Source organism: Protopterus annectens, chromosome 10.part0 (assembly GCF_019279795.1).
Source record: "Protopterus annectens isolate FY-2018-M chromosome 10.part0, PAN1.0, whole genome shotgun sequence".
NCBI classification, from domain to species: Eukaryota; Metazoa; Chordata; order Ceratodontiformes; family Protopteridae; genus Protopterus; species Protopterus annectens.
Window position 1 is genome coordinate 1192252851 of NC_056744.1, and position 144179 is coordinate 1192397029.

Consider the following 144179-nt stretch of genomic DNA (forward strand, 5'->3'; position numbering starts at 1 on the left):
GTGTGTGTGTGTGCGTGTGTGTGTATGTGTGTTTGTGCCTGTAAAGCAGGGGTGGGCAAACTTTTTGATTCGTGGGCCACATTGAGTTCTAACATTTGACAAAGGGGCCGGAACAGGAGCAGATAGATGGCATGCTTTGAAAACATCACCTCATTGGGGGAAAAATACACATCTTGGGATATGGAGAAAACATGTGCTTTAATTTCCAATGAAAATGAAGAAAAGCATTACAATAAAATCTCTGACTTCGAAATGAGTCTTTAAACACTGAAAATCAAATAAATGACCATTTTATTTTAAAGCACTGAAATGAAAGCATAAAACTGGCCTTGGTACTTGACTCTTGAATGGCAGTTTGACGGTGAAAAAAACTTTGCTGAGCCTTCAAATTAGCTGCCAACTTCTCAGCAGCAGCTTCCCGTTCTTTTGCTGAGAGCTTGCTAGCATAATTAGCGTGCTTTGTGGCAAAGTGACGGCTAATATTATACTCTTTAAAAACCGCCACAGTTTCTTGGCATATCAGGCAAACAGCAGATGATCGGTGTTCAGTGAAAAAATATTTAGTTGTCCACTCCTTATTGAACACTCGACATTCTCTGTCCACTTTCCTTTTCTTGGGTCCGCTCATCTTCATAGAGGGGTGGTGGGTCAAAGGGTAAAGTGCAAACGTGGAGTAATAGGCCTACGCTTCACCTCAACAAAGCCAATATATCTAGAGTGCGCCATCTAGTGAGGAAACATCAGAATTGCAGGGGAAATAAAACATTAACAAGGTTAATTTATTACATTTTTTCAAGTTTGGCGGGCCGAATCAAAACGTTTAACGGGCCGCATGTGGCCCCCGGGCCATAGTTTGCCCATGCCTGCTGTAAAGCATCAACAGAAAATGCTGCCTTTGAATTTGACCGCTTGTTAGCTATGTCTGTGAAACTGCTGTTGTCCGCCATGTGAGCTTCAGTTATCATAAACCTTTCTGTGTGTGTAAACCATATGTCTAGGGTTATTTGTTTGGATAAAGGGAAATCCTGCCTGCATTGATGAAAGTAATTCTTTTACACTTTGCTGTATTATCACAGCCGGATTTTCTAAGCAGCCCTAATTCGCAATGTTATAGCAAAACTAATTTAACTTGTACTGAAAAGGGGTGTGCAAAATCCCATGAACTGTTTCTGAAACTGGTGCTGATGATGACGACATTGCGATTTATGCCTGCTTACAAATCTGGTTGCGATATATGTGTGTGTGCGTGCGTGTGTGTATGTGTGCGCGTGTGCACGTGTGTGTGTGTGCGTGAGTGTGCGTGCGTGTGTGTGTGTGTGTGTGTGTGTGTGTGTGTGTGTGTGTGTGTGTGTGTGTGTGTGTGTGTATGTGTACTTATGTGTATATACTAACTGCAGCTGAAGAGAGTAGAGTTAGATGTAATGAGAAGTGAGTGTTTTATAGAATTAGTAAAGAGCAGAGCATAAAATCTGGAATAGAAAATGTTACCACAATCAGGAAGCCCTAACACAGCTGTTTTTCTGCTGGCAGTAACCTTTTCTAATTCATAGACAGCCATATTGCAGTCATTCTACGTGGTCATATGATGAGTCATATGATCTCCATTAGAAATGCCTGCAGTAAGATTTATGCAATCCAGCAATTTATAGAACTGCTTGGCTGTATAAATTAACATGGCCAGCTGCATTAATTAACATGGCCAAAATGCCATGCTCACCCATTACTTTAAATTAGGGAGACCATGCCGGAGGTAAGTGTAGGGTGTTTAGTGGAGAGGTGGTGTTTTGTGTGTGTGTGAATGTGAATATGTGTCACAGTTTGTATAGCCTTAGGTGTGTGTGCATGTGTGTGTGTGTGTGTGTGTGTGTGTGTGTGTGTGTGTGTGTGTGTGTGTGTGTGTGTGTGTGTGTGTGTGAATGTGTGTCACAGTTTGTATAGCCTTAGGTGTGTGTGTGTGTGTGTGTGTGTGTGTGTTTGTGTGTGTGTGGGGTAGATGTCTTTATCTTTAAATTCCTGTAGAGTAATCATCAAAGCCTGTTATAGTCGGGGGAGGAACACTAGACTCTGGGGCTTTTTACATATTACTCAAAGTCTTGTAAAAAAATAACAAAACAACAAGCTCTTCAGCATGAAGCAGTATTTGATCAAAAAGAAATACAGAGGAGAAATAGTAGACACTAGGGATGCTCTCTGAGTATTACTTTACGTCAGACACACGGGTAATAATACAAAAGGTTTTTCATCTGCTAGTATATTCTGAACAGTAAGAAGTATGAAAACTTTAATTCTGTCATTATTGACTAATAGAAAAGGTCTATTAGTTATGAGAGACAGTGCAGTTATAAGAGGCAAAATCATGGCTGTTTTGCAACATCAGGGAGAGCTATGGAAATGTATGCTTGTGTCTGTGTGCATGTATGCATGTGTGTGTGTGTTTGAATGGGGACTTGTTTGTGGGGGAGTGAATCCATGGTGTTTGTGTGAATACAATTAATGGACTGCCAGCAGCGATTACTGCAGCAAAGTGCTTGCTAGTATTTGTGGTCATCAGCAAGTGATTCAGACACATGACAATTAGTGAATAATGAGGACTTTTCTGATTGTGGCTGAACTGCTGTTTTTCATGATCTTTGTGTGATATGTATACATTGTGTTATATGAATATATAGGGGTCTACTTCAAATAAACTAAAACCCACATACCTGAAGATGAAAAGAGTAAGACGACAACACTGAATCTTCATTTAAACAACTCCTCACATAACCAACAATTTCTCCAGGAAAGGAGGCAGTCGGCCGGCACATACAAAAAAAGACACATAAGCATTCCAAACCCACACAAGCCCAATGTGGGGGCCTGTGCCCCCCACACCCCCTCTAATTATAGCAACTCCGATATGCACTAGAGAGGGGAAAAGGGCAAACTTCCAAATATTGGCAAACTGACTCCTTTCCCCGGGTAAATTTGATTATGTTAGGAGTCATTTAAATAAAGAATCAGTGTTGTCATCTTGGTCTTTTCATCTTCGGGTATGTGGGCTTTTGTTTATTTGAAGTAGAGCCATGTGTGTGCTCATTTGATATTGTCTACAACACATTCTTTTTAATATGAAATCAAGATCTCAATCAATATTAACCTGAAAATTCCATATCTAACCTTTATTACCAGATGTGACAAATATTTCATCAATGTAATAGACAATAAGTGTTTAATAAAACCAGTTGTTTTGCCCATTTTATTTCTCACATATTTGAAAGAGTCATGTTTTAGTTCTGCCTGCAGTGCTCCTTATAACTGTTAAGTTCCTATGACATGATTTGACCTCCAACCTGTTAAGATTGAGATTTATTTTTCAAGTTTCTTAACTATCTCTGTGTCCTTTTTCTTGAATCTTTTTGTTTTGGTTTGTGATGGGCTCTCTCACCTCCTGCTGACATTGCTGGCATTCTGCATCATCAGCAGTGGCAACTTCAAGCCTTTTCATGTAAAGAAGTATTTCTGTCAATTTACAACATTTAGTTTCAATTTCCTTCTTTTTTGCCAGATTACTCCTGTTCAGCCATAATACATAGTAAGGTCTCTCAATGGCAAATGCTGAACATTATGGCAACTCATCCTCTTCTATGATGCAATCCATGTTTTCACTTTCTTCTTCTCTACCAGCAGTCTCATCCAATTATTGCTTATAGTACCTTTGCTAATCTATTTACACTTGTATCGGATGCAACATGTCAACTGTTCTCCTTAATCTCACATTTTAACCCTAAAATAACTATAGCTTTGATGAGTTTAGTCACAAATCTTGGTTTTGTGCATATTAGATTTTATTTCTCTTTACAGTGATCCACTAATCCATCACAAACATTTTTCATTTTTTGGTGCAAAATATCTAGACCACAACCGTGAACATCTTTGAAGTTTCATAGAAAGTGGTTATAAAACTGGAAATTCTTGATTCAAAGATTTCAGGTCTGTGTGCCACTGCAAACAGACTTCCAGAAAACAAGAAAAGCATTCTGTATTTACTGTTTCTCCATGCCACAGGTAAAGAAGCAATATCCATCACTTCTAATGATAAAAGGAACAAATCGACAATATATTTCTCTGAAAGCACACAATTCAGGTTTATTGTAAACTTCTCCTGTAAGTAAGCTGTATAATTATCTAATTATGTATTAAAATGTGCATACATGGCATGTTCCAGACTTTTAACCTGTTCTCTTCTTCTTTGCTTGATCTGACAAGCCCTGTATTTTATTTTGAGTATTTGAAAACATTTAATAACAATATAGTGTCAAAAATATCATTGTGGACATTTGCATTGATACTTTTTGCTGAGTCATTTTTAATAAAAATTATTGTAAAGAAAATGCTATATGAAGACAATTTGGGTATGCACTATAACTTCAGTGCCTTGAATTGTCTAGCTGAGGCCAAATTTGGTTCACTAGAACTTTCCTGCAGAACTGCTGCCAGCATGGCCACCATTGTATTTACTTTTGCCAGAGAATGAAGAAATTGCTTGCCATTCCTCCTTTCTAACAGCTCTAATAAGTCTCAGGTGCAATGAGACTCTCATATGCACACATATTATAACTCCATTTGCCTGGAGATCATACCATGATTTCACTTGCCGAGAGACCATCAGAATGCATCCTTTATTCCTAGCATATACTGAGACCAAGTAATCGCGTCCTAGATTGAGACCAGCACTGTTGATCTGATTGTCTGCATATCTTTTCTTGCAGTCATTAAAATAAGTTCTCATTCAGCAAAGTTCAAGTATTTCCAGATAAGGTGGCATAAGCTTGGAAAAAGTGTGCCAACATGCCTCCTTTTAACAACTAATTTACTAAATCAGAGATCAACTGCTTTGTGTCTTTAATTAATGGAGTCCTGAACAGCAAGTCACTAATTAATCTTTTAATTTCCAGAAAGTTTGCAAGCCTGGAAAATATTCGCTTTCTGAGAGCTTTTCCTAAAAAGACTCCAAACATCTCATATAATTTAAAATATCTTATAAATGATGTGAGGTACTAAACATTTAAAAAATTGAAAGTTGCTTGTTAGACAATGGCTACACACTGGCATTTTAATCAAATGTCTGATTGGTAATGCTGATTTATTGCAGATGTGTGAAAAAAATGGTACTTTGACAAAAAATATTAGTTTTATGGTCAAACAAAAAATTATATCTGTAAGTGTGTAAGATGAGGTATCTACAGAAAACTGTCCATCTGTGTAAGAACTTTCTAATATTGTATGACAACAGTGGGTTGCTCACTGTTGTTTTTTGATATTGAAAATTATATGTACATTGTTCATATAATATTTTCACAATATTTCAAAAGAACAATATTAATCTACAAAATTTGCATGTAGATGGCAAGTAATATTTGCAAAACCACATACCTTACCTTTATCGATATTACTGTAAATTAAAAATACTGCTAATGTTCATAAATGCTATGCCAAAAAATCATTTATACAGTAGTTCTCAGATCCTCAGATTATCCACCATGTATGACAGTCATTTTTGTTAAACCCCACTGCTTGGATATGCTTTCTCCAACATGACCGAATCTTGTTCTTTTTTTGCATTATAAGGCCAAATTTGGAAATATGGAGTACTTTATGACGATTTCAAGCACTCCCTAAAAATTCCATCCTTGTACGTTCCCACGTGCATGCCTAACAAGCCATGTCAACGTGTATATGCCACCTTGCTCCTGAATACATAGACTACCACCCATGAAACAGAGCACTATGTTGCAGCTGCATTTCTGTAACACAAGTGTGTGTAGCATCATTTTTCTTCTGACACCCACCGGTTGCAAATGCCAGCTAACTTGACAGCATCATACTACCTTTTGTTTTATTTATGTAAAGATGTAAAATCATATATCTTTTAGTAACTGCATGTTCCTCAGTAAAGATTTTAATGTAGATGCCTACCATATCCTGTTAGATTGCAGATTCCACCTTGCCTTCGCCCAGATTCTGAAAGAGTTGCTCTCAGTGTAAGTCTGCCCTGATTATGAAAGGCTTGTTCTCAATTTAAGTGACGTACTTTGGTGCAAGGCCTATGCATAAACATGCTTACTAAGGGGACCAGATTTCAAAACATCTTCTCTCAGCCTGCTCTCAGAGTAAGTGTCCAAGTCTTTTGCAATCAGGGCCTTTGCAATGTTCAATTTAATGTTAATGAGATACTAGTCACAGTATTAGTATGATGTTGAAATTAAAGTAACATACCTCAAATAAATAATTATATTTATTGCTATGTTTCTTTTATACAAGTGATACTATAATTTTTCTACCACACACAGCACATTTTTGATTCATTGCAAATATGTAATTTTTTTCATAAACATTTTGCAAATATTTATTAATAATTCGACAAACAAAGAAAGCGGAGAACACTGTAGGCTAAACCACCTCCAAAATTTATTGCTGTTTAAAACACAAGACATGTAGCACGTAAACAAAAAATACTGTTAGCACCAAATCATGGAATGAACGCCTTCCCAATCCAGGACGAAAACGCTTGTATTGGGAAGGCGTTCATTCCATGATTTGGTGCTAACAGTATTTTTTGTTTACGTGCTACGTGTCTTGTGTTTTAAACAGCAATAAATTTTGGAGGTGGTTTAGCCTACAGTGTTCTCTGCTTTCTTTGTTTGTGGAGTTCAGTCAGTTGGATATCGCTTTTTCTTGGTATTAATAATTCGACATACACCTCATACAGTGATGGTTTTTCTGTGATTGCCTACTATGTTATGTCAGCTTGCACAATAATGCATGACCTACCTTTCCTGCAATATTAATATTGATATTACAACACTATTATTATACAATGACCCCCCATTATTATTGGAGAATGTGCATGCTGATTGGCCCAGAACAACCAGCATGCCCATTGTAAATCCCACAAATTACCAACAGAAAAAGGTCCGGTCGCCCGGACTTTTTTCCGTTCTTATAAAGTGCCCCAAAACTTTTTTTTTTTTTTACAATTAAAAAAAAAAAAAGAGAAAACAGAGCAACAGAGACTTTCTTTTCTCCATTGCTTCTGTTTCAAAGCAATGATGTACTGGGTATGCATGGGAACGCAAGTCCCATATGCATGCACAGTACATCAAAACGAACAAGCAGTATACCACAACGGGCGGGAGAACAGTAATCCACCGTTATACAAAGACATTATTTAAGAAAAGTATTTTTTTCTTAAATAATGTCATTGTACAACAGCAATAACCAACTCTGTGGTTGTGGTGCTCATGATTAAACCACACCAGCCATGGGTAAATCTTCAATTTACCACACCACGTTGTAAGTTATTGCTTTAATAGCAATACATCATACCTAAAACAGTTATACCTCTAGATGTGTTTAACTTACACATTTTTTAGTGCTTTTTTATTTATAACAACTAATTGCACAGGCATCCCTAATACAATACTGTCACACTCCTTGCTTTATTAATAAAAAAAAAAATTCAGAATTTTGTTAACTCTCTACAAGTACATTTTATTTGCTCAAGCCTTGTGCATTCCACAGTGGCACATTTCATTGTGGATACATTTCTTATCATATCATCTTCCACATTGCTCCTAATGTTGGGCATACCATTCCTGACAAAGCTCTTGTAATATGAAAATATTTTTAATATGCTTATTGGAGCTTAGGGGAGAATAGTGCATTTCCTTTTAGTGCAGTTTTATGCATACATGTATACTGTTGCTGCCAAGTTCATAAATCAAATATGACAAAATATGGCATTTTCAAAACTTTTAGCCTCCAATAATGGAAAGATTTACAGTTAACAGACTTTTGCATCTCCTTACTTTGCAGTTTCAGCAAGGATGCTTTTGCAAAAAACTGTAATATACAGCAAAATACAGAAAAATAACACCCATTGAGTGACAGTTAAATCTGCATTATCAAATTAAAAATAATAACAAACATTGTTAGGACCATAGTAATATCTGAGTGGGACTGTGGCAGAAGGCAAGATACAACAATGAAATGTCCACAGACACCAACAGTTTTTAAAAGAGTACAATAGAAAAAAAACTGCATGACACATTATAAACAACATACTGACACTGGAATGCAGCTGTGACATAATACAAGATAAATCAGTGAAATATTTAGAGACCAGCATTTACAGCTCTGTTGTTGATTATTTTCTCTAGATACCAACATTTTAAAGTGTATCACTTAATAATGTGGTGTGGAGAATCTATAACATGAAAAAGGGCCACAACAAAATAATTAGAGACCCCTATTCAAACTGTACTACCGATTTTGACTAACGAGCATCTAACAGACCCCCGCCCACACACACACACACACACACACACACACACACACACACACACACACACACACACACACACACAGACACACATAGCATCTGATCTAAAATAGGTAGGAACAGGTAGGGTTGATCTGATGGATCAAAAGTAATCCCTTGGAAAGGAGAAAAGGAGTTCTACAGTTCTAGCCTTTTTGATTTATTCTCAGAACTCAAGTGTCTCAAGTTATCTGTGACCTCAGAGAAAAGTGAAGACCTAGAATTTGGGAAAGGTTTATAGAACTGTGAAGGAGTGGAGGGAGAACATATGAAAGGATACATAGTCAGTCTGTTTCATTGTCCTTGGTTTTAGAAGGACCTTTATAAATGAGGGGAAGACGCAATGTGTAATAACTGAAAGGCTTTACAAGCCAAGTCAATGCTCCTTATTTGCTTTTGGTGATTATAAATGTGTAACTTTATAATTCCTTTTTCCTTGGAGAACCTCCCACATAAAGGAAAAGGGTGGCTTGAAGGATGTCCTTTTCCCCAGGAATGAAACTTCTCAGAGTGACTTAGTGAAGGAGCATCTTCCGGTCCCTTTCTCAATGCCTGCAACTGCACCTGCCTCCTGGTCCTAAGTGGCTTCCTGCTTCAGCACCAGAGGGTCTAAGAGAAAGTGATAAGTGGTCTGAGGAACGTGAGATGGCTGAAGAGGAGTCACCAATCAGCAGCTGAGGCAAAGGGAAAGCTGTTGTAAAGACCAAAGCATCCTGGATGACTTTTCTCTTTTTATGGCTTCTAGAGAGAATGAACTAATTGACCCAGGTCTGTATCTTTACCACAAAAGGTGTCCGACATGTGGCTAGCAGAGCCTTGAAGAATATGTTTTATTTCCTGACAAAAAAGGTAAGTTTTTAAGTAAAATATTTTAGGGACAGTGACAGAACATGATAGTCCTAGCCCATAATAACATTTTTTCCAGAAAGATTACCTTGTTTTCTCACAAAAAATAAAAATTAGAAGGGAATTCCCAAAGGTATCTAGGACTGTCAATCAACTAAAAATATGCCAAGAAGTGCCTATTGGAGCTTAAGAGTTGGTGAAATAACCTGGCAGGAAATAAAAAGTTTTGAGTTAAACAATTCTAATGCAATAGAGTATATCACCCCTCCCCCCCCGCACAAATACAGACACACACCAATCCTGTGTACTATGTCATCATTCAATAGTATTCCCCCAAACCTTTTGCAAACGTATCTCACCTTGCCTCTGTACTTATTATTCTCTACAGCTCTTCATTTAATTTACTCTTCTCTATTGTTTTAACATTACAATTTAAATACTTTTATTCTCCTTTTTCCTCTTGTAAAATATTCACTTCTTCCTCTTTAGCAAGTCCTTTTTCAGTATTACCCTTCCTTTCACAATATTGACCTAAAACATAATGCTCACAAACCATTTAGCATACACATCACCCACTTAATTATTTTTTCCTAATACTTTCTCTAATTCACAATTTCACCCTACCACACCATGGTATATGCTACATTCCTACAACTTATGATTCTCTATTGAAATCTTACCTTTCTCCAGCCACTTAATAATGGATCACCTTGTTTGGATGCTCCAGCAAACTAAATCCACTCTCATCTTTTTTCCACTTACCTTCCTCCCTTCTCCTTTAACATATTTTCCTTTTCATTAAACTCCAACTACAGTCTCCCTTAACGACTCCATGGTCCTCTGAATCTACCATGTTATGCTTGTGCATCTTCACATCTCTACTATTCATTTCCAGTCACCTTACTACCTACAATGGTAGTCTGTCATTTAATTCACATTCACACACTACTGACCTCCCTACCCATACTCAAGTTAAAGCCTCCTTCTTATCTATTTCCTTAAATTTATTTAATGTCCAACATATTAACCTTTTCAAATACAAAAATTCTAGATATTCAGTTCACTTTAGCATGACCTGGAATACATTTGTATACTTTGTAAAAATAACTCTATTGATATTTGTAGTGTTCTAAACAAAGTTGCAGGTCTTCAAGCATGGTTTCTTCAATACACAGTATTACTGTAATTATAGAAATATGGCTAAAACCCCCATATAAAATTCTGAAATTCTATCTCCTAGCTACAATATAATTCAATGGGACAGACTACACAAAAAGAGGAGGAATTGCACTTGTATTTAATAACTACATAACTTTCTCACCCTTCAAAACTAACATACCACCCTTCCAAAATTCAGAATTTCTTCTCTCTTTTCAATAATATTAATAAACATAAGAAGCTATGTATAGCTACCCTATACATACCACCAGGTAATAATGTTACCATATTATAAGAAATTCTCTGCTGGATAACTACAAATATTACTACTGAAACCACTATCTAAGGAGACGTTAGCAGGGAATGGTTATCTGCAGCATCTCCCCAACTGCTGGCTTAAGTTGAATGGGTTCTAACAGGTAAGTTTTCTTCCGACTCAACTCAACAAATCAAATCATAAAAATTCTGTCCTTGACTGGATTTTTGTTCCTGACTCCAGCAAGTATGCTAACGCTGGGATACTACCTGATTTTATTAGTGACCATTACACTACTATCACCAACAGAGAAATCACCCACAAGCAAAAGAAAACATCAATATAGTAATACGCAAAATCTTCCTAACTTTTATCCTAATGTACTCATTTGTCATCATATTCTTTCTGCTGTTCCCGTTAGGGGTCGCCACAGCAGATCACCTGTTTCCATTTCTTCCTGTCCTCTGCATCTTGCTCTGTCACACCAACCACCTGCATGTCCTCTCTTACCACATCCATAAACCTTATCTTAGGCCTTCCTCTTTTCCTGTTACCTGGTAGCTTCATCCTTAGCATCTTTTTCCCAATATACTCAGCATCCCTCCTCAGCACATGTCCAAACCAACATAATCTTGCCTCTCTGGCTTTGTCTCCAAACCTTCCAACCTGGGCTGACCCTCTAATATACTTATTCCTAATCCTGTCCAACCTCGTCACACCCAGTGCAAATCTTAACATCTTTAACTCTGCCATATCCAGCTCAAACTCCTGCCTTTCTGTTAATGCCACTGTCTCCAACCTATATAACATAGCTGGTCTCACTACCCTCTTGTAGACCTTCCCTTTCACTCTTACAGATACTCGTCTGTCACAAATCACTCCTGACACTCTTCTCCACCCACTCCATCTTGCCTGTACTCTCTTCTTCACCTCTCTTCCACACTCACCATTACTCTGAACTATTGACCCCAAGTATTTAAACTCACCCACCTTTGCCACCTCTACTCCTTGCATCCTCACCATTCCTCTATCCTCCCTCTCATTCACACACATATATTCTGTCTTAGTCCTGCTGACCTTTAGTACCCTTCTCTCTAGAGCATATCTCCATCTCTCCAGGGTCTCCTCCACCTGTTCCCTACTCTCACTACAGATCACAATGTCATCTGCAAACATCATAGTCCACGGGGACTCCTGTCTGATCTCATCTGTCAACCTGTCCATCACCATTGCAAATAAGAAAGAGCTCAGAGCTGATCCTTGATGTAAACCCACCTCCACCTTAAATGCATCTGTCACTCCCACCGCAGACCTCACTGCTGTCACACCACCCTCGTACATATCCTGTACCACTCTTACATACTTTTCTGACACTCCTGACTTCCTCATACAATACCACAACTCCTCTCTAGGCACCCTGTCATATGCTTTCTCTAAGTCTATAAAGACACAATGCAACTTATTCTGACATTCTCTGTACTTCTCCATCAACATTCTCAGAGCAAACATCACATCTGTAGTGCTCTTTCTCGGCATGAAACCATACTGCTGATCACTAATCATCACGTCCCTTCTTAACCTAGCTTCCACTACTCTTTCCCATAACTTCATGCTGTGACTGATCAATTTAATCCCTCTGTAGTTAGTACTGCTCTGCACATCACCCTTATTCTTAAAAATCGGTACCAAAACACTTTTTCTCCATTCCTCAGGCATCCTCTCACTTTCTAAGATTTCATTAAACAATCTGGTTAAAAACTCCACTGCCGTTTCACCTAAACAACTCCATGCTTCCACAGGTATGTCATCTTGGCCAACAGCCTTTCCATTCTTCATTCTCTTCACAGCTGTCCTTACTTCCTCCTTGCTAATCCATTGTACTTCATGATTCACTATCCCTACATCATTCAACCTTCTCTCCCTCTCATTCTCTTCATTCATCAACCCCTCAAAGTACTCTTTCTATCTCCTCAACACACTCTCCTCGCTTGTGAGTATGTACTCAATAATTTTCTTAAATTCTTTAAACTTTCTCTACTCAAAACCTTACCCCTAGATGAAGCAGTCAACAAGTTCAATGATATATTCATGAATACTTTAAATACCCATGCCCCTACTAGAAATAAAAGAGTAAAAAATACTCAACCCATCTGGCTGACTCATTGAACTAGACTTCTCATGGAAAATCATGATAAAGCATGGGCACAATGGTACAAAGATAAATCGCTCACATCTTACATCTATACAAAGAGTTGCATAACCTCACCAAGAACAAATTAAAAAGTATATGTATATCGGGAACTCAGTTCAGAAAATTCTTCAACCTGGCACTCTTTCCTCACTAACCCCTATCCAGACTTAGCTTCTTCAAAAACATCTACCAAATGAAACATTTTCATCATTCACATCATAGCCTCTCTTAATCCTAGCTCTCCCCAACCATTTAATGTACCTCAACATTCTACTAACCCTAACATCCCTGAATTTAATCTCCAACCTCTTTCCACAGCAAATGTTTGACAGCTATTAAAGAAACTGAAACCTTGCTATCGTTCTGCTGATTATCTCACTGCTGAGTGCATTAAGACGCGCATGTCCTTTCCCTTTGGAAAAACAATCTTTATTATTCCTCTCCATAAAGGAGGTTTCTTTAATGAAATCTCTAAGTTTAGGCCAATTGTCATCTTTTTTAAATATTTTTTTTATTAATTTAACATATTTACAACATATACATGGAAAGGAAGGAAATCAGTATCACATATTGTTATTAGGAATACATTGAATCATCAAAGTAATCTTATAAAATTAACACATTAAGATCCTTGGCATTACAATAGCAAAAACTACTACAAGTCTTAGTATGATTTATTGATCTTATTCTCATCCCTTCCTTTTCAGTTTTACATAGTATTGTTATTACATTTAAAAATTATTTCAATGCGGGAATTTAATTTGATTTCCAATGTTTTGTAAAATCTTTTCAAGCTACAGCAAGAAGACTCCAGAACAATTTTTGTTGTTTGGCTTTTACAGATAAAGGAGGTAGAACAATCTTTCGTATTATTGATTTAGCCAAACAAGAATTATCAGACCATAACCTTATAAAAACATGCTTAACTTTTCCCAATACACATTTAATTTTTACAGTCAATAAATGTGTATCCAATCAGCTTTTACATCTTTACTATATCTTCAACAGCCTAAAGAATTCATTTTGCCTAAATTAGAGATTTTATAGGGAGTAAAAAACATTCTATGTATATTTTCCAGATAAAAACTTTCTAGTATAAACTTGAAAAAGTTTGACTGGTTTAAGTAAAAAAGTGTTATTCTTACCATCTACTGGGTGACTGAATCCACCACTGTCTAAAGAGTCTACAGTAGTTTGCACCAAAATTATTATCATTATTATTTATAATTAACTTATATAACTTGGACAAGGTACTTTTACAGGTCAATTTACCTTCAATGATAGCATTCATATATTCATATAATGGGGGAACAGTGTTGTTACTTTCAATCATATTATCAACAAATTCATTGAATTTCTTCCTTATAGATAATATTAACTGGTTAACATATTCATCCAACTTATAATCTTTCATTAAGTATTCTGATGACTTAGCTTTTCATTTTTATAGCAATCAGTCCCTAATACTTATCCATTCCTTTTTAGTAAATTTATCTTAACATTGTTCTGAGTTTTCCTTAAATCTATGGGGTGTGTACAATGGGAAAGCACAGCAATTTGCATTTTGATATTAATGGAGTTGTAAAAACATATTCTTGGCTATACTAAGAATTTATTTCATATATGCAGAGTCTAAAGAATGAAATAAATTTCCATCTAAGGAAAATTTTATTAAACGGATGAAAGGATTATTACATATTTTTAATTTATCATATTTGATAAACTTTTAAGAATTTAGCAACATCTGCTCCTAAATGGTTTTCCATTGACTAGTATAAGGTGAATCTTTTCAGAGTATAAAGGACTTATAATCCAGAAGGAAAAGACAGCTCAGATCCACACCAAAAATAGATTTAGAGCTTTCGTTTTTAATAAAAAACTTCACCAGAATCACAATAATACAAACACTGACCCAATGTTTGTATTATTGTGATTCTGATGAAGTTTTTTATTAAAAAATGAAAGCGCTAAATCTATTTTTGGTGTGGATCTGAGCTGTCTTTTCTTTGTGGATTATCAGTTTTGTATTATTGTGATTCTGATGAAGTTTCTTATTAAAAAACGAAAGCGCTAAATATATTTTTGGTGTGGATCTGAGCCGTCTTTTCCTTGTGGATTATCAGTTTTGTGTGTTTTGGTGTTGTTTAAAGTATAAAGGACTTAAAATTTGCAGCAATAGAATAAGTTTCTACATCTGGGTGGCTAATTCCCATAATCTTATATGAATTCTATAAGCAATATTTGGCTTTTCAGGATAGCAAAAGAATGAAGATAACATTTTTTTCATTCTCTGTAAAAGTTTTTGGGCAGGTAATAAAGCTACTGAATGCAAAATGTATAATATTGGGTAATGCAATAATTTTAATAACTACTAACCTACCCTTGAAAGAAAAAAATAATTTCCAAATTTTTTTCAAAATTATTAATAATCTTACTCATATCTTGATAGATAATTATTCCTAAATATTTTAGTTCTTTTCCTTCCCAATTATGTGTATATTTACCTTTAAACATACTATCTAGTAATTGATTTAACATTAAAGTTTCAGTTTTATTATTAAATTTCAACTGTGATATTTCTTGAAACTTTTCAATTTCCTCACCTATTTCTACTCCTGGATAATTTAAATCACCTATATCATCTGTAAAAAACTGCATTTTGCATTATCAAACATTAATCTATTGACTATAAATCCTGTTTTAGCTTTGTTAATTAATTTATTTACTGTCTCTCTTAATTTTGCAGTGAAGATGGAAGCAAATATTTTATAATTTATATTCAATAAAAAATATGCCTATATGAGGAAGACAACTCATTATCCTTTCCTTGATTAAGTATAGGTGAGATTGCAGACAATTTCCATGTGGAAGGAATTATGTTGTCACTCTGAATTATCCAGATAATGTCACTCAGTAATTCTAAAATATTTAAGGGAAGCAGACTAATTCCATGCGTAATCCATCTAACCCTGGAACTTTACCATGTTTCCTTATTTTAAAACATTCTTTAACTCCTATTGTGGTAATAGGCTTATTCAACAAATATATTTGTTGTTCATTAAATTTATTAGTAACATATTCCTTTACTTGTCAATTTTGTAGTCATCAGGATTATTATTTTTACCTTTATTAAGATCTTCATGGACTTTTTAAAATATAACAAGCACTTCCTCTGTGCCTGAATTAAGCTTATTAGTGTGAGGATTTCAAATATTATTGATTTGCGACTTTTTGCTTAACATCTTACTTCTATTAGCTAATATATGTAGATTTTTTTGAAGTCATAGTATAACTGTGCAATTTTATTTTTTATAAAGCTGTCTCCACTTAATGCATTAAACTGTTTGATATTTTGTCATTAATTTTTAATGACTTCAGTATTACCTAATTTCTTTGTTGCTCAAACCTTACTTTTATCCTACTCTTTCATTTTATTATTAGACCATCTTTCCATTCTGTCTTTAATATGCATTTTAATAAGTCCCATAGTATGACTTTACTAACCTGACCATTTTCATTCAAAGATAAAAAAAAATTCATTTATTTCTTAAGATAACTCTTAAATTCTTTTAATTTCATTGTTTATGCTGGGATTCTATAAATAATCAAAAATGTCCTTATATCCACTGATATATTAACACTCGGTGCATTATGATTATATAAAGGACAAGGAGCAAATCTGTAGAGGCATGTTGCATCCCATTCACATAAGACTAATGAATGAAGAACAATGACTTATCTTCTGGTTTTACTGTTAAATCAGCTAAACTATTATTACTAATCCATATGTTTAGTGCTTTAGCTGATGCCAGAATTTTATCTTTCTTCTGTTCACTTGTATCTTCTATACTAGATATAGAGTTTAAATCCCTTGCTAAAATTAAACTACCCTTCCAATTACTTTGTAGTAAGTTTAAGTGTTTTTTATCACTCTTTTAGCTATTCCAAGTGCCCAGGGGAAAAATAGCTAGTGTATAGAGTTTATGATTGTATTTAATTATTACAAATGTATACATTTCTTTAGGATCATTAATGAATTCCATGACCTTAGGCATTGCAGTAGATTTTCCACAGAGTATAGCAGTTCATCTCCCCTTTTTGTTAAAAGAAACAGATGATTTTGGGGATTCATGAAGCTTGCGCCAGGCGCAGGCGTAGCATAGGCGGAATAATGCCAAATATGGCCATCGAGCGATTCAGGTACGATCCCATTCCACGTGCACTACCGGCATACGCCAGAACTGTGCAGCCCAGGGCATAGGTATGCTAACTACCCCATGTGCAGTGTTGCACCATGCAAATGAAGGCAGATAGTGATTCATGAAGTGGTGCAGGCATAGCGTAAGCCCACGGAAATGTAAACCAAAAAACACGGTTTACATTTTCCCAAACAGAACATCGGAGCTATGGAAGCGGACCAGACTCATGTATTACAAAGTTAACATATGCCAATGGCTAAATACACAGCCAATTGAATAAGAAAAGATGCACAACACCTAAAAAACATTTAATGTCATGTCCACAGTAACGCACAGTACAACGGCAGGGCATGTGTATGCAAACAGGAACATAAAGAAATTATATAAAAATGTCATAAAATCGCAATGTAATACAAATCGGGTTTACACCATAATACACAATGGTAGGCATGGAACACCACAACCAAGGTGCAAGGGTTGCTAAGGGCCTGCGACAGTGTTCGGCATGGTAACTATGAATTAGTAGTCAATGCCATGCAAATGAGGCAGGTAATACTGAATCTCAAACGTCCCGCCGGATGAAGATTATACCATACGGTGCAGCGCTATGACACTGAGGAGTGGCTCAGAGGAGATACATGACATCAGCAGAGGGGTGTGGCACCATAGCAGTAAGCACATTGGAGCAATGCAAATCTGGCCTGGCCGTTGCTAAGCAAAGCTGCAGGACAGGGGTGGGGAGGAAGGTATAGAATCATTTAGCTGAGAGCACACATGGTGCCCGAAAGCGCATGTGTATGGGGATGAAAACATGCCCGAAACACGGTAAGCAGATGCATGTGCTGTGAACAATAGCACAAACAGGAAGGTCAGGGGAAGAAAAGAAGGAAATGCTGAAGTAGGGTAAATGCAGTACTAATGAGCAATTAACACCAATCACCTCACGGCGGCCAATCGACGGCAGCTGACAAGTCTGCTCGCAGAAACCTGCAAAACAGGATAGGGGAGGCATTGGAATGCAAAGAAAGGAGGGGAGGCATTGGATTGCAAAGATAGGAGATCTGTCATAGCAGAGCAAAGCAAACCAACAGTAGACCGGCAATAGCACACATTACGCAAGATAAGCCTGGTCTAGGAAAGTACAAATGAAAGCAGGCTGCTGGATGCATGCCAGAAAATGGTAGGTGGAATGTGCAGAAATGTAAAGGGAAGGTCAAGAGGTAATCCACGGCAGCCAAATGTAATTCAACACCAAAGGCACCACAATAGTAGTTCCGGTAGTAAAACACATAAGATACCCTGTAGCTACGATTGTACATACACACCCTATGACATCATCGGTGTTCACAGCACAATAGTATAAAGTGTAAAAGCACCCTACACACACCTGTGTATTCCCAAACACTGCACCATAGGTGTAAACATGCAGGGAACTTTTAAAATGTACATGTTGGGAGCTGCCATAGCTGTGGTTCATCAGCATGTGTTAGAGACTGATGGTGTTGTGGAGGAGGATGCTGACAACCGCCGCAGGCCCCAGAGGAGGAGAAGAATGTTCAGACCAAGGGTAACCTACCAAGGGCTATATGATCTGGAGATAGTAGAGCATTACAGGGTGGACAGGGACATCTTGCAGAAAATAGTGGAGCTGTGCCGGCCATGCCTGAGAACCAGAAACAACAGATGGGAACCCATCCCAGTGGACACGAAGGTATGTGCAAGCTTGTGAATACTAGCCACAGGTACCCTTCAAAGGCCAACTGGAGATATAATGGGGATCTCACAGGCATCGGCATCCAGGGTACTACACCAGTTCCTGGATGCAATGTTACCACATGCAAATGAGCATATATACTTCCCCTGAACTCAGGAGGAGTTGGCCAGCAATATGCGTCACTTCCACCGTGTGGCACACTACGTGGAGGTACTGGGTGCGATAGACTGCACGCACATACAAATCAAGTCACCACCCGGTGAGCATAGTAGGCGCTACATAAACCGCAAAGGATTCCACTCCAACTGCCAGGTTGTGTGCAATGCCCAGGGCATTATCATGGATGCGTGTGCTTGCAGCCCTGGAAGCTACCAGGACTCCCATATCTGGCATGCCTCACAGCTGTATCAGGTATTTGTCAGGGGGGACACCCCACATTGCCACCTTGTGGGGGATGCTGGCTATGCACTGGAGCCGTGGATGATGACTCCCATCAGAAATGCACACACACCCATGCAAGAATGCCATAATGAGGTGCACGCACAAACCAGAATCATCATAGAGTGTGTGTTCGGGATGCTGAAATCACGGTTCTGGTGCTTGGACACATCTGGTGGAGCCTTGCAGTACTCTCCAGGCATGTGTGCCCACATCGTCATAGTATGTGCCATGCTACATAATATGATCCTGCAGAAACAGCTGCAGCAGGGACAAAATGGTGAAGGCCCTCATAGCCCACCGCAATTGCCAAGGCCATCACAGGCACAGAGGGATTCAGACCACGAACACACTGTGCCAGTCCCAGTAGGCAGATGGAGGCATGCCCAATATGCCTACGCCTTGGCAAAGAGGGAACGTATAGCACATGCTCTGACAGTGTAGGCCCCTATGGACTGACACACCTCTCCACCTGCACACACAGTAAAATGGATGGCACACAAACACGACCACCTGTAAATTGTAATGTATAGGTGGCCCACTGTGTGAATCCTACATAAGCAGCCCTCAAACATTGTACACACAACAGCTATTGGAACACGGAATGTCAACACCTGAACAGTACATGCGCCTATCAGCATATGGTGGTGCTGTGTGTATAGGTTCCCAGGTACATTGGTAGGTACATGGCTGATTGTCAGAGGCCATACACCAAATGGGGCAAACAGAGCCTGCTGTCGCCACAACATCAAGTAACCAACTGTCGCTTAGTGGAGCAGAGGCAATCGCGGGAGCACATGTGTCTTAGCACTGTTCTGCACACACTCATCACGAAGTCCCTGCTGCATTAATGAGGGGCTCCACATTATAAAATCATGCATGTTGTGTCAAGGCATGGGTTGTACCCATGACAGGTGTTCATCACCCCAGCATGCCCCACCTATGGTCATTTGAAGGTGTAGCACAGTATCGTGTGTGGCTCACTGTGATATACATTCCCAATGCCGGAGCACATCTAGTAAACATCACATGGAAACACCATTAACTGGACTCATCAATATGTAAACTAACTGAATTACACATGTGAGTGCAGTATAGAGTAACAGCCGTAGTATACTCCACATACAAAATGACATAACACGTATACATATCCCAGATATCCATGTGTTAAATGCAGTGACCATTGTGCATGTTCCCAGTCTCACGTCCTGTAAGGGATGTAACGTAATCCCGAAGGCACGAATAATGCATGTCGGTTGCAGGTCATCAGATCATGTTTAGCACACGTTAGCGGGAATATGCATTGCCCACTGCTGGTAAGCGATGTTTAAATATGACTATACGGATATACGTGAAACAGGGATAAGCTTCTCCGAATATCGCGCAGATCACGGTCGATGATGTCCAGAACAGGTGAAACCAGCATTATTCACCCCTGTACTAATAGCGCCTGCTCTGAAGGGTAAAACGACCACTGCCAGGAGTAGAACACGCAATCATGTATAGAATCACCTAACACTATTGCTAGCCAAGATGTACCTATGGTAGGGTTGCCACCTCTGCAAATGACCAATGTGGGACATATGTCAGATGTCTGCAGGCCGACACATACACCCGGCCAGTATGAAAATCAGAACTTCAGTGTTTTGCCTAGATAAATGCTTATTCTTGTAATGTTTACTTACTTATTCTGTTTCAATAACATATAGGTGGTTCAGATACAGAATAATTGTTTTATGCAACTATTACATAAACTATAGGAAATAAGTATGTCCTACAATCTCTGCACATTTGCCATGTTTACAAATATTTTGCAGGGCACAACTGCCCAAAGAGGGACTGTCACTCGCAAAGTGGGACAGCTGGTAACCCTAACCTATGGCAGGTGTGTAATGTGACAGGTACAGACACAAACGTGTGGAGTCCAGGAAACAGTATACACCGACAAGTACACAATGAAAGGTGTAGCTTGCCTGTCACTTTCCCTGTCAGATATATATATATATATATATAGATAGAAAGGGCGATAGAGTGATATATGTTGATATATACGGATTCAACGATATCTGCAAATACATATAGATAGGTCAACGACATTCATAACACCTTGGAGATACAAATAAATAGGTTACTTCCAACTATGGAATGTGTAACATACCGACACGCATAACCACAAGGCTGAAAGACTGAAAGAACACAGTATCGGAACAGTACAACCGCGAGTAATAGTATGACGATATGAAGGGACATGTAGTTACCGCTGCTGGTGTTGCGGTCCACATAGGTACTGTGTTCAACTGTGTTTGTGAGTGCCGTAGTCTGTGTATGTGTGTGTTGAGGGTGCCGTGTGCGTCTCTGTGTGACTGTAATGTGTGTGTATGTGTCCGCATCATGTGTCTGTTAGTGCTAACTCGGAGGTAGATCATTATGGTAGGTGTGGGTATAGCTAGCCGTAGGCATACGGTTACCACCTATCCCACATTAGGAGGGACAGCCCCTCCCTGGGCAGGTGTGTCCTGACATAAAACATAACAAAGGGCAAATGTCCGAGATTGTAGGACATTAATATGTCCCATATATTATGTAATAGTTGCATTGAATAGTTATGCCTGTATGTAAGAAACGTAAATGTTACATGCAATACGATAAGTAGCCAAAGTCCCACAACAATAGGTATGTATTCCGGATAAAAGTATGTGCTATCCTGTGTACTGACCGTGGCTATGTGTCGGCCTGTAAACACCACTGTGTGTCCCGCAAGTGTCCAACAATGACCATATGAAAAGGTGGCAACCCATGGCAAAGGGGTTCTGTTACCAACACAACCGCAATGACAGCAAATATCTGGGACAGGAATACACGGGATAGCTGTCATTTAGACATATCCCTTTACATATCGCTGCAATTCTGGAGGTATGGAAGTATCAACCTCACCTGCAGACTATATAGAAACCCATTAACAACGGCCCAATGTAAAATCCCATAACATAAGTCTACTAACTGATAGCTCTTTAATTAGGGACGGAGTCCACACACACATATATATGGAATATGTAGAAATGCAAGCCCCACACACCTGTATATGCTACGTACACCCACCGACATCCCCCACACTAGAAACTATAGTAATACAGACTGTAATAACAGCACAAACATCCAGTCAGTCAATTACATCTGCAGAACCGTCAACATACCTTGTGAGAGACACAATTAAAGGCACCATGCATAATTGTAGCCATTGTATAATGGAACAAACGGCGATGTTACAGGTTTTGTTTGCAATAGTCCGTTATCAGACGGTTGGGATGACATGTACACCCACATGTTGAACCACATACTCTAGCTGTCACACACAATCCACGGGGGACATGAATCCAAAGTATACTTGTCTCTACACATAACAGTTGCAATTACACACAACAAAACACAATACAGGCCGTCTCCCCGAAGGTAGGGCAAATGGGCAACACCCAAGTGGAGAATTCAATTATACCCCACTGTTGCTGCATAATTGGCGAATGGAGTAGCTGCACAGCTGATGTGCAAGTAATTAGTTACTCAGGAACACCAATTGGCGACAGGAAACCACATGTTACAGGTATCAAAGTATATAAGGATGACTTGCCAGACATTCAAACCGTATGCTCATACCATATACCTGTTTAAGCAGTGTGAGAGAGATAAGCAGTTTGAGAGAGATAGAGACGAAAGTCCGGAATGATAACAAGGTATGTAGAACACTCGGTTTGTAAGTTTATGTATAGCATGTTTTGTATTAATTATTTACTGTATGTATAGCCTGGTTTGCATTAATTACAAGTGTCTGCAATGCATAAAGTGGGAAAAGGTATTTATGTAGTGATGTCTTGCTGAGCATACTAATGCTTGTAGAAACTGTGCGTCCAGCACTGGGCCACAAGGTACACATCACAGACACCACAAGGGATGCTACATGAGTGCTTTAAACAGAACAATTCCATACAACCCGCCGTCAGTGGTAGGGTATGTCCAACAAGTACGTGCCATAGCAGGGGATAGTATATGTTGATATAATGTCACAGTAGGCATGTGTATGGGCATATAATGACAATGACATGTGTAAGGTGGTCCCACTGTGCAAGTATGCTTTGCATTATGGGATACTATGTAAAATATGTGTAATGTATAGTATTGTAGGTAGATATGTCAGATATTCTACACAGCTTAACAGGCATATCATGCATACCAAAGGTATTGTCTATTGGCATGTACAATAACAGGATACATATGGCTTGTAGGCATGGGACATTGTAATAGCATGATAGCTAATCTAAATGGAAGGGCTACCAAGTAACCATGTGCAAAGGACATGTAATAGCTTCACAGGTTCATAGTGGGGTACTATGCAGTCTGGCAAGTGTATGTGTAAGCACAACTACAGTGTTCACACCAGTGGCACCTCTCTAGGGTAGTGTCCTGTGAAAGCAGAGCAATGTGTTACCTGCACCTCTGCACAGTACAGCCACTGCAGTGATACCTGGCGCACATGTGTCTCCCAACCACTAAGGGAGGTATCACATGAACAGTGCTACTGAGTGTCCCTGTGTGATGTACATAGGACTCATGTTCCAAAGCATTGTGAGTGTCCGGTTTGGGAATGTAACCCTGAAGCACATCCCACTCATCGTTGCATGTGTGCACATATCCATGGGCATGTTGCTCACAGTGGCTTTTGCTTATGTCACGTATGTGGAGTATATCCATTAATATTGTTGTGGACATGGGCCCTGTCTGTTCAGCAGAGGTCACCCCTGAGTATGTAGTATGCAAATGTGTACAGACGTGGTGTCCGTAGTTCAGCTGCATACTTCAACTGTCGGAGCTCAATAAACGTTAAGGCGTGTTAATGTTGTGGTATGTAAAGCTGTAGCTGTTGTGTAAGGTACACCCTAAATGGGGTGGTGTATCCTTGAATGTGTGTAGAAGTCTTGGGTTCAGAGGAACAATGGGTGCCTATGTACCAGCTACACACCCAGTACAGATAAGTGTGGCCACGTAGAAGGATATCCATGCCACAGTGGCAATATGGTAACCACAGGAGTGGGTGCAACATACGTGTGTACTATGAACATGTACAATTTGTCATGTATGTAGGGGACTACCACCTATGTGATAGTCAGTGGGTGAATGGTGTAATGCAAAGGTGATGTTCATGCAGCTTGAAACCATGATATTCATACCAGGTATCTGTCACAGTGACACCCATATGGATAGAGTCAGTATCAGCTGGTGGATCAGTCATGGCACTTTGTATGCAGGGGTTTGTAAATCTAGGCAGGGAAAGTCTCTCTGTGCTAGCCTGTACCTCAGGGAAGCATATACTGAACATGAGGGGCCCGATGACTGAGGACTGTGGTATGCCAAGTGTAACTGAATGCAGTAGGTACTATGGTATGCTACCCTCATTGTGTGTATCCTGTCCATGAGCCATGTTGCATAACATCCTGAGACATAGGGTACGATGTGCAGGTGGATGTGTATGTTGTCAATACCAGAATGGAGAACGGTGCTGTAAGGCAATGAGAGGACAATGTAGGATGTGTGGACCCCTGTACCGTCATCAACTACCCTGGTAACTGTATGAAAGGAGTCCACCAGGTGTAGGGGCCATGCTCTGGCCCTAACAAGTCCAACCCGGGTGGCATCACAGAACCGAAGCCCAACAATGTCTCTGTGAATGACGTCAATGATGATGTGCCCCATAGCCATGCAGAACAGTCCAGTCAGGTGTGTAGGACTATAGTCCCACACGTGCATTGTGGCACCACCTGTGTGGAGTGTGATAACTGTTGCTGTGTGCCATTCAGGGGCCACAATTTCTGATACAAGGCTATTACTGAATATGGTGGCCTAGTGGGGAGACATGTCATTCAGAGGTTTGTGGACATCACAGCCTGGGACTTTGGAAGGTGACATGGGGCCAGTATCCCAGGACATATAGAGTGAAGGTTAGTACTGTGTTGGTGTGACCGCAGGGACACCGCAATGTTCCTGCATGGATTGTGGCCATGAGGGTGTAATGTTAGCATTGAATCCATCCGCCAGCATGTTGCCTACATCACCTGGGTCTGTAATGTTTATGAGTGACTGTTGTATGTGAGAGCAGATGTGGGTATTGCCATTGACTACTGACATACCACCATAATGCCTTGTGGTACACCCTGGAATGTGTCGCAATAAAGTTTACGTAGCTAGTCTTGGAGTATGTGATGAGGGATCCTGTGGCCCTACCGAGGCTGACCTGTGAGCTACTCCACCCATGGGATTGTACACCACTGTGCAACAGCCTCCACCTTTTGTTGTACATTATGTCCATGGAACTTGACCACCAGAGTGGTGTCTGTTATCTGGTGTGTACCATCATGGCTCTGTGTGGAATAGCATGATCCATGCAGTCGTGTACGTGCTAATGCAGTGCACTAGGGTATGTTTCAGTGTTTGTATGTGCATTGTCCATCTGCACGGGTGTCATGACATCAACAACCACTGTCATAAGACGTCTGTAGTAGATGTTGTAGTAATCATGTACTGTGTATGCCGTGAAGGGTGTGGTGCCGGGATGTGGCTAACAAGGGTGATTAGCATATGTTCAGAATCCACCAATGAGGGGATAACCCCAGGTGTGGAACACCAGTCACATGTTGGTAGTGTTCATGTCAAGGATAATGTTGGTCTTGGAGGTGGTGTGTATGGGTTGATCCAGCCGAGTGGAGGTTATGACTCACGGATGTGTCGGTACATGAGTGGTTATCCCAGTTAAGTGTGGAGTAGTGTCAGTCACATATCAGTAGTAGCTCTCTGAGCCCTACTGTCCAGTACACCAACAAATGAGGTCTGATAACCGTGGGGTGTGTTGTTGATTCTGTAGCTGGTTACAATGTGTATAGCGGTTCCGGACACAGTTAGTTGCACGTGGAGCACCTCTGATGCATTGTGCTAAGTAACTAGCCAGGATGTGTGTACAACATAGTGGGATATGGGAACACCTCAGCTGTGGGTGTGCCGGTCCAGGTATGTGCCTGAAAGGTATGGTATGTCTATAACCTGTCATTGCAGGTGTGCTCTGCAGAGCCTAGAGGCAGGTCCCAGTCACTGCAGAGATATTGGAGTGGTGCATTATAAGGTGTGCCTTGCCTGCGTGCATCACAGAGGAAGATGCAAGCATTGTGTCACATGACCCCATGTCTTGCTTGCCAGTTCCCGTTCTACCTGTGACTGTTATTGGAAACTGTGCAAGACAGGCAATATAGAAGCAGCAAGAGCCTCACATGTGATCTGTACTCCCAGGGCTGACAGGTGCAGGTCATCTGTGCCAAAGCATTGTGTTTGACCAGGTCAGTCAAAGCGGACAGATGCCAGATGCCTGTGGAATGACAGCAGAAGCATACGCAACTGTTGAAGTAACACAGTCAGTCGTTGTACAGTGGTATTGGGTCCGGATGAATGCATAATGCTCCCCAGGGCTTGGCCCACACCTTCAGGGCTACAAGACTGGTGAGCTATTGCATGTCCCTGCACACGTAGTCTGTGAAGTGGCATCTCAGGGCAGTCACACTAACATGGAGAATGACAGTCACATCGTACCTGGTGAGGTGTGGCATGGGTGCATAAGTTATGTTGCAGAGCCAGTTACCCGATGTAAGCGACTATCACCTTGTGTAGCCTGCTGTGTGGAACTGCAGTGTGACCGCCTATAGAGTCACCTATGACTGGTGTGTTGTGTATGTTATAACACCCTATTGGCTGTATGTGATGGGCACACATGAGTCTGTGGGCTATAAGTTGGTGATGTTGTGTTCCGTGATGGGGGCTGCCTCTGGTGCCTACACAGAGTATGGAGAGGTACTGCACGAGTTGTCCTCGTATGTGTGGCCTGTGGTGGAGATCATGTGAGACTATGTGATGTGTGGGGTGTGTTGCGAATGTTACACATCCCAACATGACTTTCAGGTGCAGTCAGAGTTGGTGACAGCATTACCCCCAGCAGGGCTGCATAAGTGCATCCCCCACAGGCTGTAGTGTCGTATGTTGGGAGGCGAGCATTTAATGTGTACATGAGACAATTGCTATATTGCCACATGTACAACATATCCATCATATAGACAGGCAATAGCACTGGTATGTGACAGCTGGACATGCCTGTATATACGAAAATGTCTCACAGGATATGTGAGTTACTTGTGTACAACAGCTGTTGTACCGTAAGCAAGCTGGAAATTTTAGGACAGCCAGTGTACCTGTGGGAAATGGTGTGGAATGGGTGCTATAGAAATCAGTAGCTCATGACATGCTCACAAGTTCTGAACAAGTGCCTAGCATGAACATACAATACAGATAGGGTGTTGGATAATATCAACCCACAAGTGGTGACGACAGTCATAATGGGTGGCACCGCACTATAACCCTGCTGAGTATGGTGTGCATGTCCATGAACCATTATCACTGTAGATGTTAGCAGTACAGATGTACAAGACAGTACGGATGTTTGATTACAAATACCTTTGTATGTCACAGGAGTGTTCCACCAGTGGCGTGTTGACAGACTCAAAACTACAAAAGGTGCCAGAGTGACATGTGCATATCACACCAGTGCCAGCTACAGTAGAACAGGGTTAATGTGTTGTACTCCACCCTCATTGTAGCCCATACCACACAGACAAATGTTAGGCATCTGTGTATGTAAGGATGTGAATGGCCATGACCTATGAGCAATAGCTGTGTCAGTGTTGTGAACAACATACAGAATGGGCTGTGTGGGTGAGGTGTGTGACATATGTGCACAGTCTGATGGATGATATCAGCATTGTCACTGCTAGGTGAACATCCCTGTACCCATTAACTACCACCTAGGCTGTGGTCAACATTATGGACACTGTGTAAGGGATGGTGCTGTGCAGTACACCTCCCTGACTTGGTGACGTCTCCAGACCCCATAAGTAGTCATATGAGGTACCCATGTCATGACAGGGTGCCATCCATGAGCACAGAGATCATTGGACAGGCATATACAGCACTGGGGTGACCAATATTGGATCACATATCACCTTTAAGGGGTAATGGCCATGCGTGGATGGGCGATACCAGCCTTCACAATCCTTACCTCCACTATGCAGCATGCTGTCTACCTTGCATAAAGACATTTGCTGCACCATGATGATGGACATGCTACATGTCCATATCCTGATCTGAAAGACATATGACGTGGACAGCCACCGTACTAATACTAGGATCGCCACATGCTGGACAGATCCCTGTGCCATACATGTGACATACTCCCGCTATACCATGCAACCCTGTCCATCAAAGCTGCACATGTCATCCCAGTCATACATGGTGTGATGGCCGCATGGTAGATGTAGTATGAACTGTCTGGATCAGTAATGTGGCACTGATGCACCTTGCAGTGGCATAATGGCTGTTGGTTACAGCTAGAAAACCTTGCCCATACATGCTATGGTTGATAACCATCCCTGCGAATGACGTCCGACTAGCCATTGTCCCATGTCTATCACATGTGCAACACTGGCGATCCGTGGCAGAATGTTGAACAGCTGTACAGTGCTGTGTAGATGTATATGGCAAAACACATGCATGTACAGGTTTCCATGTGTATGTGTGCATTGTCACTGCTCAAGTACATTAAGGCTGTGTCTGTGTTGATATGTGACATATACACAGCATCAAGGTCAACAGCAGTACTGTGGACACATCCAGGCATGTGCAGATAGGTAAGAACACCCGTGCAGGCAAACAGACATGCCCACATCAAGACAGCATTCACATGGAGTATGAACACTGTAATGAGGTGACACACATATATGGTGATGATATCCAATGCATAACTGATGTTACATGTGTGTGACACAAACACGTCAGTCATGTGAGTGTCATGGTGATTTGCAAAGATAACTGTGCAGATGTACTAGATGTCATAGAAATGTATGTGCAGCTGTATCTCTGTACATCTCTGAAACTGTGACCTGTCACCATCATTATGTCTTACAGATAATGCCTCGTACACGCCTTCCAGCCTACAGCTGCCAGGAGGATGATGACCTCATCCCGTACCTCCATGAGAACTACGAGGTGTTGTTCAGCCATGTGTCACAGCATGCCCAGCAGCGGGACGACCTGTGGCAGGATCTGCGCAGGAGGGTGAACAATGTGGGTGGCTATAACCGCACCTACCAGCAGGTGCGCAGACACTGCATGGACCTGATATGGCATGCAAAACAGCGTGCTACTGCAATCGCCAAGGAACAAGGTGGAACAGGCAGTGGGCCACCAACCCAGCCCCCACTCACACACACTGAGGAGTTACTGGCCAGTCTGGGGACACCCTCAGAACAACATCCACAAACACTATCTGCCATCGTGGAGGTGGGTGTCTCACAACCAATGAGCCTGGAGTTTCCTGGTAAGTCAGTACTGCACATATGGCTACTATATCCCATTTACGTACATGTGTCACTGTACATTATGTAATGTAACAACATATGCATGGTATGTGGACACACATGCTGCATACTACAGTATGCTACCCTGTGTACGCACACATGTGCATACTATATGCTATTGTACAGGCGAATGTGTTAACATGCACAGTGCACCCTGTGGCTGTCATACAGTCATGGATAATGTTCATACTACTGTGTCACCCCTATACAGGTACCTCTGGCGTGCCGCACAGGCATAGGTCTGTTGCAGGTGAGACTTTCATCAGTATCAGGCATGTAAAAGCATAGATCTATTCACCATGTGGCCAGTTAACACTTGTACACTTGATGTTCTTTCCATTCACAATATACAGGTCGCGTCACCCATCATTCACACAGGCCACCCATGTGCATTATATACAAACGAAATGATACACCGACATGAAACCAGAGTATTTGTCATTGCTACATGTTTGGTCAGCTGTGCATACAACAGTGGAGGTGTTCTGCAATGGAGGCATATGTACTATACATTGGAACAACACGTGTCTTACGCAAACAGTACCACACAGTGAGCTGTGATATGGGCAGCCCACAGGAGTCACCATTGTGTCATATGCCCCTGCAATGGGTGCACACATTGTGATGTGCCATCTGACATGTCCCAGACACGTAGTATATTGGCTGCAATAATGTCACACTATCCCATAACCCATACTCCACATACAACCTGTTGTCTGCATAGTCCTGTGGATGGTGACATATCTGACATCTATGGGTGTATGGCATATGGGACAACACAGACATGTGTGATAGACGGCCATCACACACATTTGTCCAACACGTGCTCACATGGCCATGGGGGATGGCAAGAGATACTTAGCCACACAGTAAATGTGATGTGTATACACCCTGTTTCACATTGTCCACACATGGTCCAATTATAGCCTTAGTTGACTGATTATACAGTTGATGTGGTACACTGGACATCCTAACAGCCTGTGCACAGCCAGTGTAGGTGTCATTGACGTCTGCCATATAAGATGTGTTGAACATCACGCCTGTGTCATAGCATGACAATAGTCACCTCTACAGCTTCCACAGACATTGACACCACATCAGGCCACAGATACTGTACATTTCCCTTGCTGCTATAGGACATCACCGTTAGCTTTGCACCTTGTGTGTGTGGTACAGCAATGTCATGTTGGACATGGTGAATTGACAAGTCCGCTATGTGTGGACATGGTTGCCAGGCAGCTAAGACTCTGTAGTTGTTGTGCAGAGGTGTCATCTGTAGGTCCTCCAGTGACCTGTCACATGACACAGCATGGTTTGTTGTGTACACACCTCAGCATCGTGGGTCACAATTCACAGTTATGTCATGGGTATGCATGCAGTTATGGCAATGCAATGTGTATATATTATGCACTGTATAGCAATATAGATGCCTCATGATGTCATGCAATGGCACAGTGTCTGTACCTCACACTGTAGAGCAATGTAGACGGCTCACACTACCCTTCCATGCACATGCACATTTGCTAAACATGCATTCTATCTGTAAGGCATACAGACAACACCACAATGTGATCGCCATTATGATGCTGTACATGTCAGGACACCACTGTGTCTGACATGTATGCATGTTAATGCACACGTCAACAGATTACATGTCAAGGTCATGTCAGCCATGTGTACTGTTATCCTGTTCTGGTCCACATAGTGTATCACGGGGATGCATGCATACTACCATGATTGTGTGAACTGCATAGCTACTGATATGACACCTGCTTGCTGTATTGTGCACCCCAGGGGGTATGCTTACTAACACTATTAATGTCTGAGCTGCATGCCGTCAGCTGTATCACAGGCATGCTGCATGCCGTCTGTCAAATCACATGCATGGTGTGTGTGTGTGTGTGTCTGTGTGTGTGTGTGTGTGTGTGTGTGTGTGTGTGTGTGTGTCTGTGTCTGTGTGTGTGTCTGTGTGTGTGTGTCTGTGTGTGTGTGTGTGTGTGTGTGTGTGTGTGTGTGTGTGTGTGTGTGTGTGTGTGTGTGTGTGTGTGTCTGTGTCTATTGTAATTTAGAGTCTTTCTTTGCATTCACAGGTGATGTAGGTGCGTTACCCTCCTGCGGTCCATCTGATGTTAGTGTCCCCACAGATACTAGCAGTGATGAACATATGCATGAGGTACAGGCAGGATTGTCAGGGGCTGAATCTGTGCCAATGGTTGCCATCCCAGCTATGCCCCCCTCTTCCCCGCACACAGTTCTGCTGCCAACACATACTGCATCACCAGTGGCCATAGAGGAAGGACAGTCAGTGTCTGTTAGCGTGGAACAGGAACGTGTGGTGGCTACAGATGGTGTGTCTCCACACCATGGTGTCAGTGTAATGTCTGCAGATGTGCCACACAGGCATTTGGCCGGTGCTGCTCGTAGGAGGACCTCTGGCAGACATGCACCTGCAGGACAGAGCGCAGCAGCTGGTATCACCAGACGCATGTTCCAGGCTGTAATGGCGGCACAGGCACGTGCTGAATGGCAGAACGGAGAAGGGCAGAGGCTGCAGAGGGCTGCTATCCATACCCTAAATGACAACATCCAGGCATTGGCAAATGCTCAACAGCAGATCACTGATGTTCTGGACAGGCGATTGGGTGACATGGTCGGAATCCTTGACATTGGCATGGCAATCCACGAGCGTGAGCTGTCTGTGCTGGAACATCTGGTAGGAGTGAGGCATAGGCCATGTGGATGTAGGCCAGCTACACCACCTAGTGCAGTTGACGTGAGCGTGCCACCTCACATGCCTGCTCCCATAGTGCCGGTAGCAGTAGCAGTGCAGCTGGTGCTGCGTTGTCCACACCAGGACACAGCAGGCCATGTGGACGTGGCCCTGGACGTTCCCAGCGGGGACACGGTTCCAGTGGAAATGTGTTTTTGGACAGTAGCCAATCTGTACCTCCGCCTGGTATTGCCCGTGCAACCGCTGGCAGGCACAGGTCACATTGCCATGCTTGGACACAGTGAGCTGTACAACCTGGTCTGTACAATCTGGAGCTGTCAATAATACCCCTTTGTAGGCCTCACAAAAGGCAGAACTGTGTGCACACATACACGCACACAGCAAACGCATCTGTAGGGCACCACAACACCCACATGCATACTGAACAGACATGTCCAATCATATCACCGGCCCTTACCCACACACATGATGTCACCCATTGGTGCAGCCTATGCCCCTGGCACACATTATCACCCTGTGCATATGATGAAGCCTGTGCTGCATCCCTGTCATCCACACCATCTGTGCAGGGACATGCTCAAATGGTCAGATGCACAGGGTGAACAGAATAGTGAGATGTGTATATTACATTATTTGTGTACGACTAGTGAGGGAAGTGTATATTACGTTAGTTGTGTAAGAATGGTGAGAGACATGTATATTACATTGGTTGTGTACTGTTGACATGCACCAGACATACCATGTAATACAGGTGTAGCATACATTGTTATATGTTCACAGTATGTGTGTCGGTAACAACAGTAACGGCATGTTGGTAATGATGCCCAGGTTCCCTCCTTATTGTCTACTTGCATGTGTCTACAGGTAGCAGTGTTTGCAGTCTCCCATGTGTAACTGTGGAGTACTCACAGGCATGTATGGCAATCTCAGCATGCTATACGTAGCCTCAACTGGACAGCTGGAAAGTCTAACATACCACAGATGTCCACACATATACTGATCCAGCAGCCTGTGTGCAGTTTAATAGGCTAAAGTGGCTAGAGACGTGACATCCATACCAGGTCACATCACAGGTATGTTGACATGGTGCAGGGGTTGTACACAGTGGTCTGGACAATGATAACGTTAGAGGCCACTTGATAGCATGAGGCCTCACTGTGTAGCAGTAATACCCTGTCACAGTACAGGAACATGCCCACACTCACAGGGTCGACAACACTATAATGCACACCCCATAGTGTTGAGGTGAGGACACTTGCCTATGTGGTCATCACCCTCACAGTACTGTGCACCCACATGACACGACACAGAGAAGGGACATGTACAGGTACCCAGTACGGCTGAGACCGATGGCATCAAAAAACAACTGGAAATGCATCTTAATAAACACTGGCTTTGTTCTTGTACCAACCCTGATTGACCTTTCCTTCTTCCTTTCCACTACCATAATTTCCTCCTTCCCTTTTTCCTATATCCTGACTGTTTCCCTCTTTAATCTCATATACACTGAAAAAAAAAAAAAAAAAAATTTTTCTTTCACATTACTTTGTCAATTTGTTACTCACGCTATGTATTATCATGTGTGTATTGCAAGTAATTACTTATTTGATTATTTATCTTATCTTGTACTTGCTTTTTCATTTTACATGTACTTTACATGTACGAATTCATTTTTGTATCTACTAACTCAATTTTTGTATATAATCTTTTCATCTTTGTTTTCATCCTTTAATCCTTCTATCCTTTTATGTTTTTTGTTTAAACTTGTAATAACCATTTGAGCTTTTCTCCCCGGGCCTCCACTGAAAATGGACATACATCCAGCTGGACTAGCCCGGTCAACAAATGTAAAATAAAATAAAAATAAATAAATAAAATAAATCAACAGGGTAGTTGACTGCATCACCATGAGGGGTTGAGATCCTGTGTGTTCCATATGGTAGCATACATCCACACTCCATGCACCAGACAGCCATACACACACACACACACACACACACACACACACACACACACACACACACACACACACACACACACTCACACACGCACACACACACACACACACACACACACACACACACACACACACACACTGTGGAGACCAACTGTTATACACATACGGATAGCTGATGTGTGTGATACACACACCACACCTGCCTACGTCATGCTTTCCACACTGCAGTATGTACAGATGTCTACAACAGTGTACAGGGGTGTGTCACAATTGGGATGTATTCTCCAGCATATGTGGCATATATGGTCACACATGCAAGCACACATGGCAGTACTGTGAATGATACACCTGCTATATGATGATACGTCTGACAGACATGCAGCAGTATTGGCCACATTATGTGTACCAACGCTATGTCCGGCAATTGTGCTGCTATATGCACATGGGAGGATGTAAGTGTTACAGGTGTTGAGTGACGTACAGTCTGTAACACCTGACCGCTGTGTAGGTGTTATGTCTTCACCGTCAGGTAACAGTAACATAGCGTACTGTTTGCACATGTAATGGTATGATGGCGTGTGACACACCTGTGAGCCGTACCCGGCGAACATCCATCTATACAGGTGGATCACCACTTTACGTACACACATCCATCCATACCTGATGTACATCCTACCATATTGTCAGTATGTCACCATATACCATTGTCAATGATGGGGCTGCATTGCAACTGCATGTTGTAGTTCAGCACAGATGAGTTACTTACATCAGCTACTGCACATGCATGGCAGCTGCATGCAAACTACAGTTTGTACATCTGTGTTGGTCCTACATGCCTGTCATGTAGCCATGTGTGTATGCATTGCAATCGGTGGACATGTGTGTTGACATACATAACACATGGACTGTTGTATGATATGATGGGTGTCATGGGTAACTAGTACAGAGGGAATGTGTCCTTGGTCAACATTGCTACTTCATGTACTGTTGGCATTCAACAGCCATGGACCCACCTCCTATTTGCGTGCGTATGATTGCTGTAGCCACTTGTCTGCACGGAGGACAGCAAAAGCTATGCTATGTACATATGTGTTGTGTGTGTGGTCCATGCACATATCCACTGCAATTACATGTATGACATATCCAAACATGTGTGTTCATTGGTGTACAGTGACAGTCATCTGTCACAGCTGTGTAAGACCCAGGGCCCCTGTTATGTGTAGAGCTGACCTGGTTATGTACAGTGGTATCATTGCAATGCATAACACATGATGGAACCCTGTCAGTACATGTGTAGTCTGCACAGTTGCTGTACACCTATGTACAGTCCACTGGTCATGCGTCACATGGTGTGTTGATGTATTGCTGGTCCAACGACATGGTGGTGTCTGAGGGCTACATTGTAGACTGCGGTGTGTACCTCTGTGATCTGCACCTGAGACATCTGTGATGGCTCCTGAGTGTGTACTGGTCAATACAAGTGAGTGGCCGTCATGTACGTGGGGACAGTAATACCATACTGTGACTTTCCATGTTTAGTATCCGTGTGCATGCAAGACGGCCCTTTGCAACTGCTAAGTGTGTGAGCATGCCCAGTACGCCGTTGTGTAGTTGGACACACAGTACATTCCAAACTGCGCCCTTACGTGTTTAGAATCTGTGTGCATGCAAGATGGCCTTTTGCAACTGCTGTGTGAGCATGCCCAGTATGCTGTTGTGTAGTTGGACACACAATACATTCCAAACTGTGCCCTTAAGTGTTTAGAATCCGTGTGCATGCAAGACGGCCCTTTGCAACTACTGTGTGTGAGCATGCCCAGTATGCCATTGTGTAGATGGACACGCAGTACATTCCAAACGGACATGTGATACTAAGTGTGTGGGCATGGCCAGTGACACCTTGTGCCTCTGTGTATGGGCATGGCCATTGACATCCTGTATAGCGATGGTGGACATCCAGGCAACAGATGTCCATTTTCAACGTCACGATGGATGCCTACATTGAACACACTGGCTGACTGTCTTGCCGGGTGTACTGTCTGTGGCGCGTCCCGTATCTATGTAGTGTTGTTGTGGTGCTTCGTAGATATTTAGTTGCCCCGATCACACCACTGCCGTGTATTTGTCTACATCTACCTTGGGACAGTAATATGCTTTCAGACTGCTCACTCTCTATACATTCCCTATCGGCGTCCTTGCCTTTGCGGAAGATGTCACCCACCTAGAAGTATGCCTCTGGGAGTGCTGTGCTCAGTAATCATGGTAGCGCGTTCTGTAAATGCATAATGCTGTAGTGTGATAAGGTAGTTATGTGTATGTTCGACTCCCAGCCCTGCCAAGTGTGTGTGCTTGTGTGTGTGTTACCAGCTGCCTGGGGACACGGTAATGTTTTTAGATGATTCACACCACATAAATTCCCTATTGGCATCATTGCCTTTAAGGATGATGTCACCCACCTAGAAGTATGCCTCTGGGAGTGCTGTGTTCAGTAATCTTGGTAGCGCATTCTGTAAATGCGTATTGCTGTAGTGTGATAAGGTAGTTAGGTGTATGTTCAACTCCCAGCCCTGCCAAGTGTGTGTGTGTTTCCTGCAGCCTGGGGACACGGTAATGCTTTTAGATGCCTCACACCACATACAATCCCTATCGGTGTCTTTGCCTTTATGGATGATGTCACCCACCTAGAAGTATGCCTCTGGGAGTGCTGTGTTCAGTAATCTCAGTAGCGCGTTCTGTAAATGCATATTGCTGTAGTGTGATAAGGTAGTTAGGTGTATGTTCGACTCCCAGCCCTGCCAAGTGTGTGCCTGTGTGTGTGTGTGTGTTTCCTGCACCCTGGGGACATGGTAATGCTTTTAGACACCTCACACCACATACATTCCCTATCAGCATCTTTGCCTTTATGGATGATGTCACCGACCTAGAAGTATGCCTCTGGGAGTGCTGTGTTTAGTGATCTCGGTAGCACATTCTGTAAATGCGTATTGCAGTAGTGTGATAAGGTAGTTAGGTGTATGTTCAACTTCCAGCCCTGCCAAGTGTGTGCCTGTGTGTGTGTGTGTGTGTGTGTGTGTGTGTGTTTCCTGCACCCTGGGGACACGGTAATGCTTTTAGATGCCTCACACCACATACAATCCCTATCGGTGTCTTTGCCTTTACGGATGATGTCACCCACCTAGAAGTATGCCTCTGAGAGTGCTGTGTTCAGTAATCTCAGTAGCGCATTCTGTAAATGCATATTGCTGTAGTGTGATAAGGTAGTTAGGTGTATGTTTGATGCCCTGCCATGTGTGTGTGTGTGTGTGTGTGTGTGTGTGTGTGTGTGTGTGTGTGTGTGTGTGTTTCCTGCAGCCTGGGGACACAGTAATGTTTTTAGATGCCTCACACCACATACATTCCGTATCAGCTTGTTTGCCTTTAAGGATGATGTCACCCACCTAGAAGCATGCCTCTGGTAGTGCTGTGTTCAGTAATCTCGGTAGCACATTCTGTAAATGCGTATTGCTGTAGTGTGATAAGGTAGTTAGGTCTGTGTTCTAATCCCAATCCTGCCACATGTATGTGTGTGTGAGAGTTTCCCACTGTATGACAACAGTACATTGCTTTTACACTATTCACTCTCCGTAGAATCCGTACGGCGTCTTTGCCTTTGATGCTGATGCCTGTGTGAATGCTGTGATCTAGTAATCACGGTAGCGCATTCTGTACATGCGTAATGCTGTAGTGTGAGAAGGTAGTTAGGTCTGTGTTCTGATCACAACCCTGCCAAGTGTGTGTGTGTGTGTGTGTGTGTGTGTGTGTGTGTGTGTGTGTGTGTGTGTGTATTTCTATTTCTATATATGTAATGTAGATAGATATTGATATGTATGTGGATATTAGCACTATTGAATGTGCTGCATTATCTGTACATGAACACCTTTGATGTATGTAAATCTGCTATGGCTCTGTGATAATGCACATACTGTGTGCTGTAGTGATCCTGGGTTATAGTTGTGTAGTGACCAGTTATTCTGTTGCTGGGTATTACAAGGGACATTGACAACAATGATAGTACAGCACCTTTAAACGGTCGTGTGCACATCTCAGCAACAGTCAGCAGTGGTTGTTACTTTGGAGGATGAGTATGGCTCATATGACTATGTATTACCTGACACTACTATACAAATCAGGTTAACATTACTGACTCCCATTTATACACAGGTTGTGATAAAGATCCCAAGAATGTATGTGTATACATTGACAGGTGCAGGACTGGAATATTGTTGAATGCATGCAGGGGTGTCCATGGCCAGTAATGGCGATCTGTACAGCCTGGCAGGTACAGTCTGTGACTGTCCCACAACCTCCTGTATATGCATGACACATGCTGAAACTGTGTACATGCAGACACACACATGAAACAAACAGCTAGGGCTAACACATACACACACACATTGCATCAACATTGGGCCATGCAAACACTGTTGTCTCTCACACACACACATACTTACATGTTGCTTGTATGGCTCAATGACAGGCTCTGGAAAAGAAACACCATATCCTGTGCATATGATGACACCTGTGCCACCACCTGTAATGTGTAACATAGATGCAGGAACAGGCTAACATGGTGCTGATGCTCAGGGTGGCTTTATAGCACTGTATTAATGTTAAAATGTTGTTAACACAAAGTCTGATATCCTTCTAGGTCTAGATGTATGTAAGCAGGCATGATGCATTGCAGCTATGACCATCAATGTAGTATAATTTACAGCACTGTTGATTCTGATGATTTATTATCCATCCATGTGCCATTTGACTGACGTGTGTAGTATTGGCAGCATGTGTTTCAGAGTGTGCAGTATGTGTGTGATGTGTGTAGTACAGATTTATAGATGCTTACAAATGCATACACTGGCTTACACGACATTACACGGGCTTCAACATGCTTACCCTAGCTTACTCTTTCTTCAACGCGTGCACATGGGCTGACACACGCGCACACATGCTTACTCGGGCTTACAGGAGCGCACAGGCATGAACACACTGTCAGCAGGTTTGCATGAAACTTCAGTGATATTCATGGCGTACACCCTCAGTTTCCTGACTGTACCTAGGATAAATCATAACACGCCTCTTCCACTGATGAGTAACTGACAGCAAACATGTGACACATTGCTCCGATAGGATTACAGTGTTTTATACATACACACTCATGATGTCACCTATCTTCTACTCTGTCCCCTTAACCTACTCTTCCACTGTAGTGGCTTGGCCCATATGGCATGACAAATTGTGATTCACTATCCTCAGCCTCAATTGCATCGGATTGCCTACTAATGCTTGGTTACATCTCTGACAGAGCGCTTCCACACATAGCAACCAGTACTCAGTAGCCATCTTGTCTTCAGCTTGCCATTCACCTGCATGGTGAACTAACTGTTAACGATAATTACAATGTCTATGTGTATTTTAAATATTTCTCTTGTTTTAAAAGCGCGTTTTCGCGCCACTGCGCTACGCTTACAAACCGGAGATTGGGGGAAGACAAATAGAGTTTTATTAATTTACAATGGAAAAATATGCCACTGGCCTTATATTTGGCCATTGGCATGCTTCTTCAACTGAATTCATCCTTTATTTGCAGCTGACATTGCTCCATTTAGTTACTTGCAGAACGTAACTCGGTTAACATCCGAGTACATTTCTGCACATAACTGTACTCTTGCACAGACAGCTTACTGTTACATGTATCTCAGATTTACATCATTTGCATAGCTTTCACCTACAAACGGGGTAATTTGCATATCCTAACATTGTCCGTGCAACGTTCGGTTTAGGGGCTGTCTTACATGCCCCTACAGGATATTGCTGAATAGCTCGGCAGACATCTTGCCTTGTTCTACACTTCCTCTACTCGTACACCACGGCCAAGGCTCCATGACCCCTGGCCTAAGCTTTGCTGTGTGCTAATATGTCTATTTGTGGAGTATGCATGGTTGTAGGTATGGTTTGACCTGCTACGTCTGACATTTCTACAAAGCAGCTCCCACCTTCATCATTTGTAATGGTGACAGCCCTATAGATATTATATATACAGCTGTGACATTTGACATGTCAACACATACCTGCGGTCAATACTGAACTGACTACTTCAGCGCTTTTCATGCTTCCAGAGTTTTCTTGTAGTAGTATAGTCGATAATACTGTTTCCTATCACATGTATCTGTTTCTTATACAAGATATATCATTGTATTACACCATTACACACAAGAAGAAATCAGAGGCCAGATGCCATTACATTCCTTTTGCAGGACACACCCACCAAGAGTGTTGTGTTCCTCGCAAAAGCCAACAGGTGCTAATCAAAACATATTATGCTATCATCTACCTTATGTGTTCGCCGGTATTTGCGATGTCCGTCAGTGGCAGAACTCACATGCGAGTGTGGGAGACTGGACACTGTATCGGGGACACTGCATAACACCCTGAGGGACACTATTAACCTTCCACATTGACTATCACAGGACATAAGTATTCATTCACATTCATCGAGGTACATGCTTTTGACTTATACATGTTTTGTCATTTGTCATCCCATCTTTCTTCACACCTGTCCACCTGATATCACTAGTTCTGTACATTTATTTAGGACAGGGTTACCTTCATACCTCTCAACTGTACACATGTTGGGTAAATGTCCCGAACTTAGACTTATAATGTTGTTCCTTCTTTGTTATTATTGTGCCTTTCTGGTAGATTAGTGGCAGGTCATTAAGGACTGTGAGGTTAGATAATAATGACAGACATTAGTAGTTTATAACTAATAACCCTCAAAACATTCATACTAATGAATTATCCATTATTCTATCAACGTTCTAACTTTGTCAGAGGAATATTTAACATAGTCCCTATTTGTACTTATTTAAATATGCCTTTGTCCAGATGTCTGATTCTGAAAGGTTGAGAGGTATGGTTACCATCTTATTCGTATGCATGTACGTCCATGATAATCGCTTACATGACACTGATATTAGTCCCTATGTCTTCCCCTAATGGTTTACACAATATCCAGTAGATGGGTTCTTCATTTTTGGAAGGTATAAGCATGTGCTATATCCACATAGGAATATTAATCACTCCCATGGGGCGGACCTAATAAATCTGTGCCAACCAACACTTGTAAACCTAGGCCCATTCTTGCATATCCATGATTCCCATATCTGACACCCCTCCACAGTAGTCATAAGACATATTTAATGTGAGCGAAAATAAAGTATGAAGATACTTCTAAGCACTATCCACTCTCTGCGTATCGGGACATATGTCATACATTCTGTCAACCCATGTGTTATTACCCATGCACAAGCTACTGTTGCATGTACAGCTATATTGTAGCTGCAGATGTGACTTCCTTTGCATCGATTATTACTGGCCATTGCTTGTAGACAACACTTTTTGGAGTCCTGCAAAGGACACCTATATCCATGTTTAAATAGTAGAACTTGCAGATTTGGCACACTGGTACTTTCTGGGCAATGGTTTGGAAAGCAGCAGTGTATTTACCTTTCTTGCATGTCTGTATGTCTATCCATAATAGCTATGATGTAGCCTATTTATGTACATGTGTTATATCTACAAGGACAAATGTTTCTGTGTTTGTTTTGTATATATCGATTAATGTAACTGTGTGTGTGTGTGTGTGTGTGTGTGTGTGTGTGTGTGTGTGTGTGTGTGTGTGTGTGTGTATATATATATATATATATATATATATATATATATATATATATGTCTGTACATTCTTTCTTTCATATATTTATTTAGTTTAAGTCTGTGGATATATATCTATACACAAATATATATATCCATATATAGATATATAAATAAACGTGTAGAAAACAGCATTCATTTGCTATGTTGTGAGCAGATTATACATGCGCAGGCGCACTTGCATATGTTTACTAAGTCTTTGTGCTTATGTGGGCTTTCTTAATTGTGACGGTACCAGTACAATATCTGTAATCCGGTTAACGGACATATGCGAAACACACGTTCACCTTTACATATTTAAATGTCTTTACAGCACACACGCATTCATTAACTCATATGTGCTGAAGTCGTAGTTGACCCAGGACTGCAGTCACGTTGGCCGGATGCTGTAACCACTATACTATTGGTGTTCTGACTCATTTATATGCATACCCATAGTACATAGCTACATTAACATACGCCTCACCGCTTCACTTACAACACAGGCATCCATTCTCCTGCTGGGAAAAATGTGGTACTACATATTACACATTCCCTATTCCCTAATGCTCTGGACCCAAGCTGCATATTTAATCACTCCAAGGATATGCAGAACTCCAAGGTTTATAGTCCTGGCACATACAAGTCTTTGATTATCAGGGTGTTCCTGTGGTGATCTGGGTTTAGGCTTGTCCGCCTGGTGAACAGAACTGCCCTGACCAAGTTCAAATGTCAGACAAAGCACATGGACAGCATTTGTCCATTTTATAGAGGTTTACCTTTGTTTACAGACACAGGTCTTTTGTTACCTGTCAGCAGCTTTTTATGTTGGCAATACATAATATGGGTGGGGGGTGGTTACAATACATAATCCACGGTGAGGGGTGTTCCCATTCACATTTGACTATTTCCTGTATGCATTCATACGAGGATTATTATTTTGGACATGAATTAACTACAGGTATGCAGTGGTACAGTAAACAAATGTGAAGGTTTGTTACTGTAAATATGTACGGACCTCTGTAATACACTGTTGTTTTCTGGCAAATCAGTAGCTAGTCATTAAAGACTGAAGTCAGAACATAATGACAGACACTTGTGTTTCAGACTTCATACTCTTCAGGAAATTAATGCCAATGTACAAACTGTTATTCTATCAACTTTCTCAGTTTCTTTACAAATTGTCCATACTTTTGGGCCTTTGTCCCACTTTTATTCATGGCTTTGTCCAGACATCTTGCTCTCAGAGGTTGACAGGTATACGTTTATTCACGGCTTTGTCCAGATATCTTGCTCTCAGAGGCTGACAGGTATACTTTTATTCGCGGCTTTGTCCAGATATCTTGCTCTCAGAGGCTGACAGGTATGGTCGGTCACACCTACACACACATTAAGTGTCCCTCACACAGTAGATCAGGGTTATCCTGTTTACGTCAGTGCCTTCATCACCCTTATACCATTTGCCTCTATGCGAATGTGTGCAATATATTTCTGCTTATTCGTGTCGGGACACGTGCGTCACGGGCAAGTGTTTGATCCTGGGTAGTAGGTTATGCATGACCACTTAGGGCTGGACAGTGTCATACACCTCTAATGCACATTCCAACTTCTATCCAGATATCTACAGGACTGGACTTCGTGTCATCCATTCTAATGTTTACACAGGTTACGTATCCCATGAGGGATATCCAAAAATTGTACCGATCCACAACAAGAGGTATACCGAACATCGTTTTGGAGTTACGAAAATGTGCTGAGGTCTTGTGCAATCCTGCAACCATCTAGGGTGACACTACCTACTACATATGCGTAGTGGTCACTATGTGTAGCTGTGGCTGCACCACACCAGTAGGCCAAGTACGGCTGGATTTGGTGGACTTTCAGGTACGGGAGCGGGTTGTGCGATGTGGAGGGGATGCTGGGTAGTCCATTATGCATCCAGGTGTGTTGCATTTGTTATGGCCAGTTCCATCCAGGTGTATTGCATTTGTTATGGCCAGTTCCATCAGGACCAATCTGTAGGTATGTGCCGGTGACATATCTATACATTTGTATCGCACATTTCAATATTCATCTGTTTGTGGGATTGTGTTCTACAGTATGGCCTGTCTGGTTGTATTGCAGCTGTTTATACATGTGTTTGTGTTTCTTTCAGCTTCACCCGCTGCTCCCTCATACACCTCCGGTTCACCTATTCTGCATACGACACAGTATTACCTTGGAGGATTGTACCATTAACCATCCACCCCACACACACAGATTCCTCACACCCCATACATCTGTGCTTTGGTTGTTGGCCCATGACACGGCCAGAGTAACTCATTGAATACCCTACATGTGTCTGGTACCTGTATGGTTGTGTGGACTACCCTGCCATGTTTGCTTTCCACATGTTATACCTCACGCACATAGGTACACGCCCATACTTCTCTTTCATTACATGTTTGGTATACCCGGGTACTACCCATTCGACTGTGACACATCCTGACAAGTTTGGCTTGTACAGCTGACTTCCGGATTTTGGCAGCCTGTTGTACTCATTGGTAGGATGCCACCTTTTCCTATGTCCAGGATGGGATATATTCTGTACACATATCCGACTGTAGTGGACAACACCTCCCCACAGTTGACGGTAGGGTTGCCACCTTTTCAACTGGCCAAAGTGGGACATTTTTGGTACACACATCACATTTTACAGGCTGACACATACCCACGGTCAGTACACAGGATAGAACTTAGACTTCTTGCCTATATCAAAGCTTATTCTTGTAGCATTTCCAACTCATTCTGTTTCTTATAACATTTATGCAATTTAGATACAGAAAACCTGTGTAATGCAACTATTACATAATGTATAGGGAATAATTTTGTCCTATAATCTCAGGACATTTGCCATTGTTACAGGTTTTTGTCGGGACACAACTGCCCAAGGAGGGACTGTCACTCGCAAAGTGGGACAGGTGGTAATCCAAGTCGACGGTACGGATAATACTGTTCCTTTCAGCCTACATGTGTCCTTATTGTTGTGGCTGTTTGCATGCTCCTTCTGTTTCGTTTGCATGCTTATTCTATTTCCTATCACATTTGGTATGTGAAATATGGACATACCTTTTGTATGTGACTGTTACATGCCTTGTGGGATATAATTCGGACATACGGTCGCTAGATATCTACATTTCTCGTGTATTTTGTTTTGGACACATCTGCCCAGCTGTGTACCCTCCCTCACATTATGGGTCAGCTGGTGACCCTCACCATTGGGCTGGACGTACCTACTGGTGCTTCGCTAACATATGATGCATTTCACTTCCACTTGGTATGGCTATCTACACTGCATTGGACTACGGCCACATGGTCTTCCATGTCATTTGTTTGTGGGATAGGGACCGTTATTCCCTACCGTGCATTTCTGTTTGCTTCATCACTTTGTGTTCACAGGTACTTTCTTGCATGTTTTGCATACGTTTCAGTATCCAGGGACACTGACATGGTTACTATCATGCAACCTATTATATGCAAGCATTTTAGGTTGCACATCCACAGCTGCCGTTTCCACGCCTCCGTACGGCACTTCGACACCCCCTATGCACTCGCACTCCTTTCCTGTGCATGTGGCTGTGTCAGCAGCGCACCTTCATTACTATGCATTTGGCGCTACTGCGCCATCCTCACACCGTACAGTCAGCGCAAGCCTAACGCCAGCCTTGCTAGCTTCATGAATCCCGGGGGATAACTTTTTGTAACCCAAGTTATTTAAATATTGTATATATTTGTCTACCAAGTGAGTGTCTTGCAACTATATAGTATCTCCTCTATTTAATTTTAGGTATCACATTAATGATGTTCTTTGATTGCCATTATTTAGTCCATTTACATTAATGGTATAATAGATTCAAACTATCCATACTGCATATTTAAAATGATTTATTTTAAAAGATAATAGACACATTTATCCACCATATTAATTTAATTGTAAGTCTGTAATGCAGTCTTCCAACATTATCTTACCATTCACCATTTTTTTGAATTCTTCCTTATTACTAATTAAATTACTAAAACTCATAAAAACAAAAACAAAAATACATCTACAACTGTAATTATATATATTACTAATAAAAAACAACCCACCATGGATATCAAAGTTCCTAGTTTGTCTATCAAAAGACAAGCTATAATACTATCTCGCTACTTACAAGACCTAAAAAAATCTTAAAAAACTTGAAAAAAGCTATTGTGACTTAGCAGTAATTAATATATTATATATGAGTTAAAAATAATAAGAGACTATAAATTTATATATATTTGTGATTTAAAATTATCCCCCCATTACTACATAAGTTTTAATAATCGTCTTCTATTAATAACAAGTATTAAATATTCCAACAAATAGTGTACTATATACATTTATTTATGTAACAGTAGTATAAATTATCCATTAAATTATTCACTCATTCAACATTATTATAACTGAATCTCTAAATAAATAAGTCGAACAGAGTAGGACCCAAAGAGATAAAGCTATTTGTAACCTTGAACTGAGTTATTTCACATAATGTTACTGAATCTAATAACATACAATATGCAAAAAGCTTCAAAGTTCACATGACCAAGTTTCAAATTTCAGCTTTCAGGATACTTTCAAATATTTTATATGATGTTCTATGTAAATTATATGAGATATTTTACATTCACATTTCTACTATATGCAAATATATGTCATATATATATTTCTTGTAAGCAGTTTGTATTTTAAATCTATTTTCTGTCTTATTTGCCCACTAATATTCTACCTTATTCTATAGGACTTGTGTTTCTAAAATCTACCATCAAAGAGCTATTCAATTATCAGCTCTATTAGATTTTACAATATGAATATGTATTTCTTAACTTACGGATACTGCTTTTTTATTAATCTTACATTGCAGATATTTCATTCCTTGTGCATATGCATATTATTCATCATATGTTTATTCTTATTAATTCTACTATCACAAGCAATCTTGACTATATATATAAAAGCATTTCTGCTTATTTAATTTGAATGTGTATTTAATTTAATTGTGTGTTTTAGCTATTATGATCTGCTCTTCTGATCTAAGTTTCACATCCTGACATTAGAATTTGATTACAGCATATGAAAATGACAACTCATAACACACTGTAGCTACTAAGTTCCTCTGTATGTTTTTCATTTGTCTTGATTTTCTTAAACCATTCTTATCAGTAACAAACACTAGCCTTACTTCTTTCCATTAATATGTATAATTAGAGCCAACAACACTACAGAATAAGCTATTAACTTTCAGCAAAATGTAAGTAACTTATATTTCAGCAATGGCTCAGTATAAAACATTACTATAGCATTTGTCTTACGAATTATTCACTTCTAAGAAAATAAAAAAATGCTATTTTGTGTACATTGCTCACATATATACTTGAAAAAAAGAAGAAAGAAAAAGAAAGTTCCTTTTTGTTTTCAGAGACATCAGTGATGAACTTTGACCTTGATGTTCTTCAGAGTAGCTCAAGGCAAAAAGAAAGTCAAACAAGAATCCAGCATTCTGACACAACTCAAACTTTTTTTGTTTTCTAACTTTTTTTAAGGGCTACTTGCTTCATAAATGACATATGTATTGAAGCTTAAAGTATAATATGATTTTTTTACTTAAAGGGTAAATCCATTGTTTCAGAAAAATAAAACTCCTGCAATCAGACAATAAACTTTACTTGTTTTCAAGCTTTTTAATTTTGGAAGCCATTTTCCAGGATTCAGCTCATTCTATCGCTTGAGGGATTTACTGTTCCCATCAATTTCTTCATTAGTATTAAAGATTTTAAGTTTATTGATAAAAGTAGATGCCTCCTCCAGTGTATCAGATATTTTAGTTCCTTTTCTTTTACTCATTACTTTAGTGGAATAATCATTGTCAAATCTATCTGTTCACCTATTTTAATAGGTGGGCTGGACCATGCTGTTTTTAATATTTGATCTTTTTCTAAGCTAGATGTAATATTAACTATAATTATACATGGTGGTGAGCTTTCATCTTTGGAGATGCTCTCATGGACCTATGTGCCCTTTCAATTCTGTTTTATGCAACCAGGTTGTTAAGACATTTATTATATTGTTTCCTTCATACCTTTCAGGTATACCATACATTCTAATGTTATTTCATTTCAGTATATTTTCTAAATAATCAACTTTATATTTGAGCCAGTTATTTTGTTTTAAAAGAAATTCAGTTTGAGACTCACTTTCAGTCATTCTCCCTTCATGATCATTTAAAGCATCTTCCATACTGCTGATGTGTGTACTTTGTTGTTTTATAAGAATTTCTAAATGGTCCATCTTGTTCGTGGTTTCTTCTTTGAAACTTTCTATTTCGGTATCCAGTTTGTCCATTTTAAGTAATACATCCTGCGCACTAGACATTAATGACTGGATGAGGTTTTCTAACAGAAAAATCCTATGTACCATATCTTGACTGGCTAATGTTGAAGTTTCTTCTGTCTTAACCAAGCAGTTGAAATTTTGACAGGAAAATTATAGCTTTTGAAGAACTTGAAGCTATAAATCTTTTCTCTGACTATTACTGAATAAAATGAGATAACAAGTATCTCCAAATGTTAATTCTTTGAGTATATTTTCTGTCAGAGAAATGTTTTCAGTCACAGAGCTTTCACCAGTTGCTGTCTCAGTTAGCCATGACCCCAACAATTGCTATATTGTCCCTCCTTTCTGAGGTCCTAGAACAGTGTATTCATAAGCAACTCCTTCAGTACCTCTTTCAAAATGATCTGCTAACCCCAGCACAATATGTTTCTGACCAGATCATAGCACTACAGATTTCCTCAACTCTTCTGACATGATTAATAAGGCTAGAGACCAAAGAAAGTTAATCTCTTCTTTTTTCTAAATCTCTCAATAGACTTTGACACCATGTTATATGAAAAATGTTTAACTCAAATGTCGTCTATAGGCCTTTCCAAAACAACTCGGTTCTCTTACTACCTGTCTGAAAGATATCAGTGTGTCAAATGACTCTCCTATTTAAAATGGGTATTCCTCAAAGCTCTATTCTCAGTTCACTGCTCTTTAACATTTTCATCAATAACATACATACCTCCTCTCAAAAAGCTCACCTTATTCAGTATGCAGATGACTCAATTCTCACCTGCAATCTGAAAGCCCCCAAGATGCCTTCAACTTTAAATTTTACTTAACCCCAAAAGATTGAACTACTACTATTTTTCCAAATTCCCATTCCAGTGCTAAAAGTAACTTCCACATTACCTCTCCAAACAATATAAATATTGAAATAGTTTCCAATACCAAATTGCTTGGAGTCACCATAGATGTCAACTTAAGGTTTGATTTTCACATACAAAGCTGTATCTCATCAAAAGCTAGTTCTTCTACATACAGCAAAATGTTCCTTACTCCTTTTACTAGAATCACCCTAGCTAACTCAAATCTTTTACCTGCTGTTCTCTATGGCTCACCTATTTTGACTAAAATCCAGATCTCTCTTAAATCACAACTGGAACAATGCTGTTATAGGGTGGTGCTGTGGTGCAACAGTTAACATTGCTGCTTCACAGAAAGAGGTTCTCCAGTTCAATCCTCAGCTGGGGTGTCTTCTGTGTGCAGTCTGCATGTTCTCCCTGGATTGCCATGGGTTTCCTCTGGGTACTTTCCCACTTTCAAAGACATGCATCTGGAGTATTTCTCTCCAGCCCTCTGCTAAAATTAGGCTCTGTCCTTGTCGGACTTTCCTAGTAAACAAATGTTAAATAAATAAATAATAAGATGGCTAGATTTGCAGGTAACCTGCCACATAGAGCTCATCATTGCTCTGCATTGCGTACTCTGAACTGGTTATTACTCCTACATCCACTAGCCCATACACAACTTTGTCTAACCCATAAAATATTATAGAACCTCTCTACATACCCTTCTATCTCCTCAGTACTTCATCACTATCTCCCAAATTGCTATCTGTGCTCTTAAGCCAAAAACCTGCTTGAAATCTATAAACCCAAAAATAATATGGAACAAAGTCCACATTCACACTCCATAGCTAAACTATTGAACTCTATCCTAAATTCAGACAGAACTATATCAAGCCTCCATGCTTTAAGTCATCTCCCAAAGAATTTCTCATTATCTCATAGCTATATCCATGCACCCCTGCTGTATGATCTACATGAATAGATATTTTGCATTCTTACTAATCGTTCATCATACTATTTATCTATACGCTCTCAACACTTGCCCTTTCCTCATTTTTTTTTTTGGGGGGGGGCTTGTATCAATTTTTTAAAATTTTTTCCTAGTATAGTAGACGATGCGTCTAGTAATTCTGTATATACTGACTGTCATATTTAATTGTATTTTTTCTTTTATTACATCAGTGTTGTCTAATCATGCTTTATTGTACCCTATGTATTCCTCTTTAAAGCTGTATGTATGTATATGTGCTTTTTAATTACATCTGTACCATTTTTTTATTTGATGTTATTTAACACTTTGGAGCTTTTCTCCATGGGCTTCTGCTGAAAATGAGTATTTATCACTTAGTCGTACTTCCCCGGTAAACAAACGCTAATAAATAAACCATAATTAATTAATGACAGTCCCTCCCCAAAACCACAAGTCCTAGCCCCTAACCACAAGATTTGACAGAAATGTTGAATTGTTTTCCACAAAAAGTAACCATTTATAAGGAATTCCCCTTCTAGAAATGTTTTAGTGACAGCCACTTAAAAGAAGAGTTTTGGCCTCTAGCATAATTGTTTGACAAAAAAAAAAAAACAACATTTCTCCACAAGTGATGAAGTAGCAGCTATTTTCCAACTCTATCTGCCCAGCTTTGAAGATGTACAGTGCTAACCAACTGTCAATCATCCAAAGTCGCAGGTAAGAACATACTTTGACAGTAAGAAAATTATAAGGCTTTGTTGCATTTATCACTGACTTTATATTGTTATTGTTCTGCTGTAGATAGGCAATGGTGTGTGGAAAGTGCTCTAATGCTTCAGAAGCTGGCCTGCTGGTGCAGTTTTTTGCAGGATGTCCATATAACTTAGGCTACTGCAACAGTTATGTAATGATGAACTCCTTCAGGTTCAAACAATTAGATCTCTGCAGTTAGAATCTTACTGGAAAAAAATGAAATCAATCAAATTCGGGTCTCTGCCATTTTAAGGCTTATTAACCAGCATAATTTATCTTACAGTTGCAATGGCTATAACACCCATTTGTGAATAAGTTATTCTGGAGCATGACTGAATATTTAAGTGATGCAGAACACATTAAAATCAAAAGTTTTCACTTTTAGAAAAAATGGTAACCTAGGCTTACTTTGAAATAATAATGACCAGATTTCATTTTGAAATCACAGATGTTTAAATGATCACAGTTGCAGATGGTGTCTGCTTCAGTTCAGCATTCTGAAGAGAGCAAAAGCATGCAAAATAGCTCTTTAAAGCCAACAATATTCACTGTCTAATATTTATCAGAAGGCAAAAATGTCATCATTATCAGAAGCTCATTAGAAGTTGTAAACTGAAACATGAATGGTTCCCAATTAAAAACAGAGTTGTCATTGAGTCTATATTTTAGGCCATTTAATTGAAATATAATGCTACTCAAAGAATAGCATTCTGAAAGTGTGTGTGTGTTTGTGTGTGTGTGTGTGTGTGTGTGTGTGTGTGTGTGTGTGTGTGTGTGTGTGTGTGTGTGTGTGTGTGTGTGCACATGCACTTACGTTTTTATATATAGAGAAAAATAGTGGAGACAGCCAGACTGGCAAAAAAGCTTTTCCATTAAAATATATTAAATTGATGGAACAACGTACGCATCTTGGGAATAAAGCAGCTGTTATGAAATAATAATAACAATAATACAGAACAGGGATACTGGAAGGCTAGACTGTTTTCAGTATATGCACTGAATGCCAAAATAGTTTTCCCCTCAGAATCTCAATTTAATTTTTTTTTTTCAAAAAGTAAAGGAGTAGATTTAATCAGTTTATAGTTTCCTTTGCACAACCTTAATTTTGAGGATATTGTTTGGTAACTTTGGCAAACAACATGATGACCTGAGATGACATAGGCACAAAGGTATGTATCTTTTAAACATTCGCATAATGATGACATTGTATATATTTTATATATTCTTTATATCTTCCCTTGAAATCACAGGCATAGTATTAAAGTATATATATATATATATATATATATATATATATATATATATATATAGTAACAGAAATGTGAAATATATAATGCAATCAACACAGGTCAGAAGGTACAGTGAATCTTAAGACAACAACTGGAGTGATACTCAAAAATGTCTGCTAAGCAATAATTCATGCCTTTGCATTGGCACAATGAGGCAACTGCACACTGTGGGTGTGGTTAGTCACAAGGCTACAGGACAAGTTTATAGTCCACCTGCATGGTACAATAACTTGAATATTCATTACTTAAAACACTCTTACTGTGTCCAGAGTGGCTAGCACCAAGAAACATGTTATCACAACAAAATAAGTTGTACTGCAGTTCATCCTCAGCATCTACTATTTTACGTCAAAAATGGCATAAGTGTAGTCTCTCAAAAAGATAAGATAATGGGGCGTGGCCAAGATGCCAAGGTGATAGCAACACTTTTCTGATGCTCTGCCTATAAAGATTGTTTCTGGCAGGATTTTTTTGTTTTAATTTAAACAAATTCGAAGATTTTTTCTCACAAGTTATATCTCTTGATATTGTGGATTATCTACTAAGAAGAAACTTAATTTTTCAGAGACTTTTATCAAGAAATTTCCTGTCAGAAGTCCTACAGCTTATTACAATTGGATATAGCCATGTGTCACACAAGAGCCTCTCCTCAGGAGAGTTCCATGAAAAAAGAACTTCACACAATAATTTCCAGTATTCAGGACCTCTCTGTGAAAATGGATAACCTAGAAAAAATAATGGAGAACATGAAAAAGGAAAATAAGAAACAAATAGAAGACCGTAAAGAAATAATTGCTAAACATTCTGATCAACTAGCAGCCATAGAAGAATCTGTAAATTAAATTGATGGGAGACAGATGGAAAATGCACTCAGATAGAATTCCTTCTAAAACAAAACAACCAACTATTAGAAAAAGTAGAAGACCTGAAGTCCAGATCAAGAAGGAACAATATCAGAATATACGGAGTTCCAGAAAAGATGGAAGGAAGTAAAATGATCCTGCTCTTAAATGAATGGCTAACTACAATACTGAATCTTCCTGAGTCGTTCTCATTTGGGATTGAGAGGGCTCATAGGTCTCTTTCTAATTCATCTCTCTCCAAGAATCCAGCTACAGTGAGATCTATTATAGTATAGTTTTTATCAACACAGGACAAAGACTTAGTACTGAGAACAGCTTTGTCGGGAAATCCAATACAAGTCAATGGAAAAAATATAAGATTTGATAATGACTGCACTTCCACTACAATAACAAAAAGAAAATAATGTGTTCCTCTTATCAAAAGCTTGAAAAAGGTTGATATAAAAGCTTAGATCTTATTCCTGGCATGAATCAAGATTACCCTCTCGGGTGGTCAAAAAATATTTAACAACCTTGAAGAAGCAACATTCTTTGTGAAGAAAAGCAAACTGTTGGATAAAATAGAAGATATGGACATCTCATTACCAGGTTTGAAAAGACAAGCTATTAATGGCAAATTATCCACAAATGACAAAACTAATAAAAAACTAAAAGGGAAATCAATCTAATAATTTTCATCTGTAATATTATCCAGCAGACAGAATACACATAAGTGTTAAAAAACAAACAAATTTTAAGGTAAATGTAAAAGGCTTGTTATTTTATATATATATATATATATATATATATATATATATATATATATATATATATATTTATTTTTCTCTGTCTCTCTCTCTCACTGGTAATTATAAATTAGAACTCTCTTAAACTGCATCTAGTTCCTCATCACTTGGTTAGCATCATATATACTCACACATAAAGCTTATGAAGAAATAAGGTATATAATATTCTGGAGGCATAATCCCCTCATAATAGCATTACTATTGAGAGGTTAAAGCAATAATTTATATTACCTAATCAATAGCTCTGCGCACCTTGGATTAAAAAAAGGGGTGGGACAGTAAAAATGCATTTGTCAACAAGTAGACAGACCTGTTTTTATTATATTGTACTGAAATTGAGAGTAGAAATGTAGAGGAATTGATGTTTTATGTTTATAACTGATGTGACATGTTTAAAGAGTATAGTGTCTTCATAGTGTCTTTATGAATGCATTTGGTGCTGTTGGCATGGCTATGGCTGGTGTCACTAACATAACGGTTTCCTTTTTGCCATCAGCTCAAAAATATGTTTATGTTCAGTCCCTTTTTTTTATCTAGATGCAAGAATTTTGCTAACACTGCCCTTGAGACACTTCTTACTGCCAGAATGTTCAAAAGCTTCACTTTCTTAGAGTCTTCAGCGGAGTACAGCCATTTTTCTTGTACACAGCAGCTTTCCTTTTAATTTATAAAGTGAAGGAACGGTCAGTGTGACCTTTGAACTTTCATCACTCAGTGACACTATGCAATGGAAAAGATGCCGGAATCCTGTAGCAGCACTTCATAATAGACTTCAGGAATGCAAACCCCTACGGAAATGAATAGGAAAAAGGTGCCAAAAATGATTCTTACTACAAGTTTAACTAGTAATGTTTTAAAGATCATCCTGAATACAAAAATTATATGATCGGATAAGCAGACAGATGTATATAGCTGCATATGAGTCTATAATGATTAAACTGCCATGGCAAACTGAAATTAAACAGCAGCAAAAGAAATATTGCTGTACACATGGTTTACAAGCTTATGCTATGATTTGTAAAAGACATAAAAGGCACTTATATGTTTAGAAATGTATGTATGTGATGTTTTATTCAACTATTTGCTAACTCAATGGATATGTGATCATTTGCAAATTCAGATCATAGAAGTTACACATATACAAGCTCTCAAAGGCATATGCACTAATATAGACAGACTAAAGTGTATATATGTTTTTTTTCTTGAAGGAGGGGGAGAATGGAAAGGAGCAGGAGTCATTCAATGGCTTAACTTATATAAAAAATATGTAAAGCTAACTAAGCAAACTTTTTGATCTATACGTGGTATACATTAAGTAATGAGATATGATGGGGGAAATTTAGAACAAGCCTTATACAAATGAATGGTATGATATGAAAAGATTCAGAGTTATTAGAGGTGTTTTTTTAACCTCATAATTACTGTCCTCTGTTATAATATGCTTAACAAAAGTTGGAATGAAAAGTTTTGGCAAACATATAAATCTCACTGTACTCACTTGGAATGTGTGTTAAAGGTTAATTTAGTTAAAACAAAACAAAAAACCCATTATGTTTACTACACTCTATTGTAAGAACATGTTATCAGTTGCAATAACAAATATAGATGGTCTGTTATAAATGTACTATTTGGTCGGCTAGAATATCTAATATAATATAAGTACAAGGTTTTGTTTATTCCATTAGCAAAAATAAGTAACAAATTTTCTACTAGCCAAACACCTAAAGCCTTTACTATTTGAAATAGAGTGGTTTGTGATATTGTTATTAACTACAGCATTTTCTATTTATACTTGTCTATCTGAGATAGTCAACATTTAATTTAATGATATTATTAAAGATACACTAGTTGTTCTATACATCTTAGGAGAGATATCATCTTTTGGTGTATATTGTACTATTGGTTAAACCAAGCCAGAAGCATTAGACTGATAAAGACTAACGATTGTAAGATTTAAGAACATGGTTTTAATGACTTGTTCATTAAACCAGGAATATTATATTCCATGTTTGGAGTTGTATATAGTTTCGAATATATATTAGTTATGTTTAAAGTTAAATTTTTGTCCATGATAGAATTCATAACACAAAATTATGTCTTTAAATATGTCTTCATATAAATGTGTTTCACTTAATGTCAATGTCCTTAATAATAATAATACAAAGAGAGGAAGTTTAAGTAAGTATTTAAAAGCAAACAAAGTGGACATTGCCTTTATACAAGAAACTCATATAACAGAAAAATATTTGAATAGAATATCTTTTAATGGATACTCAATACTTGTTGAATCTCATTACCAGACCAAGAGAAGGGGCACTATGATCTTGTGGAAAAAATCTTTGCCTGTACAAAAAATTATTGGTTCATATTCAGACAAAAATATTATGCTGAGTATGGTAACATTAGAGATAAATAAAAAGTATAACACTTTAACTAACATATATTGGATACCTGGTATCAGAGCAGAAACAGCAAATAAATACTTAGAGTTAATCTCAATTAAAGCTAAAGGAGATATCATATGCGCAGGAGATTTTAATTGCATCCTTTCTAAGAATGACACTACTAAAAATAGTAATTTTAGAATGTCTGCTCCAGCCAAAAACCCAAACAATTTTATTAGCATTTCAAATATGAGAGATATTTATGATATAAGAGAGCCAGGATCCCTCAAGTACACACACACTATTCTTACAGGTTTGGTACACAAATAACTATTGATAAGATATTTGTTACCAATAATTTAATATCCAAAATACGAGAAGTTATAATTAGTTCATGTCCACTATCCGACCACAATGCTATTTTAAGTGCACATAACACCAAGAGACCTGATTTTTTGGCAGAGACTACCCGCATATATTACTAAACTAAAGGATTTTAGAGAATGGCTGTTAAAAGAAATAAAATCATGTATTGATGTTAATGATAATAATCAGACTTCTAGAATTATACTTTGAGATACATTAAAATCATATTTATATGGTAAAACTAAAAGTTGGTATTTAAATAAAAGGAAGGAATGGGACAAGGAGTTAACAAAAATACAATCAAAGATTGATATATTAAAAAAAAAAACGTAGACACTAAAGCCATAATTAGAATTTCAGAACTAAAACAACTAAATTTAACATACACAGAATATTTGAATCACAAAGTAGCAATAAATCTAGAGATAATAAAGTTACAAACTTATTCAACTAACCCTAAAAACATGCACAGATTAGCAGGTAAATCTAAAAGCTTAACAGATGCCAATCATATTAAAGAAATTATAGATAATTCCAAGAATAAACCTAAACATATAACTGATTTAAAATAAATATTAGAGGCTTTTAGAACTCACCATGACACAGTGAATAGCACCAATCTAAATAATATTGATAATACCCTGAAGGACAAATTCTTGAAAGACAACATAAATACAAAATTAACAAATGAACAAAATACTAGATTACTTAAACCAATATCATTAAAGGAACTTAAGGAAATAATACAAAACATTAAAAACGATAAGGCTCCAGGTCTTGATTGATTAATAGGAGATATATACAAGATACTTCCAGATAAAACTCTAATGATTTTAATTGAAGCACTCAAAGAATTCAGAAAGAATGACAGATTTTTTCCTTCATGGAAATATACCATGATATCTCCAGTCCTAAAGCATGACAAAGACCCTAAACTAGTGACTTCTTATCACCTTATCTCTCTTTTGAATGTGGACTATAAGATTTTCACATCGATTTTAGCAAACAGATTAAACCACTTCATGCTAAAAATAATAGCAGATGATCAAACAGGGTTTATTCCACAAAGATAAGTCCAAGATAATGTCATTAGACTTCTAACCTTAACAGACTATGCAAATAAGAAAAAAAAGGAATTATCAATTATCAGCTTAGATCTAGACAAAGCTTTTGATTCTATAAATCGGTTGTATTTATTTAAAGTATTAGAAATGTATAATTTTCCCCCTGACTTTATAAAGCTGTTAACTTATATACCACTTCTGTATCATATATCAAAAATTGGAGTGTTTTAATCAGGACCACTTAAAATATTGAAAGGCACCAAGCAAGGATGTCCTTTGTCACCTTTATTATTTGCCCTATCATTGGAACCATTAGCTAATTATATAAGAACTAATGACAATATAAGTAGTTTTTCCATTAGCCTAAACTATGGTTCCAAAATGCAGCTTTTTGATGATGATATCTTACTAAAAATTGGAAATATAGATTCTTCAATAGAACACATTATAAAATCATTGCATAATTTTGAAAATATTTCAGGCTTAAATTTTAATCATAACAAAACTTTTGCTGAACAAAAACATATCTCCATCCTGGAAAAATATGAAAACTTTAATTGAATGAATACTATGTTTAAGTATTTAGGGGTATATATAAAATGAAATTGGAAGGATACTATAAAAATAAATTACATGGTTCTAATAAACAGTGTCAACGAACATCTGAACAAATGGAATAAATGCTCTTTACCATGGAAGAAAGGTTAGCCTTAGCTAAAATTAGTATATTACCTAACACTCTGTATATTTTTAAAACTATAATAGCATCTCCTTCCAAAAAAATTAATGAAGCAACTCAAATCCCTATTAGTTAAATTTCTATGATTATCACAAAAGCCTAGAATTAGTCACATATGGCATTACAGAAATTGGGAAGAGGGCAGAATAGCTTTACCACACTTAGAACTATATGCAGAATCAACCATCCTCAATATCATAAGTCAATGGCTAAATCATAACTATACATCTAATTGGAAAAACTTACATAAAACAATTTTAGTATCTAATAATGGGGAAACAATAAACAATGACATATTTACAGAAGCAAAAAAATGTATCTAGTCATAAAAAACTTTTGCTATAATACAAATTAAAAAAATGTATCTCCCTTTGTTAATTACCATAGCAAAGAATTTTAAACAAATAATGAACAAAGATTATAAGATGAGAAAGCTTTTATTTTTAATATTTCCTATAGCATTTGCAAACAAATGCTTGGACTCTTTTAACATGAAAAAAATAGAATAAATGAAAGGAAATGGGTTAGTATTTTGGCATCAATTCCTTGATTCCAATTATATATATGAGGCCACTTCCCTTATAGCAAGATATAACATAAACCAAAACAATTGGCTAAACATACAAACTTTCAGAGAGTATATAGTAAGTGAATTCAAAGTATGTCAAATAGTGAAATCCACATCTAGACCCAAAATTTTATCTCTTTTCTGCAAAATTAATACATTATGTAATAACGATGGGTTTTCATTGTCAAAAGTATACAGGACACTACAAGCTGACTTACAAATCCCAGATGAATCCCTATAGAATTACACAGAAAAGGTTAATAAATTCAGATTTTCAGAAAAGAAGAAAATAATAATACTTAAGTCAGTTAGTAACACTACATCATCTCCCTTTTGGAAAATCTACACATGGAAGTTCATTCACAGAAGCTTCTTTACTCCTCATAAAATGGCACTGATATCGGGAAATGAAATATCTGAATGTTGGAAATGTGAAGAAACAGTATGTGCAGATTGGGCACATATGTTTGTAGGGTGTAAAACTAATTCCATTCTGGTTGGAATTTAAATCTTTTATAAAAGCATTGGGGTCAGATAAATGTGAAGTGTCTGACTCACTGTTATTATTTAATGTACCAATACCAGCATATATTCCAGGAACACAAGTGCACTTTCTCTGGTCCCTCCTTGCAATAGCAAGAAGAATCATTTCCTCAAATTGGAAAAGTAAAAAAAATTCTATTATTTGTGGAATTTATCTCATTGGCCAAAATTGTATGTAACAGAGAATTGTTGAGTATAACCTCAAGAACCTCAAGAGTGACACAAACAACTGGCCTGGTTAAAACTTAAAAAGCTGTTAGATAAAATGTGAATATATTAACAAAAACATACCTGTTATGGACACTGTATATAGTTATGTTTATTTTACATTGTTTAATAGTTTCTTGTTATACTTGTATTTATAAAAATCAGTAACAAATATGTGAAAAAAAGGTAACAGTACTATGTAGTTAGATAAAAAGTTAAGAACTATAATTTATTTTTAGGATGACACCTTTCTGAAATGAATGTGGTAGTTTAAGGGCCATTATACACCCCTTAGCACATACACTTACTCTATATTTTATTATAAACAAGTCTAAAATTGCTGCTGGATGAAAAAGTGTAGAAACTTGAATTTTGCATATAAATGTTTGCACTTAGCTTTTCCTTTGTTTGACAAGATTACAGAAAAGTACCATTTTTTAAACATTGTGCTCAGTCCTATTTAGTATGGGCTGCAGTGCTTTGTTAAGGTAGTGAGTCCTGACTAAAATGACAGCATATCAACTTAAAGCAAAAAATAGACCCAGATGCTAAATCCTTTTTAGCATATTATTGACCAGTAGATTAATATTTTCAAATGACATGTTGTCAATGATTGCCATTTCCAGAATGTAATACAAATACATACTGTTCAGGTTCAGGTAAGAACTTCATCTCTCATCTTCTCACTCACATATACATTTTCTGCTTAGCTAATAAGATTATGCCTCAGATATGGAAAGCAGCAGTAGTCACTCTTATTCCAAAACTACTCAAGCCTACTATTGCTTTGCTATACCACCTTGTCTCAATGCTTTCCACTTTAGGTAAAATAATAGAAAAAAATTATCTACAGACAAATTACTGCTTATTTATATCAATATCATCTTATACCCAGGAAACATCATAGATTCTGATCTGGATGCAGCATCATAATAGCTCTCTACTCCAGGTCTATATTAGAACACCGAACATTCAAAATGTTGAGTGTTCTAATATCGAACCCTAGCAATCGAAAAAAAAAACATCGCACATTCAGAACAGCAAATTTTTTCCTAGGGAAAAAATTTTCTGTTCCAAAACACATACACACAAGCACACCAAACAAACAGCAATCCACACACATACACCTAAGCTCTTACACGTAACCCTACACTAAACTATACATACACCACTAACTATCCACTTACCTTAACCCAAACTCTAACCCTAAGGTCCGTCACTATTGCACAGTCAACTCACCTGCCCCCTAACCCTAACTCACCTAAGCCACCCTAACCCACACATCCACACAATCACACACTTACTTGACCCGTGCCCTAACCCTAACTCACCTAACCCACCCTAACCCACACGTCCACACAATCACACTTACCTGAACCCGACTGTAACTTTCCACCACGGCGCTGAAAATACCGAAGCAACAGAAACGGACAACCAAATTATTTCCTAGGAAATAATTTGGTTTCCTGTAACTTTGATATTTTCAGCATTTGCTGAAAATGGGTCGATATTAGAACACTCGACATTTCAAATGTTCAGTGTTCTAATACAGACCCTCTACTCCATCACAGATGATATTCTATCCAATATGGACAAAGGCAACCTGTCAGGAGCTGTCTTTATTACCATTGCAAAATGTTTTGAGCTAATTGATCATAACTTACTAACTGACAAATTAACTAATATAGGCATCAGTGACAATACAAAACCTTAGTTTGTAGATTTCCTGTTCAATAGATGCTTTGAGGTGAAAGTAGGCACCACAACCTTGGAAACAGCTCCTCTCAGGACAGAAGTCCTCCAGGGTTCCACTTTAACCCCTCTGCTATTTTCCATATTTATCAACAAACTCCCATTTGATTACCCTCAGATATAGTTCTATATGCAGATGACATGATCATCTATGGGTCAAACAAATCTCACTCTATTATGCAAACTAATCCCCAAGATTACCTCCAAAACCACAACCAATGGCTAATAAGCCAGAAACCTATCCCTCAAAAACAAAAGCAATGCTATTTGGAACCAACCAAAAAATAGCCAAAGCACCCAGTTTCCTGAAAATTAAAGATGTTAAAAATACCACCAAAAAAACTACTGCACCTTTCAAATAGCTTGGCATTTGGCTATACTAATCAACTGCATATTCCAAACACATGAAAAACGATCAATACATTACTGTTCTTGGCAAACAAGCTGTCCTCTCTTCTGTCCAAGCCAACCAAAGCTGCCATAGCAAAACTCTGATATGGACTATCCATAATAGCTGCAGCCTCACAGGAAAATAATACCACCTTGCAAACTATCTCTAATTAAATCTACCAGTTCATTATTCACTCATTCATTAATGAATACCTCTGCCTAACTCTTGACAAAGCTAAATGGTTTCCAGTACATTTGAGAGTCAACCTCCTACTGGGATCACTAATTCACAAAGCCCTTTTTCCTGAGATATCTTCCCCTCTGACTCATATGGTTTTCAGTCAACCATCCACATATATTCTCAGAGGTATCTCTTGATCTCAGCCCACCCTACTAACTCCAAAAATTAGACTTCATTGCACTGACCATGCATGCATTCTTCATCCAAACACCTAACCTATGGGACTCCATTCCACTTTCAATCAGAGATGTCCAAACATACTTGGACTTTAGACAATAGTAAAAGGAACACGTCTTCACCCAAAGTGCAGTTGCACTCATAAGGGTCATGTTATATAAATGCTACAGCTGTCTCACATCCTTTTATCCACATTTCATCCTTCCTTATCTCATCTTGTCATCCCCTGACTTAGTGCCTCTCATTCATTCTACATATCTCATCTCTTTCCATCTCTCACACTTCTCTCCTTTCTACTCCTCTTAACCCTGTATGCCTCACTCTCCATTTCTCTGTCTTCTCCCATAGCATTCTTTCCTACAAATGTTCTTACTTGCCTCTTTTAATGTCATCATACCTCTCTATATAATGATATGCTGTTATCACCGTAGCATAAGCCATCACGATAATTATGACTACATCTTTTCCAAAAAGCTCTACTAAGCATAATTCCATTTTTTATCCATATTTTAACTTTGTAAACTGCTTCTTGAACTAAATGTTCTACCATATTTTTGCATTTGTAAAATTGTCTATATTTTAAAGCATATCCATATATCTGAAAATATATTTTGTCCATTTTTTTTGTGATCCTATTCATCCAGGCTGTGCCTGCAAATGGTCTACTGAGATCAGTGCACTACCCCAGTAAACAAATATAAATAATAAATATATTTTAAAACTTCTAAGTATCATGTTTTACTACATCAGGAGTTTTGGGCTTTCAAATTGGTTAAGGGTTTGCCTCATAGACACAAAATATGGGGTTTGATTCTCACCTTTGAGGTAAATTGGCTAGGCTTAAAATGACTCACAATGATGTCTTACATATGAAGAAATACATAGTTTCAACTTTTGTAAAGTAGTCAGCATATTCATCTTTTGCTAAATTTGTACTGTCTCAAGCTTGCTTCTTATTTCTTGTGGGAGGATATAAACTGATTGATTGCAGCTCTGTAATATACTAGGTTTGGTCCACATGGTAGTTTTTGATTCTGTATTCATATCTTTTTTTTGTGTGTGGAAGCCAGTTACAATTAAATAATGAAATAAAAAAGTTTCAGCTATGTTTGATCTTTTTATTTGAGAGAATAGTACAATAAATAATCGTTAATATGTTTAATGCAAAGTTATTTTCAATGTTTAAATTATGTACCTTTAACATACCACTGGGAAGTTATACAGTCTTGAAACTACCATATGGCTATGCCTCAGCTCCAGTAGTTCCTCAAAGAACTGCAGCTAATATAAATGAAGGCATAGAAAGACTCAAACATAAATGATGACATTTTGATAGGGGTTAATACCAAATACCGTCATGTTGCATGACTGATTAAGTTACAAGATAGCCTGAGGTCACAGAGACTGAAATTGATCAAACCAAAATGCCAGTTTGGAGTGTTATCCCTGAAGTACATTGTCAGTATTCATTTAGTGAATGAGTTACAACCAAAGTACATGTCATTGTAAATATGAAAACTCCAAGGGTAAATCTTTGTTAATGCATTTTGTAGGGATGATCTAATACCTATCCAAGTTCATTCCACACCTGTCAGATATAACTGTGCCTCTAAGGCTCTAGAGCCATTAGTCTAGTAACCTCTTATGAACCTATGAACCTATAAAAAGCTACTCCAGCAGGAAGGGATTTGGTGCAGGAATAAGAGCAAACAGGTGTTGGAGCGAATAGTAATTACCACACCTACACATAAGCATGTTGGTACAACAATGCCTAGATGGCAAGGAGCAGTACTATTGGAAGAAGGCAGAACACTTGCATTTGCACTTAGATTACTGACTGATGCATAAAAGTGACTTACACATTCTGAAAGTAAGTCTAGCCATACTGTTGAAAGTCAAAGTTCTATGCTAATATGTAAAGAAGGCATGTTAGTGAAGGCAGAACATAAACCATTGCAAAGTATTTTTCTAAAAAGTAATTGCACAGAGCATCTGCAAGACTACAAAGCTTATTGTTGAAACTTCAGAAATATGAGCAAAAGTGTAGGGTAAGGCAGGTAAAATGAAACATAATGCTAACATGTTGAGTAAAAACATATCTGGATTAATGTAAAGACCATATGATTAAAGAATATTTGGATATTTTGTTGATTATGACCCACCTTGCAGTGACTCCAGAAACTAATGACAGCTAACACAGAAGATGCAGAAATACAGACATTAAGAAATGCCATACAGATAAGTTGGTCAGGCAATCTGAAACATCTTCATTTATTGATTCTGCCATATTATGCTTACAGACAAAAGCTAAAGTCCATATTTCAAAGATGAGAAATTCACAATTCTACTGACTGGGGAAATTAAATGAAGAATACTTCTCAAAATCCATGAGTCACATTTGTGAATATCTAAATGCAAAAACAAGCAAAAGGCATCATGGATAGGCCTAGTATGATAACACACATGTAGCAGATTGCACACAGTTATTGACAGTGTAACTGGGATAGAAGTGAGAACGAGAAAGTGAAAATAATGGCTCAGTACTGAAATGTTGGCATTCCAAATGTCATGTCTGGTACGCCAAAAAAATCCCCAAAACTGCAGGAGAAGAGCAAACCTTGAGCAATGCTCTTCTCAGTTAAGCTTCATTTTTGCAGGAGGGTAAGCCCCTCCCCACACCACTTAACGTGAGATCACCACACCTTACTCTTGGAGTAAAAGGGAATATTGCAAGAAGTGGCCATCTCAGACTTAGTTTAGTCAACTTCTTAGCCATTTAGTCTCCATCCTAACATTAAAAATGGTTACCAGAAAGGTTTGCCTTAGCTAGAAATAGGTATTGACTTGTTTCAGCACAATAACCACTGATTTCTGCTTAGTGTTCAGTCTTGCTCAAAACATCCAGAAGCTGACCATTTGAAAGATAACAAAGCACCTACAGTAATAAATATACTTAAATTGGTCTCTGCTAGACAAGACATACTGAGCATATAATGTAAGACATGTCTATAGTTTATTAGACAAGAATTCATGTATTTTTTCTACAGCTTATGAGATTCAGCATACTATTCTCAATCTAAGATATCAGCAGTCTAGTGGATATTTAGAACTCATGGTCCAAACAGAGAACAATGAAACTAACAGATCTGATGTTGGAACAAACAGATGCTCATCTGTAGAGTACAGTAATATAGTTTTGCAGACTGTAGGTCTATCAGCTTAACAGTTATAGATGGTAGACAGACTGATGTACATGTTACCGGATTTTGTCAGTTTACTATTACGAGAAGAATGGAGTAAAAGCTTCAGAATTATGAAAAAACAGAGGAAACATAAGTAATATTATGATAAGACAGCTAGATTTATCAAGCAGGAAAAAAAGATAATAATTTCAGGCATAAATCTCAAATAAAAGGTACTGTATTATGATATCACCAGAGTCTGACAGCCTACATTGTTCAAGGAAAAGACCTACAGTAAAACAGAAGAAATTAGAAATTAAAAGAAATTTCCAAATCAGATATTTTATGCTACAGAGTATAAGACCAGAGATGTTCAAGAAGTCAAAGATTCTTTAGTAGACGACTAGGCTAAAACTGTAGAATCCAATTCAGGAACTGCCAAGAATTCTGCAGGTAAAACAATTGAAGAACTGGTACTTTCCAAATCATCAGCTATGAGTATTGACTTTTTTATCACTGACCACACAGACTTTCTCGATGATGTCATTTTGTTTTCTTGTTTGTTTGTGATATCACATAATGTAATAATACGAATCGATATGAAAAAACAATACTGAACTGAATAAGCATGCTCCCTGACCAAGCTACTGGAGAAAAAGGACTTCAGTAGTCAAGGCTCAATCAGTATTTATTTAATGAGAGCGAATTTTGTCATAGTTGGTTAAACTGCATACATTTTTTTATTTGTTTTAATTTTCTGTAAGGTACAATGGTGACTGTGTGTGTGTGTGTGTGTGTGTGTGTGTGTGTGTGTGTGTGTGTGTGTGTGTGTGTGTGTGTGTGTGTGTGCGTGTGTGTGTGTGTGTGTCTATGCATGCTCAGCTATTTGAAATTTAGAAATACGCTAATGGTTCTGGAGGTATAGGGCAATATTATTTTTTTCACCTAATACTTCTTGTATAACAGCTCACTATGTTTCACATGCCATCTGTTTTGGTGGTTAATGAAAAACAGGTAATTGTTTCAAGTAGATGCTGTTAGTCAAAACCTACAGTCAGAGAAGTGCACTCTTCAATGTGATTAAATGCAAAAGGAGTTTGTTTAGCGTTCGTTATAACCTGCACTTTACTCTTACTGAGGACATATGGGGATGTGTTTAAGGTAGTGTTTTTTTTTTTCATATTTACAATTATGGGGCATGCAATGATGTTGCAGCACCTGCAGTTCAGTCATTAAGACTTTAAAAACAGTTCAGGTGCAAGAAGGTCAACTTGGAAGAGTTAATGGCTGGGATTCAGAAAAGCTTATCATGGGAGAGGAGTCTGAATGTAAGCCTTCCTGATTTTTTACTTGGAAATAAAAATATATATATTTCCTCATAATAAGTACTTTTGTCAAGTAGAGATTTCTTCATATTGTGAGAAAACATATAATTAATCAAACTTAAACAGGACTTTAAAAAAAAAAAAATCACGTGACTATCAACCATCACATAAACAACTTATCTTAAATTACGTTTGCTTAAAATAACCAACAACATTAAATCATTTTCAAAGCTATAATTTGTATTTCATAGCAGTGCATCATATATTTCAAAGTGTAGGCATCTATTTGTTGTTTAATTTATTTTCATTTCTCAAATCATCACTTCTCATCTCCAATATCACTTTGTCAATCACTGTAAAGATGAATTCCTTAAAACTTATACAAAACAAAGAATGTCTGCTTAAAGCATTATTTTTGTCACGTCTGTATAGCTCTAATATGCTCATAACATCTTTCTTTCAGCTTTCTTGTGGTTCTACCTATAGAAAATATAAATATGTGAGACATGATTTACACTAAAATCTACCCTCATGGCAAACTTAATTTGGTAGTACAATAAATATTTCACCATTTATTTGGTTCTGCTAAAGTGCTGTCATATATAATAGAAATAATACATACATTATTTCAATGCCCAAAAGGCTAATCACCAAGACTGATTTGTGTTACATGTCTTTGTTCAATTAATGAAGAGCAGTTTGCCAAATATATTACATTTTTGAACAAGCAATTAAAAAAATCTAGGAATCCCAACTACCTTGCTCTTTACTGGCACAAAATCTTTCCCTCCATTAAAAAGCTAACACTACCAGTATCATTACAGCTACAGCTAAATGTTCCCCCTTTTCTCTTGGAAGTAACAATCTTTGACTTTTGATATTCAGAGACATGGACTTTGTTCAAAAATCATTTCCATCCCATCTTAAAAATAAAAAGATTTTAGTTTTTCCTTATTATGTTTCTTATGCCTGCTACATTGTGGCTGTAACTTTATTACCATAGCCTTTCCTCTTCATTAAATATATGTGCCATTCTCTTTCTGTCTTTTCCATCAACAACATCTGTGATGACTTTTTTGTAAGCAGACATATATTTTTCTCCCTTATTTTGCCAAACTGGATTAATATTACCCTTAGTTATAGGTTCTGGATACCCCCTGGCTAAAAACTTCTCATATAATAAATCATTTTCCAACATGTATTTATCTTGACAGTTGATCTACTAATTCTGACAGCTTCTCCTTTTACTATGTTCCCTTTAGCAAACAAGTGTGCATAGTCATATGCTAAATAGTTATAACTTACTACATCCTTCTGATGAATTATTGAGGTAAGATTGACATATTGATTGATGTATTTCATAATTTTGAAAAATTTACCAGTGTTATGATTAAGCTTAAGAGATCTTAAATGAGATAATGCCTTTTATGAAGTCAGCATGAAGGTGGATCACATTGCCAGGGGGTCATCATGTATTACAAAGCTTCCTATCAGTAATTCTTATCCAAAAAGTAATTTGTAAATAATGTTATGTGTTCTTTGTTAAGACTTGAAACATTTCACTTGTGTGTCATCATCATCATCATCATAATCTTTCAGCTTTTCCTGTTAGGGGTCGCCACAGCGGATCATCTCTTTCCATTTCTTCCTGTCCTCTGCATCTTGTTCTGTCACACCAACTGCCTGCATGTCCTCTCTCACCACGTCCATAAACCTTATCTTAGGCCTTCCTCTTTTCCTCTTACCTGGCAGCTCCATCCTTAGCATCTTTTTCCCAATACACCCATCATCCCTCCTCAGCACATGTCCAAACCAACGCAATCTTGTCTCTCTTGCTTTGTCTCCAAACTGTCCAACATGAGCTGACCCTCTAATATACTGATTCCTAATCCTATCCATCCTAGTCACACCGAGTGCAAATCTTAACATCTTTAACTCTGCCACATCCAGCTCTGACTCCTGCCTCTTTGTAAATGCCACTGTCTCCAACCCATATAACATAGCTGGTCTCACTACCCTCTTGTAGACCTTCCCTTTCACTCTTACTGGTACCCGTCTGTCACAAATCACTCCTGACACTCTTCTCCACCCATTCCACCCTGCCTGTACTCTCTTCTTCACCTCTCTTCCACATTCACCATTACTCTGAACTGTTGATCCCAAGTACTTAAACTCATCCACCTTTACCAACTCTACTCCCTGCATCCTCACCATTCCTCTACCCTCCCTCTCATTTACACACATATATTCTGTCTTAGCCCTGCTGACCATCATTCCTCTGCTCTCTAGAGCATATCTCCACCTCTCCAGAGTCTCCTCAACCTGATTCCTACTCTCACTACAGATCACAATGTCATCTACAAACATCATAGTCCACGGGGCCTCCTGTCTGATCTCATCTGTCAACCTGTCCATCACCACTGCAAATAAGAACGGACTCAGTGCTGATCCTTGATGTAATCCCACCTCCACCTTAAAAGGATCTGTCACTCCCACTGCAGTCCTCACCACAGTCACACTACCCTCGTACATATCCTGTACCACTCTTACATACTTCTCTGCCACTCCCGACTTCCTCATACAATACCACAACTCTTCTCTAGGCACCCTATCATATGTTTTCTCCAAGTCTACAAAGACACAATGCAACTCCTTCTGACCTTCTCTGTATTTCTCCAATAACACTCTCAGAGCAAACATTGCATCTGTAGTGCTCTTTCCTGGCATGAAACCATACTGCTGATCACTAATCATCACCTCCCTTCTTAACCTAGCTTCCACTACTCTTTCCCATAACTTCAAGCTGTAACTGATCAATTTTATCCCTCTGTAGTTACTGCAGCTCTGCACATCACCCTTATTCTTAAAGATAGGTACCACAACACTTTTTCTCCACTCCTCAGGCATCCTCTGACTTTCCAAAATTTCATTAAACAATCTAGTTAAAAATTCCACTGCCATTTCTCCTAAGCACCTCCATGCTTCCATTGGTATGTCATCTGGGCCAACAGCCTTTCCATTCTTCATCCTCTTCATAGCTGACCTTACTTCCTCCTTGCTAATCTGTTTCACTTCCTGATTCACTATCCCTACATCATCCAGCCTTCTCTCTCTCATTCTCTTCATTCATCAGCCTCTCAAAATACTCGTTCCATCTACTCAACACACTCTCCTCTCTTGTGAGTACCTTTCCCTCACTATCCTTTATCACCCTTACTTGCTGCACATCTTTCCCAGCTCTGTCCCTCTGTCTAGCCAATCGGTACAGGTCCTTTTCTCCCTCTTTAGTGTCCAATCCCTCATACAATATTACTAATTCATTGCCATAAAATGAAAATGGGACTTGTATGCATTTTATTTTTGCTATGAAATTAACAATGTGACTTTATTGTAGTTTCATGCCAATGGCAAATGAGTTGTGGCTGAAAAGAGTCAGTGAACAGTCCAACAACCTAATTAGCAAACACAAAAAAAAAAAATAATAAAATCAGTAAATGAAATTCAAAGCTACCTGCGTGCTTGGAACTGTAAGCTAAGCTGAATGCATGACCAGGTACATTCTTATATTAAAATGAACTGTTTTTGTAAATCATGCCCTCACCTGGAGGCAGTACAAAACAAAGGTAATCCAAAAATTCAAGTCAGGTCTGGTATCCTACCTGTGGCTCAAAGGGTAACAGGACTATTGAAAAACAGACTATGAAGGATAAGCCCAGATAAAATCACATTAGCTAGCAGATCTAGGAGACTCCCTCTTATGCTGTCTCTGTGGGAGGAGTAAATATGCCTTGCTGAAGTTTCAAAAAGTTTATTCTGTTGATTAGGTACAGTCCATGTACCTACTTTAATGAATATTCTTTTTGAAACTTCAACAATACATCTTTACTCCTCCAGCAGAGAGGGTATCGGGGGGGGGGGGGTCTCCAAGATCTGCTAGCTAAAGTGATTTTATCTGAACTAATTCTTTATACTTTGTTACATCTGGAGGAGGTGGGATAACATTTCAAGGCTGATGATAGACCAGACCTTTGACAAGCTAGGTGTGGCTCATCAAACTTGCTTCCTACTATGAAGACACCAGGATGTTGATGCTGTGAGATCTCACTTGAATAAACCTATGAAATGTTTGTCAACATCGCTGATTAAAATCAGGGGGACTGCAGAGCTGCTGTCCTGAGCACATGACATGGCTTATTGTAGAAGCTACATATAATATACATATACTACACATACATATGGACTATACAGGTTAAGAGGTTCATAGGTAAGTAGTGGACTAGCTCCCCTTGTGGCCATTTTAAGCCTAGCTTATTTGCTTTTTTGTGCATAAAATAACCTAACCCATTTGGTATAAATTGGCCTTACCCATGCCATGGTCGATAATTATATATATATTACCCCTAATGAGAATAACTGGGATCATGCTAGAGATAATTGGAGAGGAACAATGCATGTGATAAAGCATTTAAAAGATGTATCTGTCTTTTAGTGGAACAGAGGGCATTCCTGAGGAATGTTTTCTGTTTCTCATCCATAGATGCAAGTAGGCCTTGAATATGGACATGGATGAACTTTGTTTTATGTGGCTGGGGAGTTTCATAGCAGCAGTAACCTCTGAGATAGACCTTTTCCTCCAAATTGTTATGTTGATGTTACAGAAGAGGTTACATCCAGAAACTGAGTATTTCTGATGCCATTTGAAGTGCTAATATGTAGTAAATCCATCAGTAATGAGTTGGAGGATGCTTTGCATGCTAGACACTGGTCATCTCTCAGCAGTCTGTAGGATACTGAGTATAGTGACAGAGCTTTGAGTCTTTCCATGGAGGACATGTTGTTTAGGACTTGTATCCTTTTAGCAAATGTATCTCTGTGACACTTCTATTTGTTGCACATGCCTGGGGAGATACACTACAAAGGGGGCATTATATTCAATGACTGGCCTAATTAGGGTTGAGGAAAGAGGGGCTTCAGTATTGGAAAGTTTGATTTGATTAGTTTGATACTTTCTGTTTCCAAGCTAACTACCAGAGGAGTTGTTAGGCCAAGATTCGGGTGAAATGGGTAGGGGATAAGTATTATTGGTTTACTGCTCACATTGTCAGTATGAGTTCTACCAGAGGAGTTATAAGGCTCAGGTTCTGGAGAAATGGGCAGGAGGTAAGTATTATTGGTAAATGCACACATTGCCAGTATGGGTTCAACTAGAGGAGTTATTAGGCTCACGTTCTGGTGAAATGGGGTGGGGTTAAGTATTATTGGTAAATGCACACATTGCCATTATGGATTCTACCAAAGGAGGTATGAGGCTCAGGCTCTGGTGAAATGGGCAGGGGATTAGTATTATTGGTTTACTGCTCACCTTGACAGTATGGTTTCTACCAGAAAAGTTATTAGGCTCAGGTTCTGGTGAGATGGGCAGGGGATAAGTATTATTGGTAAATGCACATATTACCAGTATGAGTTCTACTAGAGGAGTTATTAGGCTCACGTTCTGGTGAAATGGGGAGGGCTTAAGTATTATTGGTAAATGCACACATTGCCAGTATGGGTTCTAACCAAAGGAGGTATGAGGCTCAGGCTCTGGTGAAATGGGCAGGGGATAAGTATTACTGGTTTACTGCTCACATTGTCAGCATGGGTTCTACTAGAGGAATTATTAGGATCAGGTTCTTGTGAAATGGGCAGGGGATAAGTATTATTGCTTTACTGCTCAAATTCTCAGTATGGGTTCTACCTCATGTGCAAGTCGGGGCTCCATGATGTCACATTTAATACAATACAGGCATCCATTGTCTAACGTTCAACATCAAGTTAGGATTTTCCAAGTAGTAAAGAAAACAAGTAAGCTTTTCTCAAAAAATAGTATTCCTATAAATTCATAACACTTCATAACAACCATTTAAGATGACTGAATTAATTATAACAGCTTACTAACCACATTTATTTTACATTTATTTGGAGCTCCTTTATTATAAAAACTCTTTCTTCACACAGATCTTTATACAGATTTCTACAAACTGCAGCCGTATTTTCTGACACATGCAGTTTTATGTAAACTCTGTTATGTGACTGGCTGATCTTAAATCTACTACAAGTGCCTGAATATTCATAGGTTCATAGGTTCATACTAGGCTATCTGCCCTGGGGCAATTATAAGCATAGCCCGATTCTGTATGGCTTACGCCACCCCTTGAGTTGAGTATAATGTGCCCTTTTTAAGGTTTAGTTTACTGTGCCTCTGTCTAATAGTGACACGGGAGTAATCCCTGGGACAAACCTACGATCTCCCATCCACTTATCGAGATTCTTCTTGAAGAGATTCAGTGAGGTGCTCTGCCTCACATGAACTGGAATTCTATTCCAGAGCGAAGGGAGCCTCTGGGTTATGAACCTGTCCCTCCAGCAAGTTCTATTTATTTCTGTGCTGAGGTTCAAGTCCCTCGTGTGGCTCTAAGGGATTTAGATTTATTGAGGTGGAGCATGTCCATTAATTCTGGATTTGACATAGCTTTGTATGTCAGGCATAGATCGCCTCAAAGTAGGCAGTATGCAACTGAGTAGAGCTGGAGTTTTTTTAACTGAGCAGCATATGGCATCCGTTTGAGACCCTTGATCCTCTTGGTGAGATACTTTTGGGGTCTTTCTAATTGCTGCAGGTGTCGGGTGAGGTACATCCCAAAAGGGGCATTGTATTCTATGATGGGCCTGATGAGGGATGAATAAAGGGGCACGATTACCTCTCTTGATCTAGATGTGAAACCCTTCATGATGAGGTGGGCTATGTAAAAGGTCTTTCTAACCACTTTGGCAATGTGGTTTTCAAAGGAGAGATTGCTATCAACTTGGGTCCCCAGGTCCCTAATAACTTTCTCTGTACTTAATGGGTTTCCACCTATGTGGTAATTTGTGGGCACATTGTTTTTGCCAAAGGGTATGACTATACATTTTTTGGCATTTAGCTTTAAACCATGGCACTGGCACCAGTTATCGGGATGCTTGTGTCAGCTGGAGAGTTGATTATGGCGCCCAGTTTGCAGTCGTCTGCGAACTTGGTGAGCCATAGTCCTCCCACGTTTGCTTGTACCTCGGAAAAGTATATACTGAACAAGAGTGGTCCCAGGACAGAACCCTGTGGGACGCCACTTGTGACCGGTTTCGAGTCTGACATAGCTCCAGCAACTCTCACTCTGTGGGTTCTGACTTTGAGCCAGTTTGTGACCCATCTTGTGACATAGGGGTTTATATTTAAGCTGGATAGCTTATCTATGATGCCCGAGTGGGGTATTGTGTCAAATGCCTTTGCAAGGTCCAGATAGGCTGTGTGGACTACCTTCCCTTCATCTATGGCTTTGGTGACTGTTTCAAAGAAGTCAACCAGGTTCAAAAGGCAGAATCTGCCCTTGACAAAGCCAAACTGGGTAGGATCTAGTGTCTGTAGGTCCCCAATGTCTTTGTTTATGAGATCCATGATGATCCTTTCCATAGCCTTGCAGACTAAGCTAGTCAGGCTTATGGGGCGATAGTTTCCAGGGTCTGTAAAGGCTCCACCTTTGTGGAGTGGGACCACTGTTGCTGTACGCCATTCTGTGGGCACATATCCTGTAGTGAGGCTGAGATTGTATAGCTGTTTTATTTGAGGGATTAGTTCCTCTTGTTGTTCATGTAGGACACAACCTGGGATGCCATCTGGTCCCATGGAATCAGTGTTTTTTGCTTTGGAGAGGGCAGCCTTCACCTGAGCATCTGAGATGTTTGGGAGGCAGCCCTCTGCCGGGATAGATACTTGCTCTTTGGGGGAGGGGGTGGAGAAGTTTGCACTGAACCTGTCTGCCAGGATATTGGCGATGTCTTTGGGTTCAGTGTATTTTTTGTTGTTTAGAATCAACTCAGAACAAGTCTGGGAGTTGCATCCCAGGTTTCTAACATAACTGAAAAAGCCTTATGATTGTCTTTGGTGTCCTGTGCAATTTTTCTCTCGAAACTGGCCTTGGAGGATTTTATGAGGATCGTAATTTTTGCTAGTACTGATCAGAGATGCCTTCCCTATTAGGGATTTTGCTCTATCATGTAGTAGCTTCCTCCTTCTGTTGTACAGTTTATTTATGGCAGGGGTCCACCAGACTGGACGCCTGCCTTTGGATGATTGGGTCTTGGTTTTGTTTGGGATAGCATGATCCATGCATTCTTGGAGATGTCCGTAGAATGCATTTATATAGGATTCTGCAGTTTGGGCTGTAGTTTCCACTGGCCCTGGGGCCTTGAAGGATTCCACTTCGGTTTTGAGAAGTGAGAAGTTCACTTTTGAGAAGTTTTTCACTGTGGTTTTCTGGGCTGGGGGTGGGGTCGGGATGTGGACATCCAGTGAAATTAATTTATGGTCTGATCTTACCAATGAGGGATATACTTCTGGTGTGGAACATAGAGTCCCCATGTTGGTAATGATCAGGTCTAGTATCCCTCTTGTGGGAGTGGTGACTAGTTGTTCCATAGCATTTGAGTTTATAATTTCAAGGAATCTTTGGGCTAAGGTGCTGGGGCTTGAGTAGTGCTTCCAGTCAATGTTTGGGTAGTTGAAGTCACCCAATATAATGGTGTTCGGAGAGATCTTCATGTTCTCCAATGTTTTCAGGAAAGCCGAATGGGATTCCTGACTTTGAGAGGGTGGTCTGTAGGATGCTATAAACTGAAAAGCAGTCTTGCCCACTGTTAGTTGCACATGGATGGTCTGTGTCACCTATGATGCCAGTATTTACTGCCTAACAACCGTTGGTGGATCTACCTGACCTGTACCTTATTCATACAAATGTTTATAGTAACTGCTATGAGCCTTACCCTACAGACATACACCGTGGGGCAGATTCCAAAAGATTTTCTCTCTTTTTAAATTTCTCCAAATCTTTTGAGTTTCTAATACCATGACGGGAATATACCCCATTCCTAATTCAAAGTATGATTAAAGTTGGTGAAATTAGTATTGTTTCAATCTTTGATGTCAGCCAGAAGTGCTCTTTGCAGCACCTGCAGGGTGCCCAGTAATGACTCCTGGAATCCGTATGGAGTATCGGTAATATATCTAAATATGATTTTAGATTCTTTTTTATAAGGCCCGTTGCTCCTATTACTATTGCAACTGTCTGGGTATCTTTCCTCCACATTGCTGCCATTTCTGCCTGCAAATCCTGATATTTTATGACTTTGTCTCTCTGTATGCATCACACTGTAGCCACAGGGTGTAGTGATTTCAATAATGAATGTTACTTTTGCCTTCTTTTCATGGTCCACTCTATCTGGATTTCTTACATCTATCTTTTGAACTGTCAGTAATGGGTGATACCATGTGATGTAGACCATCATTTTCTGTGATGCTTTGTGGCTCATGTTTCCAGTGTTTTTCAGCTACTTCATTATTATAATGTTTGCACAATCCCCAGTGCAATAGTCTTACCACATTATTATGCCTTTCAGTATATAGTCCTCCTGCCATTAGAATGTCACAACCAACAACAAGGTGTGCAAATGTTTACAATTTTGTTTAAAAAATACATTTGATTGTTTCTCCCACATGTTCAATGGACTTTGTAAACCAATATATATGTAGTCCACTATTTTGGGCTGCCAATATTAACCTTTCATCTTTAGTTTGAATTCACCTCTCCTTAACCATTCCTGCATTAGATCCTGATCAACATGAGGTTGTTCAAGGAGTTTTCAATACTTGCAACTACATTTATACATTTTCCACATTTCTTGCCTTCTCATCTGATGCCAGACATGACAGCGAATAATTAGAGCAGTATGTCACTTGCTATGAATTATCAGCTATAGTAATCACCCTGGCAAGTTGCTTCAATAACTGTTGCAGTTAGCCGGATTTCTTATGCTATTACTTCCTGAATGTGCAATAGTCAGGAGTGTGTCACCATTCCATAAATGTGCAATATGAACATCAGAATATATCATACTATAACTGATGAATTGCAATATTCTAAGAAATCACAATGTGAAGTCATAGGGCCGGATTCACGAAACCTCCATGTAAGACTTAATATGTCATACTCGGAGGCTGCAGTTGAACGGTATGACGTCAGCATGGCATGAATATTCATGAGGGCATGCTGACTCATCCGTAACTCTTACACGGACTGAGTAGGCAAGCAGGGGGCGTGTCCGACTGCTGAGCAGTCTAAAAGTCCACGCCCCTGCAAGGTTTTAAAAAGAATAATGTCAACAGACAAGAGCGAGTCTGCTCAAATGTACTTGCACCCAACACCACACTCCCTGACACTGTAAACCCCCATCAGAGTTATAAAATGGAAAATATTATTATTTTTTTTAAATCCACGATATAGCTGCCCATATTTGCGCTTGTTTGCGTGGGTGTGCCCATTGCTTAACCACAGTTAGCAATTGTGACATTGAAGAGCATATAAGAACTACTTATGCAAATTAATCCAAATAGCAATAGCGTAATGGTAGAGCGTATGCACAAAGAGAAGGCATTCACGATTCGAGTCCCACCACTCCCCTTCTTATTTATGTTTTAAATCAGTATTTGAAATAATACCAGACAAATATGATTAAAATTTTATTAAAAGCAGTGACATGGCCAATGTATCAGCGAACAAAATATATATTTTCAAAAGACCCAGATATATAATAGCCTGCCGTTAAGCAACGTTTTACACAGCTAAACACAGGTGCCCATAGTTTAATAGCACTATACCCATCTAAACAGAGGTGCCCATAGTTTAATAGCACTTTATCCAGCTAAACAGAGTTGCCCATAGTGTAATAGCGCTTCACTCAGCGCAATAGAGTTGCCCAACATTTAAAAATGCTTTACCCAGTGCAATGTGTTTGCGCGGACGTGCGCGCCGCGCCAACCAGGGCACAGTAGGGCACAGGGGAGCAACGTAGAGCTAAGTTGCTTAAATGCAGCCACATCCCCTAGCCTGTCTAAACAGTATTAAAATAAAAGAATGACAAGGTTTGAACCCAGGACCCTTTGCATCATAAACAAAGTACAGAACCACTAAGCCATGACAACATAGGGGAAACAGCCACTATTAACATTCATAAACTTAAGAATGGTAGTTTAACCATTACTAAGCAGGTCTGCATTCAGCCGAGAATTTTACAAAATGGCCAATCACAAAAAAGTGCGGGAAATGCGGCATATTTAAGCCCCACAGGCGGGAATACACGCCATAACTGATTGTAGCTCACATCTGAGGTCAGAATGTCTGGTGTTGGAGAGGGAGTGCGCTTCTGAGTGCAGAGATGGGGCACCGAGGAGTCCAAATACATGGTTTGTCTCCTAGTCCACCGTCACGAGGCAAGACTCCTGCAGGGCCAGTTCCAAGGGATGGAGTACAAGGCAGAGGCTTAGAACCGGTTAGCTCATGACCTCACCAGTACCACAGGCGTTCCCCGTACTGGTGAGCAGGTCCGTCACCACCATGCGGACCTGAAGAGATGAAAGGAGGACCACCTGAACCAGTGGATGCAGGAGGCCCGTGGGATGCAGGATGCCCCACAACTAAGTATGTAGCCATGGAATGCAGTATGTAAGGATTTAAAATGGAGTATGTATAACAGATAGGAATGTCTCAATATCCCTTCATTTACTTTACAGCTGCAGGTGACCGTGTTACGAATCAGCAAGGCTATGCTGATAGGCTGCTAAGGCTGCGCCGCCAGGCAAGTTAGTGATTATTCTGCATGTATTGTTATATAAAATATGGGAGAGAGCATGAAAGAAAGTGTTGTAGTCCAATAATACAGCCATAAAATGGACTGAATAAGTCCTCTGCATGTACTGTCAGATAAAAACGTTAGAGAGGCAGAAAAAGAGTGTATTTACCCATTCAGAAAGGTAACAAATGTCTGTAATAATAATATCTCTGCAGGCACTGTCATATAAAATAATATGTGAGTGAGCCTGAAAAAAGAGTGTGCTAACCTATTAATAAAGGTATAATATGTTGTGAACATGTCTGCCATATATACCGTTAAAACAAATAAAGGAGTGAGCCTGTGGAAAAGTGCGTAATGTCATTAATAAAGGTCTAAAACCCAGAGTGTGTCTGTTTCACTTAGTATAAAATGTTGTTGTACCCTTGCATTATACAAATAGTAATGTGTTAGAAAGTGCTGGCAACCCAGAGTTCTGCAGTCCCATCTAAATTGGGTGATGAAAGTGCCAGTAGCTGTGAAGTAACTATACAGTCCTCAACAGTCAGTTACTGGCTGGCATGCATAAGTAAATCTGGTACACGAGTAGCATGCTAATATGTTCCCCGGAAATGTAAGTGTGCTTCAATAAATGCAGGGTTCTGTACAATTTGAAGTGAAAATGTCATATGAAAACATCCAGATATGTAGATAAAGAAATATAAATGCAACCATGAAGTATGTAGCAGTAACATCTGCATCCTGGACAGTTAGTATGTGAGATATAGGTCAAGTATAGATTGAACTAGCCAAACCCACTACACAACCTAATGCATGGTGGCAAGTATAATAATACATGTAGGGAATATACACCTGCAGTCACTAGGAATGTAGTGTAGAGTAAAAGTGTTTATAAGATGTTAACGGAGGTTTTTTCTACACCCTACTGTTTGTGCATGAACCATGCAATTCCATACCTCAATGGGTATGTGTAATAAATATTTGTCAGGATATATGTCCTATTGTTCTATTAATATTTGCACTCATGTTGATGCATGTGCCCTGTTCAAACACCACGTTCATGGTGGCCTGTTGCTACCAATCATCCCTGCATGCAGTTGGAATAGCCACTGTTTTTCAATTTATGCATGTGTTATGTTTGCTGTTCAACTGTTGGAACTGTGGTGTGTTGGGTTAATGGGAATATTACTGCATGCTGTTACAACTAATCTGGAATGCTGTTATTTATGTTGTAATGAAACACACCTAATCACAGAACGTATGGGAAGGCCGGTCCCAGCGGACCCACCTGTCCCTCCTCAGTTGGCGAGTGCACCTGGCACCAGTGGCTCTGGTGCCCAGCCCAGACTCCCCTCCTCCGTTGGTCCTGTGCCACCTTCGGGTGGAAGTGCTGCAGGGGATGGGGCTCGCCCCCCCCCCATGCAAGCGTGGGCGGAGAAGGGCCACCCGTCACCCTTAGAAGGGTCCGGTTGTGGTGCGTAGGGAGATCCAGCGTTCAGTCGCTGATCCCCTATGCCAGCTTGAGGTGAGAGTGGCGCGTCTCATGGGTGAGCCTGCCCATCCTACTCAGCCCCCAGCACAGCCACCCCCGGGGCTGTAAAGGTGCAGTGGTGACTGCCCATGGGTGGGGATCTCAGTTCCACTGTTACCATCTGAGGTCTCATGGGCTTGCGATTTCCAAACAGCCTTCCCTGTCAATTGTGTTCACCCACCCCATGTGTCAAATTCTGCCCCTGTATGCGTCTTGTTTGTCTTTTCTGTTTACCTCCCCAAACTACCTCCCCAAATATACCTACTTCCCCTACTTCACTTACCACTCTCACCAGAAAAAAAAAAAAGGGTCAATCTGTACCCGAAAAAAATTTACGCACCATACATAGCTTCCCATTTTGCACACATGTCCATAGGACATGTACACCGATAATTCTAACTGGCAGTGCAACAAACTATGTTGTCCTCACCCCTCTCTCAGGGGTGGAAGGTCTCAAAACTCACTCCAAATTTTCAACATATGCACAGCTGTTGCTGTTAAAGAAATGGGCAGCTATGGGCCTTCCCTACACCCTTCCTGCACATCCCGAGCTTGTTTTCCTACTGTCTGTTCCTCTCTGTGCCCCCTTTTTCACCACTTTCCTATCTCCCCATTTTCTTTTCTTTAAAAGAAATTAGCACAGGGGTTAGCTGGAGTAAGCCCTTTTAAACGGTAGTAAGTGGGTTTAAGCGAGTGTGTGCATGTGTACGCTTAGCTAAGCATTGCTAAGTGTCATGCAAACCCATGCAAACCCACTTACAACTGCTTAAAAGTGCCTTAGTCACTCTGTATGACAAGGCCCTTGTACTGCTCAGCAGCAAAATAAAAAACCTTGTCAGTCTCAAAACCAGCACCTTGGACTCACCAGTCTGCATGAAGTACCACTACACCACAGCAGATATACAATAACTTAGTGCTGAAAGCAATTTATCATGCATTACCATGAGTGAATGTAAAGGGAAAATAGGTATGGCATAACACAAATCCTGTTCTGTGGGCCTTAACCAGCAGGTGTTGATGAATTGCATGACATGACTGTGAAAAGAGAATCAGCCATGCTAGTAGGAAATGTTACATTAGCAGCTTACAAACCCCACACAATATCAGGGCAGGATAAACACTGGCATATTTGCATAGGTCACAGGCCGGACCTCCCAACAGTGACTGCTCTACAGTGATGACCCTGATTTGTAAACAAATGTTAGCTGTGCCCCTCTGACTCCCTGTGAAATGTACTAACAGTAGGCAGAAAGGTGTTGAATCTCACTTAATAACAAATGTCAATAAGTGAGAGTAGACACCGCTTGCACGTCAAAAAAGGTGTAGTAATAGAAATGCTCTGAATCACCCAAAGTCTGAACTGCAAAATGTCTGAACTATATGACAGGTGTATCCGTTATATGTACCTTTCCCTGAGGCTGTTCAAATATATACATGAGAGTATCTGAGGCCTGGAAGAGTCAGAAACACACAGGCATATCAGCTTGTCTGCTGTTACACACTCTGCAAATAGCTGTAGAATGAATCCCACAAGCATGCCCTTATGTAGAAGTACAACACTGAACTAGCAAAGGATGTAGCCATGTACTGCTAGCAACCACCTGTGACAATGCCATTGTTCAGGTGCTGAAAAGACTGCTGTGGTGCACAGTCAAAGAATACTAGGCTGACCTCTGTCTACCATCTGGATATGTCCATAGGTGGGAGCTACTCAGACAGACTACAAGCCTTCATAGACTTACAGGTACACAGCAACGCTGCATGTTCAGTAAGATAAACATCACACGATACTAAATAATGCACACTGCAGTTCTGCACCCCTACCCAAAGGTACTATATACCCGTGTAGTCAGGCACAACCAAGGGTGTAGGTAGGCATACACAGTACAGAAATATGTCCAGTCATTCTAAGCAGACTGTGCTAATGCCAACACAAACCACAAACTGTTCAGATGTGAGTAACATACTAATGACAGTATAGCAGTTCACAAACAGTGCATGTGCCTGATATTCATAACTGGTAGTACAACATACTTAGATGTCCTCACCACTCTCTCAGGGGTGGAAGGTTTCAAATATCCCACCTAATGTATTGCATATGCACAGCTGTTGCTGGTAAAGAAATGGGCAGCTATGGGCCTTCTCCATACCCATTGTGTACATCCCAAGCTAGTTTCCCTACTGTCTTCCCCTCTTTGAGCACCCTTTATCACCACATTCCTATCTCCTCATTTACGTTTCTGTCAAAGACATGAGCGCGGGGGTTAGCGGGAGTGAGCACTTGTAAACAGTAGTAAGCGAGTTTGCACCAGTGTGCGCATGTATGCGCCTAGCTTAGCATTGCTAAGATATGATAAGCTACGCCAAGCTTAGCTTACTATTGCTAACATAAAATAAGCTAAGCTAAGCTTAGCTTAGCATTGCTAAAATACAATAAGCTATGCTAAGCGTTGCTTAGCATCGCTAAGCGTCGTGCAAACCCGTGCCAACTCGCTTACAACTGCTTAAAAGTGCCTTTGTCTCTCTGTATGACAAGGCCCTTGTATTGCTCAGCAGCAAAATAAAATACCCTTACCAGTCTCAAACCCCACTCCTTGGACTTACCAGTCTGCATGATGTACCACTAAGCCACAGCAAATATACAATAACTTGGTGCTGAAAGAAATATAACATGCATTACAAGGACTGCATGTAAAGGGAAAATAGGAAAGCCATAGGAATACATTGCAATAACTACAGTTAATTCCCTAATTCCAAAAGAAAGTACATACTCCCATGTATCCAGTGGTAGCATTAAGAGGTGTCAGTAAACTTACACACTGAGAAGAGTGTACTGGAAGAAACAACAGTCAGGTTTCAGTACAACATGCATTTCACTGGCTACAACCCAGCTTCAGATATGAGACATATACCAACCTTCTGACTGACACAACAGTGTCCACAGCAAACAAGCATGGTCCCCACCTTGCATAAATGAAAGGCCTACGCCTACCTAGAGAGAGAGAGAGAGTGAGCGAGAGAGACAGACAGACAAACAAACAAACAAACAAACAGAGGCAGTTGGAGGCCAACCCAATAAATAACAACAAACTGAGGCAGTTGGAGACACCAACCAAAACAAAAGAAAAACAACAAACAGAGGCAGTTGGAGACACCAACCAACCAAAACAAAAAAAAAATAAAACAGAGGCAGAGGAAGAAAAAAAAAAAAACATCAACAGGTACAACAGACTGAGGTGAGAAATACAAAGGTAAGGTATGTAACACAGATGTATTTGCTGGCATCCGAATTATGTGTCTGAAGGGTACTCTACATTCTCTGAACACTCCTTATGTGGTAGCAGTCCATATCTATATGTATATGCAAATGTGCATAGGGCAAGGGACATACTGCAACTGTTAGTGAAGGCTGGACATATATATGTATTTGAAGGTTGCTATGTGCACATATCTATGTAGGTTGTAGTGTGTGGCATTGAAAACAGCAAGCAGTGCAGGTATATATCATGTGGTGGTTAAATGCTGTGGGACTGAGTTACAGCCAGTGAGGTCTGCTATGGCTATATGGCCTGAGGACAGCGAAATGCATTCTGCACAACACTGCAATATTATTACATAATTGTATGTCTCACAACTGTTCCATAATTGATATTCCCACCATGAAAGGTGGGCAGTATATGTGCATATATGTGCATGTATATGTACAGCAGTGGCTGTTCACAAGTATGTGTGTAGATATATATATATATATATATATATATATATATATATATATATATATATATATATATATATATATATGTATGTGTATATACACATATAAACATATATATATATATATACACATACATATATATATATATATATATATATATATATATATATATATATAGATATAGATATATATATATATATATATATATATATATATATATATATATATATATAAATAAATATATATATATATATATAGATATAGATAGATAGATAGATATATATATATATCTATATATATAGATAGATATATAAATAGATAGATATATATAGATATAGATATATACAGATATATATAGATATATATAGATATATATATATATATATATATAGATATGTATATATATATATATATATATATATATATATATAGATATATATATATATATATATATATCTATGTATATATAGAGTGATATATAAATATATATGTATATAAATATTCATATATAAATATATATATATATATATATGTATATATATATATATATATATATATATATATATATATATATAGAGTGAGAGAGGGAGACACAGGGTCAGACATATTGCAACAGGTGCCTGGTGGCCAAGGCATGGACTGAACACCAGTGTTGATACTGCAGTGCCATACCCCATTCCAAAACACTTTACCCACTAAGTACCAGATAGGTAGTTGCCTGACTAACACTGAAGTGGTGTCAGAAGGGAACATGGGACACAGGTGGAGAGTATCCTCCCCTTTGATATTCACTGTGCCACACTAGTCTTGTAATCTGTCTACGTGGTACGTGTCATCGCAAACGATGTGTCATGTACGGAAATATAGGTCAGTGTTCCCCTGTACACATCACAATGCCCCATGTGGTATGTACCTCACGTGACAAATACAGCAAGTGGAAAGGCCACAGACATACCTCACAAAGGGTAATACTGCCCTGAAACACATACCCTATGCAGACTGGCTCAAATAACCACAGCTACAGTGCGTTGCATACCGCCCACCCAGAGGTTATCTCTGCCGAACATACAGAGGTATGACACACCCATAGCAGTCAGACAACCACCATGCCAACACCTCACAATCCCACCGGGCTACATGGCCTAAGTCCCTAATCCCCGCAACCTCACTAAACATCACATGCTGGAGGGATAGGCTCCTATTGGCAAATATGTCATACTCTGGAGTAAACCACCCAGCATGAACAAACAAGGCTCCTCAGTAGCAGATGTCAGACATACCCCTGATGATTGTCTGGGGGATAGGTAACACGCCCTAGGAATCACCTCTGTGTATCAGGTTGACAGGAGGAAGTGAAATCTAATTACATGTGTGTCAAAGGCCAAGGTAGCATATGGCTCGGCTGCTGTAGGCCCCAGGGACAATAGCGTATTATCTACTTATGACACAATGCACACAGATATGTACACAGTGCAATACCTGCTATGTGAGGTGGAATGAGTGTGACAGTGAATGTGTGCAAGGTCTGTAATGGTGTGATAGCTAAGTGTGAGGTTGTTTCTGTCATGGTTGTTTGTGTCCTAAGTGTGAGGCCAGAGAAAGATGTGTCAGTTATTGGGATGCAGACATAGTAGGATGGTATATGTTGTGACATAGTTCCTTGTGTACGACTGTGGTGTCCCATCATAGGCTGAAGCAATACATGTATGCTCAGTAAGTGGTACTGCTGGTGAATCCAGCCGACATTTGAACTGTTGTACCACCTGAAGCTGTAGGCCTAAACAGCACAGTATGGTGTATGTTCACATTCCCTGGTAACACTGGCTTGTGTGTTTCCTGTAGTCTGCACAGATTACATTCCTCAGGCATAGGTATCTGTAAGTAGGGGCACACAGTACTGTAAGGTACACAGGAAATGCTCATCTGTGTCAGCATACATTTGTGTGTTGTATGAATGTCTGATGTGTGTGTAATGATGCCTGTACCATGTCTGCAATCACATGTGTGATGCAGGGTTTGCGTGTGTAACTAGCAATATGTATACTCTGTTACAGCAGTATGCCAGCTATATTAACAACTGTGCACATATGTTAGGTAGGTGTATGGCATCAACGACTAGGGTGGGTTACTGGTTATACTGTAACTGTACTTCACATTCATTGCAATGCATGACATATTTCTGCATGCATTAGATTGATATGTACCCCCCTGGCAAGGCTGTGTATTGGATCCCAAACAGTGAGCTGAGTACTGGTGTATACTGGTGTGTCATATGGAGTGTGGCAGGCACTGTCAGCCAGTTGTGGGCTGAGCACTGATATGTGGTATTGAATGTGTGTATCCCCCGACAGACGAACAGATGCTATATATGGCAGTTAACTGATATCTGCACTGTATAATAAGTGTGCCACATGACTTGCTCACACATATCGTTTACTTGTCTTCCAGGCTTATGGCTCATCACAGGAAACCCTACTACACAGCCGCAGAGGAACAGGAAATCTACCACAGCCTGATTCAGCACTATACCCTGCTGTTTTCCAGGGCCAGGCAGCACCAGCAGGAGCGTACTGCACTGTGACAAGAACTTGTTCGTCGGGTAAATGACATAGGCATGCATAACCGGAGATATGAGCAGGTACACCATCACTGCAGTGATTTAATTAGACATGCCCGGCGGCGTGCGTCTGATATCCACAGACAACAGCTTGCCACAGGTGGTGGGGTGGCCATACACCCCCCCCCTCACCAGAGTGGAGGAACTGCTGCTAAGTGTGGTGGTTCCTGGCCTACAGCAGCAACAATATCACACATGTGTTGTCATGGAGGCCAGAGCCACCCAGCATGGTGACATGGAGCATGCAGGTAACATGCCCTAGCTGTAGACTACTGTTACCTGTATTGTTAGATTATGCATGTGTGAGATGTGTACTGTGTTTAGCAGTTGTGCTGCCTATTGTGTGCAATACTGATAATTTGAATAGTATCTGTACATCTATGGCTGTTGTTCTACTGTAGTTTAGCACACTCACAGTAGCAATGCCACAGTTGTGGCCATTGACAAACTGTGTCATATTCTTGCAGGTCCCTCTGGTGTGACAGCAGGGCAGACGCATGCTGGTGAGTGTGTTAACACTTTTAACTTGGTATTGAACTGTGCATGTCATAGGTGAGGTTTAGGCCATGTACACATAACACACCTACGCATAATGCATGCTGTGCATGTTTGCTGTGAGACTTGAAACATCTCAGTAATGTCAGTAGCTGCCTCAATCACATGCAATGCACAGAGCATCAGACACAAATGTGGCAACACTGTACTGCACACTGGATAGGCATAGTTGACACACATGTACACAACATAACACGTTTGTCATACGCAGTACACCTCAACATGCTACACATAGTGTAACCGGACACCTGCTGCCAGGTCACACTTCAGTATCCCACATGTCATCCACACACCACACATAATATACCTGAGGGGTAGGGGCCTAGCATGGGGCTGTGCAACACTCCTCAACACATAACACAGTCATGGTAGGCAATGCTCCCTATTGGGCACCTCACACACCCTTGTGCAACATGGCTGTGTAATTGTGAACTTAGCCACGGTACTGTGGTTCAGGTACAGCATGCTAGGTGGTGGTCTAGCACACTTTAGTGGCCTTGAGTGACCACATGATGCATGATGATGATGGCTAATGGTACTATACTCCATACTGTTACAATGGCCATGTCCAGGATTGGTATCCCATCACGTATACATGCACCACTCATCCCATGTATGTACATGGCATGCATGTGCTACACCTGTGCCCACAATTATCTGCTACAGACACAAACACTGCAATCAGACATGGAAATCCATTTGACACACAGATAGCACATGCAGCCATGGTATGTATACCTGTGTGTGATGGTGCACAGGACATTGCAGAGCTTATAATACTTACACAGAAATGTCGTGTCCTTGTACACATTGTGTTCCAGGGTGCAGGCAATCACTGAACATGTACACACATGCACCACAGCCATGTACACTGTCATTAACTATGGCTGTCTACACTCACACTGCATGGACTTGATCAACACTTATTCTGCACGCTGACACGTGTGACGTGACTGTTTGCCTTGTGATACTGTCACCCACCTTCAACCAGTATTGAGTATGATTTGGATTTCTGTTGTGTGTGTGTGTCTGCTGTAGTGAGGAGTGTGCATGTGTTCCTGTGTGGATGTGTTCCTGTGTTCCTGTGTGCATGTGTTCCTGTGTGCATATGTGCATGTGTGCATGTGTTCATGTGTGCATGTGTGCATGTGCAGACCATAACATGCAATTCCTGTCTTCCTCTCACAGGTGCTGAGGTAGGGGTTGGCGAAAGTAGCAGGCGACCTGAAGCCACTGCTATGGATAGTGGTGATGATGACACATGTATTTTGGCACAGGGAGATTTGAGAGGGTCTGTCGTTGGTCCGCCAATCGACAGTACACAGCGTTCAACCCCATCTATGTGCACACTCATACTGCCATTACATCCCTCACCACCAATGGCCATAGGGGAGGGACAGCATACAGTTGGCATTGACCAGGAGAGTGTGGTACCTGTGGCACTTGCATTCCCTCACAGCAGCCATAGCTGTAGACCCAAAACGGTACCACATAGGCAGAGGTCCAGGGGTTCTTGGGGGAGCACCACTGGATGTATTGCCCCTGGCAGGCATGCCCTCACAGGTCTTATGATGACCACTATGTTCTGGGCTGTAATGCAGGCTCAGGCACGTATGGAATGGTACACCAGGCAAAGACTTAGGCCGCAGAGGGCACATTACACCGCTATCAATGACAGCATCCATGACCTTGCCGGTGCCATCTGGACGTACACCGAGGTCATTGATAGACTTTGGGGGGAGACAATAGATGCCCTCCACAACATGTCTTCCTCGAGCCAGGACCATGCGGGACGGTTGCGACGTCGATGCGGACGCATGCCAGCAACAGCTGGCAGTGGTCGCGGACGGCCCACAGTTCACAGCCACTCCCGTAGTGGCAGTGCCAGCCCCAGCAATGCTGGGGCTGGCCTGTCCATTGTCCATCCCAGTAGACCACGTGCACATGGCTCTGGCCAGTCCCAGCAGGGACATGGGTCCAGTCATCATACCTCTGCCTGTGATGACAGTATCCCGTCAGGGTCAGTACCCGATACTGTCCATAGCACCCCTGCCAGGCACAGGTACTGTGCCCATGGCTGGAGACAGTGATCTGTACAGCCAAGCAGGTACAGTCTGTGCATGCAGGCACACACACATTAACCAAACAACTAGGGCTCACACATACACACACATTACATCAACATTGGCCCATGCTGTACTGTTGTCCCTCACACACACACACACACACACACACACACACACACACACACACACACACACACACACACACATGTCGATTGGATGGGTCAATGTCAGGCTCTGGCAAACAAGAAAACACCCTGTGCATATGATGATACCTGTGCCGCCTCCTGTCATCTGCATTATCGATGGAGGGACAGGCTAACATGGTGCTAATGCACAAGGTGACACTATAGCAGTGTAGCAATAATAGCAAGTTGTCAACAAGGAAGTGTAACTACATCCTTGTAGGTATATCTGAGCAGGCATTATGCATCAAAGCTCTGATTGTCAATGTAGCATTGTTTACACCACTGTTAGGTCTGAGTATGTATTATCCACCCATGTGCCACTTGGCTGATGTGTGATGTGTTGTCAGCATGTGTTAGTGAGTGGGCAGTACATGTGTGATGTGTGCAGTACAGATTAGCAAGTGTACATCTGTGAACATGGTGGGTGCGCACTGTCTGGATATACGTGCATAATGGACACATGGGATGTGTGGCATACCCTGTCGTACACATTGTTAACATCTCATTGCATCTTTCAATGGCCAGTATGCATTCTACTACAGTTATGTAATAACATGGGTAGACGTGTGTATGACATGGGTTGACACTATGCTGCGGGTGATACTGTTAATATCAGTCAATAATTTGCGGTCTGGTAGTATACACAACCTCAACAGCATGACTATAAGCAATCACTGGATGATGTCCTGACAAATGACACACAGTAGTAGGGAACCCAGTATCAATTGGATCCTTCCGGTGCTACACTATAACACTAACCAGTGGTGATGACCGCCACCCATTACTGTGACCACACCTGTGTGTCATATAGCCACATTAGGTACATGCAGACACACTAGGGATGTGTCCATCCAAATCTGAGAATGCATGGATTGGCCTACAATGCATTCCCTGGATGGGACGCATATCCTACACAAGGGTATCATACAGACAGATACCTGTTGTGTGATACATGCTGTATAGCAGTATGCCGCCTATGGCATAGTCATCCTCATGTACTAAATATACTCTCCCATCAGTACCACACAGGTGGTAGCCCTCAACATGTATGTCGGGTACCATTGTGTACATACAGACTCATGTTATGTCATGTGTCCCTTGGTATCCACATATCCATATGCATTGTGGAGTCCCAAGGTGTATCACATAAGACATTAGAGGCCTGAATGCATATCCACAAGGCAGTCATACACTTATAAAGACTGTCCACTCTTGGCAGACGTTGTTGTGTATGACCATGTCTGACATATACCCCAGGCATATACCCTCACTCACACTACTCTTAAGTAACTGTCATGGGTGTGTGTGCCACAGATGACCTTGACCACAGAACATGGCAGTGGACGGCCGTGTCACATACATACATATGTGACCTACGATCTGAGAAGCAGTGGCACAACCTGTCAATGGAAATATATGTATTCATGTAGTATGCAGGCTTCACACCTATGTACTGATTGAGGGGACATGTACACATATATATTTGCCACGCAGATACCTGATGCCTGCAATGCACTTACTGTTGTCATCATACTATGTCATACCATAGTAAAAGCAAAACCCACACCGCGTTGACCAACAGTGACACACACACAGTCAGCATTTGCAGGATTCAAACCCCTACCTAATGATGTTATGATACTAGAGAGAGAGACACATTAACACGGCGCGCTATTTGCTTTACTGGCTGGTTTCCCTTCTCCTGCAGTATTTGTAGGATGGTGACATCATCAGACTTTCCAAAGAGGAATGTACCTCGTTTACTGTGTTTTCCCAGTCTCCAAAAAGGGAACACCTCTCAAAGGAAACTGCACACATACACACACAGTTTGTAGGATTCAAACCCCTACCTAACTATGACACTGGAAAGAGACGCTTTAACACGGCGCTCTATTTGCTTTACTGGCTGATTTCCTTTCTCCTGCTGTATTTGTACGATGGTGACATCATCAGACTTTCCAAAGAGGAATGTACCTCTTTCAGTGTGTTTTCACAGTCTCCAAAAAGGGCACTCCTTTCAAAGATATTTGCACACATACACACACTCTCACTGTTTGCAGGATTCAAACCACTACCTAGCTATGTTATGATACTAGAGAGAGAGATACAATAACATGGCATGCTATTTGCTTTACTGGCTGTTTTTTTTTCTCCTGCAGTATTTGTAGGATGGTGACATCATCAGACTTTCCAAAGACCCCTACTTAACTATGTTATGATACTAGAGAGACACACTAACACGGTGAGCTATTTGCTTTACTGGCTGGTTTCCCATCTCCTACTGTATTTATAGGATGGTGACATCATCAGACTGGACATGGTGATGTGTGTACACTTTGTTGTATGCCATTCCAGGAATGGTCCATGTGGGTCAGCAGGTGTCAACAGCTTGAACATGACCTCAGTATCCTTACCTTGTGTGATCTATCTGTGGACACATTGACATTCCGTCATATGTCAACACATATTTATGCACAGCTTCTTGGTTTTGTGGATACTACATGTGTCTGGGATGTTGATAATGGGCTATTCAAAGTCTATGTGACACATGTGTAGATGTGTTCATTGATGTATGTCCTGGGTGGCTGCCTTGCAAACAGTCTAGCATGTTTGGGAACCATTATCCACACATGAACATACCACAGTTGGTAGGGTTGTGTGTGTCTGTGTCAGCTTCCAATAGCTCTGTTTATGACTGCAACCATAATGGACTCCATGACCTTGCAGATCAGACCTGATAGGCGTACTGGACTTGACTTCCCATGGTGTGTTGTGCACCAACAATTGTGGAGAGTGCCATATGTAGCTGTGACACATTCAATGGTTCCACATCCTGTGTAGGGGGTGCGGCTCAGCTGACTGTTCAGGTGCATGATCTGTTTGTTCTGTAGTTTGTACATGGCACATATTGGGAATCAATGTATTCCACCTGCTGCCATGCTTTTGGCAGTGGGGGTAGCTGCTCATCCATTCTACATGTGATATCTCCTGGTATGATGATGTGGACTATTGTCAGTGGGGGATGGGTATGTAAATATGGGCCTGTCTGTCATGATGTCAGCATTGACACTCAGGTACAGTTGGCCCTGACTCAGGACATATATGGGTGTACATTGATATTTATGACATAGCTGAAGGAGGTGTCATGATTCAGTCTGGACTCCTTCTCAGCTCCTCTTTACAAAACACTAACAAACATGAGCACTAATCCCTGTTATACTCTTTTACACACTTAACACCCTACTTATCCTTTGTGATCAGGCTACAGAGTATGTCATGATAATATCCTGGCATGTCCAGGGGTCAGTTTTGTGTGTACTCTTCAGTCCAGCTGGTGGATATTGTGATATTGACACAATGTCACATCTGCCTCATGTACACAGACAACCCTCTCCTCCTCCCAACAAACTCAGATATATGTGTGAGATGCACCTATATAGACATACAGGGAGCTGAACACTTTCGACCCATGAGTGGCACAGTCTATCAGGTGGTGAAGGTAACCGCACACACCACATATCAGTCTCACATATCCTCTAGCAACAGCACTCAAACCACATTAGCACACATTGACATACTCGGATGCTATAAATGTACTCTACCTAAGCAGCAGAGACCTCCAAAGCAGACACACACACACCTGCTACCCCACTACAATACCCACATATCACAAAGTTCACAATGTCAGTGTGCCACACAGTCACTGCCCTTCGGGCTAAACAACGCACCTAATACATTTGTAATAGGCAACACTTATGTTCAGACACACTGATGTACCACTCACCAGCCCTGACAAGGGAATAGTCACTTTGGGCTGTCTGTTGGGTGCCAGGATTTGCCGCATAACACAGGCAGTCAGGTCACTCCAAAGCAAGTACAAGACTGGCACCATCATTGTCCATGCTGGTGTGTGTATCCTCAGACGTTACTCCCTGGACCACATGACATGATACATGGAGGTACACTCTGATCATGTAGCCCAGGCCAGTATGACCCTGACATCGTCTAGCATCTTACACCCACCAATTATGATGTCACAGTATACGGACACACATATCACATTTAACAGTTGGATAACAAATTTGTTTCATTCATAGGGGATACAGTGTCCTTCAGCGTATGGTGACATGCTCAACATGCCACGTAGCTTCACTATGGACAGCTTTCACCTGTCACCCTTGGACTTTGGTATGCTGGCTAAGGCTCTTGCTACCACCAGAGTGCCTTTTTAAGCAGGGCTCAGAAGACAAACCCACCTCCATAGACATTACTGGTCAAATGAAACTAAGGGTAATGCTGCTCAACAACAGTTGTGTTAACCTCATATTGTGGCCACTCAGGACTCTCCTCAGTATGGAGGAGAGCAATATCTGTACACTGACAGACACCTGGTTCAGGCTCGCTTATGCACACCAGCACTACCAGGTTATGTTTCATACCATGCTGTCTGACAACAAGACTTGGAACAGACAACACAACTAGGGGGAGTATCCATATACATCACAGATACACACACCTCCAGGTTAGTAGCACTGCACAAAGCATCACAGACCATACATATACAACTACCATTGCGCAATACTGCCTTTCAGTTTGTTGCCTGCTACAGAACATACTCCCAAACTCAGGAACCACACTCAGCTTTTGTGGGAACTATGGAGAATATGAAGGTCTCCACAGACACCATTATATTGTGTGACTTCATATACACACATATTGACTGGGGATACTACTCAAGCCCCAACAACCTCACCCAACAGTCACTACAATTTGTGGACTCATATGCTTTGGCACAACCAGTCAGCACAGCCACAAGGGGGAATACATATTGGACCTGCTCATCACCAACATGGGGACTCTATGTTCCACACCAGTGATATACCTCTCATTGGTAAGGTCAGAACATACATGTATCTCACAGGACATACATATAGCCTCCACACACCCATCCTGGGTAATCTTGGTGAACTTCTCATGAGCCAACATCTCACTTCACCAAAGCAAGGTGGTATCCTTCAGAGATCTTGAGATAGTGGCATATACGGCTCACACTGCTGCATCCTTTACATACACATTCTATGGACACTTAGTTGACTGCATGGATTGTGCTATCCCAAATAACAACAAGACCCACTACTACAATGGCAGGGGACCTGTCTGGTAGACCCCAGCCATTAATAAGCTGTACAACGTCAGGAGGATGCTACTACATGATAGAGCACAATCCCAGACTGGGAAGGCATCTGTGATCTGTACTAGCAGACAGCTACAATCACTCATGGACTTTTCTAAGGGCCACTTCTACCAGACAATTGCACCTGACACGTAGGACTATCACACGGCCTTCTTCAGTTATGTCAGGAACCTGGGTGGACACTCACTGATATGCTGTGAGTTACTGCATACTGACTAAACCTATCCTGAACCCACTGGCATTGCCTACATCCTGGCAAACAGGTTCATTGCAAATGTCTCCCACCCATCCCCCCTAAGGAGCAACTATCCATCCCAACAGAGTATAACCTCCCTGACATCACACAGTAACAGGTGAGTACTGCCCTCCCCACAGCGTACATCACAGTATCAATGTCACCAGATGGTGTCCCAGCCTGCATCATACATGAGCATCATGACAAACGCAACCCTCACATTACATCACTGTTCAATATTGGAGTTACCACAGGATATGTACCCAAGGAATGGCGTACTGTGACAGTGGTCCCGCTCCACAAAGTTGGTGCCACAACGGACCACAGACAATATTGCCCTATAAGCCTATGTAGCCTGTTCTGCAAAGCTATGGAGCATATTGTCATAGGACTCCTACACATAGACATCGGGAACCTACAGACACTGTGTCCTACTCATTTCAGCATTGTTGTGGGCAGATCTTGCCTCTAGAACCTGTAGGTATTCTTTAAATGGCTAACAGGTCCATCGACATAGGGACGGCTGTCCACACAGCCTACCTGAACCTTGCAAAACCATTCAACACAATAACCCACTGGGCCATTATGCATAGGCTCACCAGTGTCAATTTGGACACATATCTCACACAATGGATTGATACCTAGATCAGGGATAGCACTCACGTGGTCAGAATTGCAGGTGCCATGTCTGACTATACACCAGTTACACATGGCATCCCACACAGCTTGGTCCTGGGATCTCTCTTGTTCAGTATATATTTGTCTTACGTACAGGCTATCACAGGGGGAATATGACTGAACATGTTTGCACTTGACTGCAAACTGGGTGCCATGATCAACTCTCCAGTTGCCACATGCATACTCATTCAGGGTCTCACAGAGATGGATGACTGGTGCCTGAGCCATGGCCTACAGCTAAATGCCATTAGTTGCATAGTCATCCCCTTGGGGAGTAACAACATGCCCACACATTACCACATAGGTAGTACTCCATTACATATGGTAGGAGTTGTTAGGGGTTTGGGGACATCATTTGTTCGTACTGTCGCCTTTAACATTCATGTTGCCAAAGTGGTTGGACACACCTTCTATGTGTACCACCTTATCCCATATGGTTTCACATCTAGATCGAGTGAGGTCATTGTGCCCCTATACTCATCACATCCATGCTTGGTTACAATGCCACATTTGGGGTGTACCTTACCTGACACCTGCAGCAACTGTACTGGCCATGGACGGTCCTCACCAAGCAGATCTAGGGACTCACACAGATGCCCTGCATAGTTCAGATGCAGTAACTCCAGCTCTACTCAGTCGATTACCACCTACTCAGATATGATGTGTGCCTGTTGTTTACAGCTATACCCAAACCAGAATTACTGGACATGCTCCACCTCAGGATATCCAACTCCCTTAGAGCTACACACTGCAGAGACATATACCTCAGCACAGATGTTAATAGGACATTGTGGAGGGACATATTCTTATCCCAGAGGCTCCACTCACTACAGAATGTAATCCCAGTTTCACATAGGCAGAGCCACTCACTGACCACCTACTGGAGACATCTTGATGACTGTATGGGTGACTGTATATTTACCCCTGGGATATCTTCTGTGTCCCTGCTAGACAGAGGCACACTAGCATAAACGTACATGGGCTATCTTGTGTGACCTACTATTCACACACACAGTGTAGTAATCTGACAGTGTTGCGAATGCCAAACACACTCTGGCTAGGCTTGTACATGCCCTATGGCAGATAGCCTAGTATCGACCTCTGAACCTATGCTAATGTTCAGGATGCACAATGTTTATTGCTGATACTGTTTGCAGGTCTTTATCATCTTTGCTTTACCAGTTTCTATGAAGAACTTCAGTATCTGCAGAACATATTTGATTATGACAGGGTTCAACTATATTATAGATGTGTCTGTTGTCATATAACTGTTTGCACAGGAATGATTGCTGTATAGTGACAGGTTCCTGGGTTAACACATGCAACTGCCAGATATGCGTGGCCCACTGCTGTACTCAGACATGGCCTAAGTGTGTGAGCATGCCCAGTTCTGACATTCCATGTTTTGTTGCCTGGCATTTGTCTCATTTATTCAAGTGTGTGAGCATGCCCAGTGTAACCCTTCAGTATGTTGCTATCTGAGGTCCACTACATTTGCTGATGTGTGCAAACATGACCAATATTAACATTTATACTGTGTGTGTTGGAAGTCAGGTTCTGTTCTCACTGCAGGACTCACCTTTGGGTCATAACTCAACAAGGATTATGCTGTGCCTGCAGGGTTTCCATGGAATACTTTGCATAGACTTATCAACATTCCATCATACAGGTGGACCACTGCAATACTGTCATGGTTTAGTGTTTCAGTACTTTGGCTATAGTGCACAGTATCCTGGGTTCGAGGCCCATCACTGCTTTATATTTTCATACTGAGCAGACCAGACTGCTTAAGGGCCTGTTAAGCAAATATGAGCATGTTTGCTTTTGTTCAGCTATGCCCTACTTAGACCAGGCTTGTCCGACATTGCTCAATATTCACCAACATTGCTGGACTTTGCCCAATATTACTGAACATTGACCACAGTTGTGCTAGTTGGTGTGTACAATTTTGTTTGCATATACTACATGGTGGTAATTGCTGTTTAGCACTGCTTTATATTGCTTAACACATGGCATTCATGCCTTAGGTGGTGCTGCAGGGCTGCCTATGTCAGATGCACATACTACACTACCTGCACATGTTTGGAAGCAGGTAGTGTCAACTTAGGCATCCCTTTTACTTTATGTGCGAGTCAGAGAGAGGTATAATTTCCAGAGTTCCTACTGAGCCAGTGTACGTGCTATGCATTGCCTCTTTGCTAAGGCCAAAGCATACTGGGCATGCCTCCTTCTGCCTACTGGGGCAGGCTCAGGTTGTTCCTCCTCCGAGTCACGCTCTGCCTGTGATGGCCTTGGCAATGGTGGGGGCTGTTTGGCCCAGGCCTAAGCTGGTCCTGCTGCAGCTGTTTTCGCAGGATCATATTATGTAGCATAGCACATACCATGACAATTTGCATACATGTAGTTGGTGAGTACTGCAAGGCTTCACCAGATGTGTCCAGGCACCGGAACCATGACTTGAGCAGCCCAAACACATGCTCTATTTCATTACATGTTTGTGCGTGTGCCTCATTATGGCGTTCCTGTTCAGGTGTGTATGTATTTCTGATGGGTGTCATCAGCCATGGCTCCAGTGCATAGCCAGCATTCCCCACTAGGTGACCATGTGGGATGTCCCCATTGGCAAATGTCTGGTACAGTTGTCAGATGCCAGATATGGGAATCATGTTAGCTTCCAGGGCAGCCTGCACACACATTCGGTATTATGCCCTGGGCATCACACATGACCTGGCAGTTGATGGAGGGGAAGCCCTTGTGGTTGAAGTAGACCCTACCCCGCTCGCCGGCTGGTGCTTTTATGCGTATGTGCGTGCAGTCTATTGCACCCACTACCTCAGGGTATTCCGCTATTTGCTGGAAGAGACGCATATTGCTGGCCAATACCTCATGGGAATTGGGAAAATATACATGATCACCGACATGTGCTGACATGGCATCCAGAAACTGGTGTAGTACCCTGGATGCTGATGCCTGTGATATCCCCATCATATCACCAGTTGGTCTCTGGAAAGTCCCTATTGCTAGTATTCGTAAGCCAACACATACCTTGGTTTCCACTGGGATGGGTTCCTCTCTGTTGGCTCTGTGTGTGAGGCATGGCCTGCACAGCTCAACAATTTGCTGCAGGAGGTCTCTGTCCACTCTATAGCACTCTACTATCTCCAGCTCATGTAGCCCCTGGTAGGTTACCCTGGGCCTATACACTCTTCTCCGTCTCCTCACTGTGGGTTGTCCAGCAACATTTCCATTGTCACCACCCTCAGCATGTTGCATATGTTGCCTTATAACAGCAATGGCAGCCCCTAACATTTCTTTGTCTCAGTAAAGCTTTTTCAGTTTTCACTTCTATTAGCTTACTGCAGTGTCTGTTGTGAGAAACATAATGGACTGTTGTTGGCAGAGTTTTAAGTGCTAGGCTGGGATGGGCTAGTGTACTGCCTGTATAATTACCTGATTCTGATTGTTTTCACCTGCTAGCTCTGCTAGTACTCCCTGGTAGCTTCCTACTATTTGTTGTGCTTCCTTTTTCCTTTCTGTTTCCTCAGGGGAGCCGCACACAAGCAAACGCACAGCAGCTAACACGCACGCACACATGCTTACATGGACTAAAACCTGCTTATTCGGGTTAAAATGAGCGCACACCAGTGCAAACACGCTTACAACTCTTTAAACAGCCTTATACATGCTTACTCCGGCTTAAACGTGTGCACTCACGCTTACACGTGCGCACTCTGTCTTACTCGGGTTTACAGGTGCACACACATGCGCATGCACGCTCAGCAAGAAACATTGGTGTTATCCATGGCATGCACCTTCCATTTCTTGCCTTTCCCTAGCCTACCTGTTGACACACCTCTTTCCATGATGTGTAAATGACAGCGGACACATGCCACTCTGCTCCAATGAGCTTCAATTCTTTCATACATACCCCTCTCATGATGTCACCTATCTTCTACTCTGTTACTCCCCATATCCTACTCCTACACTCCACTGACTGTGCTCATTTGCTATGTAAACTAGTGATTCACTATCCTAACACTCATTTACATAGGATTGCCTACTAATGCTTGGTTACATGTCTTAGACTGAGCTTCCCCCCTTAGCAACCTCTACTCGGTGGCCATGTTGTCTTCAGCCTGCCATTCCCTTGCATTGTATATTACCACTTTCAATAAAATCCACATTTGTGGGTTTTAATTTGTAGTATTCTGGGTTTTAGAGCGAAGCCCATTTGCGCGGTGCTGCTCTACGCTTATACATCGGAAATCGCCGAAAAAAAATAATTATTTTTATTTTAATTTTGCATCAAGGAACATTTCCAATGGCTGCATATTTGGCCATTGGCATGCTTCCTGCACTGGATGCAACCTTTATTTGGAGCTGTCACGGCTCCGTTTTGCTATTTGCAGAACGGTCATCAGTTGTCAACTGAGTACATTTCTGCAAGTAACACTGCTCTTACTCGGACAGGTTCGGGTTTCCTGAATCGTAAATCTACCTCATTTGCATGCCTTTCGTCTGCAGTTGAGGTGATTTGCATGTCCCACCCCTGTCCGTGTAAGAGCCATTTTAGGAGCTCTCTTACACGCCCCTACAGGCTGTTCCTGGATCACTCGTCGGACATGATGGCTGCATGGAGTCTTACTCTACTCTTAGACTCCGTACAAGCCATCGTGAATCCGGCCCATAGTCTTACAATACCTAGTAGTATAATACGGTTTAATGTCTTCCTGTCTAATTGCGGTAATTTATTGTGTTGTTAGTTAATATTTTAATTATTACTGTATGTGCATTACTCTTACTATCATTCAAATTATGTGTTCATTGTTATACATGCAGATGAAAGCAACGTAATTTCATTCAGCTTGCACTGCTGTGTATATCTGATTGACAATAAAGTTTACTTTGACTTTGACCTTTTACTGATATTCTTTCTTTTGATTTTGGCACATTCAGTTGCTGCCTGATTTTTATCCACTTCTGGTTTGATTTCCATTCCTGCTTGACACCGACATGCTTTTGCTAGACTAAGCAGAAAAGTCATCTTAGATTTATTCTCCTCATGTTTCAAAACTTTGATGTTTGGGTCTTGTGAGGTCAGTAGTTATGAGTGCAGTCCCACAACTGCAGATCTATATATATAATCAATTTCAAGGAGGCCCATACTGCCTTCAGAATAGGGAATATATCATTTGCACTAATTTTTTATAAATCATTTGATGAGCATGAAGCATCCTTCTTGTTTAATCTATCTAACACCTCTTGGGGCCAGACAATCACTCCAAAAATGTAAGTTAGGACACGAGGATCAAATTGGTTTATTGTTTGAACTTTGTTCCTAGATGTCAAAGCTGATTTCAGGATTACATTTAGTCTACTAAAATATTCCTTACTGAGTTTTATTCACATTTGTTCATGTTTTATTGTTGATCCTTCATCAATTCCCAAATAGTTATACACTCCCTCTTCCTCAAGCTCTTTTATATCACATTCTTGCCTCAGACTGATGTTTCCTTGGTGCTGTAGCTTTTCTGCTTTAAAGGTTGCTTTTGCACATTTATCAAGACCAAATGACATTCTTATATCATCTGAAAATTTTTTGTCTACTTGCAATTGTGCTTTCAGTTCCTCATCTGATGAGCTGTACAGTTTTAAATCATCAACAAAGAGAAGATGAGAAGTCTTTACACTTTGTTGCTTTCTGTGAGCCAAATTGTAGTCATGACCTAATCTGTTAAGTAGACAGCTTAATGGGTTAAGGGCAAAGCAAAAGAGCTGTGGTGGCAGAGTCATCCTGAAATATCCCCTTTAGATTTTTATCCCAGGGATACTAATCTGTCCTTTATCATGGCTTAGCTGCAAAGTGGGTTACCACTTTCTCATGGTCACTGTAATGCAACTGATAAGTGTAGGGTGTATCTTATACATTTTTAAGCACTCTTTTATTCATGAATGTGGGATACTATCAAATGATTTTTTTGTAGTCTATCCATGCCTTATTTAGATTTTTCCCCTTTTTACAGTTCTCCATTATAACTTTATTTAACAAGAAATGATCCTTTGTTCTATATGACTTTCTTTTATTACATTTTTGTTCTCTTGCCATAATTGGGTTTTCTGTTAAATGAGCATAAACTCTGTCAGCATCAATTCCAGTGTATAGTTTATACGTCATTGGAAGGCAAGTTATTGGTCTATAGTTTGTATTGTAGCTTACAGGTTCACTCAAGTAGGAGCATTGTTTTTCCTGTTGTAAGCCAAGCTGGTGTCTGTTCGGGGTGTGCATATAAATAGTTCTTACTCATGAGTAAATCTTCATGCAAAGATGGTAATACTTTTAGCCAGATGTTAGGTACTGCATCTGGGCCTGGGGTTTTCCAGTTAGAGGATTTTCTTAACTTTGTTTCAATATCTCTGGTTGATAGTTCATCTGTTTTCATATCCTGTACATTTGAAATTCTTATTCTTTATTTTATTTCTTCCATCCATTTAGCATCGTTGTTATGTTCCACAGGATCTTCATAAATATTTTTCCAAAATGTATGTATTTCATCTTTTTTTGATGATCTTTCAATTCCTTTTACCTTGTTTCCTAATTCTCTATAAAACTTTTTTGGGTAATCAATAAATTGCTTATTTTATACTTTTGCTTTATATTTCTCTGCACATTTTTTAAGTTTTGCAGCCTGTGCTGATATTTTTAGTTTATTATTTATGATAGTGCATGATAAATCCTGATCTGTTATAGTACTATGCATTGCTTTTATCACATCTATCTTTCTGAGTATCTTTGTTGATCTGTTCCTTCTTCTATAGTCTTCTAACAGTGACACTTCTTGTCTTAATTGCTTTATAGTTTTCTCTATTCGATACTTCCATGATGGCATTCGATTTCTCCCCATCCTTTCCTTTACTACCCTCTGCTCTTGTGGTAGGAATTTATCTGTTATTAATTTGACTGCACAGTAATACATCCTATTTACTTCTGTTATATCGCATGAATCTCCATGGACAATCTTAAATACTATGTTAATTTGTTTTATCAAACTTCTACCTTTTTGGGTTTTATTGACCTTCTATAGTCTATTTCTTTCATTGCTCTTAATATGTGTATCCATTTCTATTAAATCAAGCAACTCTTCTCTTAGATCATTTTCTTCTAAACTGAGAGTACATGCTTTGTTCGCCATTTCCTGTGAGCATTGTATAGAAAGTTCTAGAGCTTTTTTCTGTGCCACATTCTATTCATTTTCACCCTGTGTCATCCATTGCTCTTTTATATGGGAACTCACTGGCCTATCACCCCATGACATTGACTGTGTCACAGTTGCCACAGTTTCCTGTTCTTTCCCTTGCTGTACATCTCCAACTGAATGTTTGCACTGGTTTCCTACAGGAGGCTCCAAAGTATCTTCATATGTCAACTGATTAGATGCTTTCTGCTCCACTAGTTTCTCCTTAATTTGGGTGTCCATTATTCTATCCTGCTGTGTTATTATGTGAAAATTTAATTTCTACACTAAATCCTTCACTTTGCAGGTACTCCATAACATTGGTTTCTGTTTCTTTAACTTCCCCATTATTAATCCTCTTTTCTACTTTTCTTCTTTGTTTTCTTATTGTTTTGCATTGTTACATTTTTCATACCTGTATGTCTTTGCCTGTATTTCTCTTCAAATATCTTTGGTACTCTTTTTGCATTGATTAGTTTTCCTTTCTACTTTGCATAAATATTGCATTATGTTGAATCTCTTTTTCTTTCCCATGTCCATAAGTTTTCTTCAGATGTCTCTTGCTCATCTTGTTTCTCCTTACTTTGCGGACTAGTTGTTCCATCATGCTGTGATATGATCTGTATTAGACATTCTAAACTGAATGCTTCACTTCACAAATATTCCATAACTTCAGCTTCTATTTTTTAACTTCTACTTGACTAATCTTCTGTTCTATATTCCCTCTTTATGATCTTATTTTTTTCCCTCAATGTAAGTCTGCCCGGATCTCAAAAGACCTGCTCTCAGTGTGACTTACTTACGAGTTAGGCCTAAAAATAAACAGGCTTATTATGGGACTAGATTCCAAAACACCTGCTCTCAGTGTAAGTAGTCACCAAGAGCACCTCTTTTGGAAATTGGGCCCTTATCTATTACATGTGATGCACTATATTTATGTATGTGATGATATCTTTAGCAATAGCGACTATCTTCACTCTATATGTAAGAAAATATTTTGTGTATATAGGTTTTAGCCTTGTGTTTGTATTGCTTAGAGGGTTTTACCATTTGATTAAAAAAATTTAAAAATGCTTTTTAAAAAGAATATAAAAATAAAGAGAAGAATGCAGATTGTGATCTATCAACACCTGCACATATATGTACTCAAATCCTAGCTGGGACTACCATTTTACTAACAGGTAAGGTAAGTAAATGGTTTTAATGCAGTTTTTTTTCCTGCATTAATATACCGATGTTTAACTGAATGAACGTACACTGTGCAAGTAAACACCCAACCTGTACATTCCCAGCTGTGCTCTGCTGTAGCCCTCTGACAGTCATTAGGTACTATTTTGCCATACCCAATGGGTTTTGCAAACAACTACCAATGCAATATTTCAATTTGAGTAGCTTTTTATTTACTAATTTGTTATTGAGGTAAACCCACTATGTAGAAGTACCTCAAAAGTAAGCGGACAATACTAAGTGGCTTGCATAGGGACACGTGGTATTTGAGTGTATACAAAAATAATCAAAACTGCAACTAAAGGTTAAAGTTCATTAATAACTCAGAAGCCTGACTTTCTATACTGTACTTCAACATAGTTTCTCTATGCATATGTTTAATGTTTTTCTCCAGAAGTGTTCATGCAGCAAATGCAAACCCACAAACTGGATGATATCTCTTGAACATATATCATGGCATATGCAATAATGATCATTTAATAAAGCAGTATTATTCTGCTTTTCAAAATGATGTGCAGCCAATGATAAAAAAAAAAAAAAAAAAAAAAAAAAAAACATATAGCATCATACTTCCTGCATTTGTGGCATTATTTTTAGTTTTAATGTATACACACATGCAGCAATGTTTTGTAGCAAATACAGATACAACTGCACATTCAAATGCATCTTTATTCTCTTTTCCATGTGTTTTAAACATTGTCAGAATGGTCAATAAGAACAGCTTGAGTATGAAATCTTAGAGTACAGAGGTTGCTGGCAGAAACTGCTGCATCCTTTCCAATTATTTCCCTTGGCTTAAGTTAACTATTCCTGAAAGAATGTATCATAGGAATGTTCACTGTAGCATTTGTTACGGTAATATTTCATGAGACTGTTTATTCAGCTTTCCTTTAACAGTTTTTCGGATAAAGCAATGCAACATTTTCAAAAATCCAATAGAGCTGGAGGTACCTTGTATTACTGTTGGACAAGGAAGTGTTTACATCTAATTTATCTCAGTCAGGAATTTAATTTTCAGTTCTTTGTTATGGGTTGTTTAAATAAGCTGTGACTGTGGAAGCAGAACTTCATATCAACAATATATATATATATATATATATATATATATATATATATATATATATATATATATATATATGCCTTGCAAAATTGCGGAAGTAGCCAAGTCCTATGATTCCATAGATTTTTTGGTGTTTTGTAATTGTTGTTTACTGTACTTTCATGCTATTTTTAGCTTCAGCTACTAAATGTTATTGTTTACATACTTTCCAGTTGATTAATTGTAATGCCCTCTGGTGTGGAAAGTTAAAAATCGGAATATGACATACAGCGTTGAGTACCCATCCATTCATCCAAATTACATTTGAATTGAGTTAAGAGACATACTTTGATTTGTGTGGAGCAGAGGATGTTTCCATACACGTGGTATTCATTGTGGTATGCACCAATCCCTCCAACATGTCCCTTGCATTTATTTTGCAAAAGAAAAAAAGAGACTGAGATCCCTTGAATGTATGTTTATGATACTACTGGTCTTGCAAATGTATAATAGGTCTGACACATTAGTGTCTGTTGAAGATCTATGCATGAAGCATAACACGTATGCCTTTAATGTAGAAGTTGTAGTTTCTATTCCTCCACCAGGTAGTAGGGATAATTTTCTAACACTGACACAGGAGTGCAGCATAAGGGGAGGGGGGTGTTGTACTCCTGAGTGTGCTATCCATTGGATGAGACATTAAGTCTGGCAGTTGGTGCAGAGGATTAAGGCTGTAACCTGTGGTGCAGGGTTTGATTCCTCTAGCCCTCATTTGCCTACTGTGTGACCTTGAGCAGTTAACTTAACCACACAGTGCTTGGAGATTACTTGGAATTTGAGCTAGGCTCTTAATGGTCCTCTGGAATGCAAGCCTGGTAAATGCCTATGAACCTTTTGATGTCAAAACAATAGACGAAAACTATCCTTCAGTAAGCATGACTGCCCCTTCCCTTGTAACTATCAAGTGATGACTCAACCCTGAAAGTTGATCCCGGACATAGGGATATTGGAGCTTATGTCAACAATGAACTGTCCTTTGAGCACCATGTATCCACTGTTGTAAGGAAATCTTTTTTTATCGTACAGCTTATATGTAAGGGCATTAAATCCAGATTCAGGAATGTGATAATTCCACTATACTCTGTACTCATGAAGCCGATCATTGAGTATAATGCCCCTTTCAGCATGTACCTGTCCAAACACTTCTCAGAAGTGGAATGACCACAATTCTTTTTCAATAAAAAAAAAAAAACTTCAAGGGTCGTAATCATAAACACTATGCAGACAATCACAAAGCCATCCAGACTAACGAGAGGTGACCTATTTGTCATATATAAGTCTTCAACAGACCATATTCTGTCAGACCAATTACACATTCACAAGTCCAATGATATCAGAAACACCTGTTCAAGGCATCTGACTCTTTTTTGCAACATAAATGGAACATGTTGGAGGTAAAGGTTTGTACCCCATAGGGTACAACTTCTGTGGAACAGTCTCATAGACTCATAGGTTCATAGATTAGTATTAAGCTAACTGCCCTTGTGAGCCATTTTAAGCTTAGCCAATTATCCCTTGTGAGACTCAAACCCTGCACCTTGTGTTTGTAAGGCAAACACCTTAACCATTAGGCCACCCTCCCAACCCCTCCTACACCACATAAAGCAAAGTGCTTCTTTGACTCTATTCAAACATAATTTGGATGAATGGATGGGTATCCACAAATCTGCACTTGATTTAGCACCTCTGTTGGTCATGGATAGGGGAAACATGAAAATTTCCCAACATATCCTTGTTTGGCAGGTCATTGGGTTATTTGTATGCAAATTATAAGGACTAACAACTATCATGATAACGCAAGGCTATGCTTCTTAAGATCCTCAGAGTTCATTAGCCTAGTTGAGGTTCATAAGTTCATAGGTGTGTACTAGGTTAATGGCCCTGGAGCCTTTACAAGCCTAGCCCAAAAAAATTGCCCAGGGACAGTGCCACCCGATGTTAGTTCACAGTGCCCCTATCCAGTAGGGCAAATGAAGTGATCCCTGGGGTGAACTTTCTGTTACACATCCACTCGTCAAGATTTCTCTTGAAGAGGGCCAGCGAGGTGCTCTGCTTGACATAAATGGGAAGCGTATTCCAGAGTATGGCCAGTCCTTGGGAGATTAACCTGTCCCTCCAGCATGTTCTGTTAATTGTGGTAATGAGGTTGTGAGCTCTGGAATGTGTGGCATGGGGGGATTGGGATTTCTTTAGGTGTAGCATTTCAAGTAGGGCTGGGTCAGACATGGCTTTGTAAGTCAAGCAGAGAGCACCTCTAAGTAGATGATAAGAGACAGAAAACAGTTGAAATTTCTTGAGACTTTCCATGTAGGACAGATGTTTAAGGCCTAGGATCCTTTTTGTGAGGCACTTTTGTGGCCTCTCCAGCTGTTGTACGTCTGCTCAGGTACATGCCAAATGGGACATTATATTCAATGATTGGTCTAATGAGGGTTGAGTCGAGAGGGATGATGACCTCTTTCTTCCTGGATGCGAAACCGTTGATTATAAGAAGTGCCATGTAGAAGGACTTTCTGGCTACAGTGGCAATGTGGTGGTCAAGTACCTTTATCTGCACTTTTTTTTCAAAAAAATACAGTATTTAAATTGATTTTAACTGTGTTGCAGGAATATTAACTGAACTGGAAGTTAGTCAGTGTTTGCTGAATTTTGTTATTTGCTAGTAATTACATGTGTGGGGTAGCCACATTCTTTGATTTCCTGTCCTTGCCTATTTAAGTGGTACAGTGTGAAATATTTTCTGCTTAAAAACCTCAGCTTTGGCCAGCTAAGTACTTGCTGTATTCAACTGGACGTATAAGAGAATTTAAGTACCTTTATCTGCACTTTTTTTCAAAAAAATACAGTATTTAAATTGATTTTGACTGTGTTGCAGGAATATTAACTGAACTGGAAGTTAGTCAGTGTTTGCTGAATTCTGTTATTTGCTAGTAATTACATGTGTGGGGGTAGCCACATTCTTTGATTTCCTGTCCTTGCCTATTTAAGTGGTACAGTGTGAAATATTTTCTGCTTAAAAACCTCAGCTTTGGCCGGCTAAGAACTTGCTGTATTCAACTGGACGTATAAGAGAATTTAAGTACCTTTATCTGCACTTTTTTTTCAAAAATACAGTATTTAAATTGATTTTGACTGTGTTGCAGGAATATTAACTGAACTGGAAGTTAGTCAGTGTTTGCTGAATTTTGTTATTTGCTAGTAATTACAGGTGTGGGGGTAGCCACATTCTTTGATTTCCTGTCCTTGCCTATTTAAGTGGTACAGTGTGAAATATTTTCTGCTTAAAAACCTCAGCTTTGGCCGGCTAAGAACTTGCTGTATTCAACTGGACGTATAAGAGAATTTAAGTACCTTTATCTGCACTTTTTTTCAAAAAATACAGTATTTAAATTGATTTTGACTGTGTTGCAGGAATATTAGCTGAACTGGAAGTTTTGACTCTGCTCTTCAGTTAGTCCCATCCACCCTCCCTGTTTTTGTTTTGGTGTTAATCTTAGTGGCCTTAAAACTGCCCGCCCCTCTTGTAAATTTGTGTTTGGATACTCCTTCTGGGCCCATCTCATTTGCTCACTCAACTGAGTGCAGTGAGATCATATTCTGATTTCAGGCACTCCTACTGTGTACAAAGAGAGCATCTGGGAAACAGAAAAAAAAAATGCAAGCTTGTTTCCTGCCTTTCCTGTTAAGTGGTATAGACTATTTGTAGGCTTCTGAGCCCCCAAGCCCTTCTGTGTTGGAGGGAAGCCTTCTAGCTTAGTTTTTTTTTTCTTCTTATAACTAGCCAGTTTTCTAGTTTCAGCACTCAAATCTGTTTCTTTGATCTCAGCACTTGTTCAGGAAAAAAAAAATTCATCTGCTTTTACTGTACTTGTGTTTCTACCTACTTTATTTTACTTTTGCATCATCTTAAAAGTACTCAATTGTATTTATTACTGTTTGGTGTAAATCATTCTAAGCCTTTTGGTTTAAACACTTGGGCTTCGGACCAGTTGTTTTGCACTGAGAGGGTTTGTGGTCTGCACTGTAGTGGCAGAACAGGTAGCTCACATCCTTCTAGGTTGGGAACTGCTGATTGAGGGCTCAGTGTCTGTTATTCTAAAAGTGTATTGATTCTGGTTTAAGCACTTGGGCTTTCAGGCCAGTTATTTTACATTAAGAGGGTTCGTGGTCTGCACTCTTCTGGGAGGAGAGGCTGGACTCTGCCCTTCTGAGCTGGGAATTTCTGGTTAAAGACTTATAGTGCATGCATATCTGATCTGCTTCTTACTGAAGTTGGTGCGCCTTGTTTGCTGTGGCATAGACTGGATTCGGGCCTGCTGGATCTAGCTTTGTTTGTGTAACTTGAGCACTAATCCAGGCATTCTCTAAAGTATTCAATTGTATTTATTACTGCTTGGTAGTAACTTGATTAAAGTGTAGCTATAATTCTAAGTCTTTTAGATTAAGCACTTGGGCTTCAGACCAGTTGTTTTACATTAGGAAGGTTTGTGGCATGCACTGTGGTGGCAGGACAGGTAGCTTTCATCCTTCTAAGTTGGGAACTGCTGATTGAGAGCCCAGTGTCTGTTATTCTTAAAGTGTATTAGTTCTGGTTTAAGCACTTGGGCTTCAGGCCAGTTATTTTACATTAAGAAGGTTCGTGGTCTGCACTCTTGTGGGAGAAGAGATTGGACTCTGCCCTTCTGAGCTGGGAATTTCTGGTTAAAGGTTTATAGTGCCTGAATATTTGAACTGTATCTTACTGAAATTGGTACACCTTGTTTGCTGTAGCATAGACTAGATCCAGGCCTGCTGAATCTAGCTTTGTTTATATGCTTGTTGTTTGTTTGCTTGTTATTTCCCTGGAACGCTAATTCCACCTAATACGCGGCTTCTCAGTGCTTCTGTGGATCACTAGTGATATCTGCATTGCTTACTGTACTTATTTCCTTGTTTCACTTGAAAGAAAGTTACTGTTTGTCGTTTTTGCATTTAAGTTACCTGTAACACATTGCACTTAAGTTACCTGGCACTTGCTCACTAAAGCAATTATATGTCAGCACTAAAAATTAAAAGCACTACACCCTCACTCCCCATTGGCCCTTGTTTTCAATTATAAAGGAATTCCCAATATTACTCTAGCATGTCCAAAGGTCAGTTGTCAATCTCCTCTCCGGTCCAGCTGGTGAATCTGGGAATCTTGAGGCAATGTTACAACTGCCTCATGTACACAGACAACCCTCTCCTCCTCCCAACAAATTCCAACACATGTGAGAGATGCAACCATACAGCCAAACTGGAGGCTAAGCTCTCTCAACTCAGTACTGGCATAACCAGTCAGGAGGAGAAGGAAACCGCACTCACTACAATTCCAGTCTCACATAGACCTACCACGACAGCAAACCAAACACATAATCACACAAAAACATACTCGGAGGCTCTAAATAAAGATCTGCCTAAGCAGCAGAGACCTCCAAAGCAGACACCCAAGCAACCGCTACCCCAAAACAAAACACGTGCAACACATATCTCATAAAGCCAGTGTGCTGAACAGTCACAGCCCTTAAGACTAAACAACACACCTGATACACTTGTAATAGGTGACTCTATCGTCAGGCACACTGACGTCCCGCTCACCAGGCTGAACAAGGAGAGGGTCACGGTGAGCAGCCTGTCAGGCGCTAGGATCCGCCACATAACACAAGCACTCAGGTCACTCCAAGGCAAGTACAAATATGACTCAGTCATTGTCCATGCTGGTGTGAATGACCTGAGACGTACCTCCCTGGACTACATGAAAACAGACATAAAGGAGCTCTCTGAGCATGTAGCCCAGGCCGGTATGACCCTGACCTTGAGTAGCATCTTACCCTCACCAAGAATGATGCCACAATATGAAGACAAGATGATCAATTTCAACAATTGGCTTAAGTACTGGTGTCATTCAAAGGGGATCCAATGCCTGTCAGCTTGGGATGATATGCTCGACAAGCCACGATGCTTCGCTAGGGATGGCTTGCACCTGTCACCCCTGGGCTTTTGGATATTGGCAAAGGCTCTTGCTACCCCATAGTGCCTTTTTTAGGCAAGGCTCAAAAGACAAACCCACCTCCATAGGTATCACAAGGGATAAGAAAGTAAGAGTAATGCTACTCAATGCCAGAAGTCTAAACCTCAAGATGCACTTTTCGAAACTCTCCTTAGCATGGAGAACATCGATATCTGTGCAGTAACAGAAACCTGGTTCAGGGCTCCTAAAGCACCCCAGCACTACCAGGTTATACCTCATACCATGCTTTTCGCCCCAAAACTTGGACCGAACCACAAAAGGAGGGGAGTATCGATATTCATCAAAGATACCCACACCTCCAGGTTGGTGGCAAAGCACGAAGCATCAGAGACTATCCATGTGCAACTAACAGTGGGTAAAACTGCCTTCCAGTTTATAGCCTGCTACAGACCACCCTCCCAAACCCAGGAACCCCACTCGGCCTTCCTGAGAACACTGGAAAATATGAAGGTCTCTCCAAACACCATTATATTGGGCGACTTCAACTACCCAAACATAGACTGGGAGCATTACTCTAGCTCCAACACCCTAGCCCAAAGGTTCCTAGAATTTATAAACTCAAATGCCATGGAACAACTTGTTACCACTCCCACAAGAGGAGAAAACATACTGGACCTGATCACCACCAACATGGGGACTCTATGCTCCAGACCAGAAGTGTATCCCTCACTGGTAAGATCAGACTATAAACTAATCTCACTGGATATTCACATCCCGACCTCACCCCCTGCCCAGAAAACCACAGTGAAAAACTTCTCTAAAGCAAATTTCACACTCCTCAAACCCGAGGTGGAATCCTTCGAATCCCCTGGGCCTGTGGAAAATACGGCCCAGACCGCAGAATCCTTTATAAACGCATTCTATGAACGCCTTCAGGAATGCATGGATCATGCAATCCCAAATAAAACCAAGACCCAATCCTCCAAAGGCAGACGTCCTGTCTGGTGGACCCCAGCCATGAACAAACTATACAATAGAAGGAGGAAGCTACTAAATGATAGAGCAAAATCCCAAAAAGGGAAGGCATCACTGATCAGTATTAACAAAAAACTACGGGCACTCATAAAATTGTCTAAGGCCAGCTTCAAGAGGAAAATTGCACAGGACACTAAGGATAATCACAAGGCTTTCTTTAGTTATGTTAGGAACCTGGGTGGTAATTCCCAGATATGCTCAGAATTAGTCCAAAATGACAAAAAATACACTGAACCCACAGACATTGTCAACATCCTAGCTGACAGGTTCAGCACAAACTTCTCTCCCCCCTCCCCACCAAAAGGGCAAATATCTATCCCAGCAGAGTGCTGCCCCCCTGACATCTCAGATGCTCAGGTAAGAGCCGCCATCTCCAAAGCAAAAAACACAGCATCAATGGGACCAGACGGTGTCCCGGGCTGCGTCCTATATGAACTCCAAGAAGAGCTAAACCCAAACATAAAACTACTGTTCAATCTCAGCCTTACTACAGGATATGTGCCCAAAGAGTGGCGTACAGCAACAGTGGTCCCTCTCCATAAAGGTGGTGCCTCAACGGATCCTGGAAACTATCGCCCCATAAGCCTGACTAGCTTGGTCTGCAAAGCTATGGAAAGGATCATCATGGACCTCATAAATAAAGATATTGGGACCTACAGACACTGGATCCTACCAAGTTCGGCTTTGTTAAGGGCAGATCCTGCCTCTTAAACCCGGTTGATTTCTTTGAAACAGTCACCAAGGCCATTGACGAGGGGAAGGTGGTCCACACAGCTTACGTGGACCTCACAAAAGCCTTCGATACAATACCCCACTCGGGCATTATAGATAAGCTCACCAGCTTAAATATAAACCCCTATGTCACTAGATGGATTGCAAACTGGCTCAAGGACAGAACCTACATGGTTAGAATTGCTGGAGCCATGTCAGACTCCAAACCAGTTACAAGTGGTGTCCCACAAGGTTCAGTCCTGGGACCTCTCTTGTTTGGTATATATTTCTCGGAGGTACAGGCCTACATGGAAGGACTGTGGCTGACCAAGTTCGCAGATGACTGCAAACTGGGCGCCATAATCGACTCTCCAGCTGACACAAGCATCCTCCAAAAGGGCCTCATAGAAACAGACAACTGGTGCCAGAGCCATGGCCTCAAGCTAAATGCCAAAAAGTATATAGTCATCCCCTTTGGCAAAAACAAAGTGCCAACAAATTACCACATAGGTGGTAATCCATTAAGTACAGAAGAAGTAATTAGGGACCTGGGGACCCAAGTTGATAGCAATCTCTCATTTGACAACCACGTAGCCAAAGTGGTTAGAAAAACATTTTATATAGCCCACCTAATCATGAAGGGATTCACATCTAGATCAGGGGAGGTCATCGTGCCTCTTTACTCATCCCTCATCAGGCCCATAATTGAGTACAATGCCCCTTTTGGGATGTACCTTACCAGACACCTGCAGCAACTGGAAAGACCCCAAAGGTACCTCACCAAGAGGATCAAAGGGCTCAAACAGATGCCATATGCTGCCCGGTTAAAGAAACTCCAGCTCTACTCAGTGGCATACCGCCTGTTCAGAGGCGATCTGTGCCAGATGTATAAAGCCATGTCCAACCCGGAATTAATGGACATGCTGCACCTCAGAAAATCCAAATTCCATCGAGCTATGCGCTCGAGAGACTTGAACCTCAGCACTGAAATAAATAGGACATGCTGGAGGGACATATTCATAACCCAGAGGCTCCCTTCACTCTGGAATAAAATCCCAGTCCAGGTTAGGCAGAGTCCCTCATTGACTCTCTTCAAGAGGAATCTTGATGAGTGGATGGGAGATCGTAGGTTTACCCCGGGTATCACTTCTGTGTCACTGTTAAACAGAGGCACAGTATACTAACCTCGAAAAAGGGCATAGCAAAATAAATTTAAAATGGGTGGTGAAAGCCAAACACATTCTGGCTAGGCTTATAAATGCCCTAGGGCAGATAGCCTAGTATGAACCTATGAACCTATGAAAGGTGAGGTGGCTGTTGACCTGGGTACCCAGATCTCTTATGGCCCCTTCAGTGTTCAATGGGCTCCCATTAATGTGGTAATTCGTGGGAATTGAGTTTTTTCTAAAAGGGGTGAGAACACATTTTTTGGTGTTAAGCTTCAGGCCATGGTTCAGACACCAGTCACTGGTCTCTGAGTAGCCCTTTTGTAGGATGTCTCCATCACTTGGAGAGTTGATAATGGCTCTTAGCTTGCAGTCATCAGCAAACTTGGTCAGCCAGAGTCTTTCTTTGTTAGCCTGGACTTCTGAGAAGTAGATTCCAAATGGGAGAGGGCCCAGGACCGGACCCTGTGGGACTCCACTCATGACTGGTCAACAGTCTGACTTGGAATCCACAGCTTCCACTCTGTGGGTCCTGTCTGTGAGCAAATTTGCAACCCACCTAGTGATGTAAGGATTGAAGCCTAGTTTGGTAATTTTATCAATGATACCTGAGTGAGGAATGGTATCAAAGGCCTTGGCCAGGACATGGTAGGCTGTATGCACTGTCTTATCCTCATCCACAGCCTTGGTAACTGCCTCAAAGAAGTCATCCAGGTTCAGCAGGCAGGATCTCCCCTTAACAAAGCCAAACTGTGTGGGGTCAAGAGTTTGGAGATTGCCTATATCTTTGTTAAGCAGGTCCATGATGATGTGCTCCATAGCTTTGCATACCAGACGCATCAGGCTAATGGGGTGATAGTTCCCAGGGTCTGTAGTTGCTCCCCCTTTATGGAGCGGGATGACTGTAGCAGTGTGCCATTCGTTAGGGACATAACCTAAGGTAAGGCTGTGATTGAACAGGGCACACAGATGTGGTGCCAGTTAATTTTGTAGCTCATGTAGGATGCAGCCAGGGATATTATCAGGTCCCATGGATACAGTATTCTAGCCTTTGGACAATGCAGCTTTTATCTATGCTGCAGAAATGGTGGGTACCAGGCTTTCTTCTGGTACTGTGATAGGACTCTTTGGGGAAGGGGTAAAGTTGGCACTGAATCTGTCGGTCAGTATGTTGGCAATATCTGTTGGCTCAGTACAGGAGGTGCCATTGTGCAATAACTCAGACCAAATCTGGGTACTGCCTTGGAGGTTACTGATATAGCTATAGAAGGCTTTGTAGTTGTTTTTGGTGTCAGCCGCATTTCTGCCTTCATAGCTGGCTTTAGAGGATTTGATAAGGGATCTCAGCTTTTTGTTGAGACTGATAGGGGAGGGTTTCCAGTATTGTGACTTCATTTTTTTCCTGCAACAGTTTCTTCCTTCTGTTGTAGCATTTATTGATGGCTAGGGACCACCAGATTTGCTTCTTTTTTTGGAGGAGAGTGGCTTAGTTCTATTTGGTATGGAAAGGTCCATGCATTTGTGCACATGCTTGTGCAGTGCATTGGTGTATGATTTGGCATCCATGCAGTTATTTTCCATTGGTAGGTGAGATGGAGATTTCCATGGTGAACAGTTTGTGATCAGATTTAACCAGGGAGGAATTGACTATAGGTGTGGAGCAATGGTCTCCCATGTTGGTGATAAGTAGGTCGAGTATGTTGCTTCCTCTAGTAGGGGTCAGAATGCGCTGGTCCATGACATTGAAATTGATAAATTCCAGAAAGCCTTGGGCCTTTACATTGGTACCTGAATAGTTTTCCCAGTTGATGGAAGGGTAGCTGAAGTCACCCAGTATAAGAGTATTGGGTTGGACCTTGATAGATTCCAGGGTGCTTAGGAACTTGGAGTGAGAGTCTAGGGACATGTTTGGGGTTCTGTAGCAGGTTATGACTTGTATCACCATCTTACCCAATGTTAGTTGTAAAAAACTGTTTAATCCACTTCACAAATCCAACAAAGTTAAGCACTTTCACCTAGGAGTCTCCCAGGCTTCATCAGAACAATTACAATCATGGATCATTGCACTTATATATCCCCCAATGGTGTTTTGGGGATATATAAGTGCAATGATACAACATTGTAATTGTTCTGATGAAGTCTGTGAGATTCCTGGGTGAAAGCACTTAACTTTGTTGGATTTATGAAGTAGATTAAACATTTTTTACAGCCTTTGCTTCCTTGACTGCAGTGCTTTTGCTATTTTTTCTGGATTTACTTTGCTTTTGTCTTGCTCCAGTGTTAGTTGTACCTGAAGTATCTCGGCTGCATTATGCTGGGCTACCAGTCTAGAGGTGTGCATATCCTTTAAGAATATGGAGACACCACTGCCTTTGGAGCTTCCAGACGTATTCTGGGGCCAAAAGGTATGGAATGAGTTATAGCCTGGGAGTGCAAGGGTGCTTTCTGCCTCTTTAAACCAGGTCTCTGTTACAGCACAGATGTCGACATTCTCCATTTCGAGAAGAGCTTTTAGCGAGTGCATCTTGAGATTTAGACTTCTAGCATTGAGCAGCATGACCCTCAGATAGCATTTGTTTGTTGCTGTTATGGTGGAATTTTGGTCTATGGAACACTGCTTAAAAAAGGCACTATAGGGGTGTCAAGAGCCTTACTCAGTACCCAGAACTCCAGGGGTGACAGATGCAGGACGTCTCTGGCAAAGTATCGAGGTCTGTTGATAATGTCATCCCAGGCAAACAGATACTAAAGAAACTTAGCCAATTGTTGAAGTCAATCATTTTTTGCTCGTATTGTGGTATCATTCTGGGTGATGGTAGAATGCTGCTCAGGGCTAGGTTCATACCTGTCTAGGCCACATAATCTGATAGTTCCATCACATCTCTTTTCATGTAGTCCAGGGTGGTACGTCTCAAGTCATTCACACCCACATAGACAATGACTGAGTCATATTTGTACTTGTAGTGGAGTAACCTGAGTGCATGTGTTATATGGTGGATCATAGCACCTATGAACCTATGTAAGTTCAAACAAGGCTATGACAAAGAAGCAGTGTCTTAGATGGGGCAAGTGAAGTTTGCCATCAACTAGTCTGATGAATCAAGTTGTTTGCTTAGACCGTTGTATTCCTACATTTCAGGCTACTACCTGAGTACTGCATATGTAGTCATACGTGCAGTCCTTAAATGCACCATTAGTATCACTTCTGCCCCTAGCACCTATTTACTGCAGGATAGTGTTAGCCCTAAAGTGAACATTATTGAACTACCTACACATGCACATGGTGGGAAAGTTGCATTACTCTGAAAATACTCTAATAAAGATCTTTAAAAATACTGTTTCAGAATTATGGTGCTCATATGGCAATACATTTAATGAGCTGCTTTTAAAAACATACCAGCAAAAAGTGACAAAAGTGAGTTTTGCTTCCTAGTCACCAAATAAGTTATCTGCAGAACTAAAAGGAAATACATTGCTGGCAGATAGACCAGAGAATTAAGGCAGTGAATTCTTAATTAGATACTTCCAGTGGTGCAGAGATTGATTTCCTCAGCCTTCATTTCAATATGATGTGACCTTGAGCAATTCATTTAACCAGATGATGTTTTGGGTCAGTTAAAAGTTTGGGATAGGCTCCTTAATGATCTCCTGGGCTACAAGTTAGTAATGAACAATAAGCACTGATTTTAGATAACTTGATTTTGCTACTGGGATCTACAATAGCTTCACTCAGATGTAAGGAACAAGGGCAAGTACAACTATAACAGCTTAGGTGTGGCATAATAGTGAAGCTGTCATGTGAGAGTCAGCAAAACATGAGTTTAAATTAAAAGAGCACTGATGGAGTTGGCTGCATGAGAAAACCAAATGAGTAACCGAAAGTGAAAGTCACACACATATATTTAAATGCAAGTAAAACAATCATAGCATAGTACATTTGCCCTGGCATTAGGATTTGTACTTATTTGCTTTCAGCTTTGTGCTTTTTTTTCTGTACAGTCTGCATATCCTATGTATATCCCTCTTTGTTTTTTTCAAGGCTCTAAGGGTTCTTCTCATATCATAGAGATACGTTATAAGTGAACTTTTGATTATCCAAAAGAATGCATGTGTGTTAACTTGGAATGGTCTGCTGCCTCATCCAGGATTAGTTTCTCTGACTTGCACCTACTGACAGACAGCATAGGCTCCAGCTTTTCCACAAGGTTTTTTTATCAGAGGTGAAGGTCAAATTTCCTGATCATCAGTTGACTAAAGAAAAACACAGAGAGGAACATTACCTCAGGAAATTATTGCATGCATGATTTATAAGTATGTGGTAGCAATAATTCTCTTGTTTGGGGAGATTTCTCCTACCTTCAAGTTGATTCAGCCATGGTGTTGGTATATATACATTTGAGGATTATTTATTTATTTATTTACATTTGTTGACAGGGAAAATCCGACTGGACACAGGTCCGTTTTCAGCGGAGGCCCAGGGAGAAAACCTCCACAATAAAAACAATTAAAAACAACAATTAATTACAAGTTACAAGAAGCATAGGTAGGTTTTAACAATAGTAGTAAACAGTTATAGTTCAAAATTAAATTATTTAGTTAAATGGTACAACACATATCATTTATGCCATAAAAACTAACAAGTATTTTAATAGCTGAGCTAGCAGCTATTACCCTTGAATAACAGTATACCCTTGAATAACAGCAATGTATTTGGCTGCACTCTGAGGTAGTTAGAGGGGTATGTCCTGTGCTGTTTTAGATGAGATTTTAGAGCAGGTTTGAAGTTAGTGTGTGATGACACAGGCATTATAGTGTGGGGAAGGGTATTCCATAATTTTGCTATGGAGTAGAAGAGAGCTTCGCAGAGTTCCTGGTTTTAGTTACATGTAATTGATTTTTGTTGCTGGTACGTAGTGGTCTGGTGGTATGATAGGGTTGGAGTAGATTTTGGAGGGAGGGGACTTTTAGAGGATGATTTAGTAGTTTGTGGCTGAATGAGCGTTGGTATCATTGAAGGAGGTGAGGGAGTTCTAGCCAACCTAGTTCAGTAAGTGAGGTGCAGTGGTGGCTACGACAGTTTGCACCAGTGGCAAACTTTGCTATTTTGTTGTAGCAAGCTTCGAGTTTACCTAACTCATTTTGCCTTAGGTTGGTAAATATTGGAGAGGCGTAGAGTAGGGCGGAGATAAGGTGGCTATTTGCAATAGAAATCTTGGCTGTTTTGGTGAGGAATTGCTTATTTCTGTATAAAGCTCCTAGTTTTTTTTGTGTACTTTTTTATGGTTAACGAGATGTGGATGTCAAACTTGAGGTTATTGTCAATTTCAACTCCAAGTAGTTTGGTGTGGTCTGTTGGGGGGGGGGGGGGTAATGGTGTTGTCATTAGCTTTAAAATTAAATTGGTGGGTGTTTAGATTGTGTTTGGTGGGTTGGAAAATGAGAAGTTTTGTTTTGTTTGCGTTAAGTATTAATTGCGCATCTGAAAGCCAAACCTTGTGTGATCTTTTGAAGTTCAGGTAGGGAGTGGTCTGAACAGATGATGGTGGAATCATCTGCGTACTGTATGAGAGTGGCCTGTTTGGTAGCAGAGGCTAAATTATTAGTGAATATGTAGAAGAGTAAGGGTCCAAGGATGGATCCTTGGGGAACACCTATTGAGACAGGGAGTTGGGGGGATATATCATTATGCCAAACAACGGATTGATGGTGGTCAGTCAGGTAGCTCTGGAAACAGTTTGTGACAGATTGAGAGAAGGATAGAGTATTTAGGACAGTGATGAGTTGTTTATGAGAGACCGTGTCAAATGCTTTAGATAGGTCTAGGAAAGTTGCAGAGCTGAAATAACCATTGTTTTTATGTTGAAGGATTGTATTAGTGAAAGCAAGGTGGTTGTGCTGTGGTATGGTTGGAAACTATGCTGTGTGTTAGATAGGAGGTTGTCAGCAAGGAGGTAGCCTAGAACCTGACAGTGAATACATCTCTCAAGTATTTTTGATAGAGGAGACAGAATTGCTATAGGCCGGTAGTTGGTGAATTCTGTGGAGGCCCACCTTTGTGGAGGGGGATAATGTGGGATATTTTCTATTGTGAAGGGACATAGCTTTCAGATAAAGATCAGTTAATCAGGATTGCAACTGGGTAGGCTAGGGCTTCAGCTGCAGTTTTAAGGTACTCAGCTGGGAGGTTGTCAGCTGCTAGTTTTGTGGGCTTTACTTTCGATAAGAGTTTTTTTATGTTGGGGATAGCAGGTTACTAGGTGTAGTTTTCAGAGGAGTTTGTTTTGTTTGGTGGAGGGGGTTCCTACTTTTCCTGGGTGGAAGATGGAGTTGATGGTTGACCAGAATTGGTTATGGTTGTCTTGGATGGAGTTCAGGGCAGACTGGTAATATAGGATTTTGTCCTATTTTATTAATTTTTTTACTTTGTTACGTAATTCACAGAATTTCTATGAGAGTTTTGTTTTTCTTGCGCCAATGATTCCAGGCTGTATCTCTGATTTTCATTTCTAGTGGCTTGTTGTAGCCATGGTGAGGACTGGGCTTTAACTCTAGTAAATCTTGTGGGTGCATGGGTGTTTAGGACTTTAAGGAGGTGGTATTGAAAAATTGGACAGCATCATCAAAGTTCAGGTATTTTAGTGGAGTCCAGTTGCAGTTTTTTATGAAGTTGTCAAGGTTAAAGTTCACTTTATTACATACTTGCTGATAGGTAATGGGTTTAGCCTGATATATGTGTTTTTTGAGTAGGAAATTTGGGGTATGATCACTGAGGCTATCTGGTAGGCAGCCAACTGTGTATGAATGGGGGCTCTTGCTGACTAGTATCCAGTCAAGAGTAGAATGCTTGTTGGAATTCTTATTTATTCTGGTGGGTGTCTGGATAAGTTGGAACAAAACATGAAGATTTAGATGGTGGGCTGGATGGTGGTTGGAACAGGATAGCCAGTCTATATTAAAATCACCTAATATTATGGTTTCTTGTGGAAGGTGATGATTTACCCAGCTGAGGAGGTTTTCTAGTGGAGGGATATTGTTGCCAGGTGGGAAGTAGCATCCTATTATGTTAATGGTCTTGTCTTGGTTTACTTTTAGGTTGGTATAGATTATTTTTTCTTTGTCAATTAGGGGGGCTGATAAGTTTAGGATGTGAATATTAAGATTCTGTTTATACATTACAGCTACACCACCCCCTTTTTTGTGCAACCAATTTTGCCTTAGGATATTGTAGCCTGAAGGGAGAATTTGCTCACTGGTAATGTGAGGTTTGAGCCAGGTTTCTGTTAGGATGATAATATCAAGGCAGTATAAGTCTATGGTAGCATGGAATTCTTGGATTTTATTGGTTATACTTCTGATATTTAGGCTTAAGGTAAGGAGGTCAGTTGGTTTCCTGTTGGATGTAATTTGAGAGTGGGTGAGGTTTTTAGGCTGACTATCAGTGGAGGAGTTGTGGGGTCCAGGGTTGGGGTGGATGTCCCCACTGAGGGCAAGTATTGTTATGGCTGAGGATGTTAGTTTTAGTAATGAGAGAATTAGTTTAAGTTTTGGGGTAGCTTTTTGTTTGGGTGAAGTGGGTGATAGATAAATTAGGTTGAGGGATAGTTTGTAAGACATAGGAATGCTTTTTGTTTGTGTGGTGGAGGTGATAGCTTAAGTGGGTTGTGCATTGGGGTGTATTTATTGTGAGAGGTGTATGAGTAGTGTGATGGTGTGACATGAGGGGTGGTGACTGTAGTTGTGCAGTGGAAGTTGTTTGGTGGGGGTATAAAGGTAATTTGGTAAGATGAAATGTGTGCAAGAAGAGTGCATGTGAGGAGTATAGGCAGTGTGTATTGGATCATGGTACGCAAGATGGGAGGTTACTGGTAGGCTGAAGGTGTGGTTAGAGTTGGTGTTGCAGGTATGGTTGGTTGTGACTGTAATGGGAGGGACGTTTGGCAAGAATAAGTGTATGTGTGCGGGGGGCAGGGAGGGGAGCGAAGCGAGCGGAGCAGGCAGAAACTATTTATTATACATATCAGAGGGAACCAGTCAATAGGCTAAATACAACTCACACGTGTCACAATTATAGTAGAGGCTTAGGCAGATGATGGTATAAAAAAATGACCTGTGTCTTTAGAATTAAACTGCTGAGTTAGAGTACACTAGCAATGGGACACAGGCTGTAAAGGAAAGGGGGGAGAGAGGTTGAGTGAACAGAAATGATCCTGAAAACCCTGAGGCAGTTTGCCAGACCACAGTAGAAACAATCAGTTAAAGTGTGTCTCAAGACAGTGGAGCAGTTAAGAGTAGCAATTCTTAGAGGTAAGAAGTGTATGCATCTAATAGCAACCTAACACATGCTGCTTTATTAGGTCTGCATAGTTTGCAGCTCTTGATATTAGCAGTTGTTAAAAAGAGAGAAGAATGGAGAGAGAAAGCTCAGGGGAGTCCAGCACTATGTGATTGAGTGAGTGAGCCACTTCACAAATAAGCACTAAAGTGTTTCACTATAGAAACTTGCCTAGTACAGCAGGAAAATTAATGAAACTAACAGGTCTCTTGCAGGTGAGATGAACACACTTGTATTTCTTGCCACAAGGAAGCTGCAAAGGGGTGAGAGATCCAGTTAAGCAGGGTTAAGTCGATAAGGGATAAGCTTATACCCCCCCCATATATGGGAGTGTGGGGGATAGGCTTGCCCCTGCAAAAAACACTCAAGTTAATTTTTTTGCCCTTCTATTTTCGGATATTATTTTTTTGTGGTTTTGATGTTCAGGGTTGAGCAATTCATAGTAGAACCCCTCCACAACCTTGAATAGGATGAAGTAAATAACTTGTGAATGAATGAATGAATGAATGAATGTATGAATGAATGAATGAATAAAAAAATAATATTCTTAACTCTCTTTACTGCTATTATATTTTATATACATTTAACTGGTTTTGTAGAATTCGCTTATACCTTATATGTGTTTATAATAGCTCTTTTTACTGTTATTAGACTTTGTACCCAAATTAACTACTATTGTAAAATTTGCTTATAGTCTCTATTTATTTTTAATATCCTTTAGCTATTTTTTAATTATGCCTCACTTCTATCACTGTATATCTTGTTATGTCATCTTGGTTCAGGTCATGGCTGAAAATTATTTTTTTGACCAGGCCTCTTGACAATTTAACAAAAAACTAGTAATAATAATAAAAATAAATTAAACTACATACAGAATATTGTCCTGCTGTGAACAGCTTTTATCAAAGCCTGTTCCAAACTTTAGACTGGTAGAATCGAAACAGGTTAATTAAAAACATATTTATTACTAGTGAAAGATAGTGTTCATCTCCACACAGTGCAGGGTATGCATTCTTTGTTATTTAAGCAAGTGACTAATTAGGAAACAGAGTTATGTTCAACTTTTAAGAGTAACTCATACTTTTTTAGGGAAGAATAGTAATACTTGTCACAAGAAACAATTTTTATACAACATGAAAATATACTTGAAAATATCAGAATAGCCAGGAAGATGGGTGTAAAGCAGAAAATGGAAGAAAATGAACACAGAAACTGTAAAATAAGCTGGAGAGATATTGGAGGGGAGTTAATAAAATATTGCTAACAGAATGGTGGGAAATCCTTTTCAGAAAATTATGCAATGTTGAACTAATGCACACTTATTTATTCATAAGAAATGTATAGCCAATAAAATAACAATGCACCAAGCAGCATAATTATATTTTTTATATAACAAATGGCAAATATTTGTTCTTGGACAATAAAAAACATGGCATCTGGCTTGAGAAAGTCTGGAAGTGTAGTATGAATGATACAGCAAGGAACAGTACAAACTGATGATCTAAAAACAATCAATCACAAACAACAACATTAAAGAGTAAGCCTCTCTGTCAGCGCAGCAACGGGATACCAGTTTCACAAATGGATTGTCTTTTTTGTGACTGGATGCTTAGAGCAGTGAGTTGAGGGAGATGTATGTACTCAAAGAGCTGACAGCCATGGTTCAAGTAAAGATCTGATGCCAGAAGGTAAGACAAGGTAAGGAAAATATGATTAACTGGGGCACGTTAATCTTCCTCTAGGTTTGGAGGAGAAAAATGGAACTTCAGGTGAAAACAAAAGTAGGGACCCTGCAGGCATAACAAGTACTTTGTGAAGTGAGCCGGTGAATGTCGGAGCACATTTCTTTCAGTCATCTAAGCCAGCAAATCAATAAGGTCACTCTTATGGGGGCAGGACTAACACTAGAGATGAGAGCGTACAAGGTCAATTTTAGTTAGCCAGACTTGTACATACAACACCCAACATGGGGGGTGGGACAGGACTAACACTAGAGGTGACAGCGTACAAGGTTAATTTTAGTTAGCCAGACTTGTACATACAACACCCAACATGGGGGGTGGGACAGGACTAACACTAGAGGTGACAGCGTACAAGGTTAATTTTAGTTAGCCAGACTTGTACATATAACACCCAACATGGTGTAGCTCAGCTTACTGCCACCTGGTATGTTGTTGCGCTATATGTATAACAAACCAATGCTTTACACATAATGTTTTTTCAGGTGGACTATACAATATTTATATGAGTGATTTGGTCCTCTACCTCTAATCTGTAAATATAGTATCTGTGAAGTTTTACCATCTGGGAAAAAAAGGCAAATATGGGATATGATTCCCTTTTCTCTAAGCTGAAATGACCTCAGAGGTAATTTATTTAAACAGTGGATGTGAAACCAGTGCCCCAGCATTAGGCTGCTTAGCTGAGGGATTCATAGTCATGAAAATGCTGTATTAATAATGGTCTTTTCTATGAATCCCAACCTGTGTCTTCAGTTCTCTGTACACATTGTCTTTTTTAGAACTGTTCCCTAATAATGTTGTCTATTATGTAGTCATTCCTCTTTTTGTAGCATTATGAAATCTTTTTATGAAATTTACTTGTTATTGTCCTTCTGATTCTGTTTAACTTTTCTCCACTTTAGTATCCTTACCATCTGTGATATATAGATTAATCAAAACCTGCCCTTTCATTACATTCATACATTTTTTTCTATATGCTCATGGATAGTTTATATTCTTATAGAATGCATATAAGAATTCTTAAAGAACACCATGTTCCCTAAATCTAATTTATCTAATCCCAGAGTATATTATCCTTCATATAAAATTATCTCAAAAGTGCGATATATAAACATGATTTTGCCATTTAGGGCTTTTTGTGGCAGTTGTATGTTGTTCATCTTTCTCATGGCACATGAAGTAAAATCTCACGGTACTTTCCTTAGGATGTATCACCTTAGCTCCTGTATTGTGCTTTTACAACTAATATTCTAGTCAAGGAAAATTCTACTTTTGGCTTTTTTTCATACTCAATGGGGCCATTATGTGATTGCATCTCTGTGGATTTAGGCTTACTCTCTCTTTTGTTACGTAAAACAGTGTAAAGCCATTTGCTTTTCAGGGTTAAGCCAGCCATGTTGTCAAAAGTTACGTGGGTACATTTCTAAGACCAAAAAAGAAGGGAATTTTATATCTCTATGTGTCAAACAATATCCACATACAACAGTAAAACTGCTTTTGCAGGAGGAGAGCCCACCTGTGCCCCTCCACCCCCTGTTAATTATTTATACCAACTCCAAGATCACACTATGGTGGGGAAAAGGGCAAATTTCTTGATCCCTACCGTAACACGATCTCAGTCAGAACAGTTTGACAGATTGAATTTTCGATCATATCATTTCGATCATATGACTTTCAATAATCTGTTCATTTGATCATTTGTTAGCAACTTGATTTGGGCAGCCCTGTGATGGTTTAAAGTCACATACAACTGGGAGAATTAATTTAAGCTATAAACAAAGATGCAGTGACACTAATGCAAAAAGAGTTCAGAGTCACAGAGTGGCATGTGTATATACCAGGGTTCAGCTATAAGACCACTGCTGTTCACTAGTGATAGACAACATTATCAAACAGGTCAGAGGGGACAGATCAACAAAGCTGCTGTATGCAGAAAATGTAACATTGCAGGCAGACTCTGAGCATGGATAGGAGAAAGGAATGCAAAACTGAAGGCACACGGGATAAAACAGAGTATAGAAAAGACAGTTGTAATTGCAGCAAATGGGAGAAATCAGAAAAACTGAAAATTGAGATAGAAAGGAAAATGGTGGAACAGGTTAACAGCTTTAAGTATCTGGGATGGGTGATTAAGGAGAAGGGCAATCTGAATGAGGAAGTCAAAGCTAGAATAAGAGGTGCTGCATCCAGCTGGCACAGAACGTAAGGCGTAGAAGAATGCCAAAGAACCTGAAAAGTAAGGTGTACAAAACAATGGTGCAACCACTGCAACCGTATGGTATAGAAACCTAGGCCATGAAGTCAGAGAAGTTTAGGAAGCTAGAGGTGATGGATATGAAGTGCATGAGATATGTGCTAGGATGCACACTGTGAGACATGAATGAATGAGGATATCACAGCAGAAGTAGCTCCAATTGCAGAGAAAGTTAAAGAGAAGAGATTACAGTGGTTCACGTACATGTGCAGGAAAGCTGAAGACAATCTGGCGAAGAAGATTTAGGGCAAAGGAAGATGGCAAAAGGAAACAAGGGCATCCATCAAAGAGATTGATGGTTTGTGTGAAAGTAGACCTGTGAAAGTCAGGAAAGACTGTTAAATTGGGTAGGAGAGTGGCATTGAATCGAGAGATATTGCAACAGTTGACAACACATTGACTTCATGAAGAAAATTAGAAAACTGGGATTCATGATGATGATGGTGATTGTATCAGTTGACATCAACTTTGGAGGCAGGTGGCTGCTTAAAACAATCATAAACAAATTTAGGCATTATTTACCTCATTTCTGCTTTTCATGATTGTTGGAATTGTAAAACTGGAGATCATGCCTGTTAAACTTGGTGGACTTCTTTGAGACAGTCACTAAAGCCCTAGACGAGGACAAATCTGTGCATATGGCCTACCGAGACTTAGCCAAGGCCTTTTACACAATGCCCCACTCAGACATCATTGATAAACTTAACCAGCTGGGTATCAACCCATATATTGTCAGGTGGGTTGCAAAGTGGCTCACTGATAGAACTCATACGGTCAAAATAGGGGACTCCACCTCCTCTAACAGACCTGTAACTAGTGGTGTTCCACAGGGATTGGTTCTCTGAACCCTACTGTTGGGGATCTACATCTCCAAAGTACAGGATAAAACTAAAGAACTGTGGCTGACAATGTTTGCTGATGACTGCAAACTGGGAGCAGTCATTGAAACTCCTAGTGATGTCAGCATCTTGCAAGAAGGTCTTACGCAGACTAATGACTGGTACCAAAGTCATGATCTTAAACTTAATGCAAAAAATGCATTATCATCCCCTTTTGAAAGGGTGATTTTCCTGCAAAGTACCACATCAATAGCAGTACCCTAAGCACACAGTCAGTGGTGAGAGATCTGGGCACACAGGTTGACAGCAACCCTAACTTCGATCACCATGTCTCCACAGTGATAAGAAGGGAATTTTATATTGCTCATCTCGTAAGTAAGGACGTTGCCTACAGAAAAAATTATGTTATAACTCCCATGTACTTTTTTCTCATCAATAATAGACTACAATGCTGCTTTGGTATGAGCCTTTCCAAACACCTGCAGCAATTGGAGAGAGAGCAGAAAGGTTCCTTACAAAAAAAAAATCATGGTCTTCAAGATCTGTTTTATGCAGACAGACTGAAATCATTGTCACTTTACTCTGTGTCATACAGACTGCTCAGAGACAACCTTTGTCTTGCATATAGAGTAATCTCTGACCCAGCTTTGATGGAAATGCTGCATATTCGCAAGTCAAATGGCATTTGGGTCACTCATTCAAAGGACCTTAACCTGGTATGTGACATCAACAGAACTTGCTAGAGAGACAGATTTGTCTCACAGAGGTTGCCCCACCTTTTAATCAAGCTTCTTACTCTTGTTAAACAAGGCCCCTCATTGGCTCTATTTAAGTTCAGTTTTGATGATTGGATGGGTCACTGGGAATTCACCCCAGGGGTTCCACCTGCATCCCTCTTGGACAGGGGAATAGGTGCTGATTTTAGTGTCTGCTTGAACCAGACACCCTTGGGAACATGGGTTGAACTTGGCTAGGCTTGTAAAGGCCCTGGGGCCATTAGCCTAGTAACCTCCTATAATTATATAATTCTATAATGAGAGGAAGTAGTCTACTATAGCTATGCAAACTGTTACTATTTCTAAAAAGCAGAACAACATAACCAAATGCAAAAGGTAGCGTAAACAAAAAGGTTTAGTGCAACGAAGACGGCAATGGGCATCGCTCTTGGATGTTACTAATAAAAATGTAAAGATATTTTCTCCATTGGGTGGGGCATGTCTGATCAAAGAGTACATCAGACATCTAATTTCTAATATCAAGGCTAGTCACTCAGTTGTATAAAAAATTGATCTAGGTGATTTGATCATATTGATTAACGTTACAAAAATGGGCATGGATATTTGCCAGTGATAAGTGGGGTTGAGGTCCTGATCTACTTTGACCTATACCAGGGACCTATGCTAAAAGTGAAAGGGTCTATGCAGCCCTATTGGCCAGTGTGTGCCCACCTTAAAGGCCATCAGCCTTGGATCAAAAAGCTACTGTCATCCAGTGTCTATTTGCCTAGACTGGATTACCTGGGATAGCTTTGTTGAGTGAAAGCTGGATGTAAAACCAATCAACCTGCCAAAGATGAACAAAGGATTACTACACTTAGTACAGGTTAACTTGGAAATGAATGACATGATGGTAACGAAGAAGAAGAAGCTAGACAAGCTCTGTATCAAGGAGACAAGACGGAAGGGGAGAGCAGCAAAGCCACCTGGCGTGGTATCCCAAGTCTACTATACATGAGAAGGAATGACTAGAAATAGGGTGAAAACTGTGATGAGGGAGAGGCTTACTCCAGTGTAAGGATAGGGTAGCATTCATAACCTCATTCTATGCCCCACCGCAGAGTTCTGAAAGTCAGAAAAAGAGTGCATTCAGGCAGCAGTTACAGGAACTACTACATATAGCAGGGCAGCATGGGTTTGTGTTGATAATGGGAACCTGAATGCACATATTGAGACAGACAGAACTGGATACAAGGACTCTCTGGGTCCACAAGCATGGGGATACAAGAATAAAGAAGATCTCATTCTATGATTCTCTTTCTTGAAAATGGCTTGACAATGGCTAACACATAGTCACAAGATTACATGTATGAGTGGCCAACATGCAACTCCAGTAGACTTCCTCCTAATACGGAAAGGGCATTCGGGTAGAAACAGCGATCGAAAATCATCCCCAGTGAAACAGTTGGCCCATAGCATAAACTTACTGGTTGCTACAATCAGCTACAAGTAGTAGTCAGAGAAGGCTCTAAGGTCTGGAAGTTGATTGGAGAGAAAGAGCAGTAGTTAAAGGCATTACGCAGGTGTCAAGCACCTCAAGAAAAGGAAACAGGTGGAACTGAAGAAGAATGGCAGCACCACAAAACAACATGTTTGAAGACTACAGAAGAGATATGCAGCCAAGCCAGGTATGGAAATAAGGTACATAAGGAAAGCTGGTGGTAGAATGCATAAGTCCAGGACATTATCAAAAAGAAGGAGTGCATGAAAAAGTAGGAAATTGAAAAGGAAAAGGAAACTAAGAAAGGAGTTGCAATAGCACAGAACAAGTCATAAGAGGAACTTACCTTCTGGAAAGTGATTCAGTAGATGGCACAAAGATACTGTATCAGGTTGCAAGACAAAGACAGAAAGACAAAGAATGTACTCAGACACCCTTCATAAGGGATGCCAGCAGCAACCTGCTCACCAGTCCACAGGACTTCAAAGGCAGGTGGACGGAGTACTTTCAGCATCGCCTGAATGAAGAAAATCCCACAGAAGCTGCACTGCCCCAGACATGACCTATGATGACAGAAAAGGAGGAGCCTAGTAAGGAAAATATAGTCAGGGAAAATAGCTGGCTCAAATGAGAGCACAGCAGATATGCTAAAGATGCTGGCTGTAACACAGGAGAAATGGCTCCTGAGGGTACTTACATCAGTGTGGAGAGAGAAAGGCATATCCCACATGACTGGAAAATAAACATAATAGTGACAGTGTTCAAGAACAAAGGGGACGTTCACAAATGTGGGCAGTATAGAGATGTCAAAATACTGCATGGAGGCGGTGATCCATAAACAAATATACTGAGTGGCAGAAAGTAACATGGGAGATGAGCAGTTCAGATTCAGATCAAGATGCAGCACAACTTACCTAATGTTTGCAGTGACTCAGATAGTTGAAAAGAAGCTAGAGATGAGGAAAAGTTCAACAGGCTATTATTACATTTGGAGAAAGTATATGACAAGGTCCCAAGAAAGCTGGCTTGGGAAGCCCTGCAGTAGTTCAAAGTCTCAGAAACACTAGTCGACTTAGCGCAAGCTATGTACAGGGAACAAATGACTCAAGTATGAACAGTGTTCAGTCTCATAGATGGGTTCCCAGTAGGAGTATGTGTGCATCAGGGTTTAGCTCTGATCCCACTACTGTTCATACTGGTCATTGACTGCATTAGCAAGTAGGTCAGAGGGGACAGATCAACAAAGTTGCTGTATGTAGATGATGTGGATTTACAGGCAGACTCTGAGCTAAAACTTCATCAAAGAATAGGGGGATGGAATGCAACACTGAAGGCACATGGGATGAAACTGAGTACAGATGAGACAGTTGTAATGGCAGCAAATGGGGAAATCAGAAGAAGCTGAGAACTGAGATAGAAGGAAATAAGTGGAACAATTAACAGCTTCATGTATCTAGGAGGGGTGCTTGAACAGAAGGGACGTCTGAACGAGGAGCTAAAATCAGAGGGGCTGCAGCCAACTGGCGCAGAGTGTCAGCTATAGTATATGACATAAGAATGCCAAAGAAGTTGAAAAGGTGTTTAAGACAGTGGTGTGACCAATATGACAGAAACCTGGGCAGTAAAGGCAGAACAGCTGAGGAAGCTAGAGGTGATGGAGATGAAGTGGTTGAAGTGGTAGGATGCACACTGTGGGACAGATTTAGAGATAAGGACATCTGAGCAGAAGGCAAAAGTAGCTTCAATTAAAGAAAATATCAAAGAGAACAGATTACAGTAGTTTGGGCAAGTGTGCAGAAAAGCAGAAGACAATCTGGTGAAGAACATGTGGGACAAGCAAGAAGAAGGCAAGAGGAAAGGGCGTGTCCAGCAAAGAGAAGTCTTGTGACAGTCAGGCACGAGTGTTGAAGAAGGCAGGAGAGTGGCATTGAATAGACAGACATGGTGACAGTAGACTTGACACCCTGGCCCCATGTAAAAATGGGAAGAAAGGGAATGATGATGAACTAAATGCAATTTATTGGTCAGCCCCTATTCACAAGATAATAAGAGGAAAAATACACAGAACCAGTTTACATGTATTCAAAAAAGGAAAGACTGAAAAATTCTAGGCTTAATCCACTATGGCCCAGGTACAAAGACAAACTGATTAATTCTTAGATAACAATACACAATCACATACCAATATGGATAACAAATTTTATTCCATAAACATAACAATTTCATCTTCTTTTATATACTTTCCACTGATAAGACATATTCACAATCCCACCCACCCTTTAAAAGAGTTAAAACATTGTCTAATACACTCATAGGTCAGTACTAGGCTAATTGGAATTTTGGGTTATTTTAAGCCTAGACAATTACCCATCTGAGAATCAAACCCTGCATGTTATACTTGTAATCTACCTTAACCATTATGACAAGCCCATTATTACTTAAAATAATTTTCTAAATGATCTGCATTCACAGCACCTCTTATCTTCCAGTTTGTAACACATGAACGATTTATAGTGTTAGTCATAACCCATCATACTTCAGAGACTGTCCCTTCATGAACATTTTTAAGAGGAGGTAGGTAATTCAAAAACCCAGAACTTCCAGAAAAGTGTCAGAGGGAAGCCAAAGTATCACTTTAACTTATTAAGAAGAAAGCGCCAACATCCTTGAATTTTAGGACAGCTCCAAGACCTATGCAGATTATCTGTCTCCAATTGTTTACATCTCCAGCAAACTCAAGCTTGAACTAGCCCCATTCTAGCCTGCCAATTTAGCATTAGGTATCATCTAATTAGCAATCTTAACTGCTGCTCATTATATTTGGGTCAGCTTCTCAATTGGAATGACGCTTCCCAAATCTGATTCCTTTTCTAAATCTCCTGATGTTTTAGTGTCTTTACTGTTATCTCCCATAAGTCCGTATGTATTAGTCTTGGCCTACCCTTCTATATACTGTTCTATTTATCCCAAGAAAAGACATTATTATTATTTGTCAGATGGTAGATATGTTTAAGACATATTTGTCTTAATTGCTCTTAGACAAACCACTCTTCTTTGGGGTAAATCAAATTCCTTCCTAAGGGTTTTAAAACTCTTTAAGAGAGTGCCTGCTGATATATAAGAAAGCACTGTGCAACAAAGAATTCTCCTACCTGGCCATAGATATGTGGACATGATATTTATTTCTTTAGGAATTTCAGGATGGACACAGATAACATCTGATGGGCCTTTTCCCCATACAAAATCCCCTAATCATATCCCCTCTGCATTGTGATTTGCTAGGTATTCACTAGGCATTCCAAAAGGACCCCCATGAGATTGTATTTCAGCTTTTAAAGTAATACCTTTGCAAGCTGTCTCATCATCTGATGTACCTTAAAGGCTAATGTATAGCAGGACAGATTGAGGAGACTTAACTTCCCACCCATAAAAGTAGATGATATTAGCTAGTTTTACATAAAATCTCTTTCCTCCCTTTCCCAGGACTCCATCTTCAATAAGACCATGGAGATGTTATAGGAGGGGATAATTTGGGGGAAGAGGAATACTTCTCACCAAAAATAAAATGTACTTACATACCATAATGTTCACTGCTCTAGCCTTTCAAAAAAGCAATTACTAGAAAACAGAAATCAAAATATATTCCAGCAATAACTGAAGTACTGAATATTATAAAGAAGAAAACAGAACACGAGCTGGGATTTTTAGTAAACAGAAGAAGCAAATTAAATAAAAATAAATTGAATATTGTGAAAACAATACATACCAGATAACAATCAGCAGGAGGAGTGAAGTTTAAGGGAAGAAAGAGATGAGCAATTTCTATAATGTTGGGAGTAAATGAAAGTCAAGAAAAAAATGTGTAATGCATCAAGCTAATGAAAAAGTATATTATTGTTTTCTTTTCAGTAACTTTATGTGTACTCAAGACAAAGATGATTTGTGGTTTTAAATATATGATTTTAAATACTTGCTATTTGGCATAACAGCCTATCAATGAATTCAATGATATGCTGCAAATGATTTATTTTCACTAGCTATTTTTTTTAATCTAATAGTTCTAATTTTCACAGTCTTGCACTTTTATAGCAATAATTGCTAAACATTGATAGTGATTGTTTTAAAGCAGCTCTATTAGTTCTAATGACAGGATTATGCATTATGTGATTAAAACTGTCATATTGATGAAATATGTATACATTGCCCATTGCAGGTATGAAGAACGCTATTCATCCTTAGTAACATAGGCTCACTTGGTACTATTTTTAAGTTCCAGAAATAATTACTTTTTCTAGCTCTTGCATAATATTATTTCCACTGCCTCAGATTGCATACAGACTTATAGGGCATGTATTTTTTATAGTAAAATATATTGCATTGGGCCAAGCATGCCTGAATTTATTCTGATGGTGTGTTAAAGGTATTTGACAGGGTAGAAAGCATAAGCATTTCAAGAAGGAGTAAAGGTTATTGGAAAAAAGAATGTTTTGTTATCATTATTATTTTTTGTTATTATTATTATTATTATTATCATTATAATTATTATGACACTTATTTCTGGGGTCATTATGCTGGTCTCACTATTGTATTACCTCTGTCTAGTGTGCTTATTACATCTTTGTTTTCATAGCCACATTGCTAATAGGACAATAAAGCTAGGAGGAGATATACATCGCAATCCTACAGTCATTCATTTATTTATTTAACATTTGTTAACTGGGAAAGTCTGACTTGGAACAAAGCCAATGTTCAGCAGAGGCTGGGGGGAAATGCTCCAGATGCATGTCTTTGAACATGGGAGGAAAGCACCCAGAGGAAACCCACACGAATGCTGGCAGAATGTGCAGACTCAGCACAGAAGGCACTCCAGCTGAGAATTAAACTGGATAACCTCTTCCTGTGAGGTGACAACACTACTGATCCACCACTGCACCATTCATCTAACCCCAGACCAAACCAAACCAACCCCCATACATCCTGAAACAGCAGCAGGCTACTTCTACAACCACCTAGTTCTTAAAATTCTACACAGTAACCTAAGAACCCTATATGACAACAAAATAATATAAGTCCTTACCTGTATAGTCCACTTCTCCCCGATCTCTTCATTGACACAAAAACCTGGTAAAAGCTATTAGCCAATTATACAGAAATACTCTCACCAGTTTATAACATACTCAGACTAGATAGAATCAACAAAAAGCAGGTGGAATTGCTATTTTCTACAAAAGTGTTTTACATTTGCCCACTTAACATGATAATATACGTACTTTAAACAATGTTGAACTTCTCATCTCACCCTTCAAACTGAAAACTCACAAATCTGTATTATAGATCTATACATACCACCTGGTAACAACATTCCCATGCTGGAAGAGAGCTTCCTGGATGACTGGTCAACATAAAACCGGAAACCATCTTGCCAGGAGACGTTAACATAGGCTGGCAAAAGACAGCCCTAGAAAACCCAGCAAATTCAGTTCAGTTATAAAGCTTCTCTCAAATGATCAAGACTCCAGCTAGAATTAAAAAGACTACATTTAAAGAATCCATCTTAGAAAGGATATTAACATCAACCTCAAACAATGTTTACACAAGTGGCACTCCACCCAATAGCCCAAGTGACCACCAGCTAAACTACATAATCAGAGTCCATTGAACATGTGGGAGAAACAGACAAATGCAGGTTTTGTAAAACAGAACTGGAAACACTTGCACACCTCATTACTGGTTGTGACATATTAATGGCAGAAGGACTGTATACTGAAAGGTATAATAATGTGGCAAGACTGCTGCACTTGGGATTGTGCAAACATCATGGGATTAAAGTGGCTGAAAAACACTGAAAACATGAGCCACAAAGCATTGTAGAAAATTATGAAGTTTAGAGCACATGGGATCATCCATTACCAACAGTTTAAAAGATAAATGCTAGTAAACTGGATATAGTGGTCCATGAAAAGAAGACCAAAGTAGCATTGATCATTGAAATCATCACACCCAGTGACTACAATGTCTTGCATACAGACAGACATGAAGTCATAAAATATCAGGATTTGCAAGCAGAAATGAGAGCAAAATGGAAGAAAGATACCCATACAGTTCCAACAGTAGTAGGAGCAACAGATGTTATAAAAAAGAATCTACAGTCATATTTAGATATATTACCAATGCATGTAACCCCCATACAAATTGCAGGAGTCATTACTGGACACATTGCAGGTGCTGCAGAGAGCACTTCTGGCTGACATCAAAGATTAAAACAATACTAATTTCATGAACTTCAGTCATACTTTGACTTAGGAATGGTGTCCATTCCCATTGGGTCTATATTAAATTATCGAATGGCACAAATGTCGAACAGCTGAAATATCGAAAGTGCCGTTCACATTACTTGTTTTTGTGGGAGGCTGTGCCCCCCACCCCCTGCCAATTATATATACCAACTCTGAGATCACACTACAGTGAGGAAAGGGCAAAATTTCCGATCTTCACTGCACCCCAATCCCAGAAACCAGAACTCTGTGAACGGCACTTTCGATAATCCAGCCTTTCAACATTCATGCCGTTCAATAATTTAATATAGACCCTTTACATCATGGTATTAGAAACCCAAAATAATTGGAGAAATTAAAAAAGTCAGATACCCCAAACTTCCCCACAAGGTTCATCTCTATTACAGAGAAAACCTTAGTAACTTCAGTAAAGATACACTTACTTTCAGACTCCTCCAAATCAGCTGGACTCCACTTAAAGCTCTTTCACTTTTGCTGCAGTAGTAGAAACATGTAATACAATATTTCTTACTATCCTGTCAAAGCAAGCACCATTATGAACCAAAAGAGCTAAAAACAAACCAGGTCCTTGGTTAACTAAAAAAACAAAGCGACTCATGCAACTTAGAGATAAAGCCTGGAAGTTATGGCCACACACTAAGACTGAAACATCCCTGCAACAATATAGGCAGTTAAGGAACTGCACCAAACAATGCATAAAACAGGACAAAAAGCTTATTGTAGGAGTAGCCAAAATTCACCATAAAACAATAAAAAAAAATCTCTAGAAATCCGTAAATATTTTGCTCAGTCCTAGAAAATCAACACAACTCAGACCATTCGGAGCCAATACCTCCGAAAGCATTATTTTACAGTTCAACTCACATTTTATAACTTCAGTAACCACCTTCCTATAAGACAAAATTCTACACATCCAGCCATGCCTCATCATTCACTGAAGCCACAACAGACCTTCACACTCATTCCAGTGCCAATGTCTACAATTAAAAAATGCTTACATACACTTACGACAGCCTGTACCTGACCAACTTCCATACGAATACCTCAAATTCACTGCAGATAGCCTTGCATAGCCTGTCTCAATTCTAATACACTGCTCTATCCAAGAAAAATAAGTCCCCATCTATAGAAAAAATCCTATATAATACCCCTCCATAAAGGCGGCTGATCAGTGAGCTCGCAAATTGTATACCAATCACCATTCTCTCACCCTTATCCAAAATATTGGGAGGATTTATTCACTCTCAACTCTCCTTATATATCACCTCAAATAATCTCCTCTCTGTCACAGCATGGTTTCAGAGCCAATTATAATAAAAGCACTGCCCTTCCAAGGTTCACAGATACAACAAATCACACTAGAAATTCAGGTCTTCTATCCTCAGCCCTATTTATGCATATATCCAAGGCATTTGACACAGTCAGTCATCAAATTCTCCTGATTAAACTCTATCCCTATAGGCTGTCACCCTCCTCACTTAACTGGTTTCCTAGTTACCTTATTACTAGGTCCCAAGCAGTGAAATGACAAGATGATTTCACCTCTTTCCTTTCCATTGGAGTCCAACATGGCTCCATCCTAGGACCACTACTGTTTAATTTATTCATCAATGACCTAAACATAGCAACCAAAGAGGCCACCATAGTGCAATGCTCAAATGATGCCATTATAATATGTGTTGCTAGGACACTACCCCTCCTACAAACACTCATCCAGAAATTCTTCTCCTCCATAGAAGCTTGACTTGTCAACTCTCAACTCTTTCTGAATCTAAAAAAAGCTAAACTACTACTGTTCACCATCAATTATCTCTCCTCCCAAAAAATACCTTTATTATACTGTCATCCAAGAAGACCAATATAGAACTGGTATCTCACACCAAACTACTATGACCATCTAAGATTTGGCCTCTATGTTCAGCAAACCATAAAGAAGACACACCAAAAGATAGGCTGCATCTATGGAGCAAAACACTACCTTGCTGACTGTGCTAGACAAAATATAGCCACTTCTTTTCAACTACCCTTCCTACTATATGCATATGCCTCTCCTATCCTAACCAGTCTCAACTCATATCTATCATTCAAACTAGAACAATGCTGTAATAAAATAGCCAGATTCACAACCAACCAAAAATATTGATACATCACAGACTCTCTCTAAAACAACTAAACTAGTTCAAACTGAATATTTCTCTGCTGTACTCAAAATTAATTACAGCCTTGAAACTATTGCACAACCCTGAAAAATTCCCATCTCTCCACTCCATCATTCAGCCTTACAGTACTAGAAGATCTCTATGCTCCACTGACAAATCATTAACCTCCATAATGAAACTTAACAACAATGCAGGATTCTCCATGTATTTACACAGTCTGCAACCTGAAAGGCTTGAAATGTCAACTGAAGCAACACCTGGCAGATAAATGGCTCTGCACCTGCACTAGTTTTTTTTTTTAACAAGGAACTAATAAAGTTATATGAATTCATGCCATAGCTCTCTGTTTCACAACACATGAAGTAGTATTATCACTATTACACCTTTGTCTGTCATCACATCTCCTTTACTTTCCTTGTGCCTACTTTCCTTCTTTCTTTATTTGGCTTGCTCTAACTCTTTCTCTTACGTTCATATGTCCAAGATTGTGAACAAGTCTTTATAGTCACACATATTCTTACATAACAACTGACAGTCTATGCATACCAATAATATTGCAATGCACATACCTCTCCGTATTAAAAAAATGATTCCCATGGGTTTTGTTATTCTTAATCAAAACTGTTTATAATTGATTTAATTGATGTCAAGGATGTCTTAATAATGGAACTGTTGCTTGTGAATGACAGTAACTGTAAATGATAAAACGATGCATATGATGTCTACGATGTCTGTCCACGATGTCTGCATAATGAAACTTTTCTGTCCAGGCCTCCACTGAGAAGGAACAATGCTTAGTCAGACAGATGCAAATGCAAATAAATAAATAAATAATAAATGCCTGACAGAAGACGCATGAAGACAGAAAGAAAGAAAGAAAGATTCTTGATGCTATTTCCTATTTATATAAGGTTGTATTCTCTTTAGTTTCTCTTTGGTAGTTTAGTCAAAGTGTCATTTATATGCTAATTTAATTATAACATTCTTAAATGTTAATAGTTTGTCACAGGGGGGTATGGACTTGTTCTATTAACTTCAGTCTCTGTTTTTACTGTAGACTATCTTGATGTTTACTAAATAATTCTATATGAACTGAGTACAGGGATTATCTCTACTTTTATGCAAGGTTGGAAGCTGGGCTTTGATTGAGCAGATGGGGAAAGATATCAGTGGTGTAAAGTGTTAAAATGATCTCCTTAAACTTTGGTGAGTCATCTTGCCTAATTAGACCATAAATAATCTTGGAGACAATTAAAAGTGAATGAGAAGATGAAATCTGTTTCCAGGAATACAGTTGAAATGTAAAGATTTAAGCAAGCTAAATGACAGAAATTACAGGTAACTGCTGCTGATCACAAACCAGGTGGTGGAAAATATGCAGCTTCATATTAGCTAAAAGGCATTTGCACATTTTGCCTGAGTCTGTAAGTATCAGCAATGTGCAATGTTGAGTGATATTGATAAGGAAACAATAAGCTAACCAGCTGGGTGTTGGAAATGGTAAAATGGATTGTGTTTGCTGCTTTCTTCAGAGAATTGTATAAACAATCAAGTTCTGGTTATGGAGAAATTCTGGGAGATTTTAATCTACAAAAAGGAAAAAAAGCCAGCAATGAAGGATGGTGAAAAGTCCCAAAGTTTATTGGAACCTAGACATCAAAAACATCCATACCGGTTTCGGCTTAACATAGCCTTCTTCAGTGGATAACACACACTCACAAAAATCCTCACTGCCCAGTATATATATATATATATATATATATATATATATATATATACCTAGGTCAATGACATCAGAACCAATGAAAACAAATAATTACTTAATGATTACATTTGGTCATTAAGACCAGGTGGAAACAAGGCTCCAAGCTTAATAATCCATTTCTTTTCTTTATAATTAAGCATCTCATGCCAATTCCGTTTGTCTTTACAAATTCCATTAATATGATCAATAATGACAAACTTGTAGGAAGCTGTCGTGTGTTTTAAACTATGTTTAAATAGAGCATTAGTGGGGCGTTTGTTCTTAATATCACTAAGGTGTTCACAAATTCTTAGACGAAAAGCCCTAGAAGTCTGCCCCACATAAAAAGCAGAACAGGTACAGGTCACCAAATATATGACCCATTCTGTACTGCAATTAGCCCAAAACTTAATACCAAAAATTATAGACATGTTTTTGCTAGTAAATTCACAGGTGTTAGAAATTCGGACACAAAAGGAACAATGACCACATGGGATACATCCCCAAACTGGTCCCCCTGTAAGAGATAACTGAACAGGGGCTATAGACTCAGACAAAGGTTTTTTATAGTGACCAAGCCTAGAACCTATAGTCCGTCCTCTTTTAAACGAGAAGGAACATCTATCCCTAAGAAAGGGAGCCAGTCTCTCCTCAGCCATTAAAACATTCCAATGCCTGTGAATAATATTCATGAAACCCTTTGAATTCCGTCCATATGTAGTGACCAGCCTAATAGGTTGTTTATCCACATCTAACTTTCTATCTTTATAGCACAATAAATCTTTTTGATTTAAATTCGATGCCCACCTCTTGGCCAAATTCACAGTCCCCGGACGATAACCTCTCTTTATAAATCTATGGGCAAGGTCATCTTGAGTATTTATATATGACTGTTGGTTCGAGCAGATCCTCCTGGCCCTTAGAAATTGGGATTTAGGTATATTCTGGATGATATGTTGGGGGTGGAAGCTGGAGGCATGTAGTAGGGAGTTATATTCAGGAAATTTTCTGAAAATTGTAGTGGATAAAGTATTATCCATATTTCTGTTGACTTCCACGTCCAGGAAAACAATCCTAGAACTATGGGAAGTCAGCTTGAAATCTATTCCCCATACATTACCATTAAGATAGTCTAAGAACTCCTGCAAATAGGGTTCATCAGCCTTCCACACCAACCAACAATCATCCAGATACCGACGCCAAATGTCCATCTCACACATATAAATGTTGTGGTTGGGATCATAAATTATGATCTCTTCAATATATGCCATAAAAAGATCTGCATAGATGGGTGCAAAAGATGCACCCATCGCTGTACCCTTGGTTTGCCAATAACATTTATTTTGAAAATAAAAAATATTGCTAGTTAACACATATTCAGTTAAGCAAACCAAGAAGGTATTAAATCCAGGTTTGTAAAACCCAGATTTGACCAACCAGTAGTCCAGAGCTTGCAGACCAGCCCAATGGGGGATATTAGTATAAAGAGAGGTGATATCCAGGGTACATAGTAGCCAATGTGACTCAAGTTGGGTATTATCAAGTATATCTAAAAATTGCGTAGTCTTGGATTCTAGCTCTAATGAGGGGGAGTAGTGGTTTTAGATGGTAAGTGAGATATTCTGATAATGGTTCAGTAAGAGACCCATGTCCAGAGACAATGGGTCAACCAGGTGGATGCATAGCCTGCTTATGGATCTTAGGCAACAAATAGAAATATTGTTTACTAGGAGAGGAGACCATAAGTTGTTCCTTTATGGTTTGAGTAATAATTCCTTCATCCATAGCTTTAGTCAAAAATTTTTCAATTTTCTGTTGAAAATGAGAAGATGGATCCAAGGGCATATATCTATAATATTCAGTATCGCCCAATTGTCTCAAAGCTTCCTGGTCATAATCAACCCTATCCCAAACCACCACAGCCCCTCCTTTGTCCGCTTGTGTAGCCACCAAGTTCTTATTATTGGACAGTTCCTCCAGACAAAATACTTCATCCATAGACAAATTATTGTATGATATAGGAAAATCCCTTAAATTACAGTGTAAATCCTTTAAAACATTTTTAAGGAAAACAACTACTAAATGTGTCATGGGTGGATTGAAAGTGGATTTCTTAAACCTAAATTCTTGGGATGTATCACTGGCCTGATCAGCAAAAAACAGTCTAAGATTCAGATCACATCTTGAGCAAAAGAAAATTCAGAAACAAAAAAACCTGGAACAAAGTTCAGGCCTTTATTCAATAACTTGACTTGTGTGTCGGTAAGTTCCTCAGAGGAAATATTGTGAACATTACAATAATTGGTCAGTGTGCTATCATCATTTTCAAAAGGGTCTCTAGATCTTGTTTGGGCTTGTTTGTTTCTATGTTTCCGCCCCCCTTGTCTAGATCTAGACCTAAAGGGTTTGGTAAATTTACTCTTTTAGCAATCGGTGAAACATCCGAATGGTTACCCTCAGATTCATATTCGGTGTTGGAAGAAGTGTCTTCCCCAGAAGTGAGGTTAGAATGAACCAAACTTTTCTTAAGAATGGAGTTGGGTCTCTTTCTTTTCGGAGTTGAAAACCTTTTATTACTATTATTATATCCCCCAGGTAATCTAAAAGATACATTCTTAGGGGTATCAAACGGTTTTCCCCTCTCATAATCACCTACATCCCTAAAAATTTTTTTAAGTTTCCTTTCCTTTAAACCAGCTTCCAATTTAGATAACTCCATAGTTAATTTTTTAACTTGTGAAGAAAACAAATCGCATGTTTCATACTTATTAGACTCCAAGCAAATAGCTTCGAGTTCTTTGACCCCTATTTGTACCCTACGTTCATAAAAATCAGCCAAAGCATCTACAAATTTGGAAGAAGCAGATTGTTGAATCTGACCCCATGCCTCTATCAATACATCATCAATATTAGATACCAACGGTTGTATCTTAATCCTGAGACCACGTGGGGTAATCTGTTTCCGTTGGTATGCCTTGAAAAGGCGTAGATGCCAGACATTCGTCCGGACCATTTTCATATTTTTATTCAGTTGACTAAAGAACATTTCACATTCAGTATTCAGATCCCCCTGATGTGTTTCAAGTACATGTCGGGAGCTACCAACCCCCAAACCAAAAACCGATAGGTCATCCAAATCTGAAGATAGACCTTGAATAAGAGGTGAGAGTGCCATCTTTGACCTAAAGGACCCGATAGTGCTAATAATAATAATAATAATAAAAATAATAATAAATCACACCCAAAAGATGTACAGCTGTAAAATGTGTGCACACCAAGACCCACACACCAATCTACTGCCACAATAGGAAGCAATAAAATGTCTGTAATTTAAAACAGAATCACAATGTAGAAACCTAAAGAAACCATAAACTATATATGGATCTCTAAACACAAAAATATAAACCAATATACCAATGCACAGATACTAATACAGCTACAGGGACACTGAATGGTCACCCTGCTGTGTGTCTGCGTATTTAACTGATTAATAAAGGCTATAAAAAATGCCAATATCAAAATGGTATCCAAATCTACTATAAAGGCCCAAGACTGTCATGAGAAAACAAATCTCAATAAGACCACATATCCAACGTAGTTAGCAGCTAAGCATTAGCATTTGAAAAATCCACAAATACTATAAGCAGCCCCACTTGTTATCAAAACAAACAATCCACATGCTGCATATTTGTCATCAAAGTGATCTCCTAACTAAAATGAGAAATCACAGAACTGGACCAAAAAGTTTAAATATAGCTTCCACCAAAGCAAGAAAACAAGTGCGCAGGTCTTATGCACATAACATAAATACAGCTGTAATCTACAAAGTACTAACTACAAAAAAGAAAAAAGAGAAAAAATGGTCCGTTAATGAACAAAGATGGTAGCTCAGCCCTATATCATCATGTTACATCACCTAGAGATGTATTGCCTGCAAAATCCAATAATACATAACAGCTTTATAGAAATATTTTAACAAACCCTCAAACTAGAAAACATTTCCTATTATATTCTAATATCCTATAGCATAAAAAACATAACAGCCCATCAAAAAATGAGAACATGAACCAAAAAATCAAAAAAACAAAAAATAGCTCTCATATCAAATTTGCCCTAATGGCTGTGAAAAGATGTTAAATGACATACACCAATTGAAACATCTCTGATATGTCTAACTAACATAGTTTGAAAAATTACCAGCCCACGAGCTGGCAAAAACAGCCACTATAAGCATAAATAATGAAAAATACAGATACAAACGTCGCTTTATAATATGCGACTATTGAAAATAAAATATTTTTTTTTTAATCTACCCCTTTATCATGAGGTAAATAGATTTACCAGGGGGAGACAGAATACTAGAAAACAACCCAACTGGAGCATTTATGTTTTATATGCATTGCCATTGGTTGTCATTAGGAGACACATACACCAATAATTCCTCCATATGGTTTTCACCAGAGATTTATTTTAGAGGAAGCAAATTTGATTTTTATATTAACGCCCAAAGAAATGTTTTCAAAAGATTATAGCCACTGAAGCTTATGAATGATCCACTTGTAATCATGACTTTATTGTAATGTTCTTAAAGTAGGAACAGAATGACAAAACATCACAATAGTGTAGATAGGGCAGCTACAAATAATGAGGCTCTGATTCCCACACAGAATTCGATAAGACAGCAAAGCAAACTATAGGATACCTGAGATTCAGAACAAGAAACAGATCTGCTTGCATGGATGAAATAAAGGTGCCTGCAA